The sequence below is a fragment of the Phlebotomus papatasi genome, chromosome 1 (genome assembly GCF_024763615.1).
Source record: "Phlebotomus papatasi isolate M1 chromosome 1, Ppap_2.1, whole genome shotgun sequence".
NCBI classification, from domain to species: domain Eukaryota; kingdom Metazoa; phylum Arthropoda; class Insecta; order Diptera; family Psychodidae; genus Phlebotomus; species Phlebotomus papatasi.
In genome coordinates, this window is record NC_077222.1 from 95,832,630 (window position 1) to 95,947,759 (window position 115,130).

The following is a 115,130-nucleotide window of genomic DNA, read 5'->3' on the forward strand; positions in this document are numbered from 1 at the left end:
GTATATTTGTATTTTATTTATTTATTTTTTTATTTTATAAAATACCATAATTTTTCGTAGAAATATTAAAGTCAATGAACATTTTTAGCCAGTCTGACATAAGTTGGTTCTAAGGTGTTATTCTATTAGAAAATGAAATGGATAAATCGTTCTGAACATTTTTTTTTAGTTTTTGCATGTTTTCATGTGCTTCCACATAACTAACTTCTCGTTGCATTCGTTCCAGTCACTACTGTTTTCCTCAGTTATCATCGTGTTCCAAAACCACAAAACAGTCATGACAGGAACCAAGCAAAGAAAAGTCGATAATGTAGAAGCACATTGCATCATTATTCTTTTCTGAAACTGTGTGGTGTTTGTGTATTTACAAGTCTTTTTACTTGTAAAATAAAATAAGCGTAATTTATATTTAAATTTTACAGAATAAAATTACTAAAATGTGTTGCTTATAGCTAGATTGGATTATTATTACCAAATTACCAAATTAAATATTGTCCAATCAGCCTTAATATAACAGCAATATGGAAAATTATATTGTGTCTGCTATCATAGAACTTCTGTGTTATGATGGATCCGTATAGTCGATGGGGTTCAACGTTAAAGAAGTTCAGTTAACATCAATTACTTTAGCTGTACTATATTCCTAAAGTTTGCGAAGAAAATTGTCACAAACTTGTAATCTTACACGAAAATTCAATATTTGCAGAACAATTGGCAGGATGTTGCATTTCCCAGATGCCTTGAAAGTGGGACTAAGGAAATTAATGAAAATCTGGCATTTCTCTTGTGTAAATGCACATAAATTTGTTTAATTTATTTTAAAAGTCACACATCACATGAATTTATCACGAAATTATTTTGTCCAAAATATTTGATAGTGAATTGAATAATCTCTCTCATGAGTGATAATTTTGTGTTGGAAAATGAGTTATTAATAGTTCAATTTTGGTTTCGTTTGATTTATTTCCAAGAATTTCATTAATATCAAAAAATTCCTGGGATATTTTGTCCTATTTGAACATTTATGCATTTTCAGGAATTTTATCAAAATGTTTGACACATTGTAGAAAATAATTTGATGGCCTATGGATACACAAATTCATAGCAAGTTTGGAATATGATGTTATGTAAATGAATGCTGACTTTTAATAAGCCCAATTAGCTGCAATTCCAGGTTTAATTTTCGCTTATTTTGCTTTCGATGTGGCATCATTTTCAATTAGGTGTTGTGTTTGCAAAATTAAAGTGTACACATTTTGGTTTCAGTTATAAGCAAAAGGATCTTTTGGAAGAGTTGCAAGTTTCGTTGGACGTGAAAGAAATTTTCTACAGCAAAGATTATATTGTTTGGAATGATACGACAAATTGTAGCCGAATTGTGTGTTAATCTCATTTGCTTCCCGGTATGAGGCTGCGGTGGAATACCCAACAGAAAAGAATTGTATAATGGAATTGTCTGAAAGTTCCGTTTTAGAGAACCTCCGGATGAAAAGCTGTGAGAGTACTCAGCATATGTATTTTCAAAATAATATACATAACTTTCATGCAACATGGAGAAATGCTTAACTGTGTTGGAGAGTTTGAACTAAAGTGAGAGGAAGCTGCAATTTAATGGAGTGGAAAACTTTTAAAACATTTAGGGTTTCTAAAAGACTCACCCAGAAGCTTATACGTCATATGGGATTTTTACACAGCTTTCCGTTATGGCTTGGAAAGGAAGAAGGACGAGACGAAGCGTGAGAATGCACAAAGAATAGATTGTAAGGACTTTGTTGTAAAAGAGACTTGATTGAAGATGAAGACAGCATTTTACATTATGTGTCTACATACAAAACTATTGCGGCTATATATTCACCATTTTATTGAAGAAAAGTTATCTTAAGTTCAGATGCATTAGGGGAAAAATAATAAATTTTTGTTCTTTCACTCCTTAATACACTAGCATTTTTTTATTGGCCATTCTCATCACTTAATCTCTCATTTCTCCCTTACCATTTTCTCATTATTTCAGTGTATCTTTTCATCCACATAATTCTGGAGTATATCATGTCTTCTTTCCATTTCCTGATAAGCATTAAGTTATATATGATTTAATTGCATAAAAGAATAACAGACAAAGAAAATTCTGCAAGACTGCGATAAAATTATCCATTTTTATATGACTTGAATCAGAAATAATAGTCATAAATAAAGACATTTAGTTAAATTAAAAAAAAATACACAAGAATTGGAAATATCAAATAAAAAACACTTCGCGGAATGCACAAAGTTATGAGTGTGGTGCTATTTACTAATAAAAATTGATTTTATATTAATTAAAAGAACTAAGTTGTTGATAATGAAATGAATAATAATCAATGAATTATAGGAAAGAGACCCAGGGTTAGGTCAGTACTCTCAGCAGTGAGAACTTATTCAGATTACTTTTGAAAATATATAACATATAGGGGAGACTGGGGCAAAATTTGTCAAAACGGATATTTTATTTTTTCACAAGCTATCAGTGAATCTAAATGATTTCTGTTTAGCATATTCTTATAGGAAATTTACTGCTCTACAATTTTTCGAAGTAATTTTCCTCCAGCTCAAAAGAAATGCGCTTTCGGAACCATTTCCCAAAAGATGATTTTGTGGAAATTCTCAAAACATCTTTCTTTCGTTTTGTTTCGCGTTCACGTGAATCAAAGAAATATTCAATTGAGATATTTTGATAGGACATTTATTCCTTTATAACTCTATGCAACCCACTTTTTAATACCTAAACCAGAAATATGTTTTTCAAATTATTTTCCAAAAGCTGTTTTTAGCAAGAAAATTCTCTTCGCCAGCTTAAGGCCTCTACACACTGAAGAAATTTATGTCCATATTGAAGAGTATTTCCTGCACAAACGTATGGAATTTGCTTCAATATGGACATAAATTTTTCTAGTGTGTAGAGGCCATTAGAAATGGCAGAAGAACAAATTGGGCGAGTTGAACTGAACGAAGTTTGCTGAGTAAGTGCCACATAGCAAAACAGAAAAAGAAAGGTGTCGGAGAGTGTTTTGTGTTTATGGATCTTCAGAAAAATTCAAGCATTAAAAATACATTTGTGATGTTGGGTATTCTTCCAAAAATCATTTAACCCTCTAACGGGTAAGATCGCCTCCAGGCGGTCTTCACAAAAATCACATTTACAGCGACAATAAAGGTTTTATTTATTTAAAAGTGCTATAGTGTCCTCGGTAATAGTCTTATAAACATATCTTGAAAGTTTGAACTCATTTTGACTCTTCGTTTTGTTGCTATTCCTAGTTTTGTGTGACAGGTCAGAGAAAAAGCAACAAAAAATATTTGTGCAAAAAAACTCATTTCCAATTTTCATAAAAATACCGATTTAAAGTTATCTGACTAAAAAAAAAATTATTTTTTTACTGAAAGATATGTCATTCTACTTTGTATATAGTAAAGAGAGGTAATCCGGATACTTTTCATTGAGTGCGACTTTAATGCTTGTTTTTGGACTGATGAAATATTTTTTTCGCCATTCCAAATCAATAGAATTATTCTTTGTTTAATTTAGAATCATAATAGAAATAGAATTTTAGCAATAATATTTATGAAAATTAATAAAATTACGATAATATTAATATATGCGCAAGAATGTTACTGCGACGCTTTTATGTAACTCCGTTGAATTCGATCAAACTCGGATGCTCATTTTAAGGAAAAGTTTAATGCATAAAAATGAGAAGATATTATTTCAAAAACATTTTTTAGAGTTTTATTCCATCAATTCATTTCATTAATTTATTATTTAATTATATATATTTTTATTTATTTTAAGATTGCACTCAATTCTTTGATTTTTCCTCGGTTTTCTTGGCTGACTTCCTTCCACGTTTTTTCTTTTCAGCTTCAATTGGCATTTGAGCCTTTTCCTTTACCATGTGTTTCTCCTTTAGTTTTATCTCCTTTTCTTCTGCCCTTATATTTTTGTTCCTCTCTCTGGTCAACTTCCGTTCAGCAATTTCTTTCTTTTTTTGTAAATCCTGCCTCAATTTTTCCTCCTGTTCCGCGATAATTTCCTCGGAAGATACAATATACTAGTGTTTGACATTGCTGGCTTTGACCCTCTTCTTCTGACGACGTTTTGGAATTTCTCCTGGCCAGAAATAGCATTGTTTTAGTGTGTCGAAGATCGGTTGAGTCTCAGAAGTTGCAGAGAGTTGGTTTCCAGGGATGACTGGATCATTTGAAGGATTATTGTCGGTGGCCTGATCGTGCTGGTTATTGATAATGGACTCCTCTGAATGTTGGAAAACAATTTTCGGGAAATAAAGACCAGCATAGAAAAGTGGCCCATCCATCCAGCCACTCTGTGGTGACGTTCCCATTTTCCATCCTTCTGCGTTGTGAATGGCAATTTTTGGAGTAATGTCAGTTTTATGAACAGCCATTGGAGGAGCAAGTTCGCCAGTAGCTGACACCCTGAGGAGTACTGTGATACATTGCTTCGGTCCTGAATTTTTAAGAGATGGAACTACACGTGAACCTCTCCTGGACAGGACATTTCCATCTTCCGGTGTCAAAAAGAAGGCACTTTCGTCGCAATTAAAAACACGGTCTGGTGAAATGCTCAGAAGGTTGTGTTCTGTGAAATATTTAAGACAATTCTGAAACCATTCCGTGAGGTCTTCAGCAGTAACAGTAGCTCTTTCCAATGAGAAGGATTTTGGCTTGCGCATGCTGAGCTCTGGATGACGCTTAAGAAAATTCCTGAACTAAACGTCTCCGGGTCTTCCAGCTGTAAAATGGTTTGGAATTTTGTAGACCTCACAGATGAGTTTAACGCTGTCCAGAACTTGTTCCTTCCCGATGGGATGCCAGCCATCCGCACATCCCAGGATCCATTTGACAAGTTCTTTTTCCTGTTCTTTTGAAAGAATTGTTGGCCTGCCATTGGGGCACTCCTCTGGGTATTTGCCGGTCAATTTGTTGTGCAGTGTTGTTCTTGGGACATTAAATGTTTTGGATGCATATGCTATGGTAGAACCATCTCGTACACACTGCAAGGCATTCCTAATACCTTCCTTAGAGTCGGGCTTGTCCTTATAGGTCTTTTCTTTTGTTCCCTTTGGCATCTGAAACAGAAAAAGAGTCCTGAACAATGCAAATTCTGAACCAAAACATTGACTTTCACCGCATCCGACATGCATCGAAATGTAAACATTCACAAAAATCACTTATTTCTGTATGAATTATTAATATATTATCAATAAACTCTTACTCACCTTGTTGATCAATAACTACACTAACTTTTATTAAAAATTTTGATTGCAAATAATGTTTTATTATATAGAAAAAACACTAAACTTTTTCCAGCGACGAGCTGTCAACAGCAAAATTTTCTCAGAAATTAAATTTTTAGTACACAACCCAGCTGACCCGAGCTTAAAAAATATTTCTTTTACCCACTTATTAAACCGATAAAAATATAATTTTTGGTTTTTCTTAAAGTAGAATAGTTATATTATGATACTACAGTAATTAATTACAGATATAAAAATATAAATTATATTTTAAGTGGATGTATCGGAGTTAAATCGGTCGCGGCATCCGAGTTTTGCAATCGTCGGAGTTACATGGCCTTACTATATTTAATTTTAAAAAAATTGAAGAAAACAAAAATGTGAATTTTAGAAGTAAAAAGAGTTTAAAAAATGTTTTATATTTTCTCACCTAGTGCCTAAACTAAAAAAAATAATGAAGAATGGATGGTTTTTTTTCGACTTTATTGGATCATAATTATCCTAGAAAACATTGTTTTAGAACTTTTTTTCGCATAGAGGGAATAGAGGGAATAGAGGGAGGTAGCATTTTAGAGGGTTAATTCCCAAGGCCGGATAAGCTACTCAGAGATCGGGGGGAAAAGGGGGGAAATTCTCCTCTGATAAACCAGGATGGATCTTTGAGAGATCGCCTACGGACATACTGGGGCACATCTTTGGACTTTTGGCTTACTAAACTCCAAACTGACAAATGAAATATTGTACTCTCTTATGCTTTCAATTGCGTATGCGTTGCTTGCAAGAATTATGACCTAAAGCCGAGAAATTGCTTTCTTGAGGAAAATCGCATATAAAATCGGAACAATATATTTTGCGATTACTTCAAACCAGATATGGTGCTTCGAAGATTAACTAACGCTTCTCTTACTTCTGCGTATATAATTATTCCATTCAGAAGTCGTTCGTTCTTCGTACCGTAGAGTGACCTTGCCCCCTACTTTTCGTAAGATTTTCTTTAATTCTAGCTCCTAAAGATGGTCTTCACTGTTCCTAAATGGTAGAATAAAAGAAAAGATTATGAACAGCAGGGGGCCAAAGTCACCTACATCTTGGTGCCAACATCGAGTGGCTTTAACGATTCCACCATAATGTTGGCCGCTGGGGAATAGGGGAAGATGGGGCTGTGTTGAACTGGAGCTACATTGAAAACGTAATTTTTTTCAAAAATTTCTAAAGGAACCTGGGCATTAACGTAAATTTAGAAGAAACAATTAAAGTTCTAAATTAAATTTCATCTAGGCCCAACTTTCATTAGAAATATGCAAAATATTGCGTTTTTAATGTAACCCGACTTTCTCCTATCCAGTGGAAATAAACAGATGGGCATGAAATCCTAAATAGAACAAGAGAAACTCCGAAAAGCTTTTGCAGGAATTATTACTTGAGAAAGAAAAACAGCTTGTGTATGTCTCTGTCGTGTTCCAAGATAGTTTCTTGTAAAAGGTGCAAATGAATTAAAAATAGTCTCAGTTAGTTGGAAAGTACACCTTAGTTAGAGCTTTTATAAAGTTGATTTTGAGAAGCCATACAGCCATACAGCAATCATTGGCCTATACGGAGAACATTTTTATCACAAAGTATCCGACAAATGATCATTGAATCCATGTTCTTAGTCAAACAAAGGGACAGATAATCCTAACCGGCTTATGTAGGTGAGATTCTTAACGTGAGCTAACTCGGAGTGCATGCAAATTCGATTTAGAGCTGAAGTTGGGAAACGCCATTCAGTTATCTTGAATCAAATTCGTGAAATTATACAAATTTTGTATTTAAACCAAAATATCAAAGATTTGGATGGTGTGACAGAAAAGTGATATATGGGTGAAATGTAGACCAGAATGTACTCTATAATTTTCCTATAGAACATGATCTGATCGATTACTCAGAAGCCAAGATAAGCGAGGTTTTTTGTTTCTTAACTCGTTTTTTCATCCAGAGTTCCCCAAGTAGTCATTTGTTGAACTTCAACTAAATCAAAGAATTGTTGTATTTTGCGGGACTTTCCATTTAAAACCCTATTTTAAGTGTCTTGGTGGAGTAGAGGCAGTCAAATTGGCATCTGAGTGATTTCAAAGCGTTATTATGGGAAAAATCAATTTTTTCACACTTAAACGGCAAAATCGAAGTGATAGCGTAGTCTGAGCGGAAAATGATGTATGGACGAAATGTAGAGACAAATGTCCTCTACAATTATGTCGAAGTAATCATCAAAATCGGTTCAGCGACAGTCGAGATAATTGAGGTTATGTGATATTGAAATTGGTTTTTCGACTGTGGCGCCCCTGGTGTTGGTCCCACAAAGTTCAAATGTTCTAGAAAGTTGTAGCATTTGGTGAGATCTTTCGTTTAAGCCCTCATTCATCAAAATCGGTCACATAGAACCGGAGATATGATTTTTTGAATTTTGTGAACTTTGACCCCTCATATCTCCGGTTCTATTGAAACCACAGCGCGCATACGCACCATTTTGGAAACGTCCTAGACTGGACTACAACATACTAAAATTTCATTAACTTGCACAATGCCGTTTTTGAGAAAAGTGACTTTGAATTTCGATGAATTTTGACGCTATCACAGCGCCACCTGTGGTGACTTTTTGAACTTCCATCTGAAAGTGCTCATCGAGACGAAACCAAAAAGGTAAAATTTAGGTCGATATGTTAATTAGAACCGGAGATAGAGGCCGGTCAATGTTCGAACTTTGACCCCTTATAGCTCGGGTCAGGGGTTATGGATCGACTTAAGGTTTTTTTTGTTTGATAGGTATAATCAACGGCTACAACATACTAAAATTTCAGCCCGATGCACAATGGAATTTTTGAGTTATTTAACTTATAAGATTTAAAAAATTTCTTTTTAATAATAGCGCCCCTAGCGGTGGTTTTATGAACTTGCGATGTTAGAAGGGAAAGTGGCATTTCACGAGAGCTTTCCAAAAAGCCCTCACTTTTTAAATTCTGACAATTAGAACCGGAGTTATGGCCATTTTAAGAAATTTTTTTTGGACCCTTATAGCTCGGGTCTGGGGGGTCAGGGGACCTTAAGTTTGGTATTGATGGAAAGCTCTAAGGCCCAGCTATAACATACTAAAATTTGAGCCCGCTCGATGCCATAGGGGCGGAGCTATTGAGAAAACAAAAAAAGGGGGGTCTTCAAAATGGCGGAAGGATGGGGTGGGGGGTGAAGCAATAGGGGGGTCAATGCACCAAGTTGCAATTTTCACCCGATATATAACCTTTGCCGAAAACCGCAAGTCGATATCTTTTTTAGTTTAGGAGCTATTAAGCTCCAAAGAGCCGGCCGGCCGGCCGGCCGGCCGCTCTTTGGAGCTTAATAGCTCCTAAACTAAAAAAGATATCGACTTGCGGTTTTCGGCAAAGGTTATATATCGGGTGAAAATTGCAACTTGGTGCATTGACCTCCCACCCCCCACCCCTCCTTCCGCCATTTTGAAGACCCCCCTTTTTTTGTTTTCTCAATAGCTCAGCCCCTATGGAATCGAGCGGGCTTAAATTTTAGTATGTTATAGCTGGGCCTTAGAGCTTTCCATCAATACCAAACTTAAGGTCCCCCGACCCCCCTGACCCGAGCTATAAGGGTCCAAAAAAAATTTCTTAAAATGGCCATAACTCCGGTTACAATTGTCAGAATTTAAAAAGTGAGGGCTTTTTGGAAAGCTCTCGTGAAATGCCACTTCCCTTTCTAACATCGCAAGTTCATAAAACCACCGCTAGGGGCGCTATTATTAAAAAGAAAATTTTTAAATCTTAAAAGTTAAATAACTCAAAAATTCCATTGTGCATCGGGCTGAAATTTTAGTATGTTGTAGCCGTTGATTATACCTATCAAACAAAAAAAACCTTAAGTCGATCTAAAACCCCTGACCCGAGCTATAAGGGGTCAAAGTTCGAACATTGACCGGCCTCTATCTCCGGTTCTAACTAACATAGCGACCTAAATTTTACATTTTTGGTTTCGTCTCGATGAGCACTTTCAGATGGAAGTTCAAAAAGTCACCACAGGTGGCGCTGTGATAGCGTCAAAATTCATCGAAATTCAAAGTCACTTTTCTCAAAAACGGCATTGTGCAAGTTAATGAAATTTTAGTATGTTGTAGTCCAGTCTAGGACGTTTCCAAAATGGTGCAAATGCGCGCTGTGGTTAAAACAGAACCGGAGATATGAGGGGTCAAAGTTCACAATATTCAAAAAATCATATCTCCGGTTCTATGTGACCGATTTTGATGGGTGAGGGCTTAAACGAAAGATCTCACCAAATGCTACAACTTTCTAGAATATTTGAACTTCGTGGGACCAACACCAGGGGCGCCACAGTCGAAAAACCAATTTCAATATCACATAACCTCAATTATCTCGACTGTCGCTGAACCGATTTTGACGATTACTTCGACATAATTGTAGAGGACATTTGTCTCTACATTTCGTCCATACATCATTTTCCGCTCAGACTACGCTATCACTCCGATTTTGTCATTTAAGTGTGAAAAAATTGATTTTTTCCATAATAACGCTTTGAAATCCCTCAGATGCCAATTTGACTGCCTCTACTCCACAAAGACACTTAAAATAGGGTTTTAAATGGAAAGTCCCACAAAAGACAACAATTCTTTGATATAGTTGAAGTTCAACAAATGACTACTTGGGGCACTCTGGATGAAAAAACGAGTTAAGAAACAAAAAACCTCGATTATCTTGGCTTCTGAGTAATCGATGAGATCATGTTCTATGGGAAAATTATAGAGAACATTCTGGTCTACATTTCACCCATATATCACTTTTTTGTCAGTTCATCCAAATCCTTGATATTTTGGTTTAAATACAAAATTTGTATAATTTCACGAATTTGATTCAAGATAACTGAATGGCGTCTCCCAACTTCAGCTCTAAATCGAATTTGCATGCACTCCGAGTTAGCTCACGTTAAGAATCTCACCTACATAAGCCGGTTAGGATTATCTGTCCCTTTTTTTTTATTCTAGATTTAGAGAAGTACATTGTGTAAACACCAACTCACTCTGAAAAATACATTCAGAGCTATTCTGCACTTTTCTCACACTTCAATTTACTTCCGTGGGTTTCTGCGAATTTTCATGTACCATAGCACTGGATGAACTGTCTCCATAATATATGAGGTTCTAGTCCTTGCGTTTGGATGATGCTTTACAATTCTGTAGGTATAAATACGTTGATGACTGTGGAGTTTGCTGAACTTCTTTTGCACTCCACGTGAGCTTTCTTCCACTAAAATTGTTTCATCTTCTTTTGCTATGGGTAGTTTTTTTTCCTGATATACCTTCTGAAGTCTCTTTTTTATCAAATTTACTACTACTATTTCAAGTTGTACATTTTTTAGAATGTCCTCAAAGGCGAATGGTAAGACTCTCAATGCTATATTGCAAGCTTCTTATAGGTATCTCACCGCAGTGCCATCATCAAGTATTCAAAACCATGGGAACGAGAAGAGTGTAAAGAGCTTTCGCCTGCACTTTCAGCCGCTACATTTTATTCTATCTGACTATATATTTTCTGTTTGCTGGGAAGAAGTCTTTTATGACACACGAAAATTGTCTTGTGACATGATTTTTTCGGGATTAAAATTTACAGAGCTTTGTGCCATTTTGTTGTCACAAATTTTCATGTCATGCAACCAGAAAAGCATCGACTGCACATAAGAATAAAAACTACTCTATTCATAATCTTCTACAAGAAGATGAAGAAATTGCTGTATTTGAAGAATGCCTCAATGAAATACTTTGACGCACATTCCATTGAAAAGAGCAATAAGACTTGCTAGGGCTCAATTAATATTACAAATTCTAAAGAGAAAATAAAAAATTGAAGATACCATGCATCTGTTTACTTGTACGGAATGAACTGACCAGTAGGGGAATTCTATAACCATATGGAATTGTTATATGGCAAATTTAGAATTTTTATACAGTCAATTCGGGAAAGCTATTCGAAAAAACGATTCATGTCAAATACTGGGAGTTTCACAGGACTCCTTGCAATAACGATTTGATACTCACTGACCTTTATTATTGTCCTTCTCCAGAATTTGGAACCAAAATTTGTCATATGACATTGTCATATTGTTACAGAATTCCCCTACAGGGAGACTGCTATTCATATACCGCAACGAAGTACGGACACAATTGATTGTAAAAAAGCTCCAGTACCCTCCCTGGGATGACTCTTAACGCGTGTAATAGAAATATTGGATTAAAATTAATTGATTTGGCCGTCGACTGGATTAACAATTGTCGAATCGGCCGTACGCTCTGAACGTGTTTGTATTTATGTTAAATTCTCTTAATAATAATTTAATATAAAGTTTTAACTCTGTTTGCAACCCAAAACTTACTTTCTTCATTTTTACTATTAATTGTTGATTTTGAGGTGTATTTTCTTCCTCGTGTCTTGTAGGTCGTACTTAAATAATTCTACAAGACAATATTGAGAAGAAAGTACTCTTGGACCGTATTCATCTCATCGGCCTTAAGTTCATAACGCGTTAATCTGGTATTTTACTAACGTCGTTAACTTGAAATGACATCGACATTCCTTTCTTAACAACTGTTTCTCTGAACTACGTTCAGGAGATGATCAGACCTGGTACACATTTCCTGATAAAAAATAGGTTAGATTCATAAAAGGAATATGGAAAAAATGTGTTCGAAGCTAAAGTGTGAGTGAAGCTTGAAAGCCTTCGCCTAGATATATATATATATATATATATATATAGATATATATGTAAGCTTTTCTTTACTTCTAGAACTTAGGGATGGTCTTAACGGTCTTAACCGATCCGATCTATCATGTCTGATCGGTGTGAGAACCGTTTCTAAACATTAGAATTAAAGAAAAGTTTACGAACAGGAGGGGGCCAAAGTCATTCGTAGGGCATAAAGTCGAATATCGGAATTCGAAATGGAAGAACAATCAGCGCTGAAGTGGCGAGTACATGACCTTGCACTTTAGGCTTCCGGTAGATTTTCGAATCTACCGCATCTACGGTATTTTAAAAATACTTTTTTTTCATAATATTTTAGTCATCTGACCCATATTAAAGTGAAACGCTAAAAGATATCGATTTCCGGTCTTCAAAAACCTCTTCAAAAATGACACTCTCTCGAGACTAACCTCTTCAAGGTTTAGTTAAACCTTTCGAAGAAATAAATCCACTCTAAAGTCAAGTCAAACCATTTCAAAAATTAACAGAAAGTTTAAAGTGCAAGTTTACATAGGGGGAGGTAAGGCTACTTTGAGCTGTGGAGCTACATTGATATATGTTTTTCCGCATATTTCTAAAGAAACCTGAACCTTAAAATAATTTAATTTAGATCCACAATTGTTTTGTCTCTCTAAATTATATTGCGCTAAAGTCCGGTTTCCTTTAGAAATATGCGAAAAAATTGTATACCTATGTAAACCCACTGCTCAAAGTAGCCCCACCTCCCCCTATTCACCCCTTTGGCTCAGGCTATTCTTAATTGCGAATTTCCGGTATCCTTGATACTTTAATTGCAAAGAACAGTTTTTTTTAGAACTTCAGGGCGGTAGAACGTTTATATTTCAATTTCCTTAAATGTCCTTTTTTATTATATTCCACTTTCATGCATTTCGATTTCGCCGGTTTAAATTTTCGAACTTCCAACGGGTTTTTTAGGTAGGTTTTTTCTGATATACCTGCAAATTGGCAAGTATAAATTACAACCCGAAAAAGCTCGCAAGTCAGAAAAGTTATCACTAAATGTAAGGAATCCTCTCGTTCAGTAATAATCTTTCGGTTTTGAGAGCTCTCTCCGATTGAGGTTTTTTCTGTACCAATTCGAAGGTATATCAAAGAGAACTTACGTAATAAGTTCACTTTGACAATGACTATGACAACTTTGACTATGACAACTTTGAGAAGTTGACTTTGACAAAAACAATGGGGGTGAAATTGGATTTACCTGGTGGCAGAGACGTGGAGAAGTTGGTTAAATACAGAGCCTAATATGCGGCGAATGAGGTCCAAAAACAAATTTCCTTCGATGGCGTCTTCCTTCGCAGACTGGCAAAAAATTGTCACGCACTGGCTGGGAAATTATCACCCACCACTGATAAAAACTTTTCACTGATCTTGGAAAGGGTTTGTCTTGAAAAAGACAGTTTGAAGCGAAGAAAAGATTTTGTTAAAAGAAAAAAAATTGACTTTTATTTTACTAGATTTATTTTGAATGTTGCACTGGCTGCGGTTCACAGAGAACCCGTTGGAAGATCGAATGTTTAAACTGAACTAAGAAAATGTTCAGCAAAAGAACATTTATCTTAATAAAATTGCAATTCAAATTACCATCCTGACATACCCCAGAACTACAGAAAAATTCATTTTTTGCAGCAAACGTTTACACATTGTTGTTGACATTGTTGACAATTGAAGTGTCAAGAATATTGAAATTCGAAATGGCAGAACAATCAGCGCTGATGTGGCTAGTACATGAATTTGCACTTTAGGCTTCCGGTAGACTTTCGAATAGGTTGGGCTTGCCTTTGGAATAGTCCCCGGCGAGTGTCCTTCAAAGTTGAAGCCAATTTCTTGCTTTCACATACAAATGCGTATGGGAATTTTTCTGCACTCGTGACCGTTACACGATATATGTTAAAATTGAAGTTAGGCTTTTGTACAAGACTCTGAGCTTTGTAAAGAGGAATAAATATACTATATATCTGTCTAAATGAGGTCTTGATCTGAGAAGTGTAAGCTGAGTTTCTGATCAATTTGTGAGTTGGATTCAAACAGCTCTATATAAAAAAGACACTTCGGCCTTTGGAGTGTCTTTGCCTTTTCGAAAGGTTATTACTGAACGTAGCCAATATGGCTGAATTCTATGTACTCTGGGCTTAGATAGAGTAAAATTTGGATGTTGATGTCTCCTGTCCGACTTACAGCGGTCTTCGACTTTTAACAAATTACTCTCAAGTGAAAGAGAAACTAACTCTTTCTCAAATAGACTCTCGGAATTTATTATTCTACTCAGTTCCTGGTAAGTTTGGTCTATTCTACCAAACCATTGATTGGAAGAATATTGTCAAAGCGTCGTTGTTAAACTTGCAATAACGCAGTGTAGAAGGGCATGTTCATGAGATAGGAAGATTGAGTGCATAATGGATGCATTGGAATAGACTTCATATGTATGCTGCAGTTTGAAATTGGGACTTCCAAGCTTATTCACATAAATTGCAACAATTCCATTTCTCTCACTCTACATCTCATGTATTTGGTTCCGAAATTCCAAGAGGATTCCATTTGGAACTGCTGAATCGTTATTATCAGCCCAGTGAGCAGAGATGCAAAGTAGATAGGAATGAGTGAAAGGCTACATGGAAACTAGGGAAACTAGCCTATAGATGACTATGGCAACATGAAAATCCTGACAATTAATCACTAGTTAAGCTATTCATGGAAACACTTCTATGCAATGCATCCCAATTATGGAATTGCATTTACAAACCTCAGAACTACCATCGAAACCTATTGATTGCATTTTCAGATTTTATTTCATGTATATTTAGCCGATTTACGTATAATACGGGATTTATGCTCCTAATCAATTGTACCTGCAAGGTGTATAGATTTTGAGTTTTAATTTTATGTATGTGTGTGCAAAGCTGAGATTGTGAATATTCTATGGGAAATTCAATAAGAATCCACACAATAATTTTGCATTATAGAAGCAGAGATTTTCTATAATCTCTTTATGTAAAACTCCTTCTGACTTATTTATCGAAGAATTCTTTATTTGCGTCCCTCGTGAAAAGGGGTGGTTAAGTGAAATGAGAGGAAGAAACTTGGATTCTACGATACCCCCATATTCTATTTTTTTCCATGGTTAACATCAACATTGAAGAAGTAAGGGATGTTTTCTTGTGGTTTTGGCTTATAGGAAAAATATTCCAGTAGCTGCCATTGGTCGGTATGCGGATAAAGAAGAGCATGAGGTGAGTCAAATTTGAAGACGCTCAGGGAGACGGAAGAAAATCCTTTGAATTCATGTCAATGCTAAATCCCTTGTTGCGGGTGGATAAACCCCCAAAAGCTTTCCAAAAGCATGAAGCCTCCTCCCTCGGCGACTGACAATATATTTATATGTATCTATATATTTACAATCATTCAAATACATATATATATGTAACGATTGGAATTGGGTAAGGGGCTTGTGGAAGTTTTATTTATGTGATGTTCAGAGAGGCTTCCAAAATCCATACCCGAAGAACCCTACATAAAAATTTATCGTTCCAACCCAAACACCGATCCTGTGGGAATTTTTTTTTGAGATTTTTTCTTGATTTTTATATGCGTTTTCTCGCCCTGACTCACTCTTCATTGTTTCACCACGTGCCACACTGCAATAAATCTAAGCTACTACCCCCTTATCGCTGTACATTGCACGATAAGGACTACGAAGGAAGTCCAAAAGAGAAGCACAAGTGTTCTAGAGGGCTGTTCAAAGTGATATTTCTGCAATATCGTCCAATTATAATGACATTTTTTTTATTATGCAACAACTCGATGGAGTTATTCAGATGGGTGATTGATGAAATTGTATTTTGGGATATGGCAGGATCCCAATAGCAATTGCCAAGTAATTTGCTATTTGGCATTTGGCATTTAATTCGATCCAAAATCAGGCATCTCATCATCCACTAGATTCAATTTAATAGCTCCTCGAAACTCATCCTCAATTTACGTTTATTTTTCTGCCTCTCATTCCTACTATTGGATTTTTTTTTCATCCATTTTTCTGCACATTTCCACAACAGTTTGGAGTCGTTTTGTGGAGCTGGAAAATTCAATAAACAAATTGGCTGGATATATCCCATTCCCCAAGAATACACCCTATATGTTATACGTATTTGTGAACATCATCGTGGTATTTGCAAGAGGTCGATGAAAATGTGCAAAATGGAATATTCATCATGCGGAGAATCCTTTTCTTATCGCGATTGGAGTTTTTGTCGAGTCAGAAAATTCGGCAGAATTCCATGAAAATTTCTATGAAAACTAACATAAAGCTCGTGATATCAAAATTTGATAAAACTTCTGAGATAAATCATTAAGGAATTAAGAATTGAAAATAGTTCAATGTGTGTCTAAAAGAAAGTTAAGATAAAATTTTAAAATTCAAAACGAAATTGTAATATATTACACCAAATTAGCATAAAATCTAATTGAGACGCGATAATCAGCTAATTAGCGATTTAAAGCTTCTTCACAGAATAAAATCGTTAGATTGCTCATAAATGTTAGTGAATTCCTAATACAGAGTTACGAAATTCTCGTAAACCGTACAATAAACTAAAAAGTTAATAAAAGCTTGCATTTTTTGCGCAAACATTGTTCGTAATATGATCACTTAATGAGCACTTTTTGTCCTTTTAAAAACATTTGTTTGTACATTTTTGTTTGTCTGACAAAACTTTACGAACTCCGAACACTTTTCTGTGTGTTTACAAACAAATGTTTACAAAAGAACAAAAACTGCTTTTCAAGTGATCATGTAACAAACAATATTTGTGAAAAAAATGCAAACCTTTACGAACTTATTAGTGGGTCAATTTGTGAATTTCTATAGACAGAAAATAATATTTTGTAAAAATGTTCATAAATGTTTGTGAATTCCGATGGGAGAGTTACGAAATGCTCGTAAATCGTTATAACCCACAAACAAGTTCGTAAAAGTTTGTACTTTTTTCACAAACATTGTTCGTAAAATGATCAATTGACGAGCATTTTTGTACTTTTACAAACATTTGTTCGTAAATGTTCGTAAACACACAAAAAATGTTCGTAAAATTTTGTCATTTGTTCGTAAATGTCTGTAAAATGTTCGTCAGGCAAACAAAATTTTACGAACAAAAGATAAAATTTTACGAACATTTCTTTGTGTGTTTACGAACATTTACGAACAAATGTTTGTAAAAGTACAAAAATGCTCGTCAAGTGATCATGTTACGAACAATGTTTGTGAAAAAAGTACAAACTTTTACGAACTTGTTTGTGGGTTATACGATTCACGAGCAATTTCGTAAGTCTGCCATAGGATTTCATAAACATTTACGAACAATTTTATGAATTTTTTTTATGTGTAGGAGGCTCACGAAATGCTCGTGAATTGTATAATCCACTAAAAAGTTCGTAAAAGTTTGTATTTTTCACAAACATTGTTCCTAAAATGACCAATTTACGAGAATTGTTTGTTCCTTTTCAAAAATCTGTTCGTAAATGTTTTGTCAATTGTTCGTAAAGTTTTGTCAGACAAAAAAAAACGTACAAATGTTTATAAAAAAAAACAGTAAATGCTTATTAAATGATGATGTTACGCACAAAATTTACGTAAAGTGCAAAATTTTACGAGCTTTTTAGTGGGTTATACGTTTTACGAGCAGTTAAAGTCTCTACCTAGCGAGCATCAAATCCTAACTGATTTCAATTTACCTGAAAACATATGTATTTTCAGCTGAATTCTGCTAACCTTAAAACGACACTCGCGAAGCAGTGTCATGTCTATATATTTAGTTAGTACTTTTTGTTCGAGAACTGCTGAATGCAGCATATTTTTGCTGATCGACTCAACAAAAATATGCTGAAAGACTGCTTTTTACAGCTAACTGTGCTCGCTTCAGATACATTTACGAACAATTTTACGAAATATTTTTCTGTGGATACAATAACTTTCCCGCGCACAATAACTTTTGTTTGTAAACATGTTTTCGGAGCTTCCTGTGAAAGAGAATGAGATCTAGATCTAGTCATGTCACTCACTCTCATTGGTAGTTTCGAAAACATGTTTACAAAATAAAAGTTATTGTGCATTTGGCATAAAACTGAGGATTAGCCGACGGGCGACTTAGTAAAAAATCCATAAACAAATAAATCATTGATCATTATCTCATTATATGGTATTGTATTTATCACAATCATTATTATTAGTTCTATTACAATTACGCTAATACCGGCTTCAGGTCTAATACCCTAGCTAGACACACTTGCGACTTAAGCCGAGAAACCTATCAGTATCCCTATCAGTTTCTCACTAAATAAGCTGTTTATCCGCTTAAGCTTAAGCTTAGTTTCTCATCAGGCAATATTCTTGAGGATATTTCGGCTAACGACTGAGAAACCAAATAATCCATTCTATGTTAAAAGTTCAGCATAATTGCTTATTGTTTAAAATCTTGAGATCTTCAGCAACTGGGCTATGCTTCCTGTCTGAAACATATGTAAGGCTGCCTCACAACTTATTTTAATTATAATTATTTCAGTAATAATTATGCTACGTTAGCTCTCAGCAAATCCTAAAACTTGTGCAAACCTTTATGGTCTTCGGACGAACTAATTGGATGTATTAAACTTTTGTAAATTCGTAATAGATACATTTTTGAGAAAATTTTGGCTTATCTTGCTAAAATTAAGGGAAAATATTCCATTAGAATTTGGAAAACTCTATAAATCGCGTTTTCATTGGGGAGAAATCCTATAAATCTCTGCTCTGAAAACCGCTTAAGAGTAAGAAATAACAATTAAACTATTATTCCTAAACTTATTCAACTTACTCGTCCCTTCTTATAGCGTAAAGATTTGTAGGGGGCATAAGCTAATATAAAATTTTCTTTGAATTTTCTGAAAGGTGCAAAAACAATCAAATTCACTTTTATTTTTCTTCAGAATTTATTAATTATACAGTTAAAAAGCATTTTGATGAGTAAAAAACTATATTGCCCATTTAAAAGTTTGAAGTGGTTAATAAAATTCATCTCAGTTGGTGAATTATTTTACCATTTTTTGAATAACTGATCATAACTGAGGTTCTTAATCCTTTTGAGATCTCAGAATACTTTCTAAAATTATCCCTTTGTACAAATATTTCAATATTTTTTAGAATTAAAAATATACAATTTATTTTCCCATGAATTCTGATTTAATTTAAATTTGGTATAAAGTGCTATAGCTTATATATTGATTTTTGTTATCAATAACATTGCAAAAATATATAGTATGATGTTTTTATTGAATGCAAAAAAATAAGTTTATAATTAAATAATTTAAAATAAAAAATAAGTTAAATAACAAAACAAAAAGTAATTTACACTTTATTTATTTATGGCTTATTGTGGCTTGCAATAAAAAGCACCAAAATCAAATCAATATCGATGATGATCGAAAAATTTGCATGTGTTAACGTTTAAAAATAGTTGTACCGCTAATATCTTAATTATAAACATTTAATTAGCATTAGAATGGTTGGAATAATTAAACTTTGTAATTTATAGGAAAACATATTTTTCTAAATAATAAATTTCTGATTTATTGCAATAAATTTGTTCATTAAATAGGTATTTAAAAAATAATACAATTAATAATCTTCTTTGATAAGATTTAATTTTCATTAATTTAATAATGTGTTTTTTTAGAATTTCCTATTTCCTCTCTATAAATTGCTTATATACCCATATACACTTTGGTATATAAGCATAAGCATCTTTCCCAAAGTCCTTTGTTCTTACTTCTGAAGCGCAATATGTCTGAATTGTTATATTAATGGTTCTACCTCTAAATTGCTCCCCAGAATATTTCCTGGTCAACGGGGTTTGATGGAATTTCTGAAAGCATGCACACTTTCCGGAATGTGTGAAAGAATACCAGGAATTTTTTTTATCATTATTTACTTCCGATTTCACCGTGGTAACTCACAAAATCGTGCGCTTTTGCATTGTTCCACTTCACATAAAGAGCCCATAACCATAAAAGGTGAAAAGTGCTGTAAAGTAAAAATATCAGCAGCGTTACTCGCACCGGCCCGAAGATCCACCGGTTTCTGATACGGGAAATGGGGGGGTATAAAGACAAAAAAGAACCGTGTTAACCCTTTATTGATGATGGGCTTTATTATTAACAGTAAGGATACACTGTAGAAGTCAGTTATTCGATTAAGTAATTTGCTAATTCCTATTCTCGATTTCTCCTATGCACCTTTATTAAAAGAAAACTTATAAGAATTTCTTTTATAGGGTAATACTTTTAAATAATCTAAAAATTTATTTAGAAAGAACAAAAAACGATTTCATTATTTTCATATTGTATAGGAGTGGGGTTTCTTTAAATTGGGGCTGCTTAAAAATTAAGCTTTTTTATCCCATTTTTAAATGGAACTGAGCCTTAACATATTGGAATTAAGCTTGACAATTGGTTAATGGAGCTAAATTTTATGGTAAGATCTAGTTCCATTAAAAAAAAAACTCTTTATTAAAGCTGCCTCAATTCAAAAATGCCCCACTTCAATTGGGCTCACTGCAAAAGGCCAAACAAATTTAAATTCAAACAACTCTCACAAAACTTGATAAAAAAAGAAAAACAATAAATAATCTTCAAAGTAGGGGGAAGTAGGGTTACACTGACCTGGAGTGACATTGAAAACACTATTTTTTCGAATTTTTCTACAGGAAGATGGACTTTAACCTAATGTAATTTAAATAGAAAAAATATTCAACTGTAGATCTAAAATAATTTATGGATAGATTCAGTTACAATGGTCTTTTATGAGCTCTATACACTAGAGAATTTTATGTCTATATTGAAGTATGTAAGGAATTGTGTAAAAAAAACTCTTCAATACGGACATAAATTTCTCTAGTGTGTAGAGGTCAGTACTCTCCAAATGAAAATTCAAAATTCAAATTTTATATTAAAAGGGATGGCAAACCATCCCAGTCTTTACAAAGTGGTCGAACTCGTTACTTATATGCTATTCCAAAAAAGTACTTTCACATCATTTACCTTTACCGATTCTTTTTTAAAGACTCAGAAAATCTCCTAAATATAGTTTAAGAGCAATAGAATTGATTTTTTGACAAAAATTACTTATTAGATTATAACCGGTTCATTACCGGTTTGACTTCAAAAATCGTTATGGACGAAATGTCCAGACTAAATACGAAAATACCGTTGAATCATTGCTAATAAATGAATTGAATTCAATTCAATGCAATTTATTAAGAAGAATTCAACGATATTTTCGTATAAGAACGAAATGTCTGCCTATTCTAAAACATATCCAAAAATGAAAAAAAAATCGCTCGACGCGTTTTCGAGCAATCCCAAAAAGTTATGATTTTGAAGAGAAAACGAGGAACGGGGGAAAATGAGGAGCATGTTAATAGTCCTAGGGTCAAGTTATGGAGGTCCCACTAATGACCCAAGTCTCTATCTCTAACCGTTTGTTCTCTACTCTAGGCATGGTAAATCCTGGGCAAACGGATAAACAGCACGACATCATTTCTCAGAAATTAATCTGAATTTTTGGTGCGTGAAAAAATTTAGGGATTATTAGATAAAAAAAAACCCTGTAGTCCTCCGGTTCTGTAACTCGGTAAGTGAGGTTTTTTATTCAATTTTTACATAGATTTGTTATAATATCGACGGTTCCATTCCATACTATACTATCTCAGAATGACAACATTTCAGGAGAGCCATTTGAAGTTGGCGATTTCCTATGCTGCCCGTGTAATTTTTTTTCGAAAATCCCAAAAATCTCGTTACCCGAACATCGGATGACCACTAAATTTTCACCAGTTGTAGATCTCGGTCTCAGGAACAACATATCGTCGGTTGCGGCTACCTCTGTCGTATCTGCATTTCTTATGTGTCAGCATTTCACGCAAGAGGGGACGTCTGTATTGTAGTTGCTCCTAATGCAGATACGACAAAGGTACGACGTAACCGACGATATCTCTCGGAGTAATATAAAGCTAAGTCGACTTAGCATAGTATGGAATGGAGCCATCGATATGATCTAACTGGTCTAACTTTGTAAGGTCTAGTATATTATACATAATGCAAATCTGTGAAAATTTGATAAAAATTAACTATAAACATTAAAAAAAATTGGTAAAATAATTCTATCGGCCGACTTGAGGGTACTTTACCTTACTACTCTCTACGTGAAGATCGAGCAGTAAAATACTTAGAAATTTCTTGGTTGAATTTTCTTGTAAATAATTGTGTTAAATATTTTGTACACAATAATTTTTCTTTTGTTCCACATAAATAAATTTTATGAACACCTAAGAAAATCTACCTGACGACTAAATTTACATAAAAACTTTTTAAAAGATGATACGATTTGAATTAAATGCACTGCTATAAAGGGTTAAAAACAGAATTCACGGAAGAATATTGTATTGTGTCGCTAAAAGCATTTTAACTCTTCAATAAATCTCTAGAGATAATTTGTGTTATTAAATGGACAAATACATTTAATTTTGCATTCAATGGCAGATTTAAACAAAAAAAAAAAGAATAAAGTTGGGCAACATTGTAAAAATCTGCAAGCATAAACAAATTATATTAACAGGAAAGTAAATTATACATGATGAGATTGATGGCATAAACTGTGATTTTTACCAATATTGCATGCATGCGAAAAAAAAATCAATGGCATCATTTCACACAACAGAGTGGCATTTGGTGTATCATCGATGATGAGGAGGTGTCTGACGTCTGTGTATGCCCCTGAAACCCCACCTGGATGGGGAAGTACAGGTGACTGGGTGCTGTCTTCCGTGGAATTGGAAGGCATAAAAGAAACGATACAAGTAAAACATTCAAGGCAACTAGTTGATTGATTGTTCAACAGGTTTAATTTGCATCTCGATGGAATTTATCCAGAGAACTTATGAGGAAATTAAGCGACTGGATAGGAGTTTGATTACAGAGATAAGCTATCACAGGTATTATATGTATTAGTTGGGGAGAGTAAGCACAGGTGTATGTCTGAGATTGCTAGAAAATGACCAAAGTCCGTGCATAGACTACACGAATTTTCTGAAAGCAGAGAGGTTTTCATTGCAACTTTCAGTAGTAGATCATTTCCGCCTACGTTCCCGCCAAAGAAAGTATATGTGTTCGCGGTACACAAACTAAATTTAAATTGATTGAAAGTCTTCCAGGGTTTCTTGGCTGATGCAAAAAGTTCAAGATCATCAAAAGGCGTATGGAAATAAATCACGGGATCGGATTAGACAGAAGAAATTTGCGCGCCGTATATAAAATTTGCTTCTACAACTTTTGGCGGGAAACTTGACGGAGTTTTTGGTGGGGGGAAAGTAAAATTTTCCGTTGCTCTCCCACCAAGTGATGCAATTGTAATTTACATCACGCTTTCTTTTTTTCCAATCACAGCTCTTGTTTTTGATCAGCATCATCCCCAATCGTTGAGGAAGGCAGAGTGAAAACCGGTAAGTAGATATCTCAATTAGAAATTGCGAAAAGTACGTTTAGAAATTTATTTGGCATATGTTATATCTCAATTGAAGATAGTTATTGGAAACTCAATATCTTATATTTATGTAGTTAACTCATCATGGATCGTCTACCTGTTACCAGACATTAAATGCTTAATAAATGCAAATTTAATCAAAAGAGCCGGTAATAGTTTGTCTATTGCATATTATTATAACATTTTCAAATATTTAAAATAGAAAAAAAAGTATATGATCGAGTTGTTTAATCATTCTAAGAAATTTGAATAAGATCACATTTTGATCTCTATAGATCAACTTAGATTTTTATCTGGTTGAATCCCGAGTTACTAAGAGCTGTACAGGGCTGTGTGGGCTCAGTTTATGGTGCCGAAGCTGAACCGAAGTATGGGATATTGAAACCAGAGATTGGAGGAAGAAGAAAAAACCGAGTCATGTAGTTGGGTATAAAAGCAAGTGGCCTAGATCACCTCACACCAAATCACTTTCACTGTTTGTGGCGATCGCGCGTGTTTTTAAGGAGATACGATTTATTCGTGGTTTTTTTTTTAAGTGTTAATTGGTTAAGTGGACAATTATTTAGTGAGGAAGAATGAAGGTGCTCTCTGTGATCTTATTGTGCGCTGTGGCGATGGCTGCTGATAACAAGGCACCACCCACTGAGGATGGAATTAAGATCTACAAGCGTCTCATCCCTGCAGATGTTCTTAGAGGTAGGTTTGTGCGTCAGCTCTCTTTAGACAGCTCCCCTTACCCCTCCCTCGATCATGTGGTTTGCCTTGGGCAGTTGCAACTTGTCTGACGCCCCGATTTCGAAGGTGCTAACCAACAGTCGATCAATTAGTCGCCTCCTGAAGGTGAAACGGACGACTTTTTTGCAACTCTCGCGCTCTCTTTGTTACCTACCCGAACCATCCAGGTGAAAGTGAGCTCGAGCATGGCAACTGATCTCAAATTGAGACATACCTCGCACCCTCCCAATATGTATATGACCTTTCAGAGCACTGTTCCGCAACACCCACTTCAGATTTTTACACTATTCCAACAATATTTGAACAATGACAGGTTTTTTTTTGTCAATTTATTTTAATGTGACTAACTTGTAACTAATTTGAGCAAATGGCCTCCAATTGACCAACCTCACTTAGTCTCTTTGAACTCTCTATGGGATCAAACTTTTTAGATGATGTTTAGTGACTGCGGAAAGTTGCGAAAATTCCGTTGTTATTTTTTTTTTTTTAATATAAATTTACTATTTTAGCAGCTCCATAGTTCTCCATTGTATTGCGTTTGAAGTAGCGTGTCATGTCTCACAATATTGTCACAATGTTTATTTCTTAAGAGACCGAAATCATCGTCATCCGGCCAATTGTAGTGAACAACAGAAACATTACATGAATTGAGACACTGTGCTCACATACTTCATGTCTATATTGGGTAATTGAATGAGAATTGAGACAAATCAGCGTCATCGGATTATCTCTACCCCACCTTAAGACTACAAACGCTAAACAAAACCGTGCTAATTAATTTGTTTATTTTATTATTCAGACTTCCCTGGAATGTGCTTTGCCTCCACAAAGTGCGCCACAGTTGAGCCTGCAAAATCATGGGATCTCACACCATTCTGCGGACGCTCAACCTGCGTCTTATCTGACGATAAAGAACCAAAATTGCTGGAATTGGTGGAGGACTGTGGACCCCTGCCATTGGCCAATGACAAGTGCAAATTGGATACTGAGAAGACCAACAAAACAGCTCCATTCCCATACTGCTGTCCCCACTTCACGTGCGAAGATGGCGCTAAGTTAGAATATCCCGATTTCAGCAAGGGTCAGGAAGCTCCTCCAGCTAAAAATTGATTTGCTCACCCCATTCCCCTGTATCCTCAGTTTCCATCCACTGAAAATGACGATGTACACCCCTCGAATTATTTAGATCCCAATAAAACACACCATTACATTGTCTCACGGATGGTTTTATTTCACCCATTTCACCAATAGAATATTTTCACAGATCCTTTTACAAAAGACAATTATTCTAAGTCAAACTACGTTGTTATGGATTACACCGATTACACCCGTGATACCAATAAAAGTCAAATCCTGTCGATGATGATCCGACTGCGATGATTTATAAAAAAAAATGTTTTTAAGCTTCTTGAAATATATTTGACACTCAAACACAAGAAAACGTATTTGACGGAAGTAGCCATATGCAATGAAGTTAGTTATAAGTGAAATCACCGTTGGATGGCTCTGTAACCTGGAAATTATGCATTAGCGCCCTCATACGTAATTATACCAAGTAAATACGGTTGAGTTGGTAAATTTCAAGAAATTTCATGAGTTTCCGCCTAAAGTAGATGGCGACTGCTGTGAAATTTCTGAAATTTTACCATCTCTACAGTAGAGTCTTCTAAATTCGAACGCTTGGGGGTGTTGAAATTACATTTCTTACCTCAGAAATTAAAACGATATTTTCAAAAATAATGGATTTTATATGTGAGATAATTGTACTTTGAATCAAACTCCTGTACTTTCTCATAAATTGAATGTATTCGCTTTTCATTTTGATTATAATGTGGGTAAAATATTCAGGAAGCTGCAGAGAAATATGACTCTCGTTCACGATTTTTAACATACAGTAGACTCTCGCTAATTCGGCTCTATTAAGATCGGGATACTTTTTAATTCGGGCAGCAGTTAAATTTGAAAAAAGTTTGTTAATATCTTCCAGATTTGATTCTGATTATCGAATGAAGCAAATATCTTTAAATTAGCCACGGTTTGTCTTATTTGTGATATGATTTTGCATTATTAAGAGGTTTTCATGAGATTTATAATAAATATGAGTGTAAACTTAATGTGACTATACAAATGAACAAAAGATCGTTGCATTTCAAACAGTTTGTCGCCAGAATTTTTCTCTAATTCGGGTGACATTTCAGTCCCAAATGCCCGAATTTGAGAGAGTCTACTGTAACCTACTTTTGACATTTTGAATTCAACGGACGTTCGAATGTGAGAGGTTTAGATTTTTAAGAGATTCTACTGTATTTGATTACCCCTAGCACAAGGCCCCCTGGTAGGCAGCTTGATCGAGTGTTGTCCGTGAACAGAAAATCTCTGCCGTGACTAAATTGGACGGAAATGCAACTACCCTAAGGTCTCCATTCGATGCGATTTGAAGCGCAGTGGCGGCCAATCCGACTGCTTGATATTCACCGGTAATCGGATTGAATTGGGAACATCGAGTTCGTGCTAAAATGCATCCTGTTGCATTCCCGAGAAGTGCTACACGACCTGCTTGGCTTAGGGCGAAGGTGGGGTTAACTGCTAGGGCCTGGGTCATACATTCATCCATCAGTCTGACACTATTCATTCGTCTCACGCACTGCACGAAGGCACAGTGACCCGAAAAGCAGAGTGTCGGAGACTGGCCGGGCTGTAGCGTTCCAATACAAGGGGCGTATGTAGTGTTGACGAGGTACATCGTTGCACACTGACTAAGTAAAGCCACCTACAATAAGACAGTTGAGGTGGAGAATCAATTTGAAAGATTCATTATAAGTACACACAGAAAAAAATGTGCTAAATTTTATACCTAAAGTTTGAATTCGGTTGCTTAATTTTAAAACGTTATGTTATAATGGCTGATCTTATATCCTTATTATTCTATAATGCTCTCTCTATTCCGAGCAGAATCGTAAGGTTTGAAATTTGAATACTTGAAGTACTTGAAATCCTAACTTCCATACTATACCTCAGAAATATTATACAGTCGAGTTCCTCAAATTTAAATGATGGTTGAGTTCAAAATGTAAAATTTGAGGTTATGTGAAGAAAGTTTTGAGTGAAGTCTGAATTAGAACTATTTTTCTCTGTTCTTTCCTCAATATTATCGTATTTTGCAAGAATTGACGGAAACACTAGACCTTTCTTGACTTTCGCAATTTTATTCTTTACGACGTTTCGAGGATGAATGTCCTGTTCATCAGGTATCGAATTTTGTTGGGAAAATCACGTACAGGCGGGAAATGGTTACACTTTTTTGGACTTGGATCACAGATTGCACTTTAAAGTTCACCATTCGACTGATCGACACAGAAGTGTTTCCGTCAATTCTTGCTACACCCCATCGGACCGAAATTCTTCACATTATCGTATTTTATTAACTTCCACAACAAATTCCATTTCTTTAACTATAAATGTGGAGCTCAGAGGCAAAATGACACATATCCCAATCCGCAAAAAATTACTCTGACTCAAAAATGACTGATTTTTGGTGTACAAGAAATGGTCAAAAATATTACTCCTAATTGGAATCTTAAAAATTAGTCGTATTCGCGTCGTATTTTGGTCACAGCATTACTCAAGATTGAATTAGTAATATTATCGTTATTTTACGGTTCTAAAGTTTACTCTGCCATGCGGTAACAAAAGCGACTCCAAACGACGGTCTTTTTCCGTTCAAAAACTGATGCGCAAAAAATAATGCATTTGGCGTCCTTCTCTTCCGCATAGGTACGAAATCGACGTACGCACTTTGAATGATGACGTTAAGTACACTTCACAACTTTGTATTGCACTACCACCGTAGACACTATTTTCTGAACAATTCATCACATTTTCTGTCGTTTTCTAGTACGTTCTACAGTAGACTCTCGCTCAATCGGCTCTTTTTCAATCGCGCGAAAAATTTTGTTGACAATTTTCACGTTTAATTATAAAGCTGATTTGCTCAAATTCGCTGTAGTTCTTCCTATTTTATCATGATTCTTTTTTGAGCGCCTTTTATGGAATTTAAAAAGGCTTTGATGCCCAAATCTATCTATAAACCGGATGACATTTTGCCCCAAATGCCCAATTGAGAGAGAGTCTACTATATGTAAATTTCTCTATTTTTTCACTAATTCACTACTCGCATTTGCGATGATTTTTGCCATTCGACTATTGCTGAATGACAAAAATTGCCTAATTTTCACTTAATTCCTGTCGGCACTGTACTTTTTCGAATCACAACACACATGCCTACCGGGAGAGCTTTTCCTCCCAATGCGCACTATAATATTGTTGAGAAAACACGCGAAAATATCAATTACTTTGCGAATTTACAGCACTGAATAGTTCTATTTGCCATTTGACAAGTTAAATTACCCCTCAGATATACCCAGTGAGGGGAAGATTTTTTATAGGGACACTGGAAGTTATTGGAAGTCGGCGTCGTATTTTAGTCGTGAGCGAGTAATTTCAGAGTTATTATGACGCCAAATGACTTCCGTAATTACCGTCATATTATTCCCCACTTACCTCATTCGACTCTCTGACGACCGTCATAGGACCCGATTTTGGAATTCAGAATACATACATCCAACGGTAATCTTACTCCAAATTGCTATTTGGGTGTGGACTGATTTTTGAAATTTAAAATTTCCAAAATTCTACAAATATGATCTCTTGAGGCTGGGGTGATTATTATAAGCTGTTTTGAACAAAATTCTCAACAAAATTAAACTAAATCATATCCCAAAAATAGTTTCACATCCCTTATAATACCTATTTAGACTATGGAGTCTATGTCTTGTAGGTCAAAAGCGCTGAGGAATTATGTGTTTGATCAGGAATTTGAACATGTCGTAAAGTATTTTTTCTAAGATTTTTTCTCTAAAACAACCTTCTAGAAACCTTCGGTGTAATAATTTTCTTTACAATTTTTTCTGTGTGCAAGATGCTTTAATGCCATACCTGTGCTTCGCCTGGAGCAACTGATCCTGCACGAAAGAAGCATCCATAACAGGCATCTCGCGTAGTTGTGGTGACCTGCGTAGAGTTGCAGAGAAGATTGAGAAGAGACAGAAGTTTTTGCGTATTTTGAGGACACTTGAGGGCACTTTTGTTAAAATAACCGATCGATTGATGGTTCCCGAGCACAAAGAGGGTCATCAGAGTCCATGAGAGGTGCATCGTACTAGACTGGACAGACTGAGATGGGTACTTGGCTTATTGGGATGTTCGCACTAGACACCTTCTCGGATGAGTGCATATGAAAAGAGGTGCTTTCATCTGGAAAACAAACATTTTTCCCGCCTTTTTCCCGTTTTGCTATCTATTATGTATTGACTTTTTTTTCTGCTGAGATTAGACTAAAAAGCCTTTTGTTTAGCAATCAAATTTCACTTTTATGCAAATAATTCATTTGCAGAGATTATAAAACTCTGTCAATGACTCACCTTTATAGCTTATAAATATCGCACGATCGTTTGGATGAGCATTTCAATAACGCACGTGTGCGTGCATCGGAATCTTTAGGTAAGTCAATAACGGGCTGAGATTAAGGTGAATGCAGCAGACCTCCAAACTTGAAATAACTCTGCAGTTTAGTTTGGATTTCTGGAAGCTTCATCTACTTCCGGAATGTGTGAAAGGAAACTAGGAATTTTTATCCATTGTTCATTTCCGATTCCATTGTGGTTGTTGCACGCTTTTGCATTGTTTAGTATGGAGAACCATAAAGCTAAATGGGGGTAAAAGCAACAATCCTGAATTGGTAGCTATGGGTCCAAGAAACCAGAGGAGGAATGAGGAAGGAGATGGGAAAATAGGGTGGTTAAATGTCATTTTCCGGTGTTTTAATATCTAAGAGGTGAAGAAGAAGAGGGTAAAATAAAAAGAACATGTTGAAGAGAATATTCGAGAGAGCACTTTGCATTCATTTTGTGTCGTTAAAAGCACTACAGCACTACATTTTATCCATTGGATTTTATAACTGGTTATATGTATATTTTGGGGAGACACTACAATAAATTGAATTTGCATGCGACTGGGAAATAAATTGCATTTTTCTTCAGTAAGAAGAAGGAATCACTCGTGAAACAACACCCATAACACTCCTTTTTCGCATCTTTCCCTTCAGTGTTCTGCTATATGGAAGATCAAAAAGGTAGGTGATATACCCATCTCTTTTAGAAAATGTTGGCAAGGTAAAATATCGATGGTGGGAATTACCTTATACTAATTTTTCACTCAATTCCTTCGATACGTTTTCCCATTTTTCGATGGGACCAATTTTCCTGGCTGTCACACGTGAAAATAGATGACGATGGTTGAAAGTTCAGGAACTCCAAAATTATTTCAACAAATTAAATCCAAACATATTCCGGTAATCCACCACTGAGCCACTCTCTTGCTGTTCATTTGGAGAACTCCCAAGATAATCATTTAATCATTTCTGTCGTCAAATCTTATTTTTGCGCTATATACCCAACATCCTCCAGATATTATGTTTTTCTCCACTTGTTGGCACACCAATGCCTTCCTTGCTCCCCCCTCGAAGTGTATGATTTTCATTTTATCATCACCAACATAATCACCCTCTCCTCTTTCTCCCTCTTGAAAAAACGTACCCTTCCCAAATCCCCTTTAGTACCATCCCCGCAGCAGCTGTATATATCTGTCTCGTGTTTTTTCCTCCGACCGCGTGAATTTTCAAGGAGCTCCGGCAGGATTTGACAGTGGTAATGAGGGTGGATGAAGGATTCTCATGCTAAATCTTCTCATACTTGTACACTCAACTCCCGACCTCCTGCGAATCCTCTCTCAAATCCACGTTCAAATGAACTCCGTATACCACATTTGCCTCAACACTCAACCCTCATTTCTCTTGGTCGTGGTCTTGAATCGCAGTGAAAGTGTTACACCCTGAAACCATTATAAAATCGGAGTCCAAAAGAGAAGAACGTGATTTCAGCTGTGCCGTTAACCGCACAATGGATTTGGTTTCTCTGCCGGCACGATTCCAACACTCTTGTAGTATATATGTAGGGAAAATTGAGGGTGGCCGGGAAAGTTCTTTAGTACTTCCAGTGAGTTGCTTACCCATCGTCACCCCCATGACCCCAGAGTGTGGATGCAAAACTTTGTGCTTGGGGGACTAATGAAAAATTTAAATATGATAAATGAGATGGAACTCATTATATGGTACTTAAGCATAAGTGCTGGTTTTAACGTTTCCACTAAATATATGGGAATTTGGACACTTTTGCACACAAATAAATTTAAACGGTTTTCATTTGAATTTTTAAATCTCTATCAATCGTGTTCTGTCACTTTCTGTTAACTCATTCAATCACTGTACTAAAAACATTGAAGATAGGGAGATGTGGGACACCTTTTAATTGGAGCAGCTTTGAAATTGCACCTTTTCTCCTATATTTAAATAGAATTGAGTCTTATCATGATGTACTTTAACATCACAAATGCCTTACTGTATTATCACACTTGCACATTAAAATTTTAATATGATTCACATTAATTGTCGCTGTTCAGAATCCAAATGTGTAATTTGTGTGTTTGAATCATTTTATATTAAAAATTTGATCTATTTGTTGATAAAAAGGTAGACTTGGCCCGCAAAATTTGATATAAATTGATTTATAGCATTAATGCGAAAAATTATTGCGATTTTCTCTTTAATTTTTTAATGTGAAAAATATTTATGCTTTAGGCAAATTTAAACTTATTTTTGCAGGCCAAGTCCACTTCTTTATCAATAAATAGAAAAACCCCAAATATTAAGTGACTCAAAGACACAAATAACATATTTGGACGCTCACAAGCGACAATTAATGTGATTCACATTAAAATTTTAATGTGCAAGTGTGATAACGCCGTTATGGAGATAAATAATAACATAACAAGGACCAATTTCATTTAAAAATACATAAAAAGCCCCAATTCAAAGGTGCCCCACTTTCCCCTAGAATGTTCATATTTTTAAACTTGATTCTTATACAATTAATAGATATTTATTGTAATTTTTTTTATCAATAAGTGAGTGTGGAGAGACACTATCAAACAAGCGTTTTAATGGGCAATAAAGTCATTTATTTTGTTTGCATAAAATCATTATAAACTCCATTTATTTATATAGTGTAGCTATCTAAGAAATGTATTTGTTATCCAAAATTCAAATGAAGAAAGACAATAAAGGAAAATATTATCAAAATCGGCGCGATATTAAATTTTCCATGCAAAATTTCATACACAATCTTTGCATAAGTGATTACTTCTTAGCTCTATCGAATATTTTTTTAAAGATCAATAAAATCTTGTTCTTTCCTGAATTTTTAAGGCTTCATTGAGGTCCTTTTGCAATATTATAGTTTGCGGTATATCCATCTCATGGATCTTTTGTTTGTAGATATGACGCAAATTTTGTTTAATTTTTTCATCACTTTGAAAAAGATAACTACACTGAGAAAAATCCGAAAAAGTTAAAATAACATTCCGGAAATGTTAATTTTACCCTGCAGTATTGATCCAAAATCGGTGTAAATATTACCCTTTTCAGGTGTATTGGGAGTTAAAGTTATCCTTTTTCATGTTAATTTTACCCTTAAAAAGGTGAAAAATTAACATAAAAAAATGTTGATATATTTTTACACCTAAAAGTGTTAAAGTTATGAGGAAAAAAAGTTAATCGCACCCTTTTTTCTCAGTGTAACAATAAAGGATTTTTTTGACCCCCACCAAAAACACCAAAAATACTAGGGGAAAGTGGGGCACCTTTGAAAGAGGGGTACTTTTGAAATTGAGATTTTTCATCTATTTTTAAATAAAATTGAGCCATATCGTGATATAATTTAACCGCACAGATTGAAAAACTCCAATTTCAAAGGTGCCCCACTTTCAAAAGTGCTTCACTTCCCCCTACTAGTAACTCTATAAAAAGTTATCGTTTCAATATATGTTTCGAAATACGAAAAGTTTTTTTCCAATAAGGTTCTTAAAGAGTTCTAACGAATTATCGTAATTATACCTTTCCAGCAAAATATAGCGAAATTAAATTGTCATGTGTGAAAGTCCATCAAATATTTTAGAAATTGCTTTTTTGCAGCTTTTGTAAGCTTTTAACCAGTATAATGAATTATCAGTATGCAAGATTTTAATCCACTGCCACCGGTGTTTTGAAAGTTCAGCACTCTGAAGCTTATTGCAATTTTTTTCAGCTACCCTGTAGTTGTAAATGGGTTGAATAATTCTTTATGGTATTTACATGATATTTTTTTTTAAAAGTTTACTTGGGGAATGGTCGAAATCCAGAGTTAGATTTTCGACTGGTTCATCATCTACAGGGGATTATTATTGTTCGACAAAATAAATTAAATATTTGTTTTGCATATTTTAGGAAGTCTTGAGATTTTTTTCCATTTATTTTTAAGATTAATCAAAAAAGACACAGTTAGGTCATGAGACTTATTTTAAAAATAAGATTATCGGTTGGAACTTAGAAGAATACAGAACGAACATTCGAATTAAAAATTAATTGAACTTTTTATAATAAAATAACTTTCCCTCAAGTAGAATTAAATGATTTTCGAGCGTTTATATTAGTACCTACACTGAATCACTTCACACCTTTTCAATGTAATAACTCATTATCAAATTTATGTTCATTTGAGTGAAACCTACCAACAAATCGACAATGAAATCCTCTTCCTTTTGTACGAGAATTGCTTTTTATGGCGACCAGAAGTCGCCGGACATCAAAAAAGAATTTTAAGAGGTATTTACTATAATAAGGTCTAAAATTTAAGCCATGAATAATGAAAATTTATCTTGGCACTCACCACAAAACATTGAACATCCCATCACTGCATATTATCTACTACAGTTCTTAGCCAAAAAGTTCATCCTGACCTGAAAAACTTTTCACAGATCCTTATTAACACACTCAAGAGAAATTAAAAAAAAGCTAATGATTTGAAGAAAAGAAACTTAATTTCGTCGTTTCACTTTCGCCTTAGCAAAATATTCTTCTTATCCTTTCCGTATTATTATTCTGAAGTTCCGATTCACATTTATCTGGTATTCATAACGCTTTTAAATAACCCAATATGTCAGCCTCTGTGATAGGAAGTAAAACCTACCCTCGTTCGAACGGACCCAACTTTTATGAAGTATGAATACATGTTAACATATTGAGCACAAAATATGTTATGCTAACTAAAAACCTCATTTTTCCGGTCAATTTCTTTAATTTTGACAATAGTACAATTGGTTCTAGACGTTCTACAGAAAGAACAAAAAGGGATATTGACTTGATGCTTTCAAAAAACGTCACACATAGGACAACAGATGAATAATTATGTCAGATTCACCCAAATCCCTAGGAACGTTTTGGAATACAGTAGACTCTCTCTCAATCGGGCATATGGGGCAAAATGTCATCCAAATTATCGATAGATTTGGGCGTCAAAATAATTGTAAATTCCACAAAAAGTTTTTAATTGTAAAGAATCATGATAAAATAAGAGGAACTACAGCCGAATTTGAGCAAATTTGCTTCACAATTAAACGTGAAAATTGTCAACAAAATTTTGCACCCTATTGAAAAAGAGCCGATTGAACGAGAAGCTACCATATCTCCATAATTTTTTTTGACTCAGATTGGGTTCAAATTTCGGTATTGTGAAGCGGTCTTTACATTAGACATTTAGCCCTCGGATTTCAGACCTAAGCCTTATGCCCTAGACACACTTACGACTAAAGTCCAGAGACGACTAAGCTCGTTCATAGCCAAGTCAGTTCCTGACACACCACGAACGAGGCTTAACATTTTCTGGTACTCATAAAACATAACTTTCGTGGGTTTTTATGCAGATATTTCCACTGAATTGCACTAATACTCTTCTGAAAATGAAACTATTTGTAAATTCATGTCTCAGTATACGTGCAATAATTATTGTTAATTACAATTATTTGTGAAGTGGAAGCTAACTCGCGACTTAAGCCAATTTAGGCGATTCTAGTGAATAATTCTTGTTGTTATGCGTGAATTGTGAAGTAAATTGAAAAGTAGTTTCATTTTCAATGGACTACTATAGTGCATTTCAGTTGAAATATCTGCATAAAAACCCACGAAAGTTATGTTTTGTGGATACCAGTGAAGGCTAAGCCTCATTTGTAATGTGTCAGGAACTGACTTGGCTATGAACGAGCTTAATCGTCTCTGGACTTTAGTCGTAAGTGTGTCCAGGACATTATGCCCTCTAGACACATTTACGACTTAAGCCGAGATACAACTTAGTGGAAAATTATAGAAATGTAGTTTAATAATTATTTCGAATAAAATTACGCTAAGCCACCTGTCGGCTAATCCTCAGGTCTGTCGAGGCCTTTAACCATATGACTTTACATCTTTAGATTCTTATCATTAAAGAGTTTTGCAAAATTTGGACTTAAGATTGGATTATTAAGAACAAATAATTAATTACATTTTGAAAAACCAATAAAATTAATTGCTATTTAGGATTTTGAGACCTTCGGGAACTGCGCTAAACCTCTAGTCTACTCTAAACCTCTAACAACCGCTTAAAGGTCTATATCCTTTAATCAACAAGCAATTGCACTAAATTTTCAAATGGTAAATATTAAAATGAAATGTTAAATGTAAGCAATACAATACTAAGTTAAGATTTCTTCAAAAATATTGCTTATTGTAAAGTTATATCAGTTAGGCCATAACATTAAGCTTGATACGGACTTTCTTCAGGTTTAAGACTTAGACTTAACTTCTGTAGTTTCTTATCAAATCGAAATTTTTATGAAAACTTTAACTTAGAATTGGAAGGGCAATTTATTCATTAAATTTTCAAAAAGCAATATTGCTGTTTACTATTTAAGATTTTGAGATATTAAAAAAAATCATTTAAACTACCACTCTGAAATCCGTATTAGATCTGAAGTATAAATATACGGCGTAGATTTTTTTCTTGTTCCTTCAGACATCCGCCCTCCGCTCACCTGAGATGTTAGAATGATCAAATGATACTTCATTTGATCATTCAAGAAGCAAAAGAAAGGTCTCGTGAAATGTTACAGGTCTTCAGAACCAGAACATCGTAACTAATCAGAGTTAGGAGTTTTGAGGACAAAATAATTTGTTTTTGAAATTTTCTGGTTGACATTTCGAAAACCTCATTTACGATTTTCGATGACACTCCGGTATGTTGTAGTTGGGAATAAGACCCGCAAGGCATTTCCAATAGTAATTCGATAACGCTACTCAGTTTTTTATTAGGCCCTCTATACATTGGGAGCAATTTTCGTCAGACTGATTTTCTTTGAAAGAATTATGATGTTCCCACCTAGAGCAGTGTATTTCTTTCAAAAAAGCAACTTTTGACAAAAATTTGATCCCAATATGTGAAGACACCTCTTTATCTTCAGTAGTTATAAAACAATTTCGACGAACTTTTTTTCTATTGTTGATTTAACTCGGAGAGCTTTTATAAAATTCAGAATGTGTACGAAATCAATTTTGAGCTACATTTTGGATATAAAAAATTGTATCGAGTCAATTTGAGATGAATTTTCCCGACGCGGTTTTTCCTATTTTTTCTCAGTTGCGAACACCTCTGATTACAAATATTCCGAAACTCCCTAAAAAGAAGCTCAGGTATTATAAGCTTTTCTAGGCTTATCACAGATTTTACCGGAGCGTAGGTTTATTTTCAATTTTTTCACGAGGTGTAAAACATTAAGCATTATCCACATGTAAATCCCATAAAGTATTTAAAGTCTCATCGTGAGTTTTTATTGGTTAAAGCTGTAAATGCTTTTAGCACAGCCAATTAGAGAACGCGATGTGAATAACATATTTAATGCGATTTAATATTTTATTACTTGTAGATCGAAAATTATCAACATGTTATTAAATCCCATTCTATGGCTAATTAGGAAACACCATGGGAGTAAAACCATTTTATGAAGTTAAATTATTTATTTACTTCCAGATAATACTTTAAAATTAAATTAAATTATAAAAATAAAGGCAAAGTAGCTTCGCAGGATACTTAAACAGATATTTTTATATAATTTGGCTATATTATTTCATAAATGTTCATAAGAAAAATAAATTATCATATTGTTTTAATCAATTAATTTAAAAAAATCAAAGTTAGACGTATATGAACGAAATATTTTCTGAGATATACTCTTCCAAACATTTGCAAACTGGTTTTAAAATTCAATATAAAATTGATATAAGCTAAAAATAAGATATGGGGCATCTCTTGGAGATATAAAATCAATATCTTTTACCGTTTGACCTTCAGAATTGATAAAACTAATGCTGATATTCCAATGAAAAATGAAAAGAGGAAATCTTTATCTTGGGAATTCTTTTAGTCGCAGGACTGTTCTCAACTGCTTCTTCATTCTCGACTTTTTTTGGTGTTGGTTCCTGTTTCGACTGTTTTCCCCAGTCCTTGCCGTGTTCTAAAACCACCAAACATTTGTGACAGGAATCACCACATAAAGAAAAGTCGATAATGGAGAAGCACTCGAGAACAGTAAAGTGCTAAAAAATGTACAGGGGAAAAATTGCCCCTTTTCAAGTTTTTCTTAGCGCTTTACTGTTCTCAAATTCTTCTGCACTATAGAGTTTTCTTTGTGTTGGTTCCTGTCACGACTCTTTACCTCCAGTCCTCTCCATGTTTTAAAATCACCAAACAGTCGTGACAGGAACGAAGCCAAAGAAAAGTCGATAATGCAGAAGCACTCGAGAACAGTTAAGTTCTAAAATATATACAAGCGAAAAATTGCCCCTTTTTATATTTTTCTTAGCGCTTTACTGTTCTCAATTTCTTCTGCATATTCGACTGTTCTTTGTGTTGGATCACCACCCTTTTCCTATGGTTTGCTCCGTGTTCTAAAACTACCAAACAGTCGTGTCAGTAACCGGGACAAAGTAAAGTCGATTGTGTAGAAGCGCTTGAGAACAGTAAATTGCAAAAAAATGTTAACTTTTCATTGGAATAACCCCGTTACGTTACCCCTGATACCAAACTCCAAAATTGCTTAATAAAATTTATAGTCATATTCGTGTTTTTCATAAAGATACCACAATGGGAGTTTGCTTTCTTAACTCCAAGTGGTTTTCCAAAAATGTTGTTATTTGAAGGCATTTGATCTGGAATGAGCTGTCGGAGCCGTCGAAATATTGTTGAAATTCTTTGTTTTTAAAACGTAATCTCTAAACAAAATATGCTGAAAAAAAACTTTACCTATTTTTATTACAAAAATGAGAAGACAAACAAAAGAAAATTGAAGAAGTACAATTGAATGGAATCTTGAAAGCTCAAGTATTGTTGCAAAAGTTAAATTCCGCCTTTTCTTGCATGAGATTAAATAAAAGCGCAAAAAAAGAAAGACAATAATTATATAACAATACTAACTATAAATGGCCAGAACATTAACCCCAATATTAAATTCTATGAGAAGAGGTAGACACAGAATTTCTTGTTACCATTTAAACCGCGTTAGAATTAATTTCTCTCATTAAAAATGTACATACAAAATGCGGAGCTTTTTGGTTGAAAATGAAACACGCGAAATAATCCGATTATGTGATAAAAGAACTTTCTGTGAGAGGACACATTGAGATAACTTTTTGAATATAAAATATAAATTTATAAGCAAAAAATTCAAATTCTCTCTTCAACTTTGGCACTCTCACTAATTTTAAGTGACCTACATTAAGAGCAAATCTAATAAGAGAGACTTGACCAAGGCCCAGAAATTTCACAAAGGATCTTTTTTGCGAAAGAAATCACTTTTTTTAACCAATTGCATTTCACTGAAGAAATCATTCATTGAGTGTTCACTCATTAATAGTAATTTTTCTTTAATGGGAGGAAAGTGTTTATTTTTTATTGATTTTTAAACCACTCACTCAGCGTAAATTCGACCTTTCTTGAAATTTTATTTATTTTGTTGCTCGAACTATAAAAGAGAGCTATAGGGGCTATAGGTATTCTCTCGTTTTTCAATTTATTATTGGGCTAGAGTTAAAACATGAAATATCGCGGTTTTAGTGATCCCTTCCCCGTAAGTAGGATGTCTCTTAATTTTTATCTCCATCCCCTTCCTTCTTCTCCAAAATCATATTTTTTGGATGTTCGTAAAAGCAGCTCCAGTGATTTCTTTCATTTTGGTTGAAGTTCAACCAAGCAAATAACATTTTCTGCATACTCAACACCTCACAGAAAAATTCTAATTTTGATTTTTTTTTAATATCAAAGATAAACCATTTTGAAGGCTTGATGTCTCAATCGTTTCGTTGAATTTTAATTAAATGGAAAGGTTTTGGAATTTCTGTCCCGATTGCATTGGATCCTAATCAGTAAAATATCGGTAAGGTATCCAATTTATTTATAATGTCATTTATACGGTGGCAGCCAAAATTTCGAAAGCCAAAATTCCGAATAGTCAAATTTCTGAAAGGGACGAAGCAGAGGATGTGTGAAATAATTTCCCAAAATACAGAAAATTTCCCTTTGCCTACAGAAAGCGCAGGTCCAATCGTGGGAGTAGCTATGACGCTTTTAAGTATTCGAGATCTTTTCGGTTTTCGGTTCGATTTCGGTTTTCGGAATTTTTCTTTCGCGACTTTGACTTTCTAAGATTTTTACCCAGATCTTTGTAATATTTCTTTTTGATTTGTCCAAAGTCTTATTATTGAGATATAAGCCAAACAGTAAAGGATACTGATTTCCGGTCTTCAGAGACCTCCCAGATAAATTGATCTTCAGATCGAAATTCCCACATGTATTTCTCGAGGAATGAACAAATTCTTGAGATCGTGTCTTAAGGCTTCTATACACCAGATGCAATTAAAAAAAAAAAAGATGTTTTTTTTAAGAATATGTCCCCGGTCATTGTGAACAGAAACGTCATTTTTCTTAAAGGCATTATTTGACGAAAATTGTTTCTAATGTGTAGATGCCATTAAGAGTAAATATGCATCACATCGCTCCTTGGAAATTACAGGGTGCTAACTTTTTTTTTCGATTTTGAGATTTTAATACACTTTTTAGAGAATTTAATCAATTTCATATAATAAAAATCACTAAATTTCATTATTAGAAATATTTTCCAAACTGTTTTTTGATTGCTTACGTGACTTTTTTTTCAGTGCATAGCACAAAATAAGTCTATCGTTTATATTTTTGTAAGTCAAGGGGACAAGAAGGCATGAAGCATTTTTTTCTCAATATCGTCTTGTACAAATCTTATTCTGTGAAAAATAGTTTTGCTAAACGGCCAAATAGCTGTGTTTAATATTTTGTCAAAAGGATTTTATTTACCAGTTTGGCAAAAAATGTTCTCACATTTTATATGAAAAAACATCCTTTTGACAAACTTTTCAAATTAATTTGACAAAACTTTTTTCAGAGTAAATAAGACATTATAGGGTCGAATGAACACCTCTTCGACGGGGAACCCTTATTGACACTTTTGTCAAAATGTAGAAATTTATTTAATGTATCTACTAAAATGTAAGTAATATGTCGTTTTTTCATTAATTTATGATTTTCGATAAGGATAAGTGTTCAAATTCCGTATTTCAAATGGTATAGAGTAGGGTGTCAATAGGTCCTGACATGAGTTCTTAAAGTGTCAATAGGTGTTCCTTTCACCCTAGTACCATAATTCTTATAATCTGCTTATCGCGCTCTTCGTCCCGTCTCTTTGATTAATAAAATTAAAGCTGCGCACTCATAATGGGCCTGCCTAATAGTTTGTACTCTACAGGAATTTAAACACAAAATTCTCAAAATAAAATTTTAACGGTGGTGCATTGATTAAAAGATTTGTTAAAGTCTTGATTCTATAAGATAAGGTAACTACAAGAGGGGTAATCCGTTTCGGGGAACTTAAAGCAATCTGGCTAACGAACCCATGGCAGACCCGGAGACCTTACAGGAAACCCACGGGAAAACGGGATACTCATGGGGAACCTAGGGAGCCCACGGGGACCTCGGGGAACCTGTACAGTTTTCAAGGAACTCACTGGGAACTGATATATTTTTCTGGGAACCTGTGGAACCCATACGTTTTTCTGAGAACTCTCAGGAAACCCGGGGAATCCATACATTTTTCAGGAAACTCTCTGGGAATCTAGTGAACCCATACATTTTTCCGGGAACTGACGAAGAACCCGGGGATCCCATATATTTTTCAGGAAATGTCTGAGGAACCCACATAAATTTTTCAGGGAATCCAGGGAACCCATGCATTTTTCTCGGAACTCACGACGCAAGAAAAACGAGAAACCCATACATTTTTCAGGGAACCCTGGGAATCCATAATATATGTGTTAAGGAAACCTGAGGAACTCATAAATTTTTCAGAGAACTCACTGAGAACTCATATATTTTTCTGGAAACCTGTGGAACCCATGAATTTTTCAGGCAACCTGGGAAACCTATACATTTTTTTTAGGGAACTCTCTGGGAATTCGGGGTATCTAGTGAACCAATACATTTTACATTTTCAGGGAACTCTCAGGGAATCCGTAAAATGCAGGGAACTCACTGGAAAACCCTACATTTTTAGGGAACCCAGGAAACTGATACATTTTTCAGGGATCTGACGGAGAACTCATATATCGTTCTGGGATTCCGGGGAACCTATACATTTTTCATAGAACCTGGTAATATTTACAGGGCACATTAAGGATATTCACGGAAACCTCATGCAACTCTCGGAGAACTTAAGGCACCCATATATTTTTTCGGGGAACCAGGACCTTAAGCCACTCTAATTACTTATTAATAACCCCTTTGGTAACTTTTGTTCCTTGGGTAACTCAAACCGTGCAAACATACCTTCGATTTTTATTTAATGCTGACTACTTAGAGCTCAGACGAATAGAAAAAAAAAATAAGGAATTCCTTCAACAAAAGGACATAAATTGGCCCCTTGTAATTTCCAAGGAGCGACATTATTATCATAAACAAGCATAACAATTTTATTCTTAAACTTAGAACTTTTTTCAAATGTCCTTTTATTCCGAATAACAACATTCAAAATTTAAAATTCAAAATTTCTCTCTTACCGATTAGTGCGCCTCATACGGCTGATAGCAAAATTTCTAGTAGTCGGTTTAACCTCAATTTCTTGATTTGTTTTGGTTTTTCTCTGTTGGAAAAATGACGGAAAATGCGGAAAATACCACCTATTTGGATGAATTGTGTAGAATTTGTGCTATAAAGTGCAGTATCCTGGATGTGGGAGTATACTCTAACATTGGACAAATGAAGGAATTGCAGAAAAAGTTGGATTCTTGCCTTCCCATTTCGGTGAGAGTTTTCCGGATATATTGTTGATTTTCTTTGAAATTTAATTGTTCCTGGGGGTTCCTGGGCTTTTTGAAGGTGCGAGACCATGATCCATTCCCTAAGAAACTCTGCCAGAACTGCTGTTTTCAGCTGGAGGCCTTCTATGAGTTCCGCCAGAAGAGTCTCGAGTCGGAATGCTACTTCAACAATTTACTGAAGAAATCCGAAGCTGGGATTGTGACTCCTGGATACTCAGCAGATGCTTTTGCTCATATGGATTTCGAGGGATTGCAGGTGTCTGAGGACAAGGAGAGGAAGGAAAATTTTCAGTACATTTTGGAGAGTGATGATATCCTTATAAAAGTGCAGGGAAATGGTTCACAGTTTATAGACAATCTTTCCGGGAATGAGATTATCAACTTTGATCAGACAATGGTAAGAGGATGGATGGGGAGAAGGGGGTTTAGGGTTTTCAGAGTGGTTTTTTTTAGTTGTCAGATACAAATATCTTCATTGATGCGAAGGAAGAAGGGAATGCTGAGGCTTTGACGATTAATTCCGAGTCTCTGCCTTCGGATTTGAACTTTGCGGATCATCTGACGGATGTGGAGGAAGAAATTGGGCTTCAGGGGGAAGATGATAGGAAGGTGGATGAGTCGGCAGGGTCGGAAGGGTCGGAAGTAGAAGAAGGTCAGGAGAAGGAGGATTTGAGGGAGGTTGAGGAATTCAAGGAGGGGAGTTCGGAGCAGAAAAGCCAGAAGGGGAAGAAACCAAGGGAATGCAGTATCTGTGGGAAGTGTTTTCAGAACAATTACAAATTGGAGGAGCACATGCTGAGGCACAGTGATCCTAAGCCCTATAAATGCTCCTTCGAGGGCTGCCCAAAGGGTTTCTCATCGAAAATTGGACGGATGCAGCATGAAGCATCGCACAGCGGAGAGTTTCTGCTGACGTGCGAAAAATGCGGCAAGGGATTTCAGTGTCAGAGCTACCTGACAGTGCACCAGAGAGTTCATTCGGATGCCAAGCCTTTTGGTTGCTCAACGTGCGGAATGAGATTCAAGGCAAAGGCTTCTTTGATCAATCACGAGAATCGTCACATGGGCATTCAGCCGTTCAAGTGCAGCGTAGTAGGCTGTGAGAAAAAATTCGTGAGGAAAGCTCTCTGCCTTGCCCATGAATCCACTCACACTTCCGAGGGCAACCGGAAGCATCCGTGCAGCGTTTGCGGGAAAAAATACGTATGCAAATCCTACCTGGAAGTCCACATGAGAATCCACACAAATACCCGTCCCTTTGGCTGTGAAATCTGCGGGAAGAAATTCATCACGAATATCGACTTGAAGTCGCATCAATTGGTTCACACGAAGGAAAAGAAGCATTTCTGTGAGAGCTGTGGGAAGTTTTTCTCCCGGAAAGATACCCTAAACATCCACCGAAGAAGCCACACGGGTGAAAAACCCTACAAATGCCCCTGCGGCGATAGCTTTGCCAAATCCTCCGTACGGAATGTCCACATGAAGCTCCACACGGGCGAGCGACCTTTCGCCTGTCCGGAGAAAAATTGCACCAAGAGATTTGTGGCCAAGAGCACAATGATGACGCATATCAAGAGACACAGCAAATGACGCTTCCGGAGAAGTGTCCGGAATCCGAGATACGAATGCAATCGTGAGGATTTGTAACGGTTTCCGCTTCAGTCCAGCATTTGATCGCCACCGAGACTGATCGTGGCACTTTTGCTCTCTCTATCGAAAAAGTTTTTCACGACTGATAACCCAAGCGTTTTAAGTGATATTGGCATTTCAAAAAGCCGCAATTGAAGACGGTTCAGTGTTGAGAGCAAATATTTTGGAGACACTTGTGAATTTTGTGCTGGAAAAATCCTCCCAAAAATAATGATGAAAATCGGTTTTATTGGTGGCGGCAAAATGGCTCAAGCCATGGCCAAAGGATTCATAGCTGCTGGTAAGTTGACTACAAAAAAAAAACGCCCCTTTTGTCCCTCAAATAATCCGCAATGTCCCCTAAAATCCAACAAAGGTCACATTTCCAAAGCAGGAATGTCCTTCCTAATTTCTAAAATAAACCCCAAAGCCCCGATGAAGCAATCTTTCCAATTTGATGACAGAGATTGGGACAAGAAAGTGGAAATTTACAAACAATTCACCCAAATTATCGTCTTATCGGACAGAGTTTTTTTTTCTCTCAAAAATGATAACAAATGTCTCAATCATTAGGCCGCACTATTCAAACAAAACTCCAAACTCTATCACAGCCCTAGGAATTGCCTAATTTCTTGGGAAAGTGCATTGTCATCTTCTCAATTTCAGGACTGTCGAAAGCAGAAAACATGATTGCAAGTTGTCATCCAGCTGATCAGTTATCAGCCGAAGACTTTGCAGTGAGTAAACTATATTCTATAATTAATACCCTTGAAATACTTTTGGTGTTTTATTTGTTCCGGTATTAAATGATATCAAAACTCTAGCTTAGAGTCGCCATATGAGAAATTGATTGAATAGATTTATACATTGTGGACGGTTCTCTGTGCAATTATTTTTTAAATGATGAAATAACAGTGAAAGAATATTTTTAGAAAATACGGGAAAGCGAGGACAATGCAATAACTTTTGGAATCACAAATTTAGTTGAGATTGTTTCTCTAAATATAATGGTCTACTTGGTTCAAAACAGTTATTTGAGCTGCATTTTACGAGTAGGGGAAACCGGGGCAGATTAGACAGCAAATTATTTTTTCTTTAAAGTATAATTTGTAAAAAAAAATTGAGAGTATTGATAAATATTTCAATGAATACAGGGGGTCCCGGGATTATCTTTATTTTCAGCACCGAGAAAAACTTCACGAAACGACTATGCATACAAAAAATTTGCATTACTTTCAGGAAATTTCTTTTGAATAAATTACGGAAACGCCGTAAAATATGCAAAATATTGTTGGCGTCAATTTTTCAGACTATTTCAGAGCCAACGGTTCATAAGTCACGCATTTTAAATTTACTGCTTCGAAAAAAATTACATACATCTAGGGTTATTTCAAAAATGATTCCACAACTGAGCTCCTAATGGTAGGCAAAGATGCATAAGGGTATTTACATAATCCCGGGACCCCATGTAAGGAGGGAGGTGTTTACTCTGTATAAATACACTGTGCGACAAAATTCAGGTTTTTGTGGGTGTCTTTGACGAGAGTGCCAAAACTTGTTAGGGGGTCATTTAGGGATCTCAAATCTGAAATCCGTTTGTCCGGGTCACGTCTGGATTTTTTTAGATATGCATTTTTAGTTTTTTGCTGTATTATAAAATTCAAAAATTTATATCTCCGGTTCTAATTATCCGGTGGTAGTCACATAAAGCTAAAATGACGTGTAATTTAATCTTCTATAACTCTTCTGAACATATCGACCACTCAGAATATAATGCGACTAACTCGATTTTTTGCAAAATTCGTTTTTTTCGCTTTTCGGGTACTCCGTGACACCCTCTACCTTCCCTGTGAATATTATACCGAAAAGCTAATTATTCCCAAAGTTATATCGGTTCCGATATTTAAAAATCCTATGATCAGCATGTAAAATCTCAGCTTTAAATCACTCTCCTGTAAAGTTGGCCATTCGCGAGTTAGTCGTATTATATTTGTGGTCGATATCAAGAACCTACGATGAAAATAAAATATATTTTTTAAGATTATTTGAAAAAGTGCATCCAAAATTGTGCATTTTTCTGTGTTTTTTCGATTTTCTAATATTTCTCCCAATTAAATAGAACATTTTATGCGCCAATTATATGCCTAAAAGTTAGTGAATTTAATATTCTTTCATTGCCTTTTAGTTAGAATTTTCTATCTTAATTCGTTTATTTACAATAATTTATTGAAAATAAAATGCATAAAAATGCTTGTATTCGTGACTTACACTAAGTCCCGGCATTATGCACCTGACGGAATTATGCACATAGAATTATGCAAGTTTGCCTACCATTGGAAGTTAATCATTTAAAAAAAAAACGCCTGAATGTATACTATGTTACGACGCGGGGAAATGGAAAACTCTGTGCTTCTTTTTCAGAATAAAACTTTAATTTCTTTTATTAAGGTGAAAATTTTAAATATTCTAATAATTTATTAAAGAACTCTTTCCCAAAAGTACTGTTTGTTGATGAATTTCTTTTAAAAAGCTTAATGTTTCTGTTCTGACTACTTTTACTGACTACTTTGAACAGTACTCTTTGGCCAGTGTTCTTCTATAAATTGTTAGAATACTTAAAATGTTTATCTCCATAAAAGAAATTGAAGTTTTATTCTGAAAACTAAGCATAGTGTTTTCAAATTTTCCGCGTCACAAAATAGTGTTGTACATTGAGGCGTATTTACAAAATGATTTCACAAGTTGACTCCCAATGGTAGGCAAACTTGCATAATTGTATGTACATAATCTCGTCAGGTGCATAATCCCGAAGTGCATAATTCCGGGACTGAGTGTACCTCAAAAGTACTTTCGCACAATTTACTGTTTACCAGTTCTCAACCGATTTAACCCGATTCATAAGACACTTAAAAGGTCCCATAAAATAGTTTTAAGGGTAATAAAATTGATTTTCGGATAAAAGATATTTATTGGTTCATAATCGGTTCATTACCGATCATAACCGATTTGAACCGTTTTATAAATCACTCAAAATATTGTCCAAAATACACCTCATGAGTAATATAGTTGAATTAAAAAAATAGTTATTTGTTGTGAACCGCTTCATTACCGGTTACGATTTTTGTTACCAGTTCGATCAAACTTGTCAGAAATTCCAAGACCTTTCCAACGAGCACAAATATGATCCCATTCACTTGAGAAATATGTTCTCTAGAGCTTTTTTAACCTTTGACCTTGAAAAACCATTATAAGGAATGATTCAACAGTATTTTCGTATATGGAAGAAATTATACCAGTAAAGTACTACCAAGCCATTTTGGAGTGAAGAGAAAGAAAAAATAATTTCCATCGGTTTTCCAAATCCGAAGAGTATCATTTAAACTTGAAAATCAATATTAGGAATCTTTCAAGGATGTTTCGTATATTGATAAAAATTTGGCTTATACGACTTCGAAAAGGTAAGCGAAAATAAATAAAACTCACACTGTGCGTTTTTAAAATTAACAAAAAAAAGCATTGATTTAGTATAAACACGTTTAGAGTCAAAATTAAAAACGATAAGCTGAGCAGGCAGATGGAAAATTTGCTTAGTAGGGGAGAGTAGGGTAGTTCACCCTTGAATAGGCAAAATTTGGATTTTTAGGTCGTTTTACGTAAAAATGGTAAACTGTAATACTACTCAATGTATACTATGAGTTACAGTTGGGATTAGGGTTAATAAAAAAGGAACAATTATCCTTTAATTTCATTGGTTTATTGTGAGTACGATAATTTCACCTCATTAACATACGCGAGGAAATTTTACGCAAAAATGAATCATTTTATAAGGAAACAAAACCAGCTTAAACTCTATATTTTATTAATAATTATTTCTAAGAATTCAATAGAATATTCTACGAACAGTTAATTTCTCTAAGCACAATATTTGATAAAGAATGTGAACTTATGTGTTTACAACTCTGTTGTTATCTAAAAGCATTTCTAAGAAGGTTATTCAAAGATTAAACTCCATTTATTTGTTTACTTTTCCTAATCATTTGCGAATTTTTTTCTATTTGCTCCGATAGGAAAAAAAAGTTCAAAGTTTTTTTTTATTGTTTCACGTGTCTAAAATCGGTGAAGGTTCCTCAAATTTGGAATTCTCACTTGCCGTAATATTTTTTTTCAGTCTCTTGGAGCCCAATGTATTGTGAAAAATGTCCCAGTTGTTGAGAAGTCTGATATCGTCTTTGTCTCAGTGAAGCCTTCAGTTGTCCCAATTGCTCTCGGTGATGTTAAGCCCGTCAGCAATGGAAAATTATTCTTGTCCATCGCCATGGGTGTAACAATTCGTCAACTAGAGATGGTAATATTTATTGCAGGTGATTCTAGGCTAGGGTTTCAGATTTTGAGGTTTTCTGGGTATTTCAGAGACTCGCTGAGCAGGCTCGTGTTGTGCGTGTTATGCCAAATACGCCGGCAATCATCCGGAAAGGGTGCTCAGTGTTTGTACGTGGCTCTAAGGCTACGGACAAAGATGTGAAGATCACGCAGACACTCCTCCGTTCTGTTGGATCGTGCGAGGAAGTGCCCGAAAGTCTCATGGATCCCATCACTGCTGTCAGTGGCAGTGGCCCAGCCTATGTCTATCTCTTGATTGAGGCTCTGGCTGATGGGGGCGTGAAGATGGGCCTGCCACGAGATTTGGCATATCGTTTGGCTTCTCAAACGGTCCTCGGGGCGGGTGGAATGGTGCGTGAGACTGAGATTCATCCAGCCAAATTGAAGGACGACGTCACGAGTCCTGCTGGTTCAACAGCTGCCGGATTGCACCACTTGGAACAGAGCGGTGAGTCCTTTATTGCAATTTAATCATATCAGAATTTGCGTTCAGGGTTCTCAGAAAATTTTACTTAATTTTTGCTCAATTTTTTAAATCCTTATAAATATTTTAGTCCAATTACGCTCTCTGATTGGCTAGATCTTCAAAATCTTGGAATCTGTTACCAATCAGAAAACACGATGGCTTATGGCTTATCAATATGGCTTAGCGCTTGCATATTGATAGAACACTTTCGCCGCTTTTTAGCACTTTAGAGGTGATAACTGTAATCTACTGAACTGATTTAAATATTTGTATAGAGAAAATGAAAGGTCTTTAAATAGCCGATAACTTTCTTAAATTTGAGAAGTTTGTCAAACCAACACTATAGAAGCTCTATAGTTCCATAAATTCCAAAGATCACGAAAAAATTGCAATTTTTAGTTAGGGGAAGTGCTTATAATTTTGGACAGTCTGCTTATAAGCATCGAAGTTCCAAGTTTGAAGTGCGATATTTTCTATACTAATTGACATTTCTTGTTACTCTCTTTTCAGAAGGATTGTTTACAAACTTGGCAAGCTATTTATCATCTCATTTTTACTAAAATTAGTTTTAATTACGTTTAAAAATGAATTGATATGTAGAGGTGAATTTGACTCTTATTTTGGACAACTTGGTTATTAATTTTTACAACTTGTCTGTAAATTTGGACAGATAATCCGCCTCAACAGGATGCCCATTGTTCTTCATTTTATGAACCAATCTTACCAAGTCCTCTTCCTGGTCATGTAAGGGAAACGTAGAATGTCACAAGAAGCCCGGAAACTTTCCATATCATTCACTAAGTGAGTTGACTTCGGTACTCCAAGTACGTGCAGATTCGCTCATTCCCTGACCTTTCCGGGAGCCTTTCAAGGCATTTCTCGCTACATCTCTTTCGTAGAGATGATGCTCCTTTTTTTCTCCAGGCATTTGTCCAACCTAGTCATCACAAAAGCTAAAACTTCACGAAATTTCGTGAGAAAAACACCTGTCCAAAATAAGAATCATCACCTCACTGGTGAATGTCTTAAAAAATTTCCCATTTTTCACACGAAAAATCTAATTCACAAGGCAAATCTCACTTCAGGTCAAATGTACAAATCATCAGTAACGTGAATCAACACAATATTCAATAAATATTCAATAATATCACTCAAAAACAGCGAACAAACTTTGTTAGTACTTCACCAAAACTAAATAAGACTGAAGTAAGCCACGAAGTTCTGTCATATTTCTCGTTAGCAATTTCTCACACTGAATTTTCAACAAAGCAATTTCAACTCAAATCATATTCAAATTTTAACGTATTTAGTGTTAAAATCTTCCAAAAAGAACAAATATTTAAATAGAATTCATTATTCATCAAATATTGGAATAAAAATCCATCATTTTAATCAATTTATTTTTAGTGTCCAATGTTATCCTCAAAGTGTCCAAAATAAGAAACTGGACAAAATTATGAGCATTTCCCCTACACAGAAAAAAAATTGTAAAATTGTTCGTTCTCGAATTGCTACTGGGGACTTAAGAAATGCTCGTAAGTCCTATTTTTTCACACACATTGCTCGTAAGATGATCACTTTACAAGCATTTTTTGTTCTTTTATGGCCTATACACATTGGGAAGAGTTTTTGTCAAAAATTGCATTTGTGACAGAATTTTAACGTTTCCACCTATAGAAGTGCAGAAAATTACCTTCAAAAAAGCATTTTTTAATGAAAATTGCTCCCAATGTGTAGAGGCCTTTACAAACATTTATTCGTAAATGTTCGTAAACACACCGAAAGTTCGTAAAATTTTATCATTTGTTGGTAATTTGATCCCGGACTTTTAGTTCGGGTTTCGCAGCAAACATTTCACTACCGAGCACATCCATAGGGTAGTTAGACAGTTTAGCAGGAATATGGAAGCAGGAAGCTTCTGTACATCCGCGTTTTTAGATGTGCGACAGGCTTTTGATAAGGTCTGACATGCAGGCCTTGTTTGGAAGTTAGAAAGCTATCTTCCGAATCAGATTACAGCCAACCTAAAATATTATCTTAGCAACAGGAGCTTTCTCGTGTTCTTCCATGATTTTGACACCGGTCTTCACCCTATAAAAGCATATAAAGGTACCATTAGTGGTTCTGGAGTCTCTTGAATGTAAGATGGGATTGGAACTTTCTGAAACACAATTTCACGCCTAAGTAAGTACCTTGAAGTAACTCTCGATCGAACTCTCACATACAAGACCCACTGCAGTAATGTTAAGAACAAAATCAGAACACGAAATAATTTACTGGGAAATCTCGTCAACGCTCAGTGGGGTGCTCAGCCAAAACTGGTGCATACCTCTGCACTTGCTCTATCTCTTTCCGTAGCAGAGTACGCAGCTGAAGTATGGGAGAGATCCGCGAACGCTAAACAAGTTGACGCTAAGCAAGTTAACCGGAGTGCTTAAAAAGCACTCCAGTGGACAAACTATCCCTGAGCAGAAATTTATTATCGAATATTATTATCCACCACCGGTGGCAGCCAAAACCCCGAAAGCCAAAATCCCGAAAGTCAAAATCCCGAAAGCCAAAATCCCGAATTTTCAAAATCCTGAAAGGGATGAAATAATTATATGAAGGAAAATGTTTAGAATAATTTCCTAAGGCACAGAAGATTTCCCGTTGCCTCCTACAGCAAGCGCGGGTACAATCGTGGGAGTAGCTGTAACACTTTTAAGAATTCTGGATTTTGGCTTTTAGAATTTTGGCCCATTTGGAATTTTGGCTTTCAGGATTTTGGCGTTCGGGATTTTGGCCGGGACCCTTATCCACTACGGATGAGGAGACAAATCATCTCGAGTAGAGAGATCTCCAAGTATCTCTCTGAACCGAAGCATCTTCTCCATGGTCACGAAAAAACCAAGATCAAGGTGAAAGTCTTGCAGGAGCTTTTGCCACTTTGTCAAGTCTTCGGGGGAGGCTCGCCTCAATCTGTGGAAGAAAGTCTTACCAGCAGATTTTGTCGAATTAAGGGAAGGCATTCCTCCTGGTGGTGACCAAGACTGGAAGACATAAAAGTTTCTCAATCGTCTGAGAAGAGACGTAGCGTGCTCGATCGTTAAGTGCCATCCACTTTCGCTATCTCTAGAGTTTTCTTCAACACTTTCTATATCCTTAAGAAAGGGGGTGCTTAATTGAGATGACCGAGGATCACACACCTTTTTGATCGTTTGCCATCCTTGTCCTCATTTCTTTTCAAGATTTTTCTTGCTTTCTTGGCGCGAGCTCTAATTTTACGACCATCTCGAAGAGAAAGTAATCTTAAGAACTTGTCACCATAGATCACCCATTTTACGAGTTTTTCAGGAATAGAGGGTGCCTTTGTTTACTTAAGCCAACAAAAGCACCCCTTTTTTGGCCTCTCATATCTCGCCCATCGTGATTTTACGACCTTTTTGCGATCACCTACCTTTTCTATAATGGCTGTAATTTGTTTATCACACTAAAGGGGGTACTAATGACTTCAAGGTGTTACTTTATCTCTGAGCTATAAATTTCTTGAAGGCCAATTGCCTAGAAAACTTTCTCATGGTGCTGGACATGATCTATCATATCTATTCTTGAAATTTCACGAAAGAATCAAAGCGATCATGATAATTTGAAAACCGAGTTGTGGATGCACAAAATGCGTCACAACAACTTGGGGGCACCCGAAGTGAGCGACGTTATTCGGGAACGAACAAGGACTTAGGGCAGAATCACATTGACAATAAAATACTCGCCATAGCCTCACCGTATTTCGTTAATTTACGAATTTTCATTGCAATTCTTACGCAAATTTTCCATTACCGTATCACCTTATCTCATACTCGGTGGCACTAGGTGAAAATAATATAAGAAAACTGAAGAAATAAAACGAAAATTCTATAAACGGTGAGCAAAAAAACTGTAAGAGAAATTATTCGTACAGTTTTTTTGCTCATCGTTTATAGAATTTTCGTTTTATTTCTTCAGTTTTCTTATATTATTTTCACCAAGTGCCACCGAGTAATGAGATAAGGTAATACGGTAATGGAAAATTTGCGTAACAATTGCAATGAAAATGCGTAAATTAATGAAATACGGTGAGAAATTTAGTGTCAATGTGATTCTGCCCTTATGCGATCAGGCTGCAGAATCCCCCTAATCAGTTAGCAAGGGATCTCTTGGTAAACTACGGCTCCAATAGACTAAAGAGAACCGCCTACCGAATTTGTGAATCATTTGTGATTTTACCTCTTCGAATATTTGTTTTTTTTTTGTGCCAGGACGTGCCAGAGGGCATGCACGCACACTATCTAAGAGTCTTCTCTCGTGAAAATATTTCTTGAATGTATATTAACTTAATACATATTGCAATAAATTTTGGATCGAAACGAAAAAAAATCTTCATAAATTTTTGCCAGACAAACAAAAATGTAAGATACAAATGTTTGTAAAAGAACATAAAATGCTCGTCAAGTGATCATATTACGGAGAAAGTCTGTGAAAAATTCAAAGTTTACAAATTTTTTAGAGCGTTATATGTTTTACGAGCATTTTGTTAGTCCTCAGTAGGAATTCACAAACATTTACGAACAATTTAACGAAAAATTTTTTTCTTTGTAATTTTTAATACCAGATTTAAAACAGAAGCTAAATCCTATTTCAGTGCAATCTACTAATCTAATCTCAATAAAAAAAATTAATTTTTACCTCTATCTCTGAATTGAAGGGGAAAGATTACAAAAAAATTCATTGCAACATACAAAAAACCTGAATAATCTATTTGTTGATAACCTAGGGTAAATTAAGCTAATTCAAAACCTGCTTCAAATGGAAATTTTTCGCTACTCTAAATGGAAACGTCACTGTTTTCATGATAAATACAGTACTAAATTAATATATTTATATATTTTCTATACCACAGTTTCATATAGTTAATTTTGCTCCAAATAAAGTGAAAATCAATTCATATTCACAAATTTTTATTTGTTAATTTCTCAGAAAAATTAAAAGTGTACCTTTTCACCATTGAATTTTTCATAGATCGACCATGTCTTTCAATGAAAAACTCAATAAAGTGACTGTTGTTTATTCGTTTTGTTTAACATTTATGTCATATTTCTGGCTAATTTTAGTTAAATTAAGTGCTAATCTTTATTGTTAACGGTACGTGAAGTTCTCAAATGAATTAATTGCCTATTTCGTGAACAAAAAGGATTTTTCTGAAGTGTTTGCAAATGCTTTAATAGGAAACCCCGGAAATATGATTTTTTTTTTGGAGAGATTTGGCTATTGTTTTAGATGGGAAAGGAAAAAGACCAGGAATAAGAACAAATCCTGCACTCAGGAGCAATTCAACAAGGTTTTGGAAGCCTTTCGTCGCGGTTTCACTTACACTATTTGTCTCCAATTAGAAACTTTCCCTTGTCTCCATTTGGATTAATTTGTTTCCAATTGAAGCATTTTACACTCGCGTATTTTTCTTGTATTTAAGAAGTTTTCAAATTATATCTAAAGAATTTTCACTAAACAGTAACATTCTAGAAGATTCAAGGAGCAAATTTATGTAATTCTCTTCAGAAAAAATATGAACTTAATGTGTTGAATCTTCTGTCAAAGTTAAAGCGTCTGGAAATGGTTTTGAATTAGGATATTTACCCTACATCGGATAAGTATCGAAAACCAACCTCTGGAGTGAAATTGTAGAAAACTTGAATGCATTGGTTTTAGTTTTAGATCTATAAGTTTAAAGCTGATAAACTGGGAAATTTTTCATGTTTCACGGCTATGCAACAATAGTGGTTCTCAGGATTTATTGATCAGTTCAAAACTTTTATCATTCCCTTAAGGAGTATTTGAATCAGTTCAATAGGATCGAAGCTATGTAACCTTAAGTGCCAAAAAGTGGAGCGAATACTTTTTCCTGGATTTCAGGCACTAAAAGCCAAAGATAAATAGTAATGAGAACCCGAACAATAAACAAAAGACTCTAAATTTATTACATAAAGTTGTTTTGAGGAAAATTTGGGTAAATTGCAATTCTTGTTCTCTTTTTTTTGTTTGGTGGTAAAGGATTTCGAGCGAGTGTTATTGGTGCTGTCGAAGCAGCATCTCGTAGATGTTCAGAAATTGCCAATGAGTCTGATGAATAAAGAAAGGATTATAGGAGCGTCTGCCATACGAGTTTAAAAAAAAAGTGTTAGAGAAATTATTCATCTCAGTGTTTATTTTGTAAGTTTTTTTCTCTTTTAGCTGATTTTATACAAAAGATAATATAATATTACTTCATAATTGTTTACAATTTTTTTTCTTAAGATATACATTAAATCCTCTTAAAATCATCACAGTCGCAAATTTTATCGCACCTCACGATTAATAGTTTTCCACTTATCATTCGGACATTTATCGCTAATTGAAGTATCTTAGGGGATAGGGATTAGGGTAAGGAGATTTAGGTGATCACGAGGATCCGATGAGAAACCACGGAAGGATCACGGTTACTGCTAGAGCAGCTACGCAGGTTGCACAGACAACAACAGCATGGAATTTCTTGTTGCGATCATCATCCTCATGCTCTGCTGGATCTTTGACATATTCTAGCACTTCTACGTCACATCGGAAGCGCACCTTGGCCTTCGATGAACCATCCTGACGCCATATCAAATGTCCGGATGATTCGCGTCTTTCCAAATTCCAGATAGGCTCAGAAGCAACTGCAAAGAGATAACAAATTTTGTATTGCCCTCTGCCCAAAGACAAAAAAAAACAGGCCAGTGATGTGGCATTTGATAAGCCCGCAGGGAACTTGTGTTTTGGACACGGAGGGTAAGAATGTGTGACGGAAATTTTATGCGATACCCCCAAAAGCTTAAGAGATTGTCAACCAAAGGCAGTCACACCACCTATGTTTGTGATAAAATTCGGTGAAGGTTGACTCTAATCATCGCAATCATCACTTCAAATTAAGCATTTTTATTGATAAGAAATCTTGACGTGATAGCAGTTTTTTTTTATCATTTGTGAAAAAAAGAGCGCAAGAACGGAAAAAACAGAGCCATGGAGGTAGTATGTGGGTCTTATGATTAAATGGCATGATTACCAAAAGGCACAAAGTACGTTAGGAAAAATCTTTGTTCTGTGACACATGTTAATTTTTATTACTGACGACATCCGTAATCGACAATGAGGAAAAAGTTACCAAATATCTCACGATTCTATAAATAAAAAGAATCAGATGAGCAACAGAAGCATCATGAATAACCAAAAGAGTTTGACGGTGTTTGGGAGAGAAAAATTAGAATATTAACCCTTGTTGAGGTCGAAATGATGTAGACAGAAAGTAAACAATATTGATTTTTGACGGCGTGAATGGAAGGAGGAGAAATTTAACTTCATTCTAAGAATACTTTTAAAAAGTATCAGAAATTAAGACGCTAGAAGAAGAAGGGAATATTTATCCTCAATTATCCCTGTTGACACAAACTCTTAATCTCAAAGCTACCTTATTTATGTTTATGTTTATAATTAAAGGCTTTATCAAACGATTTTTGACAATTTATGCTTTAATAGCTGAATTATAGACCTTAAAAACGATTAAAGTGCAATGCTCAAACTTGTAATTTAGATGCTATACCCTAAAAGTTTACTTTCACATAATTTACCGTTTACCGGTTCTCAACCGATTTGAACCAAATCACAAATCACTCAAGAAATCCTCCAAAATAGTTTCAAGAGAAATAGATTTGATTTTCGGACAAAAATTACTTTTCGGTTCATATTCGGTTCATTACCGTTTCACAACCGATTTAAACCGTTTTATAAATACTCAAAAGATCGCCCAAAATAGCTTAGCAGTAATAAAATTGAACTTCGGATAAAAATTATTTATCTGTTATGAAGCGGTTAGTTACCAGTTCAGAACCGATTGGAACCGGTTTAGGCTTGTCAAAAAATCCGAGACCCATCTAACGAGCCCAGATTTGATACCATTCGGTTGGGAAATATGTTTTCTAGAGCTTTTTTAACCTTTGGCCTTGCAAAACCGTTATTAGGAATGATTCAACGGAATTTTCACATAAGGACGAAATATCCGTCTGAAAAAAAAAACGTACGAACATGGATTTGGGGAAAGGGTGCGGCGGGAGGAAAATGAGGGGCATTATAGGTTCCAGGGTTAATTTATGAGGAGTCCCCCGAAGGTCCCATGTCTCTATCTTCAACCGTTTAGAAATTAGTCCTTACGAAGCTTGAGATCGTACGAAGCATGGGCAATTTCCCTTACTGTCTTAAAAAACTTATCAAGATTTACAACTACCTTGTTTGATGAAGTTTTTTAGAAAAATGTATATATTAGGCAAAGCAATATCTCTTCTAGATATAAGATACTTAGGAGGTGATCTGCTCTGGTGTGGACGCTAGATCTAGACTGTACGGCTCAATACGAACTCACGTATGTACTCTCTGAGATCGTACGGTTGACTAAGACTAAACCTATTATAGACTAATTTGCTTCTCAAGTAATTTCTGTAAGATCATCAGAATATTATATGGTCTCTGAAAAATGGTCAGCTCCATCAGCAGAAAGAGAGGAACATCAAAATAGCGAAATAATTTAGTAAGGATATCCCTTTAAAAATTTGCATTTGACCTAAATACATATTTGGATGTATCATTCGGTGAACTATTTTTAAAGTTCCTCAAAGTGAACCTTTCACGGTATCAAAATTTTATATTGTCTCAAGGTGTCAAAATGATCAAACAGCAAAGGTTTGTAGAAGGATATTTTTATCTCTCCTTATATAAGATTCAAGATGAAACTCCTTTTTCTACTCATAGATTTTAAAAATAATAATACTTGAATTTATTTTTAGTGTCTTTAGATCAGTTTTGCAAACGAATTCACAGAAAATCGTTTTTTTAACGTCCTTATTCATATAAGGGAGTCGAATTTTAAGCCGTAAAGTGAGCCTAAATTCTTATCGTTACATTTGGTTTTGCAGAAAATCCGTAGAACAATTTTTGCTTCCTAAAAAACAGAGCACTTTTGAATTTTTCCAATTTTTAAATGGAACTGGACCTTACCATGATAGAATTTAGCTCCACAAACAAATCATTTATAAAGCTAAAGTACATTATGATAGGACTTAGATCCCTTTAAAAATAGAAGAAAAGTTCGTATTTCAAAGGGACACCTTTTGAAAAATGCCCCATTTTACCCTATACGCCATTTTATTAGCTTTTTGTTGATATGGAGCAATCAACTCAAGAAATACTTACATTATTACATTACACCATCAGACTTTTTGTACGTCTGATTGATATTAACTGCCAATGACAGATGTAAAAATCGGTCCCCAGACTTATCGGCAAAAATCGGTCTTCAGACCGTTTTTTAACATCTAGTAAAATTTATTTCGGGTAACTACCAAATTTCGGCCAGCTTGCAATTTCGGCCATTTCTTTTGTACTTCAACTTTCCATAATTTATTTTTTATTTTTTGTATACCCTAGACATTATACAATGCAAAATAAATAAACAAAAAATAACGCTTTGACGAACGAGATGATGTGAAAAAGGTTTTTAAAGAATTCCGGAAGGGCAAGAAACCACGAAAATCAAAGTGGTCGAAATATTACCCAAAACTATGTCTATATTTTTATTCATTTTAAAATGTATTAAGAATGATTTTAGAGAAACCAAAAATGATAAACAAGATTCCAAGCAACACTCCTTAACCCATTCAGTAAATGTACCAGAAATACTTGAGATAGAATGTTCATATTTAGGGATTAGTTTCCTACAGATTAATAGATGAATTTTTTGAAAAGAAATTTGTTTTACCTATTATGGGGACGCGGAGAGCTCCTGTAAAACATACGTCTTAATGGTCACTGAATTTAAATTCTGTGCATTAATTCATTACAAACTCTATTGATTTAGATAGAGTAACAATCCAAGAAAACAAATTGGCAACTACAATTCAAATCACGAAAAAGGAAAGAGGCCCATTTTAACAAATTCGACGGGATGTATTTTCCGTCCGCAATTTTGAGCAATAATTTTGCATGACCTTCCGCGAAGCAAGAAAACAATAACAAAATGTATTTTTATCTCTGTCGGACTATTTTTCCTAAGTAATTGAATAATTAAAGTTACTAAAAATCCATTCCCGACAGCAATTGGGATAGCAATTGCCCAGGAATGAATAATCAAAAATCACTCAATTTGCGTATGATGTATAATACCATGGTAAGGAATGGGTTAAAAAGAAGTAACTAATGATAGTAAATAATTTACTATCAAAGTCACGAGCTCGAGCATTCTGCAAAGTTCGGTTGCTTTACAGTTTTGTTTTCGGTCTTAAATGGAAATGGAAATTAGACATCTGCAATCTCAAACTGTTCCTTAATATGTAAAGTTCATCTTATTGATGATCGTCGTCGTATTAGTATTTTTAAACAAATTATGCAAATCAGAAAAAGAGAACTAAAATGAGTTTAATATAATTAAAGTATATAGGGCCGAATGAACACCTCTTCAACAGGGATCCGTTATTGGCACTTTTATCAAAATGTTGAAGTTTATTTAATGTATCTAATAAAATGTGTAATATGGCGTTTTTTCGTTAATTTACGTTTTTCGATAAAGATAAGTGTTCAAATTTCGTATTCCAAATGGTACAGAGTAGGGTGTCAATAGGTCATGACACGAGTTCTTAAAGTGTCAAATTGGTGTTCCTTTAACCCTATAAGAAAAATTAAAATAATTTACGGTAATTCTTATGCAAAAATGGTATTAGTGGGTTAATATATTTCTGAGAAAGCCCCCGGCCTCTCAGAACGCACGTGTTTTTCATGTCTATTTCTGTTTTTCATTCACAAATTGCCACAAAAATAGGTCATTTCTTTTTGAATAAAATGAAAGAAAATAATATTACCTGTGACTGTCATCGTGATAAAGCGTTTTCCGCCAACAAAGAAAGCAACTTCTTTTGGACGATTATCTGAAAGGAAAAGGCAAACAAAGGAGCATTAATCAATATGAAGAGAGTTAGAAGAAAGGCCATCAGTTAAATTCATCTCATTATTTTGCAATTGATTTACATGGGAAATTTAGAAAAAAAATTATAGAATAGAATATTTCTTTGAATATTCAACCGAGAGAATTCAATAGAATGTTCTTTGTTTCTATGGAGCTGAAGAAAAGTGCGAAAACATAGAAAGAGAAACAATGAGAAATATGTTAATCTCATTTAATATTTACACTTGAGGGCATATTCTAAAATTCACTTTTATCTTGGATTTTCTCTTATTTGTATCACAGCTTCTTTTGTGCTTTATATTGCAAGATTAAATTGAGGATTAGAAAGGAATAATCATTACAGATTTAATGGGAATTTAACCTAAAGGAATATCATTGCTTTTGCCACAAATTATCGCAGACATCTCTAATTGAATGGAGTTAATTACTTGAGATTGCTTACACGTTTTCCTTTCAACAAATATCTCAATATCTTACAATTTCTCAAATACACAGAAGATCTATTTCAATCTTCTATGTACATAGAGAATTTGATTTGGATTTCAAATAGACATATCGTTTATAAGAACGTGTTAAATGGTTCAGCAATTAAATTTTCTCCATAGAAACAAGATTTATACTGATAGGTAAGTAAACTTCAAAGCAAAGTGTGTAAATTCTTTGAGTCCTCCAACCGTAATATACTCATTAGCAGAATATTATTTATAAACCAGAGACGTTGTTTACTAACAGAAAATGTCGTAGCACAATCAAATAATTCATCATATTGTTTACTTTGTATCAAGAAGAAAAAAATATTTGATATTCGACTATAATCTCTCGACGACGAAACAAAGCATTTTCACATGCCCAAGAAAACCTTCTAATCGATAGTTTATTGATCCTGGTAAATGTAAATGCGTAAATCTTTTGGACGAATTCAAAAAGTTACTGAAAAAGAGGGTTAGCCCAAAAATAGCTTTCAACTCATAAAGTATTTAAGTTGAAAAGTGTTGGAATTTACTTCATCACTTATTCAATTGAATGGCATTACATTGAGCTTGTAAAATGGTTTGGAACATAAACATCCTAATCTCCCAGTGATAAAAACTTTATTGGCAAATATTATTGATAGTCTAATTAAAACTTTGGTGCTTAATCTGGCAATGTGACATAGGCGATGGTAAAATATAAATAAACTGTTAGCACAAAAAAAAGTCAAGAGATACTTGTGACTTGTTATATAAATTAAACTATCTCATTGTGACCATTGTGGTCGTTTCGCTGGAATCCTCATTGCTCTGCGATAAAATCTGTTTTAGATTGGGTTATTATTTAATTACCAGCGAAACTATAATTCTGATAGTATAATTTTCCACGAGATTTTGAATCATTATTTTGAAAGCGCAATAACGTCATACACGAATGAAATCTCATAATAATTTTATCTCTTGATTTTATGTGGCTTTTTAAATGAAATTACTATGTCAAAACAATTTAGTCAGGGAAGTTTGTGTTGAAAAATACTTGAAATCTGTCAATGAATCAGAGTAATTCTATAGCGTAATAAGTGCTTAATAAATAAAATTTGTAACAGTTAACCCTTAAAAATTCAAGCTTTAAAGGTCAAGTCCTGATTAGATCTGGCGTTTAGCATCACTGATAATATTTTATTGGCAAATGATGCAAATGATTAAAAACCTTTGAACTCTCTTTCATATAGGGGAGACCGGGGTACTTTTATCCAGCAAATGAAGCTTTTTTCACGCATTATTTGTGAAAAAAAAATTATAAGATTTGTCCAATGTTTTTATATTTTATAAGTAGCATTAGACCGTCTTCAGACTAGAGGTTTAACCCAGTTCCCGAGGGTCTCAAGATCTTAAACAGCAACCGATTTTATTGATTTTTCAAAATGTAATAGGTCATTTGCCCTTAATAATCCAATCCTAAGTCAAAATTTTCCAAAAAATCTTGACTGATAAGATATTAGAGAAGTTAAGCCATATGGCTAAGCCTCAGATCTGAAGCCCGTATTAGGATATTGGCTGTATGAAACAGTGTAGTTCAAAGCTCTAAAACCCTTGCCTTTTTCTGGAGAGGATAAGGATAATGAAAAAAGTGTGATACATTGGCTACATGTACCCCGGCCAGGGTAGATTTGGCCACTTTTGGGGTACTAAAATTGCCACCAGTTTTCCAGCCGAAATTTTAAACTAGAGATACCAAATATTGCTTCACTTGATACACTGAAGCCCACTGATGTTAATACTAAACCTACCGACCGTTTTTGGTCGTTTTTCGGTCAAATTACAAACCACGGTAGGGTAGGATACTCAACAAATTTGTCTTGGAAAAGAGCAAAAAATTAAAATATAAACACTGAAAAATATTTTACATGCTTATTTTAAGAAATTCATAAATTTTGATAGTGACTTCGTATCGTTTAAATATGTGTTAATTTTAAACCAGTCAATTTGACCGGGTCTTGGTAGGTTTAGTGTTAAATATGTCACTAAAACTTAAAGGAAAATGCTTTTAGCTGACTTTTCACAAATCACAAATCGCACATAAATGCCAATATTGCTATCAATAGTAGGGGACATCGGGGCAGAATTAGCCAGCAAATGAAATTTTTCATTGCATATAATTTGTAAGAAAAATGTTTGTAACAAGCTCATAAATAATTTCAATAAATAGGAAGTTATGTTTTCTTCAAATAAGTAGTGGTTTCTTCACACGCTATAACATCCCACTGTCTAATACCATACCTGGCTAATCTGCCCCGGTCTCCCCTACTTTGTCATCTAACAATTATTCATGATTAGTAAAAAATCATTGGTAAGGAAAGAGCACCCCGGATCAGAATGTTAAGAGACATGCTCGATATTTAGTTGAAAATATAAGCCTCAAAATACTATTTGGTATTTCTGTGTATGCTAATCGATATATTAGTGATCGATTTAACTATATTGGGGAAAGTGCCCATGTTTTGCATGGTCCCAAGCTTTATAATGATTGAATTTTCCCTATGTTTCTGAACAAATATTACTCCTCAATATATTTTAAAAGTAGGACACTGTCCCCTAGTTTTTAGAATTTGGGTGCGATGAGTCACATTTATTAAAAAACATAGGAAAAATTTATAGTCATTATAAAGCTTGGGACCGTGTAAAGCATGGGCAGGGGACATTCCCCTTTGTACATTTCATTTTTAAATATTTATAATAAAATAACAATAAATAGGTGTTATTGCGAGCTTGTACTTTGTACCTCGGATCGTCACCGATTTAATCAGGTGTCTTACGAAAAATTGGTTTCCTAAATTAAATCTGAGCTAATGCACTACATTCTTGTGAGAGTTAAATGGAAAATAGTAGTTAATATATTTTTTTAAATTGATCTGAATTGGTGCAATAGTATGGTAACCTGACAATCCGAAGAACACTGTCGATCGCTGGTACTCTTCCCTTAGTTTTAGCCTGCCACAGAAAAGTGGCTACATCTGTCCGTAGGCTGTTTCAGTGTTTATCATTTAATTTAAAAAACGAGATGATTATTATCCAATTGAAAAATATCTTTTAAATAACTTTATTAAAACAGAAACGAAGTAAAACTGTGATATCTTGACTAGAAACTCAGAAAACCAAATTCTGGGCCAAAAACTATAACATCAAAATTACAATTTTATACCAATTTTATAAAAATGTTTCTATATTGTAGGATAACAGGATCAGACTTATAAATATTTCAGGGAATATAGGGATGTGTGTCCACTTTCATTAAAAAATACATTGTCTAATTCTACCCCTGGTAAATTGTACTCCGATCTCCCCTACTTGCTGCAAAAAAACTGACCGAAAGTTTTCTCAAACGTGAAAATAGAAACATTTTAATTTCAAGTGGATAAACCTTTCACACTTTAGGAACTTTTAGTTATATGCAAATCGTGTGATTTTTCTAAAATTCCTCAGCGAGAAATATATTCTCTGAATCTACGGAAATTATTTTGAATCTGGACAATTTCTTATCGTTCCTAAAGCTAAATATCTTAAGTCAATATCTTTAACTGTTTGATCTCTAGTTCTGTCGATGACAGGACAAATCGAACATACACGAAAAGATAAGGTAAGTTTTACTCCTGATTCAGGACTCCTGAAATTTTAAACTTTTATGTAATCCTACCATTGTAAACTGGTTTTTTGATTTTGAACATAGGTGGAAAGATATTTTTTCGATAGAAGAAAGAACGAAAATATACAACTTTCCGATCTTCGGTGACCTCCCCGTGTCAAACCAAGGATCATTATTATGATTTTTATTCCCCCCACCCATCCATCCCTTTCAAAACCATATTTTTTGGTATATTTCGAAAACGGCTCCTACCATTTCTTTTGGTTATGTTTTGGAGGTGGTCAAGGTGAACATTTCGTCCCAACATACCTATGACCTAAATATCGTCATCTTGAATTTTTGAAGATCAACGTTTAACTCTAAGAGCCTATTTTTCAATCAATTTGGTTAAATTTGGATTTTTTGGAAAGGGCTTGAAATCAGTAATGAATCCAAAATAGCTTCACTTTTTATTAGGCTTAATGGACCCCTGAATGAATCGGTAAAATATCCGTAAATGACTCTTCTCGTTTTTACATTTTTTGTTTGTCCGTTTGTAACTAAGGTAAAGTACCCTTACTCGACCGGGTTCCTCTATTCGACCGGTGGGTCAATTTTTGAATATTTGATGGTGAATTTCATCAATTTCTATGAATTTGTCACTGATTCGTATTATTTAAAGAATAATTGACCTATTAATGTTAGATCATACACAAAATATTATAGCAAATATAATTAAATTGAATAAATAAATCTACCGGTCGAATAAAGGGTACTTTACCTTACTTGTAACTACTCATGCCATGACTTTGTAGAATGATCATTTCTTTCCTAATTTTCCATTTTAAAATGTTTTTGTGATTTTGTGAGGAAATTTAGTTTTTCTTTATCCTTTTTGTTTTTTTTTTTATAATTGTACTTTGGCAGTATTATACGGGCTTCAGACCTAAGGCTTAGCCATATGACTTAAATCCTCTAATTCCTTATCAGGCAAGATTTTTGAGGAAATTTATGCTTTGGATTGAATATTAGGGGCAAATTAGCCATTAGATTTTGAAAAAAAACAACAAAATTGTTTGTTATTAAGATTTTTGAGGCCTTTGAGAACTGGGCTAAACCTTCAGTTTGAAGCCGGTATTACGGTCATAATGTAATCTCATTAATGTATCGACATTTTGCTTGTTTATTGTTTTGTTATGTTCAGTTGAATCAGAATCATCGGATTTAATTAAATTTAAGTCTAAAGTATTAAGTAGTAATTAAATTTAAGTCGGATCTGTATGTAAAAAAGTCACTAAAGACAAGATTTTCTTCTTCAAATGTTTGTTAAACTTTTTACTTTGAAGGATAAATCAAGAGTACTAGCAACTTAAGTGGAAGGATGTAAAGAATCTCCAACCGCTCCTGTAGTATCAAATTTCGCGGTCTTTGCTAACTTTTCTGCCTTTAATTACAAGACGGAAAATTCATTGTCTTTTTAACTGATGAAGATTTCTGGTTTTGGGTTTCTCAGGAGTACGACATCTCCTTGGATTACCTTTGCGAACTTGAGAATTTGTGAAAGACATCTCAAGATAGATGCGGTATTTTCTTCTAATGTTGATAAATTTCTCCCGAACTTCAGCAATTGTTTGTAATCAGTAGAATTGTTCTCTGGAGAAGTTAGTTCAAGTGGGATGTATGAGGGTATACGATGGGATTTTGCCATTCTTAGGAGAATGAGACTTTTGTTCGAGGAGTGGCCTGAATGACGTGAGAACAAAGAGCCATATATGCGGTCAATGGTCACGCGAACTCGCGAGTTCCTTATCGTAACCGAATTATATTCAGAGGATTTTCGCGCGCTAACACAGAGCGACTTTTCCACAGAGAGTCCAAATTCAATTATAATCCGGATTATTGTGTTTTTCTCTGTCTATGTGGTTACTAAAACATTCATGCTCTGGCAGAAAAATACATCAATTTTTTTCTCGTTTATTTAGAATGCAATGATGGAACTTTGTTGAGAAGTTTTGCCAAATGGAAAATTCTCTTTCAGTTGTTTACACGATGTTTTTTCGATAAGAAAAAAATTTCAATTTTGTGAGGGCAAAACTCTATAATTGCATATGGTTTATTTCTTTTAAAAACCTTTCATTCCTTCTAGTCTCATCAAGTAAATTTAAATTCCAACCGGATTGCACGGAGTGTGCCTCTTTTGAAAGTCATTTCAAATTGAGAATATGCAAATAGACGAGAAATTCTTTGCTAAGCAATGTAGCAATCCCACTTTTAACCCTCAAGCGGGCCACCAGGCTTTAATTTATATTTATTAAAGAAAATTTTCTAAGAATTTGAAAAAAAATATTCTATCAAATATCTAATTATTATAATTTTAATTTTTAGTAGAAAATAAATATTTTACTTTATTTTTTATATTAATTTTATTACAAGCTCAAAACTATGATCATCAAAAAACTATGCTTTCGTGTTTTGACATTCAAATCCATTGCATACTACGGTAAAATGAGTAATTCGTACTTATTTCTAATACGGAATTATGAAATGGAGAAAGAGAAAAAGAAGATCAAGAAAATGTACAAACCACAAACTTTACACTCAACAGTAAGGGAAACCTTTTCAGTTTCGTACAGTTGCAGCTTCATAAAAGTCCATTTTTTCAATTTTACTAAATGAAACTAACCCATAGAGGATTTTTTAAGGTTAATATTTAAGTAAAAATCTTTTGCTCGAAGGAGGCTGTTTTTGTGAATCGTGGAAAATTCACAAACGTTACTACCTTGGCAGCTCGGGAAATCGAACTTTTGCAGCTTTGTAAAAGTATCAGTTATAACTATTAAACATCGGCTTTGGGGATATCATACTGTTTTGGGCCACACTGTTCAAGTCGCTCTGGAATATTTAACTCATCGCGGAAATCATTATAATAGTTCACAAAACTTAGCTATATTATACATTTTTTACGAAAAACTCGGAAAAAACACACATTTTGCAACTAAACTTTTATCTTCCTGTAGAGCAAAATCGACGAATTTCCAGGAATTTTGCAATGTGGGATGACGAACTTAATAAGTCAGAGATTTTATTGACATACAGTGCCCGCTTCGTAATCCGGATGATTGGGAGACAATATGACAGAAGTCCGCTTCGTAATCCGGATGAATTTCTTGAATTTGTTCAACGTCTCGAAAATATAATACAAGGTTTTTTTCTATAATTGGCAAAAAAGTTCTAAAGAAGCTTAAAAAGACATAATTACAGAATTCTGTGCTATTACACTTCATTTATTAAACAAAAACATCACAGGATAATTCATTTTCATTGCTGAACACACATGCATATATGACCTCAAAATGATTTTAAATGTAACCGTCGATAACTCGTCCGGATTACGGCGATCCGGATTAGGGAGCGGGCACTGTAGTAGTATAATTGATTCGACTTGTGTGGCATTTGGTAAAAAGGTCTTGAAACTTGGGCATAATTTTCCGTACGAAGCTGCAAAGGTCCCCTTCGTCCCCTTATTACTTATTCATAGTTTGTTTTTCCTTTTGAATTTATCAATTATGAATTAGAAATTATTCCGAATTACCCCATTTTAACCTAAGGCAAATTAAGTGATTTTTGGAAATTTATTTCAAAATTAAATTGATCCTAATTGATTTTTGAATTGAATTGATATTCGAATTTCTGTTGAGAAAGCATTTTTACAGTTTCTTTAATTAACATGTGAAAAATAGCCCGACAGTGAGAAATTCATTTTGTTGCTCACCTAGTGCTATACACGAAAAATTTAACATCGCACCGATTTTGATAATATTTTCCTTTAGTTTCGTTCTTGATTTGAATTCTGGGTGACAAATTAATTTCTTAGGTTGTTACACATTATAAATAAATACTGTTAGAAATATTTTAATGATTTTAATGTAAAAGATTTATATTCAGTGACCGTTAAGATGTGTGTTTGATTGTGTCACAATTGTTTGATTGTTTATAGCTTGATTTTTCTTTTCACAATATTTTTTTTTATTTTCTTGTAAGAACCTAATTCCAAAATATGAAAATTCAAATTCTAGTATTTTTGGTACATTGCTGTATTATTCAATAAAGATTTTTAATTTAAAAGTGTAAAATTTTTTGAAAACTTTAAAATTAAAGTAGAATAAATTTTACAATAAACAGAAATAAAATATATAATCCTCGAATTAACTCGCAAGTCTTAAAGATCTTTTAACTATTTAACATTAAACCTACCGACCGTTTTTGGTGGTTTTGGTACAGTAAGTGGATACTCAAAATTTTTTTCTTGGAAAAGAAGAAAAAATTTTTAATTTAAACACTGAAAAATATATTGATAGATTAATATAGAAATATATTGTTTGATAGACACATTGTTACGGTTAAATGTGTGTTGATTTAAATAAAAGTTATAAATCGGTCAATTTAACCGGTTTTGGTAGGTTTAGTGTTAAGGAAGAGTGGGACACCGATGTCCGAAAATTCATCCTTTTCACTATTTAAATTACTTTATCCTCTAAATAGACAGAAAAAATGAATTTCGTTTTTATGATACCGGTGTCCCACTCATTCATTTACAAATCCGAAAATGTTTAAATTGTGGAGCTCACAGGCAAAATGACACATATGCTATGCTTTAGCCGCTTTAGCCATATGATATGTGCCATTTTGCCTCTGAGCTCCACAATTAATTTGTAATATTACAAGCAGAATTATTAACCTTTGATAAACGATTGGAAATCTTCAATCTTGTCACTATTAAATATTGAACTTAAATATTTAAGTTTTCAGTTTTCTTTATTACATTTTAAGGGTACTGACTCTATAAAAGTGATTGAAATCCGTACCAAGCTTTATCATTCTGTTCTTGAGATATGTGTGTTTTTCTTTAGTATTTCTTTCAAGGTTTTTGGCCCCTCGAGCGTTGGACCTATGACCTTGAATACTTTTACTCGAATTGATATTTTGAAAACGCCCAAAGCTGATCAAAATCGGTCAAGAATTTTAGATTTGGCAATATGTTTAGGACTTCCAAGAGGCGTGAGTTGTCTGTCTCTCATCTCAATCATTTTGTCTGCCTGCTTCAGGGTTAAAATAAATTCTATATGCATATAGACTTACGTATAGAGCTTGGAATAAACTCCAGTTGACTGACGCTCCAATGGTGTTTGTCGCAAAAACTCCACAAGAGAGAATTTGTCTTATTAGGTGTGATTCGGAGTTAACCTTGGCCGCACTGCGGACGGGTATATTTCAGCCAATAATTCTGCTGCTCTAAACTCTGGTGCCCAAAACTTTCTCAATCCACCACAAATTCTTCCATATTCAATGTTCTATATGCAACACGTAATATCGATTTCTTGGACGTAATAATGCAAAAAAAAAATCACAGAAATCGATTCACACACTTTCACCTTTTTTTAGCTGAGTTTAAACCATCTGTTGGATATTTTTACCCAGCGTTTTATTTAGTTTAGTGTTTAAATATTGAGAAAATATGGACGATATCGTCACTGAGAATTCAATCAAGAATTTATAAAACACCACTCACCGCCAATTTAGCCAAATGCCACACAAAAGAATTCTCTGAGGAATCCTCCAAAGCACAAAAGTACAGTGAATGGCAATCGCGTGCGTCGTAGACGACGTCAAAATCACTTTTGAGACGCACTTGGAGTCAAAAATCTGTTCTCAGTGTGGCAAAATATCCCCACTCCTATTCCCTATGACTAACCATATCCATCCCAGTCACTCTACTTCCAATACCAATGCTGGGATCTCTGTCCAGCACATGGGAGAACACTTGTGGAGTTTGCGACGTGTCACTAATTAATTTCTATATACTGTACAGTTGGAGCTTGGAGGAAGATGATGGGATGATTGGCACTTTGCTTTGCAGATGTCTCCGTTTTGCACCCACACCTCTAGCAGTTATCTGATAAGGAGATTCTAAATGCGATTTCACTGTAAAAGTCGTACGAGATACTATTGTTAGACTGTAACACGCATGCGGAATCTAGCAGAGAATCTCCTCTTAGAAAATGTGACCACATGAATTGTTCAGAGCATGTGAATTGATGCAAAAAGTGCACAAAGGGATTAATTTATGATTAGAATGCTGTGCTAATTGTTTTAGCTTTATCAAAAGAAGAGTCATCAGAGATTTTCTAAGGGGGAATATCTAGCTAGCAAATTCAGTTGAAATTATAAAATAAAACTGCGATTAATGAATTTTTAAATTTACTCAAAAACATTTGTCAGGTTTGGCTTTATGAAGTTAATAGGTTTCTGTTTTTTAACTGCTCGTTTTAATTTTTTTTTAATCATTTTGTAAAATTATTCTATCAATTGTATAGGGGAAAGTGCCCATGCTTTGTACGGTCCCAAGCTTCATAATGACTAAATTATTCCGATTATTCCTATGTTTTTCAATAAATATGATTCATCGCACAAATGTATTCAAAATTAAGGGACAGTGTCCTGTTTTTAAAATATATTGGGGAATCATATTTATTCAGAAACATGGAAAAATTTAGTCATTATGAAGCTTGATACCGTGCAAACCATGGGCACTTTCCCCTACTTTACATTTCCCAAGCATTTTAACGTAAAAAATTACTTAACATCCTCTTGAAATCTTCATGGTTTTCAGACTGGGCAGTCGGGAAGAATGCCCATGCTTCGTACGATCCCAAGCTTCGTAATGACTAAATTTTTCGTATGCTTCTGATTAAATTTGACTCCGTATATTTTAAAAACTAAGCACTTTCCCCTAGTTTTTAAAATATGGGTGCGATGAGCCACATTTATTGAGAATTAGGAGAAATTTAGTCATTACGAAGCTTGGAATTGTACGAAGCATGGGCACTTTCTCCTATTACTAGGTATTTTAAGAAAAACATTGAGTAATGCACATCAAAATTTACTTAAGAAATATTTGAAAGGTTTTGATTTATAAAATTCAGTGTTTCTTTTTTATCTGCTATGTTTCCATATTTTTATCATTTTATGAAAGTTAAAAATTTCTTTGAAAGAAAGAATAGCGTTTTCTTCTTCAAGTAAAATGATAATAGATTCAAATTTACCCAGCAAACTTTTAAAGTTATTTAACTTGAGGAAATTGAAGTGCTTCTGTTTTAGTTGCTTTGTTTTTATTATATTTTTGTGATTTCAGTAATCACTTATAATTTTTAATAATTATTACCTTATAATCTTTTCCAAAAGTTCATAAAACATTTAAAAGGTTTGGCTTTATGAAATTAAAATGCTTAGACCAGGAAAATTTCATGGAATCAAGATCCGAATCTCTTTCTTAAACAATTTGCATAGTTATATCCTTCTCTTTTGCACTCAAATCTAAATTCAATTTGTTATGAGGTACAAAAGAAGAAGAAGAGTTCGTAAGAGAGTAGGATGGGCATATTCAAAACTTTTAAGAAAGAAAGGGATGTGAATTTTGATTTCATGAATTGATCATGATTAGTGTGCCAGAGCCATTGAGACCAAAATTTATTATTTTACCGATAAAATTGAATTTTTACTGCTCATTTTTGCCATTTTTTGTAGTTAAAAAAACATGATTGTCAGACCTCTAAAAATAAATTCGTGTTCAGAAAATTCTTTGGACTTTCAAATAGGTATTAATTAAAATTTTTCATTCTAATTTTTTAAGATCAAATACAGAAGTTTTATTAAAATTGCTACATATTTGAGATAATAAAGATTAAATTGTATAACCTAAATCTAAATCCGGAAATAAAACTTCATATTCAAAACTGATGCAGTGAAGCCAAATTATTTCAAATTGTTTAATATTTTTCAATGTAATAACTTTATATAAAGCTTGCTACTTTTTGAATTAAATTCATTTACATATCTTAATAGAGAATTAAACTATGTCAGGCAGTTCGTGTTTGACTGCATGCATTGTGGGCATTAATCATTTTTGAGGTCGTGAATTTTTATGCGACATCAACACAAATAGTAATGAGAAGACTTTATGCGGAGTACAGTCTGCTCGGAAATTTACTCCTACTACACAGAACTTCCTATTAATCTCGATGAATTTTAAAACAACTCTTTGGTTAATATATGTATTAATTCGTTTTATACATAAGATGTGTTATAACATGGTATAGTATTTTATATACGATTTATTGAAGTTAAATAATAGTCAATTCAATGCCAATGATTTCAGTGAATTAAGATTTTCAATAAACTTTATAATTATTTAAAAGTAAAAGTGAAAAATTCGATAAATTAAATATCAAAGAATAAAGTTCATTAAACTGACAATAACTAAGTCAATTTGGAAAGTGACGCGTTATTAATTAAGTCAAATAAAACAAAACTCAATGTTGATGATGAGATACAAATAAATAATAAATATTACTTCGAATTAAGGAATGTGAAAGTCGGTCAGAAATGTCTCTTGAATTGTGTAATAAATTATGTGACTTAAATAATTTTTACCTGCAGTTTCGTAAATAGGTTTGCGATTGTGTGTAGAGGGTTTTTGGGCTTTAGCTTAGAATCTGTTATCAATTGCAGTCATCCTCAGCTGATGAATAATTTAAGTACTTCTTTACTTTTTATATATGTTTATTAATTTTTTACTTTGAATTTATTGGTTTAATTTACGACTTATTAAGCCTTGAGCAAGGGTTGAATGAGGCTGATACTTGAGGATATTTAGCCGGTAAAATTAAGCACTCAATGTACGACTATTTGGGATAAATCGTTATTGTTAAATTTTACAAGCTAACTGAGGATCAGTCTGAGTATTTGGTTCCTAACCTTTTTTGTTTTAGTGGTTTTAGTAGTACAGTTTGTGGATTTTTTTAAATACAATATAAAGTTGTAGGTACGGACAGTTCAGTCAGGAATGAATGATATTCGAAAATATAAAATTTTCGGATAATAAATAAAAACTAGATCGGTAACAAGTTTACGGACAGAAAAGAGAATATTAAAAAAAAGATTGAATTGAATTGTTTTATTTTTTCATGCCCATATACACAAGGTACATCGTAGGACTATACATATTTTTCACTAGATTGAAAAAAAAAGCTTTCTGAACATTTAACATTTAGATAGCTCATTTACGGGTACTTAACCAATTCATTTCCGATTGTAACCGATGCAATCAGGTTGAAAATTCCAAAACCTTTCCAAAAAAAAAACAAATTTAACCAAATTGACTGCATAATGGGCCAACTAAAGTAGTTGAAAATTGACTTTCAAAAATTCAAGATGGTGATTTTTTTTTAGGTCATAGGTATAGGGGAAAGTGCTCTCCCTTCTAACGTTCATGCCTTCGAATAATGTGAGTTTCATTTGTTTTTCGTAAGAGATTTACACTAAAATATCACGGAATTATCAACAATTGATGGTAAGCCAACTAATATTTAATAGAAATGTGTAAGTCTCTTAGGAAAATTAAAAGAAAATTCACATTATTCGAAGGCATGAACGTTCGAAGGGAGAGTACTTTCCCCTAAATTTGGACGAAATGTTCATCTAGACCACTTTCAAAACATATCCAAAAATAAAAGAAATCGTGGGAGCCGTTTTCAAAATAAACCGAAAAAACATGTTTTTGAAGTGGTGAAGCGGGGTAGAGGGATAAAAAAATGTCTCGAGACACTGCTTTTTTTAATTAGGGGCCATCTAGGACTGGAAGTTGATATTTTTACCGTTTAAGCTCAAGGACAGTGACAAGTTGAAAAAAAAGTCGATTATATTATAATTTCGATCAACTTTGATTTCGAGCAATAAAATAGGAAAGGCTCTAGACAGGACATAGCTTATAGGTATATCGTCAATTAAATCAGCATTTGTCGTAACTTCCTTTTGACAACTTTTCAGGAGATGAAATTTTTAGTTCAGCTTTATTTTCTTTAAAAATGAGCCCCCAATGCGTCATGAGTCAAAAATAATAAAAGTGGCTCTAATAAACTGTAAGCTAACTCGAGAAAATCTTTATAAAATCATTTAAAAGCTAAGATATTGATATATAAGTAAGCAGAAATACAATAAAAGGGCATTGACGTTTAATAAAATCTTCAAAACAGAATTCACCTGCCTTACTGCCCCATCCTCCCATATTTACTTCGATGCTTACGTCATTTACTAAATCAGCTGTTTATTACCAAAACAATCAATGATAATGATGATGATGATTGTTGTCCTTGTTGTGTTTGTAGAGAATTTATCAAAATGAGTAAAATTAAAAAAAAATTAAACTTCCTCTTTGTTTACTGCCTGACCTTCCCCTAGAATTTGGTAAGAACTAACAAATCTACTAAAATTTACTAGATTACAGTGGGACCTCGATAGAGCAACCCCCGATAGAGTCAATCTCCATTAGAGTCAACAGCTACTTTTTTACTCTACGGACTCCGATAGTGTCAACTTGGACCCAAATTGACTCCGATAGAGTCAACTTTTCTTGCATTATTGCACTAATAATATTCTATGATTTTAATGTGATTTTTTCGAAATAAAAACCAGTCTTATTGTGTATCAACGAAACACCTTTGAACACAAGAAAAAAAATTTATGTAAGGACATGGTAATTTTGTGATAAAATTCGTAGGTCTATTAACCGTGTAATCATTTTCGAACAAGATAATTTTCTTTGCGTGATTTTAAGCTTTTTGACTGATTGAAAGTTCTCTTGTATTTTCTCTCTTGTCTTAAGATTTTTTTGATTAGGTCTATGATCACAATGTAAGGAATTTTGAGCCATCAATTATTTGTAAGTGAATAATGTTTATGGCAAAAACAAAAAAAAAATATGAACACGAATTACAAAAAAACGTACATGGTAGATTTTTTGAGTATAACATACAGTAGACTCTCTCTCAATTGGACATTTGGGGCGAAATGTCATCCGGTTTATCGATAGATTTGGGCATCAAAGCCTTTGTAAATTCCACAAAAAGCGCTCAATTATAAAGAATCACGATAAAATAGGAAGAACTACAGCGAGTTTAAGCGAATTAGCTTCATAATTAAGCGTGAAAATTGTAAACAAAATTTGACACCCGATTGAAAAAGAGCCGATTGAGTGAGAGTCTACTGTAGTAAAAAAACTTTTCTAAATTTATTCGAACTTAACTGAAAAATGTACATGACAAACGATCATAAAAATTTCGCTTCTAAAGAAAACGTGTAAATTTATTTTAACTTACATTTTTAATTAAAATATCAGTATCTTAAAAGAAAATTTGAACCAAAAACAAAAATAAGCAACAGAAAATTAAAATTTATAAGCAAAAAAATTTTTAGTAAAATTCATTAAAAAGAAATTACTTGCGGGTATGCAAATTTTCTTGATGTATAATGCTATTTCGCGCGTTTTTACGGTCCCGAAAATGTGCATAATTCCGGGAGTGAGTGTATTGACTAATAATAAAATATTCTTAAAAATCATTCCTTAATCTCCAACTTTTGCCCAAAACACACAACTTTTTGGGCCAGAAGATATAGCATTTATGGATTAATTTAATAAAATATTATAGGTACTATCGTGCTGAATTTATCAATGATCTAGTAAAAACATAAATTAATCAAAATTTCACATTTTAATTAATTTTTTCGGACTCCAATAGAGTCAACGAATCCAATAGAGTCAGTAGGCCTGGAAATAATTAGTTGACTCTATCAAGGTCCCACTGTATTTTTATTATAAAATGTCCAGTTGTAGATTGAATTTCTTTAAAACTGACTGGCATATTAGACTACGGTAGAAACTATGAATACTTAAGTTTCTTGTCGAGCTCCTTATTGCCGTTGTTGCAGCCAGGTAAAATACTATTGTATATGCATTTACTTATTAAAATAGCCTGTTTTTGCTCTGAGAAGTTCATTGAAGAATATACATCATACTTCATTTCATAATGTTTACAGTTTCACCGTAGTATTTTTTGTCATTGATGACATTTTCATTCATGAATTCTCTACAAACGCAACAATCATCATCGTCATTGATTGTTTTGATTTCGAAGCCCAGTTGTCAGTAGAAGATGCTAGGTATCTCCGTAGGTTACACTTTTCTACGGGTTTTTATCTTTTCAAATAATTTGCAGCACAATTATTCCTTATTGATGTTTTTTAGTTAAAAAAAATGGACAGTGTTACTTTGCAGGACATTTGCTCTTTTGGAGGAAATAGTCTGCACTGTTGTAGGCGGAAATGTGAAAATTCTGTCAAAAATTCATTTTTTTACGAAAATTGCTCCCAATATAGAGGCCGTAAAGGCCTCTACACATTGGGAGCAATTTTCGTCAAAAATCGCTTTTTTGAAGGAAATTACTTGCAGTGCTGTACGGGAAAACGTCAAAATTTTGTCAAAAATGCAATTTTTGACGAAAATTGCTCCCAATGTGTAGAGGCCTTAAGAAACTGCCTCATTATTGCATAAAAATGCTCATGAGATTTCAATTATTTTTATTATTTAGATTTTTACTTACTCTGAAGAAACTTGTAAATTTCTTGTTAAAAGTTTGTCATAAGGATGTTTTCCATTATACTGCGGAAAAAAGTTTTGTCAAATTTAAAAATAACATCCTTTTTTATAAAATTTTGCAAAGAATCCAGTTGGCAGCTGTAGAAACCTTTTCTTTCAGAAAACAAATTAAAAATTCAGTATATAAATTAATGAAAAATATTGTTTTTTTTTACGTAAAAAATAGCAGTATTTATTTAATTTATTTTAATTGGACATTGTTCAATTCACTGAGGAGTTTGAGGATATTTTCTCATTTCTGGCACGTTCCACATGATGCTGTGCGATTTTATAGGGAATAGAACCTTTTCTCAGGCAATTTGAATTGAGGGCTTGGTTGTAGTATCGCAGCAGGGAAGTGTCTTGCTCTTGAGGCTCCAAGTATCCAGTAATTGATCCTCCGCAGAGCTGATCCTCGGTACAGGTGACAAAGCGAAGAACTGCAATGTGCTCAGACCAAATCATCTTCCTCCACTTGCAATCGTACTTCTGGGCAAGGGGAACCATCACCATAGCACTGAACAGATCATCTCCATAGCTTGAGCTCTGGAACTGATTCAGGAATATGATGTACACACTCTCAAAATCATGTTTATCTTGGATTTTGAGATTGAAGTTAAAGTTCTGGCATCTCGAAAAAAGGCTATAAATCCTATTTCTCAGCAGATCTTTAATCTCAGGCTCCATAAAACGACATTCTGTACTGAGAAATGGCATCATAAGGTACATGAATTCCTCCGAAGGAGCCACCGTAAGTAGGGAATTGTCTTCAAGAAGTTTGAGAAAATTCATTGAAGCCGTAACAATTTCATCCTGAATTTGCGGATTTATGCTCAATAATCGATTTTTTTCTGAAATGTGTGGTTCTAGGAATATTGTCAGAAGATCTAATGGCCAGTTTCTGGGCAATAGATCTGTGCTCCAACTCCCTGTGGACAGATATGGCTTCCTGGAAATTTCAGTATTACCAAAACTCATCGAGTAGAACTTCCAGTAAATCGAACACCAACAATTGAGATCATTTTGAGTGAAGGAAGTCCCGTAGAAAGCCGTATTGAAGATGATACTAAGGAGACTCTTTACATTCTCAATATTTTCTTCTCCCTTGAGCTGCCCAATAACTTTGAGGGCTGTTTTGATTGTCAGTTTCTTGTCGCAGACATCCATTTGAATAAGCAAAAGGAGAAGTTTAATTTCCTGCTGCCGGAACCAAGTGGAACTATCCCCAGAAGCTTCTAGAAATGTCCTAAAATACCCCTCAACTTGAGCGTGGAAATTCATTTTCAGTCCAAAGATTCTAACACAAGCCCCACAGACTTCCAACGAGCTGAGTAGAATCGTTCCCGGATAATTGAAAGCCAGTTGCAGCTGAGGTTCATCTGAATTTTTTGCCAATGCAACTCCTCCCAAATTGGGAAGAGCCTCAAAGATTTTGCTTCTGTCTCTGCGATCGAGAGCCAGTGGAGAAGTTGTCAGCAAATCCTGCCAGAGGATGGAGAACTTTTCACTGTCCAGATAGTTCTGGAAGTACTCCACAACAAATTCTTCCACAATTTGATGAGGATGGCGCGAAATAAAGTCAAAGCAGGAGCTCAAGAGGACGTTGTGGGAGAAATCATGACCCTTCCTCTGAACAAAGAGAGTTGTCCATTTCTTAAAGCAGAGAATTAGAGTTGCTGAGCACGGATTGCTCCTCCAGTCGAATAAACGATGATTCAGAAGGGATACAAGAGCTGCTGCATGCTGTCTTAGAATCTGCGATCCATTTGCAATTGGCAGGAATTGGTAATGCCATTCAAGAGTCATCTGAAGAGCTGGCAGGAAATCACTGGAAAGCAATTTATTTTATTAGGTGAGACTCTTAAGAATCTCTGCTCTGCAAGGTTTTTGCCGTATTGATAAGTTGGCGACAGTCGCAACCATTAAAGATAATGGGAAATAAATATCTTATTTTTGTGAAAGTATCATACGATTTGGCGATCTGTAGGGTAAATTAAGCTAATTCAAAACCTGCTTCAAATGGAAATTTTTCGCTACTACAAAAGGAAACATCACTGTTTTCATGGTAAATACAGTAGGGGAAACTGGGGTAAAAAGTCACAAAACGGATTTTTAATTTTTTTACAAGCTACTCGAGCGCTTCAAAAATTTCTAATTAGCGCAGTTTTATAGGAAATTTACCGCTCTACAACTTTGTGAAAGTAATTTTCCTCTTTTATAAGGAAATACGTTTATCGAGCCGATTTCTAAAAGGTAATTTTGTGACTATTCTTAATGCTGGGGCAAATAGTACCAGACATTGGGTATTATCATGTTTTGATTCGCTTCATTACAGGCTTCCGTAAATTTGAAAAAAAAACCTAGAGGACATATTTTCAAAGAAAATTTATTCATCTACAGCTTTGTAAAACAGCGTTTTCTCTGCGAGAAAAGTGAGAAAACGAGGAAAGCGCTTTTCAAGCTATTTTAGAAAAAAAAACACAAAAGATTGCAAATCGTTTGACCAATGCAAACAACAAGCGGCGAGACATGATAATGACGTTTCTTTTCGCCGTGAAACATCAGAAATTGCTTCGCTTTCTTGTTACTTTTTGTTCTATACCTTTTGTTACTTTTTACCCCAAGTGGCCAATTTTAATTAAAGGATTTCTGGAGAAAAGAACTTTTGTGAAATTCTAAAATAGATAGCGGATTCGTATTCAAAAAATCCAAATTATTTAAAAAATATTCACCAGTGCATCAATTTTGGGAAATAAGTAGGTAATAATTACACTGTACGACAAAATTTAGGTTTTTGTGGGTGTCTTTGACGAGAGTGCCAAAACTTGTTAGAGGGTCATTTAAGGACCTCAAATCTGCAATCCGTTTGTCCGGGTCACGTCTAGATTTTTTTGGAAAAGCATTTTTAGTTTTTTGCTGTTTTATAAAATTCAAAAATTCATATCTCCGGTTCTAATTATCCGGTGGTAGTCACATAAAGCTAAACTGACGCGTAATTTCATCCTCTATAACTCTTGTGAACATATCAAGAACCTACGATGAAAATAAAGAATATTAGCGGAAAGCTTCTCGTCCTTAAAGGGTTAAATGTCACAAAAAGGATATCTTACAGATCAAATTTATATTCTGTTCAAAACTACCCAATTGCACCTTATGTGCAGCTAATTTCATTTGGATACTTGCGCATTTATTATTTTTTTCTTCAAAAATCATGCATGCCTGAAACAGCTCCAGCCTCCCTTATATGGGAAACAGAGCTAAAACCAGTGATAAGGCCGGATAAGCTTATGGTTGCTGAGATTCTTTTCAAGCACAAACCGAAATTTCAAGTTTTTCGAGTTGGTTTTCATCAAAAATCTGACATTTAAAAAAGAAACTTACCTTAATTTTGGTTCTGCGGGGTCAAAGGACAGCCAAACTCGCAGCAAACGATAGGATTCGATTTGTAGGTGAATAAAATCCGTCTGAAAGAAAGCGATTTTCATGCAGGAATTCTGTGAATAGGACTTTTCAGTCAAGACTTACAGTGAGATCTTTCCGGGTGTAGCAATATTCCTCGAGAATGGGGAGAATTTTATGAGTCTGAAGCACTGTCCAGGAATTTGTGGTAGCAACCAAGACTCTCAGTAGCTTCAGAATCATCGCTTGGACCTTTCCGCTATTTTCCGGGAGATTATTTATTGGAAGTAGATGCCTTTTTGCTAAACATCTTAAAAGTTCTTCATATTTTGACACTTCTTGAGCATAGTCTTTTCCCTCTCTGCAGATTCTGATGAGGATGCGAGCCAGAGAGATGCTTTCTGCGTCGGAAATTGGTTCATTTGCTGTTAGGAAGTGGATTCTCTTGAGTATGTTGGTCCTCATGAGACATTTCAGAAGATCAACTTCTGCCAAATGGAAGTCTGACATTTGCTCAATGTTACTCATCTCTTCGTCCAATTCAGTGTTGTCAATCTTGAGTTTAGAGAAGTTCTGCTCCAGGTCCTCTGATTCTGTTTCTCTGAAGAGGGGTTGGGTGAGTCCATTTTGAGTGTCAAACAAAGTGTCCAGGAGCAATTCATCGATTTCATTGTAGAACAGAGCAGAAAGTCCCTTGGCTGCAGCTTCAGCAACTGCAATTGTTGAATCGTCCAGAGCGAATCTCAGGAGGAAGAAGATTTTGGCAATGGGAAACTCTGAGATCTCATCGTAGAATCCCTGATTGTAGATCCGAAGAATTCCTGCAACTGCATTGAGAGCTTGAATTCTCTGCTGTGTTACGTTCGATCTGGCCAATCTGAAGAGATCCTGGATGGTATATCCAGGTCGATAGGGATCCTCTCCATGGAGATACAGTTCCCTATTGTCAGTTTTCTCGTCTTTCTCCACATATGGTAGCAGAATGCCCTTCCAGTCGAAACGAGCCTCAAAGGATTGACCTGGCTTGAGCTTTGGGATATTCTTGGACACATCAGCCATCCACTGGAATTTATCCGGTTCGAATTTGTCAAAATGCAGCCAATTCTTTCGCTCCTCTGACTGCAAGACATTGAGATCTGGAAGATTGATTTTTGTGGCTGAAGAACCCTCCGGAACTTCCTCAACTTCCATTTTTTGAGGAGTTTGGCGCTTGGATCGAATGAAAGCCAGCAATTTCGGATCTAGAGACTTCATGAGCTTTTCTCTCTCCTTCTTGATCTCTTCCTGAGACATTTGCGACAATACCTTGAGGTTTTCTTCATGAATTGCGGAAGATTCTGCCCCGGTGAGAATGAAACTCTTCTCCCCAAAATTTGCAGGAACCTTCAGGGTCTCTTCTTTGCTAATTTTCTTTGATTTCCCCTCTTGCAATTTCGCAAATATACTTTTCCCTCGACTTACCATTGCAATATCGATCTTCTCAGCCCTGGGGAAAGATTCTTCCGCCAGTGTTTGGTGACTTCCCTCACCGGGAAAGCCTTCCGGATGCCTCTCGACAATGTCACCCATTACAAAAGGGTTCTTCTTGTTGTCAGCTTCTGAGTCTTTCTTCTGGGACTCCTTATTCCTTGATTTTGCAAATACCGACTGCTTCTTGCCTGAAAAGTAAATATTTTTAAGTGAAAATCCTTAAAATTCAAAAGATTGCAAACAAACCTGAATCAGATGGCTCTCCAATTCTAACGCACTTTGCAGAGGGCTGAAATGAGGTATTCTGACGCTTCTCACTGAGATATTCATTCTGGAACTGAAGAATATCTTTCTCTGAATCAGATGGTTTCGGTCTCTTCAGCATTTTATCCATATTTTAATAGAAATTTGCGAATTTCCAAAGGCTTCACAAAACACAAACATGCGTAAAAAAAGCGCAAAATGTCAAACTGTTAACAATTGCCAGGTTTCAATGATCAATGATGGCACATTTGATTGGATTCTCCTAATGATTTTTTGAATTTTATAATTTCAACGGTTTTGATTTAATCTCTTCAAGGAAATCGAAAGAATCAACTTTCATATTTATTAAAAAAAAAAATCAGTATTATTTTATTCACAAATTTGTATATAATGATCATAGAGAAAATTCAGAAGAGCCTGGGAACTGCAATCTTCACTGTACATCGTTTCTTGAGGAAGGTTTTGTTAAACATTGTTTTTATTGAATTATCGTGGTATTTGCTGATCTTTGAACGACGATACAAGTAGCAAATAGCCAATTGGAAGAAACTCCTCCTCTCAGCCACCCTACAGTCGTCCAGATGCTGTATCCAGGGAAAGCGATTTATCACATAATTCCTGTACAGGATTATTGAGTAGAAACGTGATCGGTAGATGTGCGATGGAATTCCTGGATTGTTGAGAATGCAGAGGAACTTGAGATTGGGAAATCTATCTGCAACCACAGCAATAAATTCAGGATAATTCTTGATGTTGCAATTGTTGGCCCAGAATGTCGATAAGCCACTGAGATGGGGCAGTGTTCGAACAAACATGTGAGTATTTCCGTCCAGGACGAGAGTGTGGAGTTTGGTGAAGTAGCAGAGAAATGAGAGATCTCTGGAAAAAAATAGATTTATTTTTGCTAGATCCGGAAAATTCAAATAAAGTACACTCACGTTAGATCATTTCCTGTGAGATCGAGAGAGTAGGTTCGAGGTCCGAGATATCTGGCATAATCAATGTTCATGCAGGTGAGATCTTCATAAGAAAGAGTAAGGGCTCCATTGAAGTCCACAACACTGTGTATTTAATTTAATTCAAACAAAAATTGTGTAATCAAAGCTTTGTAACTGTTTTGCGGTCATAAAAAATATTATTATTAAGTTAAATAGATTAGATGACCAGTAGTGTACTTAGAGATGAGGCGAGAAAGTGATCACCCGGGCGCCAAGTACAGAAGTTACCAAATTTAAAGATTACAATAATTTCAAGAGAAAATAAGATAAAAAACAGAATCAACAAGAAAATGAAATTTTGCTATAAATGAATAAAGGGGTTACGTATAGGGGAAACTGGGGCACCATTAAACACCTTTTTTTGTTTCTAAATCACTTGGTCTATCTCGATCATTTTTTCAGTGGACAAGCATCCATATAATGCCTATAAATTTTTATAAGTCTTGTCCTTTGAAATCGAATATCCGATTAAAATATCGCAGTGTTTGGTGCTACCCCGTGTTTGGTGGTGCCCCAGTTTCCCCTAGATCTCAAAGACTAAAAAACAACGTTAATTTACTTTATTTTATAAATTTTCGAAAAAAAAAATATATATATATATATTGAATATTTATAAAATTAGTTCATTTAGTTTTATATAAAGCATTCCTATTTTTGTTGTTAAATTACAAAGAAAATTATCAAATCGATCGCTCAAAATAAGAAACAAATAACTCGCAATAGACAAATTTTACAGGAGAGCGATTTGAAGCTGAGATTTTACATTAACTTTAAAAATAATTAAGGGAAGAGCACCAGCGATCGGCAGTGTTCCTCGGATCGTCAGGTTATTATCATATTATTGCACCAATTCAAACGACTTTTCGAAAACTATTACCTACTTTTTACCATTTAATTCTCACAGCATTAGCTCAGATTTGATTCATAAAAGCAATTTTCCGTGAGACACCTGAATAAATTCGTGACGATCTGAGGTACAGAGTGCACAGTTGCAATTATATCTATTTTTTATTAATTTTTTGTAAAAATTTAAAACTCAAATGCACAAATATAGTTAAATGGATCACTAATATACCGATTAACATACACAAAAATACCAAATAGTATTTTGAGGCTTATATTTTCAACTAAATATCGAGCATATCTTTTAACATTCCGATCCGGGGTGCTCTTCCCTTATCTTTCAAGTATAATATTCACAGGGAAGGTAGAGGGGGTAGAGGGTATAAAGGAGTATCCAAAAAGCGAATAAAATTAATTTTGTAAAAAATCGAGTTGTTCGACTTAATTCTGAGTCGTCGAAATTAAAAATGAAACTGATAAGTAATGAAGTAATGTCATACCCAGAGTTAATTTTTTGATCAAGAAGATCTTACAGACTGAATGCATTATTAGAGGCAATGGTCCAGTGGGTTACTCGCGGAAATCTGTTTGTATTACAGTAAAATTGAATTTGTATTGTAAGACGAATCGGTTCCGCGACTAAAAAGCTAAAGACCCTGCAGTACTTTTGAATCCCTATAAATACTCATTGAGTATACAATGTACCTCGTCCTTAGGGTTAGCTCTCTGAGTGAGAGTTGAAGAGTGTGCAATGTGCATCTTTACCGTCCAATAGTGAACATGGCTTTCAACGTGCATAAGACTATGGGCATGGAGCACTCATGCCTTTCTTTGGCACAACGCTCTTGCAGACGATCAGTTGAACTTAAGCTGGGAGTACAAACGCACCCTTAACAAGAGAATCCTTGTTGGGCCACCGGGCGTGCTACTTTGCCTGCTTTCCAAGACATCGGTTATTTTTATTCTCACAGTATGTAATAGGCCCTGAAGAAGATCCCATCCAGGATCGAGACGTTGGCAAAATAAAGTCAAATTGAAGATCAAAAGAGTGGACAAAATTTCCCAGTTTGATCTCAGCTAGTACACACTATCGAAATACAGCACTAAATTTATTTGTAAAGCTCCCCGAAGAGCTAATAAGTGATGATAACACAAGAGATTCCAAATTATTTTTTTATAAAATTGCTACTTTCAGATGGTTTGTTACTTTATTGTAGAAACGTGGTCCAGAAGGGTCATTAATATCTCTGGGGAATTGAGCCATCCCATAAGGTTTGCTTCATAAAATACATAAGGTTTGCTATATAAAATACATTACAAAACTTAAAAGAAAAATGAGTCGGACTCGTCGGACTTGAGATTTGATACTGAACTTTTTTGACGCCAGTGCGGTACTATAGAGCTTAAGATTTTTGTTTTTTTTGCAATATTCATGTACGTATCTAACAAATAATTTTATAATTTTCTTAAGACAATTGTATGTAGGAATGTTTTAAAAAACAATTCAAAGCAATCCTCTTTCATTTTCTAAAATTAGTGAGTTTCGAACTATTTCAGTTGTTTTTTTTTATCTCGCATGTTAAACATTGTATTTTCAAAGTTTCACTTACACAATAAATTTTAAATAATTTCATTAACATTGCCTATAAACTTTGTGTTTTGCGAATTTTATAGCATTTTTTTATTTGTCGTCTGTATCGACTATTGTTGTATCTTATTTTATCTATATTCGAAATTTATTTAATCTAAACTCATAATTTCTTTTGTTAAAATACAGCAAAATAGAACATAATTTAATAAATTAAAAAACAATTCAGATCCGAAAAAGAAAATAACAGATACATCAAATGTCGATTCAAACGACGCTTTATGTAAAATTTTAAAAACATTTTTAGGGGAAAATAATTTTGGAAAATAGCTTCAGTTCGTGAAAAAAAAACACATATCTTGGGCGCAAGAGAAGCCCCAAACCCGGGCACCAGAAAGCCTAAGTACACCACTGTATCTGACCAGAGGGTCAACATTCTTTTTATGTGATACCAAACAATTCACCCAGTTTTCAAAAAGTAGAATTCCTGCCATTAACACTTTGCAATTGAACCAACCTCACATCATCCACTGAACTGGCCAGAGAATTCCCGAAAGAATCATCGTAGAAGTCAAAATCCATGGTCCTCAAGTGAACTCACCAAACTTTCAACTTCAACTGATTCCCAAGTATCTGGAGAGTGAAGTAAATGTTCGAGATCAATGCTGAAGCGCTTATCTGAAGATATTTTTCATGCATGAGCTGCACATGTAGTCCATTATTTGCCTCTCTTGTGATTCATTTACCCATTGAGAGTGTGTTTATTTGAAGAAAGATTACTGTTTTGTGTACAAAATTTAAACTTACAAAGATCATTTCGGGAAGGCAACATTTAACGTTTATCTTGAGGGTCAGACACGAGTTTGCAAAATACAGTTCCAGGTAGATTGAAAATTGAGGAATTTATTTGATACAATAAATGCAAAGCACACAAAAAACATTGAAAACTTATTCTAAATCAGGAAGATCATTCCATCAGCCAGCATAATTTGGTTATCTTCGGTCATCTGGTGGATGGCGTACATGATTTCTCCGGAAGAGAAGGTAATTGAGGATTCTTGCGCGAGGATTTCTTTGAATTTGTCCAGTTTGATGCATTGGGTGCGTCCCTCGCGGAAGGTTTTCTGCAGCGTTGTCTTGAAGAGATTCATTTTAGCATCATCAATTGGCTCCAGAGGTTCTGAGTCATCCATCGCTGCTGTAGATTCCGTTTCTGTCGCTTGAATTGTCTCCCTGGTGGTGAGATCTCCTCTATCCGGAAGTGGAAGCTCAACTTCATCATCCTCCTCCACAGTGGCCACTGGTTCTTCAAGCCTTGTCCTCTTGGAGCGTCTGGTTGCCGCTTGGGAATTCTGTGAGGGCTGAGTAGTTGTTTCAGTATCAGAATCCCCTTCGTCACCAGAAGAATCCGAATCATGCCGACGCTTCTTCTTCTCCTTTTCCAGGACCTTCTTGAAGTACGCAAACTGCACCAATTCTATCGCAGCATTTGCATCCTGGACAGCTACGGATTTAGCCATGCGAGCCTTCGCATGAGCAGTGGCCAGACGAATCAGTGTCTCGAGGGTACGAGCTGTGACTGGCTGTGTCCTGGCCATGTCAGAATCTGAGAGATCCTGTGACCTCAACCGGGAATATTCATTAGAAATCACTTCACAGGCTTGTTCAGTGAGTTTGGGCTTGAGACACTTGGCAATGTTGATGTACTTCCTCATAAAGTCCACAGTCAGGATCTTGTCTGAAGCCCTCCTGGAACTTCCATGGAGCAGAGCATCGTATTTCTCATACATCGGGGCGTCTTTGGCATCCTCTTTGCGGGCATTGAATGTAGTCAGCATGTCTACGTAGCTTCCTCCCATTGGCAGCACCTCTCCATCTTGCTCTCCTGGCTTTCGGTATCTATGCATTCGCACCACATGATCAGAGATCATCTGATCAGTGTCTGTGTCCACAACATCCAGCATCACGAAGAGCAGATCGAAACGCGAAAGCAGAGAATCTTGCAGCCCAATATTCTCCATTGGTGTCTTGTATTGATCATACTGGAAAGCAATTTTAATTAGATATTGCACTGCCCAGTAGGAGGATTCTATAACAATATGACAAAGTCATAAGACAAATTTTGTGATAAATTCGGGATCAGTGTAACATTAAAAGCTAGATGGCAATGATCAGCCATTGCAAGGAACTACAAGAAGCAATCAGTAATTGACATGAATTGCATTTACAAACGGTTTTTCCCGAATTAACTCAATAAAAAAAATTGTCATATGACATTGTCATACTGTTACAGAATCGCCCTAGAAGATTGACTGCAACACTGAGAGAAATCCGAAAAAGTTAAAATAACATTCCGGAAATGTTTATTTTACCCTGCAGTGTTGATCCGAAATCGGTGTAAATATTATGCTTTTTCGGTTTATTATACATTAATTTTACATTGAAAAAGGTGTAAAATTAACATTAAAAAATGTTGATATATTTTTATACCTAAAAAGTGTTAAAGTTACGAGGAAAAAAGTTAACCCTCTAACGGGTAAGGCCGTCTTCACAAAAATCACATTTACAGTGACAATAAAGGTTTTATTTATTTAAAAGTGCTATAGTGTCCTCGGTAATAGTCTTATAAACATCTCTTAAAAGTTTGAACTCATTCTTACTCTTCGTTTTGTTGCTATTCCCAGTTTTGTGTGACAAGTCAGAGAAAATGCAACAAAAAATATTTATGCAAAAAAACTCATTTCCAATTTCCATAAAAATACCGATTTAAAGTTAGGGTAAGTGTGCCATATTCCGGCCAGCTTGCAATTTCGGCCATATTTTTTGTTCCTCGAATTTCCATGAATTTTTAATTTTTGCATACTCTTGAGATTGTACAATGCAAAAAATAACAAAAAAATGTCGCTTCGACGAGCAAGATGATCTGAAATAGACATTGAAAGAATTCTGGAAGGGCAAGGAACTATGAGAATGAAGGTGGCCGAAATAGGCCACCAATGCTATGTCTACATTTTTATTCATTTTAAAATGTATTAAGAATAATTTTAGAGAAAATAAAGATGATAAACTGTCTGCAAGGTTCCAAGCAACACTCCTTGTAAAAGAGTAACAAAAATATTCAATTTTTATTAAAAATATTACATTTCAAACTTGAGACTTTGTCGCTTGCATGCAACTATGCCGAAATTTGGCACACTTACCCTATCTGACTAAAATAAATTTATTTTTTACTGAAATATATGTCATTCTACTTTGTATATTTTATTTAAAAAATTTGGAAAAACTAAAAATGTGAATTTTAGAAGCAAAAAGAGTTTCAAAAAATTTCTATATTTTCTTACCTAGCGCCTAAACTAAAAGAGATAATGAAGAATGGATGGTTTTTTCGACTTTATTGGACCATAATTATCCTAGAAAACATTGTTTTAGAACTTTTTTTCGCATATTAAAGAAAACACCGTTAGAGGGTTAATCGCACCCCCTTTTTTCTCAGTGAATACTCTCTAGTCAGGAAGTATTTGAAAAAGATTAAAATTATTTTGAAGAAATTTGATGATTGAGAGAGTTTTATTAGGCCACGCCCACGTTTCTTCCAGAGAATAACTTCATTGTAGTTTATTTTGTGTCCGCCCAAAATCCCAAATTTTATTAATCATTTTGATATATTGATGGATATTCTTTGTTGTTTCTTCTTTGTGTAACAATCGAAGAGATCACAGATGGCTTATATTATTTTTTTCCAGTAAAATATTTAAGGAGGCGTGGCTTATTTTCTTCTTATTAAGATTTCGCCAAAGATATTAAATTTTATTCATCATCAAAAACATTTTATTAATCATAAGTAGGGGAAAGCGAACAAAGTACAAAGTAATTTTGTCCGAAAATCAAATTTTATACTCTCAAAAGTATTTAAAGGGATCTTTTGAATGATTTATAAATCGGTTGAGAACCGGTAAACAGTAAATAATGCGAAAGTACTTTTGAGGTATAGCATCGAAGTCACGAGCTCGAGCATTTCGCAAAGCGTGTGATGCTTTGCCACCTTTTTTTTTGTAAATAGATTTGATCCATGGTTCTTTAAAGGAAATTGGAAGCATTGTACTAGCTAAATATTTAAATAATATAATGGGTTAAATGACTGAAAAACATATTCAAAAAATGAGTTGTTCGAAGCTTAAGTCGTCCGAAGGTACAGCGTTTTCCCCTAGATTTCTAATTTTAATCATCACCAATTTGAAATTTTGAGATTTTTTTTGCCTATTTCATTGCTGTGGCTTCTTCTTTGTGCATTTTTGATTTCATGTTTTTCTTTAGTAAATCATCTTAGGGGCGTGGCTTATTTTCTATTAGTAAGATTCCACTTATACTACATTTTTTCAATCATCTTTTAATAAAATGATGGAAATTACTTTTCTAATTCTTTCTGCATTTTCCTTTGTATTCTTCTGTCAGTTGTGGACATATTTTAAGATTTTTCCTTAGTCTTTCTTTGGGGCGTGGCTTATATTTTATTTTTAGTTTTTAATAATCTGGATATAAACCTGATTGTGATATGCTTGAAAATGAAGACTCCCTAAATAGCGAAAATTAAGGTTGAATTTTTGACAGGAATGTCTAATCCTCAAGGCATATCTAATAATTTATTTACGGGCAGAACGAATAGGAAGACAAATGTCACATCCGTTCAAAAATTTCAAAGTCACCATGTGGTAAGAGATTCGAGAATCTACACAGTAGATCATTATGGCGCTGGCACACCTTTTCAATTGAGTGAAATTCAATGATTGAAATTTTACCACTTGCTCTTTCAAACTGAAATCAGATATAGCTGTCTCTTTCTGTTAAATTGAAATTAAAATTGGAATTGAAAATGAAATTTGAAATTTCAATTTTCATTTGACAGAAAGAGACAAAAAAATCTTATTTCAGTTTGAGAGAGTAAGAGGTAAAATTTCAATCGATTGAATTTCACTCCATTGAAAAGGTGTGCCAGCGCCATTATAAATTATTTCCATAATTTTGATTTAAGGAGGGTGTGCATAAAATTATCCACGCCCCCTACTACCACTAAATAAAAATTTAAAAAAGATGCAATTGTTCGAAATGTGCTTTAAATGGGAAAAGAAATTTGTGTAGTCAGGTACGAAAAATTTGATAAATTTACGCCCCTTACAGACCACGCCCATTCGTATGCTTTGTCCCTACGAAAAGTCCATTTATTTTATCTATTTAATTTAATTGTAGTTAATTCTATTAAAAATTTTCGTAAGTATGGAATAAATAGGTGCACGAATTTATTCATTTATGGGATTTGATGTAGTCAGCAATGAAAAAAGGCAAATCCACGTCTTTTTAAAGCCACACCTGAATCTTATTTCTAATAAATTCTCCATGAATATCTGTCATACCAAGAAGTTTAAATACTTTTTAATATTTCTTCATTTGAAAAAAAAATCAGTTTGCTATTAACCCTTTAAGGACAATTGGAACACCGGTGTCCCATAAAAAATAAATAATTTTTCCTGACTACCTAAAGTTATTTTTTTCTTATGTCTGTACATAATTGTAAAGTAGAAGGTTGAAGGAATCTAGGATATTTTTTGCAATTCTCCATCTATTTGCTATACGATAAATATTTACACTCAAAAATTACGAATTTTTTATATTCTCATATAGAAAATTGATTTTAATTATTTTTTAAACTTCCAGTTTCTTTTCAAGCAAAACCGTATTGGAAAAAGAAACTACAATACTCAAACATATTATTTTTCATTAGAGTGAAAATTATCAGTCATTGGTATCGTCAGAAAAATTATTAAAATTTTTGGGCTATTTTTGTCCCTATTGTTCATAGAGACAAAAAATACACCAAATCAGACTCTGTTTGCTTTTCGAAGATTAGATGTAAGACATTTTACAAGTTTTGTTTATCGATTTCATTTACATTGCTGATTTTCGGTCAGCGAAAACTATCTCGTCGTTAAAGGGTTAATCCAGAAGGGGCGTGGCCTAAAATTAATTTTATGAAGTAATTAAAAGCAGATAATCTTTCGGAAAACAGTTTTGGGGTTTTTGAACAATTGAACTTCCGGGAATTTGGCGTGCTAGAAATAGGCATGAGATATTTTTCAAAATTGCTTACCTTGCCATAGACCGGATTAGCAGCAGCCAGAACGGAACATCTAGCGTTCAGGGAAGCATGAATCCCTGCCTTGGAGATGGTAACTTTTCCCTGTTCCATCACTTCGTGGATGGCAATTCGATCTAAGTCACTCATTTTGTCGAATTCGTCAATGCAGACGACTCCTCGATCAGCCAGGACCATAGCGCCAGCTTCCAGGCGCCTCTCACCAGTCTCCTGGTCCGTTGTAACAGCAGCTGTGAGACCCACGCCCGTGGAACCTCTTCCGGTAGTTGGAATGGCTCTGGGAGCTGTCTGCAGGACGTACCGCAGAAGCTGAGATTTGGCCACACTGGGATCTCCAATCAGGAGGACGTTTATGTCTCCACGGAGTCTTGTCCCATTTGGCAGATTCTTCTCAATTCCTCCCAGGAGCAGACAGAGGATGGCTTTTTTCACATATTCATGCCCGTAGATGGAGGGGGCGAGACTCTTAGCCAGTAGCTCGAAGATGTCATTGTTTTTGGCCAGTTTCTTGCACTGAGTAATCTCCTCGCGGGAAATGGCCAGATTGCTCTCCTTATTGAGCTGCGAAATATTGTTTGCAATCAAAACGGTGCGGAAAGTGCCGGAAGTGTAGCCGCCTTGCTTCCCAGGCAAGCAACGATAATTCCCAACGATCTGGACCCGATCTCCAGGCTTGACACGATCCACAAGATCATCATCGCAAATCACGTCAACTGATCGTGGAAGCTGCCCTGCAGGAGCTTTTTCAGGCATTTCTTGGAGAGTCATTGTCTGGTGATCCTTGTAAACTGAGAGACCGTATTCAGTCTCCAGTAGATTCCCGTCCTCATCCTTTGTCGGATAGACCGCTGAACTGGGAATGGCTTCGAAGGAGGTGAAATCCGTGTACTTCCTCTCCATGACTTTATTCGTGGCAGCGCAGTAGTGGACACTCCGGACGACTTTGGGGCGCACCAGGGAGACTTTCGTGGCAATTCCCTCAACACAGACAAGATTCCCTAGAAACCTGCAAAGGAATTCTTTAGAATTTGCTGAATAATTAGATGGGGAATTAACTTACTGGCAAGTGAGGGATCGAGGAGTAACATGGCGATTCCCAAAACTTCCCTCGAAGCCCACGAAGAAGTCATCATCACTTTTCGTGTAGCGAGACTGATTGGACATAACCACATCTTTCAGGGCACGACTGAAGGCCAGTTGCTCCTCAAAGGCATTGTTGAGGAGACTTGCTGCCCTGGCGGGATTCTTCCGCCTCAAGTCATTGATATTGACAATCAGACGCCGGGAATTCTCAGAAACCATGGTCTTGATGTGGGTTGAGTAGATCGCTTGATCTTCCTGAAAGGGCACAGGGAAATCATGAAAAACTCAATAAAAGTACTTGGTTCTGGGATTCTTACCTCATCATCCAAGAAGTCGACATATTCCCTCTGGATGTCTTGCAAATAGCGTTCATTTTCACCCATTTTTTCTCAGGTTTTTCCACTTTACACACAAGAGATTTCCTCACTAGCGTGACAAGCCCGCCAAAAATGCTCCTGGCTGAGCTGTTCCGTGAAGTTGGCTGTAAGAAGGTTTTTCGACATCATTGATTACGCGCAGAAAATGACTAGTGAGCAAGGGGGAGATATTTGAGTGAAAATGTGTACACCACTTCTAGACACTTCCATTATTTGTATGGAAGGGGCCTTTGCACTTCCAAAACTACGCAACACTCTCGAAAATGCTGCAATACTTCCAGCACTTCTCATAGAAATCGATAATTTATTTATTAAAATAAAAAATCTAAATAAAGGACAACTTTAAAAAAAAAATCTGAAAAAATTTATTTTTACACATATTTTTAACATTTTGCTAAATAAACCTCTTTTTTTTGTAAAAGTCCTAAAAAGCACGAATCAACTTTTTTGAAGACTACTTTTTACCATTGAAGAGATGCAAGACACTAAAACTTTTCCAGTAGAGTAAATTAAGCTAATTCAAAACCTGCTCCAAATGGAAATTTTTCGATACTCCAAATGGAAACGTCATTGTTTTCATGATAACAGTACTAATTATTATATTTATATATTTTCTATACCACAGTTTCATTATTTAGTTAACTTTACTCCAAATAAAGCGAAAATCTATTCATATTCACAAATTCTAATTTATTAATTTCTCAGATAAATTAACAGTGTACCTTTTCACCATTGAATTTTTTCATAGATCGACCATGTTTTCCAATGAAAAACACAATAGAGTGACTGTCGTTTATTCGTTTTGTTTAACATTTATGTCATATTTTTGGCTAATTTTAGTTAAATTAAGTGCTAATCTTTATTGTTAACAGTACGTGAACTTTTCAAATGAAATAATTACCTATTTCGTGAGCAAAAAGGGTTTTTCTGAAGTATTTGCAAATGCTTCAATAGGAAACCCCGGATATATGATTTTTTTGGAGAGATTTTCTTATTGTTTTAGATAGAAAGGGGAAAAGACCAGGAATAAGAACGTATCCTACACTCAGGAGCAACTCAACAAGGTTTTGACTTTCGCGGTTTCACTTGCACTGTTTGTCTCCAATTAGAAACTTTCCCTTGTCTCCATTTGGATTAATATGTTTCCAATTGAAGCATTTTACACTCGCGTATTTTTCTTGTATTTAAGAAGTTTTCAAATTATATCTAAAGAATTTTCACTAAACAGTGACATTCTAGAAGAGTCAAGGAGCAATTTTATGTAATTCTCTTCAGAAAAATATGAACTTAATGTGTTGAATCTTCTGTCAAAGTTAAAGCGTCTGGAAATTGTTTTGAATTAGGACATTTACCCTATGTGCAAAAAGGTAAACAAACTAATGGTGGAAAACTTATATGGGATATCCCTTAACTCTTTCGCGTTATTAGGGTCATATATGACCCGGGGAAAAAACAATTTTTTTTTGACTATTAACATTAATTGAAATCTATCGGTTTGTGCACGACATCATAATAGAAGGATGTAAGATTCTTGGCTAATTTTCTCAAGATTCCAGATATTCAGGAAAAGAAAATATTTGAGATCAAAAATCACTAATTTCGAACTTTTTGAAATGACTTTTCTTTTTCAAAATTTTTTATATTATTTTATTTTTTTTCTTCAAAAAGTTCTTTAGAAACACAAAATAGAATATCCAAAGGTTGTAGATTGCATATTTTGATATAATAAACTACTCTCAATTTTCCAGAAAAGCGTGTAGAATTTTCCGGGTCATATCGACGGTTCCATCCCATACTATTCTAAGTCGACTTAGAATTATATTACTCCGAGAGATATGTTGTTCCTGGGACCGAGATCTACAACTTGTGAAAATTTGGTGGTCATCCTGCGTTCGGGTAACGAGATATTCCATTTTTTTGAAAAAAAATTACACGGGCAGCATAGGAAATCGCTAACTTCAAATGGCTCTCCTGAAATGTTGTCATTCTGAGATAGAATAGTATATGGAATGGAACCGTCGATATATGACCCTATTGTCCCCAAGAGTAACAGTGTTTTCGTCCCAAACCTATAGCGAAATGTAGTTGGGTTGGGACATTGTTTTTCTTTGTGAAATGCAGGTGCTTTTTAATCGAGCTTTTCAATACATCCAAGCTTTTCTTTTTTAACAATTTCTCCAATTGATATCCACAAATTTTCTTCCATTAGGATACTACTACCGCTTAAATTAAACATCTCAATTAAAAGTTACATAGTCTGAAAAATACGGAATCAAACGGAAAAGACTTTATATTCGAGCACTTCCACTTCCAAAGACTTCCAAGCACTTCATTTTTCTGCTGTACACCAATTCCGACTTAATATCTCCCCCTTGTCAGTGAGAATTCCTCTATAGTCGCGAGTGCACAAAACATTCTCAATAAATTCTGTTTACTGTGTTTTTTGTGAGAAAATCTGAGTGGACTTCCTGGGCAGGATGGATAGGTCTTTCCAGAGTCCTGTATTTAGTGGACGTAGTTCTCGATTGTCCACAGGGAGCCCTTATTTGCCGAGTGCCCGCAAACCCTTCTCAAGCATCAAGAAATCCTCCGCTTCCAGGTATTTGGCTTTAATTTTCCTCTAGGAATTGTGCCAGACATTCTCAGCAGCCTAAATAAGTTATAAAATAATAATTAAATGTGAATAATTTGGGATTTATTTGGTATTTTCGGGGGCAATTCTTCTGGCCGGCAACATAACCTATAAAAGCCGGTTCAGTGTTTCCGGACGCTCAAATCAAACCCTGCAGATCATTGCCAAGTCCGACTACAACGTGGTCAAGACTTATGGGCTTCCTGTGCCCGTGCTGGTCAATGAAGCCTTGACATTCTCAGATAGAAATGTCCTGGTGTCAATGAACTCCTCAGCCAAAAACGGATGGGCTTGGGTGGTCTGTGGAAGACGTCTTCTTGTTTGGCAGTATCGGGAATCGAAGTTCGGTTCCCCGAGGAGCGATGGAACCCGTCCAATACAGCGCCGAGGGATCGCAGGGCAGTGCCGTGAGCTGACACTCCCGCACTGCGATATTGGCCACAAGGCATCCCTGATAACAGTTTTCGTGAGCGAAGGGCAGCAGATGGCTTCATGCCTGGCAGTGTCTCCGACAGGAGACATCCGGTATTGGCCATCTGTGGCTCACGATGGCTCCTCCATTGACGATACGATAAGCTTGGAGGGTCAGGAGTTCGATGAATTGCTAAATATTTCACCGATTGGCTATATTGTGGCCACCACGACGTGCGATTTGGTTCTCCTGCAGCTTCAGATGTCTGGAGGGAGGCAGAACATCACAAACAGAGCCATCAAAGCCCCCTCAGGTTTCCTCGGGGGAATAGGGAGGAAGTTTGCCTCAGTTATAATGGGCATGCACAGTCAGGATAAAGAGAATGTAAGTCCAAAAATCCCCCTGTCCAAGAGAATGAACCCTACCTCGACCATTTCCTTTCAGAAATTTCTCAGAATGTGCGCTGAATCCAGCGGAGTGAGACAATGGACGGTGTCCGTGATGTCTGAGCGCTGGATTCAACGCTGGAGATTTCAGCTCGGTGAGACGGAATGCTTCATCTTTGAGGATTCCGAATTCCTACGTCGCATCCGGGAAGCCTTCCATAAGAAACTCTGGGTCAATCGAGATCCCAATGAAGTGGAGATTTGGTTGCTGGATCTTCAGACGTCTGAGTCGGATCTCGTAGTGCTGGCAGCAGGAATGAATAAATCTTTCACTCCTCAGCTTCATTACGCTCTCAGTAAGCAAAACTATTTTCTCCTTTCTTTGCCGGAAAGTATGGGATTATTTTTCTTTTGAATGCTTTCAGTAACTTTCAGTCATAGCGAGGGTGAGGATCATCTGCAGCTCAGTAACTTCCACCAGATGAATTACAACACCTTCCACAGTGAAGAGCAGGAAAATGATCTGCTTGCCATGAAATTTCTGCTGAACAAGAATTATGCCTATGTTTATTCAGAGAAGACAATCTTCCCAATTCTTCTGAATGGTAAGTTTGCAAATAGAATTTTTAACTTTGTAAATTTTTGTTTTAAAATGTTTCTCAATATTTTTTTTTAAATTTTATTATTAGTATTTTTTTTAAGAAAATACACTATTTGATTTTAAAATTGATTTTATGAGAATTTTAAATTCAATTTTAATTTGTGTTTAGAAAATTTCAATTTGACTTCAATTCCAATTCAGTTCAATTTCAATTCAATTTTGGTTCAATTTGGACATCAATTTCAATTTGGTTTTAATTTAATTTTAATTCAATTTCAATTCAAATTCACTTCAATGTTATACATTTAATATAATTTCGATTTATATTAAAATTTCATTTTAATTTTAATTTAATGCTGATCCAATTTCAACTTCAATACACTTTTAATTCAATTTTGTTTCACGTTCTTTGCAATTTTAATTCAGACTCAAATTTCTGCAATTTTAAATCAATTTTGATTCAAATCGATATCTTTTTTTAATTCGATTCGATTTTAGTTCATTTTCAATGCAGTTTTAATGCCATTTTAATTCTGTCAATTCAATTTCACTTCCTTTAACTTGATTAATTTAATTTCGGTTTTATTTAAATTTCATTTGATTTTTCAATTCAAAATTATTTCATTACCAATTTTAATTCTTGTGATTTCAATTTAATTCCGATTTCGCTCCAATTTTATTTCAATTTTTATTCAAGTTAATTTCAGGTCAATTTCGATTTAATTTTAATTCGATTCAAATTAAATTTAAATACCAATTCCTTGCAACTTTAATTCAATCTCAAATCACTTCAGCTGCAAATCGATTAAAATTCTTTTTTTTAACGAAATTTCTATTTAACTTCACCTCGAATTCAGGTCAATTTCAATTCAAAGTTTAATTTGAATGAACATTTAATGTAATTTTAATGTGAGTTTATTAATCTAATTTCAATTTCGTTCCAATTTCATTTTGATTTCAATCCAATTTTAAATCAATTCCAATTCAATTTCAATTCCATTTTCCTGAAATTTAAATTCAATCATAAATTACTTCGATTTCAAATTGATTTCCATTCACTTTGAATTCAATTTCAAATCAATTTTAATTCTCATTAATTTCAACTTCAATTAATTTTTATTTCAATGTCAATTCAATCTCACTTCTATTGCAAATCAATTTCAGTTTAATGTTCATTTAATTGAATTTCGAATTCATTTTAATTTTATTTCAATTTTGGTTTAAATTAATTTTAATTCAAAAATTTTAATGGTTTAAATTACATTTTAATTCAAATCTATTTCAATTTTATATCAATTTTGATTCATTTTCAATTGAATTTCTCTTCAGTAGCAACCATAATCATCATCATTATCGTTGTGGTTTTGACGGTAATGATTTGCAATCGAATTGAAATTGAATTGATATTGAAACAAAATTGACGTAAAATGGAATTGAAATTGAAATTAAAAATTGATTAAAATTTCAGTTCAATTTTGTACATTTAATTTCTGTTTCATTCTAATTTTACTCCAATTTAAATTCAATTTTATATCAATTTTGATTCAAATCAATTTTATTTCAATTGTTTTTAATGCCATCTGTCATTTGCCACTTCATTTGCAAATCAATTTTACCTCAAAGTAATTTTAGGCATTTATGCCTCCGGCACACCTTTTATATCGATAAAATTTCATGAAACCGAAATTCGCATCCCTTTCTTCCTGAAAAGATTTGCATAAGACTCAAAATTAGCGTGAACTAAAATTGAATTTAGTGTGATGTTTTTTTTTTATATTTATTCACTCTCCAAAAATATCTACAATGTAGGGTAGAGTCAGTACTTTTTCGCCAGTAAGCCCTTTTTCGCCACCCAAATTAAAATCACATTTTAAGAAAATTATGAGTTCGTGGAACTACGAAATGAGTGTTATTTCGTGACCTCTAGCCAAATGAATCAGAAAACCATATCAGATGCTCCACCGACTAGGTTATTTGCAAGTTAATTAAAGAAATTCCCGACAAGGTGAACGGTCACCAAAAAAAGATGGAATTCTTAATAAACTTGTCAACGCTCAGACAAATTGTCTTGCATTATTTTATGTTTTTTCAGTACAGTATTCGATATTTTTTCACTGAAAGTCAATCCGTTATTAACTAGCTTTGTTCTAATATAATTTTTTAATAATGTTTTCCAAAAAAATAAAAAATACGGATGTGGTGAAATAGGGCTTATTTTTTCGGTTTTGTAAGTACTTTTCGCCACTAATTTTTCCAAGTATTTTACAAGTGGCGCTCCTCGCGGAATTTAGTTGAAACAGGCGTAATTGTCAATTGATTTTTGTCGCAAATAAAAAATGTGCAAAAAATCATTCGAAATACTCTAATAATTGTCTAATATCGGTGTTAAATAAGAAAAGCACTGTGCCGTGTACTTTTGGGGGTTTTAGAAAGCAGCTGTTTCTTAAAAATCAATTAAAAACAAGTGGCGAAAAAGTGCTTACACAGTGGCGAAAAAGTGTTTACAAAGTGGCGAAAAGTACTGAAACATGCATTGTTGCAGGAAATGTACTTTTTGAACCAGATACTCAAAAGTTCCCGGAAAGTCTCCTGGTTCATTAGAGAGACAATGCTTCAAAGCACTTGTACACAAAATTTCATTTCATTTCGACAAAAAGTGTAAGAATTATAAGGGTGTCAAACCTTAAGGTGGCGAAAAGTACTTACTCTACCCTACAGTATTGCGTCCACCGCCGTCTTAGCGTTGGTGACCAACCTCCAGAGGCAAACGGTGGAAATCCCCTTTCATAGGTTGTATAAGCTGAAAATTTATGGAACTCTCATGATAAAAACCCCATCATTACAAATGATTGAAGGTTTTTTTTTTTTAAACAATTTCGTTTTAAACTGTACATTGAGAACAGTGGAGGGGAGTTTAGAGATCCAGACGAGGTTCGAAAAGAACACGTTTTGTCTGGGTCTTTATGAAGGAATTAAATTGAAATTAATTAATTACATTTAAATTTAAATAAAATAAAATAAAATAAAAGTAAGTTAATAGGAAAACAAAAAACACCATAAACAAGGGGAGCCATGCAAAAATTCGGAGAGGGAACCGAGTGAGACCCGCGCGCAGTAGTGGAACTTACGAGTTAGTTTAGAATGGGAGCAAAGTCAATTCAAAAGAAGAAGAAGAGTGTAAAAGAGTACGATAGACATATGCTAAACTTTTAAGAAAGAAAGAGATCTGAATTTTGATCTTGTGAAATTTTCCTGATCTAAAATGTGTGCCGGAGCCATAAAGGACGCTTGAGTCATCAGTGAATTAAAAAAAAATCATACGGCCATCTAAAATTATGTTTTGCACTATAAAAAAAAATAAGGTAAAATGAATTTGCTGAGCCAAATTTTGAACCTCTTTCTCAAATTTTAATTTGACTTTATTTCAAATTCAAATTTTGATTCAAATCAATTCCAACTCAGTTAACTTTAATTAAGATTTAAATTAAACTTCAACTTTAGCTTGATTTCAATTTAACTTTAATCCAATTTAAATTCAATTCTTATTTAATTTCAATTTATTTTACTTTCAATTCTGAACAATTTTATTTCAATCTTTGTTTAAATCAATTTCAATTTAAATTTAATTAATTTTTAATTCAATCTCAATTCAATTTAAAAAAAATGGTATAGGGGGCGTGGTTTTTATTCAAGGAACGAAGTCTTTTTTGACTCCGCCTATTATTGAATTTGTAGGAGCAACTTTTATCCGGAATTTTATAGCATGCCCTTATTAACCGTTTGCAAATTTACTGCAAGATTTCAACATTATTTGGCCCTAATTTCTAAAAGGGCGTGGCTTATTTTTTGGGTGGTGCTAACTTGAAAAGTCCTATAACAACTTCTAAGTTAGTTGACAAATCGTATCTCGCTTAACACTAGTTGAAGGAACTTTATCGTCGGTTTACAGAACCAGCTGAAAGGGCTTCGGATGAGGTTGAGAGACTCGATTTTCTGGTTCAAGGAGATAAATTGATGGCTGCTAGCATGTGTCAGGGATGCCCAATTTTCTTCTCCAGAGTCTATGGACTTGTTTGTATTTCTCCGGCTGATTTTGAGCCTGGAGATTTCTTCAATGCCTCAATCACTTCTGATGCTCTCCAGAGTAGTCAGATCCTCTCAGACAGTGGATATCTTCAGCAAACAACCATTGGGAATCTCACACTTTACGATCTCGATCCCGAAGCCATCAGCAATTCCAACAGTGACATTATTAGTCAGCTCAAATCGGCCTTTATCTATCAGCTGAAGAGGAATTCTGTGGCATGTTTTGCGATCCTGAAAGAGATCTTTCCATCAGATGCTGTCACTCCGGAAGTTGATGCACCCATGGACGTGTCAATCCTCAAAATAGCTCAAGATCTCGCTGATGACAAGCCTGCTGCTGATCCACGATGGGAACAGACTGAGATGGACTTTTCCAGGCATTCTCTGGGCAGTTCAACATCTCTGCAGATCATTCAGCAGCTGCGCGAGAAGAATTTCGCTCTGAACCACTTCATTGATTTTCTCCATTCGACGAAACTGTGGGAAAGATTGAGAGCTATATCCTGCAGAGGAGCATCCAAAGCAACAGCTCATTTGCTTGCAGACATCAGTGAGAAGATTGTTGCGGCGATTTCATTGAGAAATTCTCAAGGGAGTCATCCTCAGGTTCTGGACAATGGGATAAAGGCTGTTTTGGAGCAGAGACAGGAAGTGCCATGTGGAAGTTTAACCCATCAGGATTTGTTTTATGTGAAAGTGACAAAGATTCAGGACATTTTCCACGCGTTCAGTGATCTAATGGAGGAATACATTGCTTCTGAGGAAATCTTGGCAGAGAATAAGTCAACAATCGTGGAGATTAACTCCGTGGTCTTGGTGAGTTTTTTTAAAAAATTATTTGATTATTTTCTTTTAGCTTCTAGCCAAAAAGTTAGAGATATCAACTTCTGGTATTCGATGACCCCCCCCCCCCCCCTCTAAAAACATTATCTAGAAACTGTATTTCTGAAATTGTCTTCTTTTGATTTCTTTCAAAAATGGTTCGATGATATTGCCGAATATGTTTTTCGCCATAGAGACCCATGACCGAAAAAATTCAAAGGCTAAAATCGCTCTAGAAGGTTTATTTCTCGGCTGAATTGGTCGAATTTGGATTTTTTTGAAAAGTCTTGAAATTTCGAAGTCGGCTGCATCGGTTTTAATCGTTAAAGTACACTCGTAAATTATTTATTTTATCCCAATTTTTTGTTGGAGGAATATTTTTTCGATCTTGAGGCAAAACGGTAGTAGGTATCGACTTCTGGTTTTCGATATTATCCAGACATTTCTTTACTTTAGCAGATAGTGGACGTAAAAAGTGACCTTTCTTGATTTTTTCTTTTTAATTTTTCACGATTTTTCGAGAATGGATGTGCTCTCCACAGAAACCTTTCTGTGTCAGTCAGCTGAATGGTGAATTCGAAAGAGAATAATTGTGATCAAGTCCAAGTGCAGTGCAGCAGAAAATCTTTCCGCTTGTACTTGATTTTTATATCATCGAAACTTGATGAAGAGGACAATCATTTTAGAATCGTTGTGAAGAATAAAAAAAACAACAAAAAATCCAGAAGGGTCTATTTTTCCGTCCCTTAACTGCAACATCCCATCAGACTGAAAATTCATTCAAAACCCAGCGAGCACAGTTAGCTAAAAAAGGCAATAATTTTCAGCATATTTTTGCTGAAAACGCTGCCTATTTTAGCTAACTGTGCTCTCTGGGTACATCTTTACTTTCTTCCTTCCTGCTTCCCCTCCCAAAACTATGTTTATTTTGGTTTAATTCGAAAATGACGAACGATTTCGAATATATTTTGGAGGTGACCGAAAAAATGTCGATATCGAAATTTTTGAGATTAAAGATCGCTTCAAAATGCTTATTTCTAACCTGGATCTAACGTGGATTTTTTTTTTTAGAAAAGTCTTGAAATTTCCAATACAACTATAGCAGTTTTAATCGGTAATGAATCAGTAAAGTACTCATAAATGATTATTTTTTGTGTATTTTTTTAGCGGTATGGTTTTTTCATCTAAAATGCCAAACGGTAAGAGATATTGACTTCTGATTTTTGAAGATCTCTAATATGTCGATTACAGACTTCTTTGCTCCTTCGTCTTTCGCTCCAAAACTATGTTTTGGTTTATTTCGATACCCCTCCAACGATTTCTTTTGTTCCGAATATGTCTTGGAGGAGATACTTCATAAAGACATTTCCCCCATAGTCACCTAACACCGGGAAATTTTCAATATAGAATTTTTCGAGGTAAAAGTTAAATCGCTGTAGTGGGCTTATTTCTAAACCGATTTGGTCGAATTTGGATTTTTTCTTGAAATTTCCAACTCGTAAAACAAATAGAGACTATCGGTCTTCGAAGGTCCTTGTTCTTTTCCCTCCAAAACTGTGTTTTTGTTTTTTATTTATTTCGAAAACGGCTTTTCGATTTTTTCGGATATGTTTCTTTTCGGTCCAGAGCAAATGGTCTATCGGTCTTCGAAGATCCTTGTTCCTTTCCCCCCAAAATTTTTTTTAAAATTATTTCGAAAACGGCTTTTCGACTTTTTCGGATATGTTTCTTTTTGGTCCAGAGTAAATGGACTATCGGCCTTCGAAGATCCTTGTTCTTTCCCCTTCAAAACCTTGTTTTTGTTTTATTTATTTCGAAAACGGCCCTTCGATTTTTTGGATATGTTTCTTTTAGGTCCAGAGTAAGGGCCTTGACAGACCTGAGGATTAGCCGAGAGACCGCTTAGCGTAATTATATTAGAAATAATGGTCAAACTACATTTCCATCATTTTCCACTAAGTCGTCTCTCGACTTAAGTCGTAAGTGTGTCTGTCTAGGACATAAGACAAATCGGACTATCGGTCTTCGAAGATCCTTGTTCCTTCCCCTCCAAAACTTTGTGTTTTTAATTTATTTCGAAAATGACTTTTCGATTCTTCGGATATGTTTCTTTTCGGTCCAGGTCCAGAGTAAGACAAATGTACTAATGGTCTTCAAAAGTTTTTGTTCTTTCCCCTCCAAAGCTTTATTGTTTTTTTTTTATTTCGAAAAAGGTCTTTCGATTTTTTCGGATAAGTTTCGAAGATAGTCCATCATGCAGATATTTTTTCCATCGACGCCTCTGACGGAAAAAATTTTGATGTTGAATTTTTAGTTTGCATTTAGTTTAAATGTCAAACCAGTAAAAAATTAACACTTCTTTCCTATTTCCAATTTTCGATTGTCTTTTTCGATAAATTATAAATTTGCTTAAATCGATAATAAACAGTAATGTGCCCAAAAATCGCGAAAAGATAATTTACGAACAATTCTACCTTGATATTTCGTACATTCCGAAAATTCACTCTGAAATTTATTTTTGAAACAGGTTTTGTCTTTTAATTTTGACTAATAATTAAAAAAATTAATAGGGTGTGGCTTAGAATTTTTTTTATTGATTCTTTCGAAAAAGATTTTTGCACTTGGCCGCAGTAATTGAAGGAAATAGAACGGGCGTGGCCTAAAGTAATTTTTAGGGGAGGGTCCATAAAATGGTTTCTATAGCAAATACTATTTTTCGTGCCCTCTAGGCTGCTATTCAGGACATTATCAAATTTAGAGAGGTCAAGGGATCTCTCTTTACCCTCCCAGAATCCCAATCACGCCTCCATGAGAGGCTTCCCTGGACGACAGTGAGTGGGAAAAATGGGATAAGAGATGCGCTTTTGAAAATGATCAGTTTGACGCTAAAATACGGAGCAAGAGGAACGGGGGAGCCAGAATTAAGGCAGAAGCACTACCATCAACTGATGGAGTTGACAGATTTTGTGCTAGATGGACGGAGGAATTTTCTGGAGAGCAATCGCGACAAAGAGAAGTACACAATTCTCCTGCAACAGTATGAGTCCCAAAGAGGAGATCTCATCTATCCTTTTGTGGAAGATGAGCAGTTTGAGTTGGCAGCGAAGTTGGCAGAGAAATACATGGACTTTCAGATTCTCGTGGCGATTTGCGATAGAACGAGGAATCAGGCGAAACTGGAGGAGTACATTGAGAGATTCAAGGATATGGAATTCTCGCAATTTGCAATCAATTGGCATTTGAGGCAGAATAAGCAGCAGGATTTGTTTGAGCGTTTCCGGGGGAATCAGGCAGCTCTTGGGAGGTTCCTGCACGACCATCCATCTCTTGCTTGGGTGCAGTTCCTCTTCAATGGGGAACTTTTGAAAGCTGCTGAAACCCTCTATGTCTTGGCGCAGAATGAGACTGACCTCGTGGCCAGGAAGAAGACTATTCTCTCCTTGGCTAAGTTGTCCTATTTCGCAGCTGGGGAAGCTAATGAGCAGATCGAGATGATCAACAATGAACTCAATCTGATTGAGTATCAGGAACTGCTTCCCATTGGAGTTCTTCAGGCCTTTGGATACGACACTGCCAATCCCAAAGTCTTGAAGCCCGAAGAGATTATCAATGTGAGTTGGCTTTCTTCGGGGCTCTGTTTCAATTGAAGATTCATGATCATCTGCTTTCTTTCAGCTCTATATTTCAGAAGAGAATGAAACTGCCAATGAATATGACTTCCGGAAGGCTCTGGAGATGCTTCATTTTGTCGGAGAGGAGAGTCAGAGTGTCAGGCATAAGATTTGGTGTGCAGCCATCTTGAGGGATTCCTGGAGCAATTACGACATGAACAATCCACTCAATGATATGCAGAACATGATGTTCTTCAAATTAATCGATTGCTGCCATCTCAGAGATGAGAATCTCGAAGATACTCTGCCTTCAATTAGAGAGTTTCTCCATTCGCCAGAATTAGGGCAGTTGGTTGACAACAAATCCTTCCAGTATCTTCTCCAATTTGGCTACGAACATATCAATCGGGCCTACAAGAAAACGGAAGTTTGATTTGAATTTTATGAATAATTTCTTAAGCTTTTGATCTTTGAACCAATTAAATTTTTCAATTACTTTTTTTGTATTTGAAAAATTTTATTATCACTTGGAAGTCTTGGATAAAAAAATCTCGGAAAGAATCTGCTCATCTTTCCAGGATGTTCTTATCCAGAAAAAATATTACAGGGCCGAAATTGGAAAGGTTTTTATAAGTTCATCTGAAGAAAAATAAGGTAAGCGATCTTGAAAATTTCACAGGAAAATAGAATAAATTCAAATAAACCATAAAACTCTTTCAGAACTTTATTGTTCATAATATTTTTGCATGGAGATAATATTTGACCTTATAAATTAGCTCCGCCCACAAACAGTTTTAAGTAACACATTCCTCGAAAAATATCAAGACGAGCTTCGATATTGTTTTTCGAACTTTCTCTGCATCGTAATTTTGTAATGGTGACCTATAACTCTCCCTGAGCAAACAAGCTTAAATAATTTTAGGAAGCTTTTTGAAAGACCACACCCACGACAAAATAAGACATGCCTTGTGAAACCTGATAAATATATAAGCTGCAGGCAGTTACTAAATTTTAAATTTAACAAAATAAATTAAAACCACTCAACGTTAAATATTTTAAAATCTAAACATTTTTGGTTAGTAAATTGGTCTTTAAGATTAAAAAAAACTGAAAAATGAACATAAATCCTTTTAAATCTAATCTAAAATGTCAAGATTAGTTCATAAATTCTTAATTTTTCGTTTGCTAAGAATAATTTACTAATTTTGAGCAAAATATCTATAACTTTCGTTTTGCTGACCAAATTTAATTTTTTTTCTGACATTTTTTTATCAAAATACTGCTCAGATCTGCTGCATGTATGTAGTATGTAGTAGTATATTCGGTAATACACGGAGTCCCGAGATTATGCACATTTTTGGGAGCGAAGAAAACCGCGCGAAATGGTTTTATTCACCCAGAATATTTGCATAAGCTCAGGAGATTTCTCTTTAATAATTTACAGGAATGCCGCGATGTACCTAACAGCATTTTCAGCATTTTGGGCTATTTAAAAATCCCAAAATCACTCGAATTCGATTAAAAAAAGATTTATGGTATTTTTTTTATTCCAAAGAAATAATGCACTTTATCTAATTTTAAAAACTTTAGGTTCCTATAATTTTGGGAATGCTTTTAAATCACTTTTCTTAAATAAAAAAAAATACAACATTGTCTTAGAAGTGCTAAGTGTCACATGCTTTGAAAAATGCTCGAACTCGTGTCTTAGATGCGCTATACATCTCAAAATTATTTTCGCATCAGTTTACCGATTTATAATCGATTCATAAATCACTCAAAATATCCATTTCTTTTGGGACAATTATTCTCAAGTTTAAACGGCTTAAGCGCAATTTTTTTCAAGAAAAACTGACGTTTGAAAAAGTTTTTGCCCTTTTGTCTAAATCCGTGAAAATCGTTCAAATCGGTGCAGAAATGAATCAAAGAACAAAATTCCCTCAAAAATCAATTCCTCTTCCTAAATGGAGCCTAGTAAAGATTTTTTTTTTTAATTTTTCTAAGATCGAATTCATAAAGATTTATTTGAAATCGGTTTTTTGTTATTTTACGAGAAAACTCTTGTTCGTTAGGAAAACGTTTATTTTATGGATAAAACTTCAAAAATATTCTTTTTAGATACCCTGCTGCCATAATTTTGAATTTTGTCCATTTAGTTTAGTCCCTCTCTCCTTTCTGTGTAAAATTCTGGGTACGCCCTTGCTTCTAATGAACTGAAATGAGATTCATAACCGAGCATTCTATCGCTGATATTCAGATCCATTTCAATTCCCATCATTTACTGACTACTTTTTTACCAATACACGGAGTCCTGGGATTATACAGTAGGTAGACTCTCACTCAATCGGCTCTTTTTCAATCGGGCGACAAATTTTGTTAACAATTTTCACGTTTAATTATTAAGCTAATTCGCTCAAATTCGCTGTAATTCTTGCTATTTTATCATGATTCTTTATAATTGAGCGATTTTTGTGGAATTTACAAAGGCTTTGACGCCCAAATCTATCGATAAACCGGATGACATTTCGCCCCAAATGCCCATTTGAGAGAGAGTCTACTGTAGGAGTGGGGAAGCATAAGGGGCCCAATTGTGGCCTGGATGCATCGGAAATACGAAATGGAGAACTGACCTCTGGCAAAATCTTATCTTAGGGCAAAATTATAGAGGAGACGATTTAGGTCTATATTCAACTATCAGTTCACTTACATCCTAGATACCTAGATATTTTGATTTAAATAAAAGGCTTGCCACTTTTCAGAAATTTGATTCCAAATTGCTGTATAATATCTCTCATCTTTAGTTCCAAATAGAATTTGCATGCAATCCGAGTTTGCTCACATTAAGAATCTCACCTACAATAAGCTGATCTGGGCTTATCTGTCCGTTCTTTAGGGTATATATTAACTTATAGAATTCTATAAGAACGCTTCTTGACCGGTAATGAGTCTATCTTGAATGACTCTGAAATTTTCAAGAAATGGCAATACTTTTCATGAAATTTTAAAGCCTAATTTGGAAGAAATTCGTTAAGTTTCACTCTCGTGAACTCAACGTATTGTCAGTGTGCTCAGTGTGTGCTCCAATATTGTGTTTTGCTGTGCAGTGTGAAAAGAAATATTTGGAAATTTTATCGGTGTGACGAAATACGCATATTTTATTTGTGGAAAAAGTGTTTGGGAAAATTTTTCCATCATGTGTGGAGGATTCACATGCTCAAAGAATTCCCTGATAGCCCTCAATGTTCTGTATATTGTGAGTATATCCGGGTAGTTTCACTTATGCTCCCTTTTTCTGCACAAAAGTCCCATGATCTCAATTTTTCTTTTTTAAATTCGTTTTAATTTTTTTTAATGGATTTTGGATGCGTTTTAGGTCGTGGGATTCCTCCTGATCGGCGTAGGTGTCTATGGACGTGCTGCTTCTATTGTCACAAATCTCCCGATTGTCGGTGGGATTTTAGCCTGTGGTATCATCCTGCTCCTGATCTCTGTTCTTGGCCTGGTGGGAACTGTAAAGCATAATCAAGTGATGCTCTTCTTTGTATCCTTTTCAAATAATTTTTTTTTTGTTTTGGGAGATTTTTTTTTATTTTGCTGGACAAAGAGTCATGTTGGATAATGTGGGCAAAAAAATCAATAATACCCCATCTTCCGTAAAGGTCGTCGATGACGCATTTGCTATCACTGCGTCGGCAAAATAAGTCAGGCAATTTAGACTCATTGCAGATCCTTAACATCAATTAACACAGTACATGATTATTCTGTTCATGCTGTTCTTAGTCCAATTCTCCATTGCCTGCTCGTGTCTTGCTGTTAATTCTAATCAACAGAAGCAATTGGCTGAGCAGGGATGGAGTCGAGTGCCGGATTCCATCAAGGAGGAAGTCCAGGAGACTTTCTACTGCTGTGGATTTAATTCCACAGCATCTGCTGATCATCCTGCATGTGATAAAATTACAGTGAGTCCTTTTATTGCAGACAATTTGAGATTTTTAAGATCACTTGGGAATTTCTCTGATTTTCCAGCCCATTTGCTGTTCCCCTGAATCTGATGCTAGCTGTGCTTGTCCTCCGTGCCTCTTCAAGCTCGAGGAAACCATCAATAAGGCATTCAAGATGTGCGGAGAACTTGGACTTGTCTTCAGTTTTACAGAGGTAAGAGTGAAATTGAAAATAATTATTTGAGAGAAAAACTTCTCGTGTGGTTAATTTTAATAACATAGCATGAAATTGATTGGAATTTGGAATTTTTCCAGATTTATTTAATTTATTTTAAATAAATTTAGATAAAGCTAATTCCTTTAAAGCACTAATGATATAATTTTTTAATTTTTTCAAATTACAATACAAAATATTACAAAATTTGGTGATGGTTTTGCAGTTTCTTGGAGTTTGGCTTACTGTTCGTTACCGAAACCAGAAAGATCCAAGAGGAAGTCCAAGTGCATTTCTCTAATTTTGCTCTCTTTGCAACACAATAATTACAAAAAAAAATCACACGACATGAAACTAATAAATCTCATTGAGCGATAATTTTAACAAAATAATTTCAATTTCAAAATAGGTTTGTTAATGATATATTTTTTGGTATTAATGTCTTTTAACCATTGTTTTAATTATACTTTTGCACTTTCACTTTTTATGCACAACTCTGTATTTTTTCTTTGGGTATTCGCTTATATTGAGTAACAATTTCTAACGAAAATATTTTTTTAACCCATGCTCTATGATTTTCTAGCTTTCTAAAGTCCCTGCGAATTTAAGTTCTAATCCATTAAGTTTGTCTATTAGGGGAACTTGGAACCAAGTGTGACAAATAAATGTTTTATTTTTTTTACGAGCGAATAATTCATGTGAAAATTAATTTGAATTTACAAATTGAAAAAATCCTAGTATGATAGCACGCCTAGAAGATCTGATAATTTTCTAATTAGTATAGTCTTATGGTAGCCACAGAGCTGAGCTAGGTGAAAATATCCAAGGCAGTGGAAACTGACCAATAACCATTTTTTTACACTTTAGTGTCTCGGCTAAAATGAAAAATATTATGTGTGAATTTTGGGAAATTACCAGTTTTTGTTCTGAAAGTTCTTCCCAAATTTCTCACCAATATTAAAAAATGATATTTTATTGAGGGGCACAGCAATATCTACTCTTAAAATCTAATATACTTAGGAGGTGACCTGCTTATGCAATCGGCTGGTGTGGGCTCCAGACTGTCGCGAGCTTTCCGCACTATGTCCTACCACTTGTACCCCTCATGACGAATTCATGTCCGAATTCACTGAGATCCTACGATCAACTAAACTAATTGTTTACACCATAATCAGACGTGCTGCCTTAGAAGGAGACATTGCGTTTAAAATTTTTATGGTTGCCTTAGCAGAGCTTTTATTGCTATAAGGCGGAAAATTTAAGCTCTACAATTTTATCAATTCTGGAAAAACTTTCACACTTGCTTTTACAGACTTTTCTAGTGTACGATTTTTGGTACACTTGGCATTCAATATTCCCAGTTACATTCATTTATAGATTAACAATCCTTCATACATTTTCGCGGATTTAGGAAATTTCAGAACGAAAAATCGTAATTCTTTATTGAAAACCAATTAGTTTCGTTTTAGCCGAGACACAAAATGTAAAAAAAAAATGTTTCACTCATTCCTCTGTCTTAGATATTTTCACCCAATACGTCGAGCGGTTCAACAATAGAGCTATTTGCATTTCGTTTATTCTACATTTATTACAAATCCTAGATTATGTAACGGATCGGTATACAGGGGGTCCCTGGATTATGCGTACTTTCGGAACCGATGAAAATCGTGCATACAGAAAATGCATACCTACTATTTGAAATCCCCAACGGCTGCCAAAGACAACGGTTCTCAAATATTGAACTTTGAAACCAGTAGTCTCACAAAGAAATATTAAGAAAGACACACAAAAAGAGAGAAAAATTGCTAAAATATTAAAAATAAGTAGAAAATTAAGTGCAGTGCCCCAAATCCCATGCCCTGTGAACAAAAAAGACCCTTTGACAAAGCAACAAAAGACTAAAAATTTGACCACTGACTGAGGAAGGCTTGGAGTCCCAGCCGAAAGCTTTGGGAAGAATTTGAGAATTTTCTTTGCTTCTTCTTACCCGACGCTCACCGGTTTCCACACCTATTGAATTAATCGTCGGAAATTACCAAAAATGACTGAAAATCATTCTGCGACTATCAGTCATAAGGTGAACTTCTTACGAGTTGTGCTGTATGAAGCCAATGTACAAGCTATGCTGTATGTATCTAAGTCCAATCTGTAATCATGCAATCTGTAATCATTTTCCGCATATACGTGATTTTCCTAACAATATTCAATCTATTCGATATACCTAATGAAGAGAAGATTCATCCTCGTAACATCGTAATGAGTAAAATAGAGAAAATCTAGAGATATCTAATTCGTTTCCTTGATATGTAGTATATCCGGTATTCACCAGTCTGAAAGTGGTCACCCTAAGAGGAAAATACTTTTTTGATCTGGCCCAGAGCTTTCGGCCTGGGCTTCCTCTTAGTGTTTTCCTCTTAGGGTAACCACTTTCCCACTGGCGAACACCGTATATACTCCCTATCAAGAAAATCGGGCCAGTTCCGATTATTAAATTAATTCTTTTCCATTCCATCCATTTCCTGCTAATTAATGCATTCATTTTGGACAAGTTGGTCAAAATTGATGCTTCTCTCAAGAGATTTATTTAATAAGGATCTTAAAACACTATAGGGGAAGTTTTTCGGGCTTCGCACACACTCTGGCTTCAAAGACTTCATATTTCTTTAATGAATTTCACCCATTTTTTCAGGAAACGTTAGACTTAAGACTAGCAGTGAGCTTCCCTAGTCTAGCTCTAGTCTAGCCTGAAAGCCTTCCCCTATTTTATAATTTTCCTTATTTAGTTGGCGACCCAAGAATCAAAATAGCTGCCTTATAGAACTAAGACTTTGACAAGTCTTTTAATACAGTTTTATAAAGGCTTATAATGAGAACTTTTTGTTGGAATGCATGTAGAACCTCAGAAGCCCTTAAAAAGTTTGTCTAATTTACTTTTAGTAGTCTCAGTGACAGAATCAAGAGCGCTATGAGCAGATTATAAGCATTTTGGTTCTATACCGCTTTACTTATAGAATTCTATAAGACTAAATAAAGAAAACAATGCTTCTTCTGTAATCTCTATTAAGATGTATGTTTAAGAACGTTCATAGAGGCTTAATAATAATTTGAAACATCGGCCTCTCCTTTATTTAAAAGGATATCGAATTTTAAATTTTTTTCATTCGTCACATTTTACCCCAGGTTCCCCTATCCATTATAATTGTGGCTTTTGTGCGTGTTGCTGGAAAATTCGATATATTAAAAGAGTCACAATTAACTTGTCAATTTGTCCCGGATTTAGGTACTGGCAGTGTTCCTAACATGGCGCTACCGAAATCAGCACAATCCAGATGATCTACCAGCGAGAGCTGTTTTTCCGCAACGCAACTATGAATATTAAATTTTCATCTCATAGAATAAGAGAGAAAGAGACAACTTCAGTGGGAAAAAAATTATGTAGATATAGTTTTATGTAAACACAGACTAAGGGGGAAAATAGCTATCTCTAAAAATTTCTAGTCGCAAAAAGAGATATTTAACACATTTTGTATAATTAACACATATCCCATTGAAGTTAAAAACTCAGAAAAGTAAAAGGAAAAAATGTATCACTGACTGATAAGACAGATTTGTGTTGCTCTTAAAAAATCACATTTTTAACATATTATTACTGTAATTGAAAAACAGATAGATTTAAGTAGGTTTTTTTTCTATTTCGTGCTAATCTTTTACGCAGTTTACATCAAGAGATTTAAATCAGTTTTCAAGAAGATATTTTAGACTTTTTTTTTAGCAGTGTTGGTAACAAAATAGAAAGAAATGCTAACGCCAAAGATTTGATGAGATCCAATTGAACAAAAAGAATATAAGAATGAAGACTGAAGGTTCGTCTGTAATTATTTTTATTTTGCTCAAATTTCATTCTAGCACAATCATTTTTTTTCAGTCAGTTTTCTAAATTTTGAAGAGGTCCCCTATATTTAATTAGATTTAAAAGATGAGTGCAGGAAGTATGGCGCCACGACAAAACGAAGCAAAAGTCCCATCATTTAGTTTACACTTTCAGATTGAGGAGCACTGGACTGGATACCTCATTTTGAGAGATTACGAGTTAAGCTCATGATGCTTTTCAAGTCTTATCTAAATAATAATAATCATTTAATTAAAGGGTTTTTAATTGTTCACAAAATGAACAACATTCTAATTATAACTTCTGATAAAAATCACGTATGAATCCCTAAACACCTTTCACTAATTCAGAAAGGGTCAAGGGAAACGTTATCCTAATTTAGGGGGAGGTGGGGTTGCTTTGTGGGGCTACTGTGTGGACTGGGCTTTAGCGTAATGTCATTTAGTTCAATAAAACATAACAAAACTATTGTGGAAGTAAATAAAACAATTGAAAGGCCTAGCTTCCTTTAGAAATATACAAAAAAATTGTACATCAATATAGCCCCATAGTTCTAAATAGCCCCACCTTCCTCAAAAGTCAAAAAAGAATTGCCCTAAGTAACGGACAGGACGGTCTAAAATCTTTTAGAATCCGGTGTGTTCTGTCAATAGGAAATTATAATAAAAAAATGGTGATAGAACCTATCAACCCTACACAAGGCTCGATTTCGTGATCATGATTCAAACAATTAATGCTTTTCTTAAAAAATGGTTGCAAGGTAATTGTTTCCTTGTAGAAAGTTTTAAGTTTTAAATGGAAAAGAAATTAAAGATCGAGGTTTTCACAAACTTCTTTTCTATTTTTTTTATTTATTATGTTTTCTGATAACCAACAGATTAAAGATCATTTAAAAATTTCGTCAAGATTATTAAATTTTGGTAAGAAATTATCAGTTTATATGTAAATCAAAAATGCAGGAGAGAACAAATTTTGTTTACGAGTTCGTGTTTACCATCAAATTTTCATCCACTCTTTCATTTCGGTTTTATATTTACTGATTCATGGACAATTTAAATTGTTTTTTTTTTTAAATTTAAGTTAATAAATAAAACAACAAAAATTTGTCCAACTTCGCTTGAGTGGAATACAATTGAATTTAAGATTAAAATATTTATCAGTTTTGAATCAGCTAATTATCGATTTATAATTGTTTTAAATGAGTTTGGACTCACCAAGACGGTCAGGAATTCCAAGACCTTTCCAATGAATCCAGACATTCTACAATCGGTTTAGAAATAGGCTTTCTGCATTTGGTTAACCCTTCAACTTGAAAACTAGTATAAAAATAAATCAAGTTTTATTTCGTGTCTGGACGAATTATGATCTCTACGCATAGAAAAATTTATGTCCATATTAATGAAAATTATCTACGCTTG

General features: G+C 34.7%; 10 protein-coding genes across 12 annotated transcripts; 5 read left to right on the top strand and 5 right to left on the bottom strand.

Moving 5' to 3' along the window:
- Window positions 1–24,045: 24,045 nt before the first annotated feature.
- On the top strand, window positions 24,046–25,620 carry LOC129809875 (uncharacterized). Its single transcript, XM_055860016.1, has 2 exons — window positions 24,046–24,366; window positions 25,205–25,620. The coding sequence occupies exons 1-2, from the start codon at window positions 24,246–24,248 to the stop codon at window positions 25,513–25,515; spliced, it is 432 nt and encodes a 143-aa protein (XP_055715991.1). The 5' UTR covers window positions 24,046–24,245; the 3' UTR covers window positions 25,516–25,620.
- Window positions 25,621–26,688: 1,068 nt separating this feature from the next.
- On the bottom strand, window positions 26,689–29,619 carry LOC129809561 (uncharacterized). The gene is made up of 2 exons (XM_055859491.1): window positions 29,401–29,619; window positions 26,689–27,175 (listed from the first exon to the last, which is right to left on the bottom strand). Exons 1-2 carry the CDS (start codon window positions 29,617–29,619, stop codon window positions 26,723–26,725), a joined length of 672 nt encoding a protein of 223 aa, XP_055715466.1. The 3' UTR covers window positions 26,689–26,722.
- Window positions 29,620–42,611: 12,992 nt separating this feature from the next.
- Window positions 42,612–44,410, top strand: LOC129809876 (zinc finger protein OZF-like). The gene is made up of 3 exons (XM_055860017.1): window positions 42,612–42,803; window positions 42,879–43,217; window positions 43,274–44,410. Exons 1-3 carry the CDS (start codon window positions 42,654–42,656, stop codon window positions 44,408–44,410), a joined length of 1,626 nt encoding a protein of 541 aa, XP_055715992.1. The 5' UTR covers window positions 42,612–42,653.
- On the top strand, window positions 43,916–55,580 carry LOC129809877 (pyrroline-5-carboxylate reductase 1, mitochondrial). The gene is made up of 5 exons (XM_055860018.1): window positions 43,916–44,750; window positions 45,116–45,186; window positions 48,618–48,794; window positions 48,860–49,277; window positions 55,362–55,580. Exons 1-5 carry the CDS (start codon window positions 44,681–44,683, stop codon window positions 55,439–55,441), a joined length of 816 nt encoding a protein of 271 aa, XP_055715993.1. The 5' UTR covers window positions 43,916–44,680; the 3' UTR covers window positions 55,442–55,580.
- Window positions 55,489–70,185, bottom strand: LOC129809878 (uncharacterized). The gene is made up of 3 exons (XM_055860019.1): window positions 69,562–70,185; window positions 60,227–60,292; window positions 55,489–56,002 (listed from the first exon to the last, which is right to left on the bottom strand). Exons 2-3 carry the CDS (start codon window positions 60,237–60,239, stop codon window positions 55,749–55,751), a joined length of 267 nt encoding a protein of 88 aa, XP_055715994.1. The 5' UTR covers window positions 60,240–60,292; window positions 69,562–70,185; the 3' UTR covers window positions 55,489–55,748.
- Window positions 70,186–77,116: 6,931 nt separating this feature from the next.
- On the bottom strand, window positions 77,117–82,292 carry LOC129809880 (RNA polymerase II-associated protein 1). The gene is made up of 4 exons (XM_055860020.1): window positions 82,067–82,292; window positions 80,477–82,008; window positions 80,333–80,415; window positions 77,117–78,779 (listed from the first exon to the last, which is right to left on the bottom strand). Exons 1-4 carry the CDS (start codon window positions 82,212–82,214, stop codon window positions 77,174–77,176), a joined length of 3,369 nt encoding a protein of 1,122 aa, XP_055715995.1. The 5' UTR covers window positions 82,215–82,292; the 3' UTR covers window positions 77,117–77,173.
- Window positions 82,293–82,431: 139 nt separating this feature from the next.
- On the bottom strand, window positions 82,432–86,321 carry LOC129809882 (uncharacterized). Its single transcript, XM_055860022.1, has 3 exons — window positions 86,031–86,321; window positions 83,023–83,145; window positions 82,432–82,963 (listed from the first exon to the last, which is right to left on the bottom strand). Exons 1-3 carry the CDS (start codon window positions 86,093–86,095, stop codon window positions 82,492–82,494), a joined length of 660 nt encoding a protein of 219 aa, XP_055715997.1. The 5' UTR covers window positions 86,096–86,321; the 3' UTR covers window positions 82,432–82,491.
- Window positions 86,322–86,396: 75 nt separating this feature from the next.
- On the bottom strand, window positions 86,397–93,222 carry LOC129809881 (DNA replication licensing factor Mcm3). The gene is made up of 4 exons (XM_055860021.1): window positions 93,062–93,222; window positions 92,722–92,999; window positions 91,656–92,667; window positions 86,397–87,555 (listed from the first exon to the last, which is right to left on the bottom strand). The coding sequence occupies exons 1-4, from the start codon at window positions 93,125–93,127 to the stop codon at window positions 86,467–86,469; spliced, it is 2,445 nt and encodes an 814-aa protein (XP_055715996.1). The 5' UTR covers window positions 93,128–93,222; the 3' UTR covers window positions 86,397–86,466.
- Window positions 93,223–95,480: 2,258 nt separating this feature from the next.
- Window positions 95,481–106,186, top strand: LOC129809883 (nuclear pore complex protein Nup133). Its single transcript, XM_055860024.1, has 7 exons — window positions 95,481–95,720; window positions 95,871–96,549; window positions 96,610–96,907; window positions 96,977–97,156; window positions 101,102–102,054; window positions 104,790–105,671; window positions 105,736–106,186. Exons 1-7 carry the CDS (start codon window positions 95,599–95,601, stop codon window positions 106,102–106,104), a joined length of 3,483 nt encoding a protein of 1,160 aa, XP_055715999.1. The 5' UTR covers window positions 95,481–95,598; the 3' UTR covers window positions 106,105–106,186.
- A 2,518-nt stretch (window positions 106,187–108,704) lies between these two features.
- LOC129809884 (tetraspanin-13) lies at window positions 108,705–113,685 on the top strand. Of its 3 annotated transcripts, XR_008752685.1 has the most exons (6): window positions 108,721–108,921; window positions 109,042–109,209; window positions 109,418–109,627; window positions 109,695–109,823; window positions 110,050–110,232; window positions 113,104–113,165. XR_008752685.1 is itself a non-coding variant. In XM_055860025.1 (5 exons), the coding sequence occupies exons 1-5, from the start codon at window positions 108,862–108,864 to the stop codon at window positions 113,200–113,202; spliced, it is 666 nt and encodes a 221-aa protein (XP_055716000.1). In that variant the 5' UTR covers window positions 108,705–108,861; the 3' UTR covers window positions 113,203–113,685. The 3 variants fall into 3 exon arrangements, 2 of the variants coding, with proteins under 2 accessions (XP_055716000.1, XP_055716001.1); XM_055860025.1 differs by lacking the exon at window positions 110,050–110,232 and having other exon boundaries at window positions 108,705–108,921; window positions 113,104–113,685; XM_055860026.1 differs by lacking the exon at window positions 113,104–113,165 and having other exon boundaries at window positions 110,050–110,314.
- The last annotated feature ends 1,445 nt before the right edge of the window (window positions 113,686–115,130 follow it).

Excerpts from the sequence above, each read along its gene's own strand:
- LOC129809875 (XM_055860016.1), top strand. The coding sequence starts at position 24,246 with ATGAAGGTGCTCTCTGTGATCTTATTGTGCGCTGTGGCGATGGCTGCT. Across the intron at positions 24,367-25,204 it reads CCCTGCAGATGTTCTTAGAG|ACTTCCCTGGAATGTGCTTT; the intron begins GTAGGTTTGTGC and ends TTTATTATTCAG.
- LOC129809561 (XM_055859491.1), bottom strand. The coding sequence starts at position 29,619 with ATGCACCTCTCATGGACTCTGATGACCCTCTTTGTGCTCGGGAACCAT. Across the intron at positions 27,176-29,400 it reads TTGCTCCAGGCGAAGCACAG|GTGGCTTTACTTAGTCAGTG; the intron begins GTATGGCATTAA and ends GTCTTATTGTAG.
- LOC129809876 (XM_055860017.1), top strand. The coding sequence starts at position 42,654 with ATGACGGAAAATGCGGAAAATACCACCTATTTGGATGAATTGTGTAGA. Across the intron at positions 42,804-42,878 it reads ATTCTTGCCTTCCCATTTCG|GTGCGAGACCATGATCCATT; the intron begins GTGAGAGTTTTC and ends GGCTTTTTGAAG. Across the intron at positions 43,218-43,273 it reads TCAACTTTGATCAGACAATG|TTGTCAGATACAAATATCTT; the intron begins GTAAGAGGATGG and ends GGTTTTTTTTAG.
- LOC129809877 (XM_055860018.1), top strand. The coding sequence starts at position 44,681 with ATGATGAAAATCGGTTTTATTGGTGGCGGCAAAATGGCTCAAGCCATG. Across the intron at positions 44,751-45,115 it reads CAAAGGATTCATAGCTGCTG|GACTGTCGAAAGCAGAAAAC; the intron begins GTAAGTTGACTA and ends TCTCAATTTCAG. Across the intron at positions 49,278-55,361 it reads GCACCACTTGGAACAGAGCG|GATTTCGAGCGAGTGTTATT; the intron begins GTGAGTCCTTTA and ends TTGGTGGTAAAG.
- LOC129809880 (XM_055860020.1), bottom strand. The coding sequence starts at position 82,214 with ATGGATAAAATGCTGAAGAGACCGAAACCATCTGATTCAGAGAAAGAT. Across the intron at positions 80,416-80,476 it reads ACACCCGGAAAGATCTCACT|ACGGATTTTATTCACCTACA; the intron begins GTAAGTCTTGAC and ends GCTTTCTTTCAG. Across the intron at positions 78,780-80,332 it reads CCCGCAGAACCAAAATTAAG|TGATTTCCTGCCAGCTCTTC; the intron begins GTAAGTTTCTTT and ends ATTGCTTTCCAG.
- LOC129809882 (XM_055860022.1), bottom strand. The coding sequence starts at position 86,095 with ATGGATTTTGACTTCTACGATGATTCTTTCGGGAATTCTCTGGCCAGT. Across the intron at positions 83,146-86,030 it reads AGTTCAGTGGATGATGTGAG|TGTTGTGGACTTCAATGGAG; the intron begins GTTGGTTCAATT and ends TTAAATACACAG. Across the intron at positions 82,964-83,022 it reads CTCACAGGAAATGATCTAAC|AGATCTCTCATTTCTCTGCT; the intron begins GTGAGTGTACTT and ends ATTTTTTTCCAG.
- LOC129809881 (XM_055860021.1), bottom strand. The coding sequence starts at position 93,127 with ATGGGTGAAAATGAACGCTATTTGCAAGACATCCAGAGGGAATATGTC. Across the intron at positions 92,668-92,721 it reads CCTCGATCCCTCACTTGCCA|GTTTCTAGGGAATCTTGTCT; the intron begins GTAAGTTAATTC and ends ATTCCTTTGCAG. Across the intron at positions 87,556-91,655 it reads CTAATCCGGTCTATGGCAAG|TATGATCAATACAAGACACC; the intron begins GTAAGCAATTTT and ends ATTGCTTTCCAG.
- LOC129809883 (XM_055860024.1), top strand. The coding sequence starts at position 95,599 with ATGGATAGGTCTTTCCAGAGTCCTGTATTTAGTGGACGTAGTTCTCGA. Across the intron at positions 95,721-95,870 it reads AAGAAATCCTCCGCTTCCAG|CCGGTTCAGTGTTTCCGGAC; the intron begins GTATTTGGCTTT and ends AACCTATAAAAG. Across the intron at positions 102,055-104,789 it reads AGATTAACTCCGTGGTCTTG|GCTGCTATTCAGGACATTAT; the intron begins GTGAGTTTTTTT and ends CGTGCCCTCTAG.
- LOC129809884 (XM_055860025.1), top strand. The coding sequence starts at position 108,862 with ATGTGTGGAGGATTCACATGCTCAAAGAATTCCCTGATAGCCCTCAAT. Across the intron at positions 109,210-109,417 it reads ATCAAGTGATGCTCTTCTTT|TACATGATTATTCTGTTCAT; the intron begins GTATCCTTTTCA and ends CAATTAACACAG. Across the intron at positions 109,824-113,103 it reads TTGTCTTCAGTTTTACAGAG|GTACTGGCAGTGTTCCTAAC; the intron begins GTAAGAGTGAAA and ends TCCCGGATTTAG.